At 35.7% G+C, this 144,179-nt stretch overlaps 1 long non-coding RNA gene across 1 annotated transcript; it reads right to left on the bottom strand.

Annotated features, from left to right (window-relative positions):
• Positions 1–64,887: 64,887 nt before the first annotated feature.
• Positions 64,888–114,258, bottom strand: LOC309616038. Its single transcript, XR_014237225.1, has 2 exons — positions 104,672–114,258; positions 64,888–104,561 (listed from the first exon to the last, which is right to left on the bottom strand). It is a non-coding gene; the product is annotated as an uncharacterized lncRNA (long non-coding RNA).
• Between the last annotated feature and the right edge of the window lie 29,921 nt (positions 114,259–144,179).

Raw genomic sequence — 144,179 nt, 5'->3', positions numbered from 1 at the left:
TAATAATTTTACTTATCTTTTTTATATTAGAAAGAGAAATATCTTCTATAAGTGATTAAAATATATTGATGCCCTTTCTAAAATAAAAATAATTGCAAGCATAATGATTAAATTGATGAACTTTTTCCTACATAAAAATAAGAAATAATTAACACAAAAAGAGACAATATATTTGTAATGAGAAATAGACATAAAATTAACACTAAAAATTTTTGCTTTGAGGAAGATTCAGTAATTGAAGGGAAACCTAATTCCAATTGGCGAAGAGAAAAGAATCACTTATTATTCTCTTCCCAACTTTTTCATGTGCCAGCGCTTATGCAAATATTTTGTTAGCCTCTCCTGAATGTCAAAAAGAAAACTCTCTTGGAAATATGAAATAGTTGCCATGTTGTATTCTTCTGCAGGCTGACATCAGCAAGTGCTTTTTAAAGTATGGGAAAGCAGGATTAATAGTCCAACTCTATTCATATGTTGGTCCCTAGAATGTCTGTTGGGAGAGCCTAAAACCACCTGAAAAATCTGTAAAGGAGAAAAAACAAAAACAAAAAAAAACCCAGGGCTCTGTAAAAACCAGAATTCTGTAATGGCACATGAATTCGCCAACATTACAATGAAAGACCAATAAAAGAATTTTGGCTTACCTTGAGATTTCATGTTCCCCTCATTTTTATTTCTTAATTGTTTGGGGAGGTCTCATCATTCTATTCATGAAATTGACATCTAAACTCTATGTAGAGCAAAGTCCATTAATATCAGTAAAGGACAAATGTGGCTATGTGGTCTAGGTGAAGGATTTTTTTAAAAGGAGAGAAACATATATTTATACAGGGATTTCATCAAAACTATAATTACCTGTGCTATTCATTAGATTAAGATAACTTCTTTGTGGCTGCCATCTATAGTTACCTACCTTCTTCCTTTCTAAAAGAACCCTATTTTTGTTTAAATGACAATGTATCTGGTCAACATGACACACCTCCTCTCAGACTTGCTTAAGGCTAAGGATAATTATGACCCAGTTCTAGCCAATGGGATGTAACTGCAATTTAATAAATTGGGGTTACTGTAACATAATGCTTTTGAGTAAAACTGATTCAGTGAATATACGCCTTTAGTTTTTTGTCCATTCCCTTTTTTTACTGCTTGTGATGCTGACAGAAAACTGGAGCTGGGGGACCATGTGGCAAAGATGAAGACAAAATAGCCATAAGTAGCTGTAGAGGAAATGCAGAGGTGGAAATGAGGAGGACCCTGGGCCTACAGCTTTTTCTGTGTGAACATTCTTCATACTTCTTCGTACCCAGTGAGGTGGTGAGAACCCCCTATCTGGTTAAGCCATGAGACCTGAAGATTTTAGATTTTCTGAACCATAATAATTAGGCTTTTTAAATACTTTTTCTTTAGATATGAATACTTAGATAATCTGAGCCTTGGGAAGAATAATGTGTTTATAGGTGGTGAGAATTCTCAGGAAAGAATTGAGAAGAGGTGCTATAAAGTAATAGTGCTGCTTCAGAAATAATAAAATTTTACTTGGAGATGTATATGAAATGTGGAGAATTTTACAGTTACTGCCTAGAAGTGTTAAAAATGTGAAGATTATTGGAGAACAAACCAAATATCATGACAAACCCAAGGGATGAAAGAAATTTAACACAAGGAAAAGAAAGTGTAAAGTAATTGGAGAAAAATTGAACAAATGAACTTACCCAAATAAAGTTCTGTTGGGTATCACAACCTTTTTTTTTTTTTTTTTTTTTTCACCAATAAATTGAAGTATTTTGGGAAATTAATAAAATATATAGGACTCCAGATAATATTTCAAGTCATACAAGGACCATGTGTGTGTGTTACCAACAAACATAGGGTAAGCTTTATTTAAAATTTATTTATTTATGAATAAATTCGTTCACCTCATTCATAAAGTTTCCATTCACAAATACTAAATATTTATTAACCGTCATGGACTATTCTAGGCCATAGGGCTATAGAAAGAAACAATATAAGCAATATTCATGCCCCCATTTAACAAGTATTCCAACAAAAATAAATCAAAATAAATGTGGGACCTGGGATAGGCTAGGTTAGATAGATCGATCAGGAAATCTTTCTCTGAGGAGGTGACTTCTTATAGCATGTACTGATATGTTAGAATAGGTGTATCTAAATTAGACTGCACATGTTATAGATACAGAAAAACATATAATGCTGTGTATACACACTTTCCAATGTGTGTATGTTTCTCTCTCTCTCTCATATCTATATCCATATTTGTATGAATATATATATATATGAATAAGTGACTGTCATCAGAAACTTGTGCAAAACAACACATTCCCATTTCAGACCCTTATCATTGGACAATTAACTTGCCATCTCAACCACAAATGTTGCCTACTCACTCTATGGCAAACATTGTGAGACACCAATTATTTTAAAAAATGAACAAAAACTGAGTAGCTCACATCCCAGAGAGGAAGAAAGGCAAGTAGCAGTGGTAAAAAATATATATATATTTAAAACAGATGATATTAAAAAAAATGATAAAACCCCTTAGAAAGAAGACTATCTTTTATTAAGCTGAATCCCTTGGTTGGTCATTTTGATTGGCTTTAATTGAAAGGCTACGTGACAAAGAGACTTAATTTGTCATGCAGAATAAAATAAAAAGAAATGTGGAGTTTCATTGGGAATCCAGAGACATGGGATGAAGTAGGTGAGATCGGCAGAATAGGGGACAAGGACACAACAACGTGGATTGGTACCCGGCCTGGTAATTGAGGAGAAAGTCCTTCTGGGTAAGCACAGGGAAGGTGCACCTGTCAATTTAAAGGTTTAACTGATGTGTTATCAACAGCCACTCTCCCAATTTTCTCCAGCAAAAGCGGCCATAAGAATCAATTGTTTCAACATAGATTTGGGGGTCCCACCCCCAGAGTGTCTGACTCAGAACATCCAAGATAGAGTCTGAGAATCTGCGTTATTAACATGCTCCCTGGTGATGGGTACTGCTGATCTGGGGAGGGCACTGCTCTAGAATAAGGAAGATCTTACTAGGATTTGTAAAGCACTTTGTCTTTCTGTTAAATTTCTCCACCACAGATACATAGTCAGACCACGCCATTCTATATTCTATTACATAGCTGCTTAATACATTTCTTTGAGCTGTTTAATACATTTAATACAAATATATTAATACATTTATTACATTTCTTTGGAAGTTTCCTTTAACCATTTCATTTATACTTATATAGATATAGATATAGATCATTTTCAATATATATTCATTTTCTCTCTAGCACAGTGGTCATCCAACTTAAGTGGTTAACAGAATATGAATATATATTATAGGTATATAGAGAGGGAACACCTTCATTACTCTTTTGGCTTCTCCTATTTGTATTTAAGTTACAATAATAGAGGCATTGCAAGTTTAAAAATTGTTTAGCCTAAAAAAAAGTAAACAGATGACTACTATGATGAAATACACTGGAAATTGAAATTAGGTGCTCTGACTTGAGAAAACTTGTCTAAATCACCCTACACTTTACTGACCTTTATGTGAAATCATTTCCCCTGAAATTCTGCCTTAATTTCATTATTCCCATTTTAGTGTCAATTTTAATGCTATTTAGACCAGTTTTTGTTTGCTTGTTTGTTTTGGTTTTGTTTTGTTTTGTTTTTATAACCAAGACAAATGTAAAGCCATGATGAGGTGCTGGGGCCTTTCCAAGCACCAGAATTTTCCGAGAGCTGAGGGAATGTGTTTTCTCTCTCCCTACTTGGCTCTGCAGCACCATGTGACAACAGTCTGCCATGGAAAAGATCCTCATTTGTTCTCCTAGTTGTTAAGTCCTGTCACCTACTTAGTACTAACAATAATGATTATGGTAAATATTATTTAGCGAATGCTTGCTATTGTTATTGTCTAATTCAATCCAAACCACACAAAGATGTAAGAAACATTCTTACTTAGCAGATGAGGAAACTGCAGGAAAAAAAAAAATCACACTCAAGTTTATACAGCTCTTCCAAATACCATATAATTAGCACTGTGATTTCTTAGCATAACTGACAGCTAAAAATGTTTGCTGAATTAAAAATAAAATACATGAATGCACAAAATTATGACTCAAATGCAAAACCTACTGGAAACCATCACACTTGCTTCCAGTAACTAAAGGTGATATAGATGTTGGCTACAAGATGTAGTATGACCAAGAGACTTTACCATTTGGAAACATTTATTGAACAAGACCCTAAGGAAACTTGGTGTTTACATCTAAGGAGAGAGAAGCAATGCTATCCTCAGTCCCTCTGTCTTTTCAGTGCTGATAGAACATGCCTTTCTGAAGTGTTGTCTCATCAGTGTAACCTTAAAAGCATGTAGTATTACTATTAAACATCTTTCTATGCAATTTATTTCATAGATAATTATTTTTAAAATGCTAATATTGGCAAATTGCTGATTCAGTTGATGGCCTCCAGTATTCCAAGTGTTTAGAATTCTTTCTAGGTGTATATATATTTTGAATTTTGCATAAACCCGGCAGTAGAAGCCTAAAGATTGATACTATGCATATTTACTGTCATGAAAATGTTGTTTAATTTTGACATTATAAGGATATATTGTATCATTTTGAGACTGTCTAGATAATACTGTGCAAAAGAGGAGAAGCCCAATACTCCAGTCTAATGCTCAGGGGTAACCTGCATGATTTCTAAATGACCATAAGGCAGAGGATCTATTTTTTATACTACCTGTCTCTCACCTTTAAACATATTATGCAAGGTAAGATCTCCCAAATAACTATCCCTTCTATTTCACTTGTTTCATCTATATTCTAAAGAAACAGTAAATAAATAAATAAATGAAACAATACAGAGACACCACAAAGTTAAATTATGGCAGCAGAAGCAAGATCTCGAAAGAGTATTCAATTTGTGAAACTTTAAAATTTAAAAAAAAATGATAGTACTTATCACATGTTTTATAGGATGTCAGGATCGGAAGGGACTCCAAAGACCCTATTATAACTTCTAATTCTTCAGTTTAAATCTCCTACAAACTCTTCTTAAAGACTTCCAGATTTGAGGATTCATTGCCCAATTAAATTTCTAAAAAAGAAATTTAATTATCGTTACCACTGAAATGAATGGCCAAGTCAGATGTGTGCGTGAGTGAAATGAATGCCGTTTTCTCTTTTTGTACAGTAGCAGACATTGGTTGTCTGTGCCCCGAGTTCATTCCTCCCTTCTGTCACAGAAGCGTTCCTGATTTCAAGATATCTACACTTTGGCCGATACAGCGCTTTTAAGAGTGAATGATTCAAGGTGTATCTCTTAATTCAGACCAATGAGGGCAAGGAGAATTCTTCTGTGGACTTCTGGAAAAGTATGAGCTTGCTCTGCCTTGCTCCTACTAAGTGGTACGGTTTATAAATATGTGACCTGATAGTGCCTTAGACGTCAGGCTACCAGATGGAAAAATCAGGCATTGGAAAGAAAGTGGAGCCTGGAAAACCGGGGCAATTCCTGCTGGTCACTGCAGCAGTAAACTGCAGATCATGGAAATATAAATTCCAGTTTCTTTAAGCCAGTTTCATTTGGGTGAGGCAAATACAACCTCGTATGTTCCTGAAAAAACTGTTAAAGTATGCAAGATAGAAAATATATGACATGCTATAAGGCTGATTCTAGCTACGTAAAGTCAAAAGTCAAATTCCAAATGACTCGTGAACTGACAGCTTTTCTGACATTTTTTCATGTTCTGAAAATGTGTCCCTTTTATTCACAATTAAGCACAAGATTTATTCGTTTAAGTTCATTGAGCATCCAATTGAGATTAAAGATCTCTGGCAGTAGTTTCCTTAATAATTTCCAACTCTGACTCATTTATATTACATGTAAGAGACTCCCAACTGAATCAGCATTTCAGCCTTTATTTCTTTGTAGAGAAAGGAGTAAATACATTGGAAGTATTCTGAAAATGAGGAAACAAGTTAAGCAGCTAAAAAGAGAATACTGCAAAAATTGGACTTTGGGCTCTTTTATTCAGTAGGTATACAGAGTTAAATGAGCATCTGGACATCAGTAGATAAATTTACTATACTATAAACTCACTGAGGGCAAAGAGGGTACATTTGTTTACATCCTGTTAATGTATCCTACATGCCTCTGCTTTTCCCTAAAATTTATAAGTCACTTAAGATGTATTTGTTTAATGAATAAATGGTTTTCCAAAGCCCTGATTAAAAAATTTAATGTCCCTCATCAAGACTAAGATATCCTTCATTTTAATAGAGAGCAACAGAAAAGTGTGAAAGTTCAGTAGGGCTGCTCCATTTGGGTTTTTATGATTTTGCCATGACAAATATCAGACATTCCTAAAACAGAAGTTCCATCAATTCGGTTTAATACCCAAATATTTATTTAAGCCTTTCAAGTATTTGGACTATAAACATTTTCTTAAATGAGTTGGACTGAGCCTAATGTAAATTAAACCTTCTGCTTTTCCTCACCTCCTCCTACCCTTACATCTCATTTAGGGCATCTTTCATTAGCCCCCGCTCAGCGACATCTCTGATAGGATGGGTAAGTCTTACAGTCACTCTCACCAAGTTAAAACTCCTCGCCTCCTTCTCAAGCACGAAAGCATCCACATCACATACTTCGGTCTTGACTAACGGAAAATCATTTATTTTTAAAACTTATGACTTATTCTGCACAAGATGCTTAAGTAGGGCAGCCCCCAGAGGAAAAGCAGCACGTGGGTGTCTTCTTCCTTTTTCCTTACTTGCCTCCGCCCCACTCCATACCTCCTATTCCTGACCCCTCCGTGTGAGAGACCAGAGCAGAGAAGCTCAGAGGCCAAGGATGTAATTGGTCAGGACTGCGTAGCAGTGCTTCCGCACCAGTGCCTTCGGGAGTGGCCGGTGCGTAATGCTGACTCCTAATTTCATGGGGTGTTTTGGTGAGTCACTCGCGTGCAACCCACTGGAAATTTTGAGGTTGGCACCAGTATCTTAGCTTAGGCTGTGTGATTCCTCCAGATCCCCCATTTCAAGGAAAAGCACCCAATAACCTAAATGACAACCCTCATCATCAATTCACCCTCAAATTCCTTCTTTTGCCTCATCCCATATCTACTTGGATTACAAAGTCCTGTGGTCTCCAGCTCTTATAACTTGTATTCCACCATTACGTAATATCCCAAATCTTCCTTGGATTACTTTTTTCCCAAAGTGTACTTTAGTCTAAAGTTAATATTGCTGTGCCAGATTTATTTCATTCTCCTAGAATAATATTTTCACCCTTTTGATTTGAACATTTTCGTATCTTTATATGTATCTGATTCCCTAGTAAACCATCTAGAGTTTATTTTAATTCAGTATGACTATTTCGGTCTTGTAAAGTATGTCTCATCTATTATGATGATGGATGTATTTGAGTTTGGGTACAATATATTATCATGCATTTTCTACTTACCATTCTTACTTCATTTGGCTACTTTTGTCTTTGTCTATTTTCTATTGAATTGACCCATTTTTATTATTTCCTTTTATTGCCAACACTATCTGAAAAGTTTACATTCTATAATTTTAATGGTTACTGTAAAAGTGTCTATGTGCATCTTGATTTGGTAAAACCCTTATTCAAGTAACATTTGTATTTAAAGAAGCAGTCCAAATTCCAGACACTCTCTAGCCTTTTAAGATATATAATTTCCCTTCCTAACACCATCTGATCCTATGTTAAATGTTTTTGTTCATCATTTATTTCATCCTATTAGAGTGCAAGTTCCAGAATTCTTGTCTGACATCGTCATTGCATATTCCCAGTGCCTAGGCATTGCTTGACATATTCTAGGCACCTAATCAGTAGATTTTTAATGAATACTTAGGAAATACTGCTTGGTGTCATTAAAGTAGCTTCGTCATATGGATTTAACAGTACCAACCGATAGACTTTCCTCTTCCTTCCATTTCTAGGTAAACAAAGTTGGAACATTGGTTCATGTGTTTTGGTGGCAGTTAGTTTGGTCTTTAAGGAGAAATCAAGAGGAGAAAAAATGGTACAATTATAACTTAACTATTCTTTTTCTTAGAGCGGCCAGGTATTCTCTATGTAACAATCTGTTGAAACACAACCTCTATCATGTTCTTTGGAACAAAATTAATCTCCAGGATTTTTAAATATTCTATTTAACCAATACTGACTTCGTGCTTGGCCTAGCCCATAGAGTCTATGGTCTTTTGGACTCAGAAATGAATAAGACACTGTTTTTGACTTTGAGGAATGCACATTCTAGTAGGAAAGATGGGCCTGTAAACCTGATTAGTTATTCCCCATCTTTGCCCTTTAATACTATGAGCTCTGCAGACCATTAATTGGGATCTCAGAAATGTTTTTGAAACTGCCTTACAAAACCGTTCTCTGTGTTTTTCACATGGCCTTAAAAACACTGTACACACTTCATGTTTGTGTCCTCCCAAAATTCATATGTTGAAACTTGACCCCCGATGTGATGATATTTAGAGGAGAGTCCTTGGGGACGTGATTAGGTCCTGATGGTGAAGTCCTCAGGAATGGGATAAGTGCCCTATAAAAGAGGCCTCATAGAGCTCCCTCACCTCTTCCAACATGTGAGGTTACAGCAAGAAGACAGCCATTCACAAATCAGGGAGAGGGTCCTCACCAGATACCTCATCTCCCAGTGACTTCCCAGCCCCAAAACTGTAGGAAATATATTTCTGTTGTTCATAAGCCACCCAGTCTATGGTAATTTCATTATAGCAGCTGGAACGCACTAAAACAACCTCATGTAATAAACTATGCATAATCTTATCATTGAGGTAGAACGTGCATTCTTATCACTTGAGTCTTACAACTTTCTATTCCTTGGTTGAAAAACTCTTCCATAAATGATTACAACCTTATTCACCCTGTTCTCATGAGCTTCTTCTCTGTCAGTCCTTGGTCACAGAGGCCTTCCATGATCACTCTCTATGACACTCACATCCCTGCCCCCGTTTCATTCTCTAATACCCATTTCACTACCTGAAATGATGCTTCTTAGCCATTTACTTGTTTATCAGTAAGGTGTCAGTTTCCCCGATGGAATAAGTCTCATGGAAGCAGAGTCTTCACTCTCTTGGTCAGCCTGTGATATTAGTGGTCAGGGTAGTGCCTGGTATATAGTAGACATTCACTGTATATGTAAAATGAATGAATAAGAAATCCAAATTTTTTTGTCCTTATGGTCTATTACAGGATACTGAAGATAGTTCCCTGTGCTATACAGTAGGACCCTGCAGTTTATCCACTCTTTATATAAGAGTTTGCATCTGCTAGTCTCAAACTCCCAATCCATCTCCCACCCCCTGGGCAACCACAAGTCTGTTCTCTATGTCTGTGAGTCTCTTTCTGTTTGGTAGATAAGTTCATTCATGTCATATTTTAGATTCCACATATAAGTGATATCATATGGTATTTGTCTTTCTCTTTCTGACTTACTTCGCTTTGTATGATAATCTCTAGGTCCATGCATGTAGCTGCAAATGGCATTAAGAAATACAAAATTTCTAACATTTTTATAATAATAACAAAGGCTTTATGGTATCTACGTAAACTGGATGTTTTGGGAAGCTGTTAGAAGAATAAGCTCACCAAAGCAAATATTTACTCTTTAACACATTTCATTAAACACTCCGGAGTTAAGCAAAACAGAACTTGGAAATGGTGCTGTAGGCCCAAGCACATAGGATATTTGGCCTGAGGGATTTTGGCCAGAGAGCATTCTTGTCTGTTCATTTCAAAACACTATCCCCAGACTTTGTTCTCTACTCTAGGGACTCTTTAAAAGTTCAGAAATGTTTAAAAGTTTCAATATGTTTTGAAGGTTGTTTTGAGGTTTCCTTTTTCATTATATTCTACACACTTTTATATTCTATCTGGAACCATAACTTCAATTATTTGAATACCACTAGTGTATTGAATAGAAAGAAGTTTGGCTAATTTTGACAGATTACCATTAAATTGTGCAGACATAAGGAAAATTAGACACCACACTTTTCATCCCTATATCAGCCGGCTCGTTAAAGCCCTCCCTCAATATGTCTTGTAGTACTGCCAAACATAAAATTAGTGAATTTTATAATAGATAAAATTCCCAGGAACTTTTAAGTTTAATTGTTGATTTTCATAAATATTTATTTTAAATATTAATTCAAAGATTTGCATTTGAACTTCCAAAAGGTTATAAAAATAAAACAAATCAATAAGAAAAATTATTAGACAATATCAGTATATTCAAGCATGAACATTTAATTAACAGGAGAAGAACTTCAACAAGTTAACAAACATAATGTTTAATCTTGGTGGCCAAGGGGGAATTCCCTGGTGGTCCAGTGGTTAGGACTCTGCACTTCCACTGCAGGGGGCACAGTTTCAAGCTCTGGTGGAGGAACTAAGATCCCACATGCTGTGTGGCATGGCCAAAGAAATATTTTAAAAATTAAAAAATCTTGGTGGCCAAGATCATGCAAATTATAATAATAGCTAACATTTATTGAAAAGGTATTGTGTGTCAGATGTGATTCTAAGAACTTGGCATGAATTAACTAATTCAATCATCACAATGAACCTATTGAAATAGCATCATTATCATTATAATCTCCATTTTACTAATGAGGTCCCCATGAGTAGTAAACAGTGAATCTTGTATATAAAACCAAGACATGCTGGTCTCAGAGAACACATACTTACCCAACACACAATTCTGCCCCATTCAGCACTGTCTACTTCTGTCTGTTTGCATAAATGCCCTTATAAAACTACCCATTTGTTTACCATACAATTGAGCAAATGAACTTTTGCATTTATCTCGGAGACATGCAAACTAATGTCTACCCAAAATCTCACGTTTATTGGCTTTGTTTATAATAGTCAAATACTGAGACCAACCAAAATTTCTCTCAATCGGTGAATGGCTAAATATACTGTGGCACATACATACCATGGTACATGGCAATAAAAAGGAATGAACTATTGATACACAACTTGGATGGCTCTTTCAAGGACATTCTGTTGTGTGAAAAGCTAATCTCAAAAGGCATATTTGTATCATACTGTATGACTGCATTTATATAACATTCTCAAACTGACAAAATTATACAAATGGCAAATAGATTAGTGGTTGCCAGTAGTTGGGGGATGGTAGTGGAAGGGTAGACCGAGGGAGCCTTATGGGGAGGGACAGTTTTATATTTTGATTCTGGTGGTGTCACAGGAGTCTACACATGTGAGAAAATTGCACAGAACTACACACCCACTGCCACAAGCTCATCCCCACCACACACATAAACAAGTACATATGAAACTGGCGGAATCTGAATAAGCTCTGCATGTTATACCAAAGTCAGTTTGCTGCTGTTGATATTGTAGGATGGCTAGGCAGGATATTATTATATTGGAGGAAGTTCTGGGGAGGGTATAAGGGACCACAGTTTGTGTAGTTTTGTAACTTCCTGTGAATCTATACATATGTAAAAGTAAGAAGTTAAGAAAAAGTCCTGGATCTCTTTGACTTTGCTCTCAAATTCCAACTTGTATTTAGTCACTTAACCTCTTTAGGCCTTTCTACCAATAAACTGGGGAAAATAACGTTTTTCTTCATAGGAACATTGCTAATTTGCCAAACTATATGTCATATTACACATGAAAGTACTTTATTTCTTTGAAAGTGGGGAGCTATCAATGACAAATGATATTGGCTTAATCATTACCATAGCCATTTTTCTGCTACACAAAGACAAGTGATATTCTTATGGAAACTATAATGCAGTATACTTTACAAGGCGATGAGTTCAGTGAATTTATATAAATCTAGATGATAAAGTCCATGAGCAGAAACCATCTAAAATCTGTTTTACTTTATCCCCAAAGATGATTCTCTTCGTGACTATGGCACCTTTAATTATCACCACCCAAATAGTGCTTTCATGAGCAAACAGTATATAATGTTTAAACTAGAATGCATTCACACTCCTTTAAAAAATTCCAGTTAATTGAATTTGCCTCTCAAAATCATGCAGTTGTAGTAATTTTCATAATGAAATTACTACTATATTTGATACATTGTCCATGACAACATATTTACAACAAGGGAAAGACTTTTAGATGATAATTTTCACCCAGGAAAGCTTCAAAGGGAGCTTTTTGAATAATGTGCTTGTCTTCATGGAATAAAAGTTTGTTGAATTCCAGTGGTTTCCGATCAAAAAGTACAAATACATTAAATTATTAGCTCAGGGTTTTTCTTCCTAAGGTCATTTACCAAGAGGCTGGACAGTAGTCAAGATTTATATTTATAATGAAAGTGTGTTAGTATAATATGAATTAAAGCATGCCTGATGCAAAATATATGTATGAGTATTCAAGCATGAACATTTAACCAGACATCAAGTGTAGTAAGTCATATCCACCATGATTTTCTTAGTTTTGAACCATAAAATGGTCTGGAAAATATTAGAACTAGACACAAAAAGATTTTCCTTCTTATGCTTTGGTGGGAATGAGTTGATTCTATTTACTCTGACTTCAAAATAAATATTGTTGGAAATATAAATGAGGTGAAATTTGCCTTGATGCTAATATAGAGCAAGTTTCTGAAAGCTCATGGTAAACTGGGCAATTTTTAAATGGAAAATATTACTATGGTAACTTCATAAAGCTTTATTTTTCTCCTGTCGTTATTTTCCATGCCCTTTCATTTTACAGAAACGCATCCACTTATTGAATCAAAAACTAATCTGAAAATACCCCGGGCAGATGATTTACTTGTGAATAAAATTGTCAGCTTAGTTAGCGATTAAGAAAAGAAAAGTCTTAATAGCTTTTAAAGAAAATTCTTTTGTTAACCTTTGACAGTTGCGATAATTGCTCCTGTAAGTAATTAAGAGGAGGAAAGACCTGTGTGTTGCAAGGCCAGTTGACAGAGACACAGTGATGCTGCACATATGTGACAAGCATAAACCCTGCTAATCTGGGTGGCACTCATAGGAAATGCTTTTTAGGGAAACACAATGGCCTCTCTCTTTACTTCACCACTTCCTTTTCTAGTAGCACTTCCCCATATACTGGACATCAGAATTACCTTGGAAGATGTTACAAGGTTCAGATGTCCAGGCCCCATCCATAGAGATGTGTTTTGTGTTGACTGAAATTCAAGTCTGGACAATAGAATTAATTTTAAAACAGACAAACAACAACTGTTAACAACAGCAAAACACACAGGTGATCTGAAAGTACTTCTCTGTAATTTCTCCTCACTTAGCTGCAAATATGAATACTTCCACTGAGTAGTATGTGCTTTGGCTTTTCACCTAGGGTGTATGATAGACTTTGAAGAGAATGATATGCTTCAATGAAAACAAGAGGAAATTGGCAAGGGAACCAATACTGGTCTGTCCTCAAATTGATGGGTCCAATCAATATGTGAATGGAGAGGTAAGGGAATTAGAAGAGCTAAAACCATTTAGAAAGAGAAGAAGAAAGGTAAAGAAATTATGCTAAACTATTTTGAGATTGGTTAAAAAGCTATTGCAATCAACACAGTGGGCTATTGGACTGAAGTCAGACAAATTAATATCAAAAGAATGGATTAGAGAATCCAGATATCCACACAAATGTAGCAAATTGATTTTTTTAAACATCTTTATTGGAGTATAATTGCTTTACAATGGTGTGTTAGTTTCTGCTGTATAACAAAGTGAATCAGCTATACGTATACATATATCCCCATATTCACTCCCTCTTGTGTCTCTTTCCCACCCTCCCTATCCCACCCCTCTAGGTGGACACAAAGCACTGAGCTGATCTCCCTGTGCTATGCGGCTGCTTCCCATTAGCTATCTATTTTACATTTGGTAGTATATATAAGTTCATGTCACTCTCTCACTTCGTCCCAGCTTTCCCTTCCCCTTCCCCGTGTCCTCAAGTCCATTCTCTACGTCTGCATCTTTATTCCTGTCCAGTCCCTAGGTTTGTCAGAACCATTTTTTTTTTTTAAGATTCCATATATATGTGTTAGCATACGGTATTTGTTTTTCTCTTTCTGACTTACTTCACTCTGTATGACAGACTCTAGGTCCAAACACCTCACTACAAATAACTCAATTTTGTTTCCTTTTATGGCTGAGTAATAGTCCATTGTGCTACATCTTCTTTATCCATTCATCTGTCGATGGACATTTAGGTTGTTTCCATGTCCTGGCTATGGTAAATAGAACTGTAGTGAACATTGTGGTACATGACTCTTTTTGAATTATGGTTTTCTCAGGGTATATGCCCAGTAGTGGGATTGCTGGGTCGTATGGTAGTTCTATTTTTAGTTTTTTAAGGAACTTCCATACTGTTCTCCATAGTGGCTGTATCAATTTACATTCCCACCAACAGTGCAAGAGGGTTCCCTTTTCTCCACACCCTCTCCAGCATTTATTGTTTGTAGTTTTCTGATGATGGCCATTCTGACTGGTGTGAGGTGATACCTCATTGTACTTTTGATTTGTATTTCTCTAATGATTAGTGATATTGAGCATCCTTTCATGTGTTTGTTGGCAGTCTGTATATCTTCTTTGGAGAAATGTCTATTTACGTCTTCTGCCCAATTTTGGATTGGGTTGTTTGTTTTTTTGATATTGAGCTGCATGAGCTGCTTGTAAATTTTGGAGATTAATCCTTTGTCAGTTGTTTCATTTGCAAATATTTTCTCCCATTCTGAGTGTTGTCTTTTCATCTTGTTTATGGTTTCCTTTGCTGTGTAAAAGCTTTTAAGTTTCATTAGGTCCCATTTGTTTATTTTTGTTTTTATTTCCATTTCTCTAGGAGGTGGGTCAAAAAGGATCTTGCTGTGATTTATGTCAAAGAGTGTTCTTCCTATGTTTTCCTCTAAGAGTTTTATAGTGTCTGGCCTTACACTTAGGACTTTAATCCATTTTGAATTTATTTTTTGTATGGAGTTAGGGAGTGTTCTAATATCATTCTTTTACATGTAGCTGTCCAGTTTTCCCAGCACCACTTATTGAAGATTCTGTCTTCTCCATTGTATATTCTTGCCTCCTTTATCAAAAATAAGGTGACCATATGTGTGTGGGTTTATCTCTGGGCTTTCTATCCTGTTCCATTGATCTATATTTCTGTTTTTGTGCCAGTACCATACTGTCTTGATTACTGTAGCTTTGTACTATAGTCTGAGGTCAGGGAGCCTGATTCCTCCAGCTCCTGCTTTCTTTCTCAAGATTGCTTTGGTTATTCGGGGTCTTTTGTTGTTTCCATACAAATTGTGGAATTTTTTGTTCTAGTTCTGTGAAAAATGCCAGTGGTAGTTTGATAGGGATCACATTGAATCTGTAGATTGCTTTGGGTTGTAGAGTCATTTTCACAATGTTGATTCTTCCAATCCAAGAACATGGTATATCTCTCCACCTATTTGTATCGCCTTTAATTTCTTTCATCAGTGTCTTATAGTTTTATGCATACAGGTCTTTTGTCTCCTTAGGTAGGTTTATTCCTAGATATTTTATTCTTTTTGTTGCAATGGTAAGTGGGAGTGTTTCCCTAACTTCTCCTTCAGATTTTTCATCATTAGTATATAGGAATACAAGAAATTTCTGTGCATTAATTTTGTATCCTGCTACTTTACCAAGTTCATTGATTAGCTCTAGTAGTTTTCTGGTAGCATCTTTAGGATTCTCTAAGTATAGTATCATGTCATCTGCAAACAGTGACAGTTTTACTTCTTCTTTTCTGATTTGGATTCCTTTTATTTCTTTTTCTTCTCTGATTGCTGTGGCTAAAACTTCTAAAACTATGTTTAATAATAGTGGTGAGAATGGGCAACCTTGTCTTGCTCTTGATCTTAGAGGAAATTGTTTCAGTTTTTCACCACTGAGAACAATGTTGGCTGTGGGTCTGTCATATATGGCCTTTATTATGTTCAGGTAGGTTCCCTCTATGCCCACTTCTGGAGAGTTTTTATCATAAATAGGTGTTGAATTTTGTCAAAAGCTTTTTCTGCATCTATTGAGATGATAATATGGTTTTTATTCCTTAATTTGTTAATGTGTTGTATCACACTGATTGATTTGCATATATTGAAGAATCCTTGCATTCCTGGGATAAACCCTATTTGATTATGGTGTATGATCCTTTTAATGTGCTGCTGGATTCTGTTTGCTAGTATTTTGTTGAGAATTTTTGCATCTATGTCCATCAGTGATATTGGCCTGTAGTTTTCTTTTTTGTGTGACATCTTTGTCTGATTTTGGTATCAGGGTGATGGTGGCCTCATAGAATGAGTTTGGGAGTGTTCCTCCCTCTGCTATATTTTGGAAGAGTTTGAGAAGGATAGGTGTTAGTTCTTCACTAAATGTTTGATAGAAGCCATCTGATCCTGGGCTTTTGTTTGTAGGAAGATTTTTAATCACAGTTTCAATTTCAGTGCTTGTGATTGGTCTGTTTATATTTTCTATCTCTTCCAGCTTCAGTTTCAGAAGGTTGTGCTTTTCTAAGAATTTGTCCCTTTCTTCCAGGTTGTCCATTTTATTGGCATATAGTTGCTTGTAGTAATCTCTCATGATCATATGTATTTCTGCAGTGTCTGTTGTTATTTCTCCTTTTTCATTTCTAATTCTGTTGATTTGAATCTTCTCCCTTTATTACTTGATGAGTCTGGCTAATGTTTTAGCAATTTTGTTTATCTTCTCAGAGACCCAGCTTTTAGTTTTATTGATCTTTGTTATCATTTCCTTCATTTCTTTTTCATTTATTTCTGATCTGACCTTTACGATTTCTTTCTTTCTGCTAAGTTTGGGGGGTTTTTTTGTTCTTCTTTCTCTAATTGCTTTAGTTGTAAGGTTAGGTTGTTTATTTGAGATTTTTCTTGTTTCCTGAGGTAGGATTGTATTGCTATAAACTTCCTTCTTAGAACTGCTTTTGCTGCATCCCATAGGTTTGGGGTCATTGTGTTTCCATTGTCATTTGTTTCTAGGTATTTTTTGATTTCTTCAGTGATCTCTTGGTTATTTAGTAGCATATTGTTTAGCCTCCATGTGTTTGTATTTTTTACAGTTCTTTTCCTGTAATTGATATCTAATCTCATAGACTGCCTATTTCCTCTTCATTTGTTTGGCCTGGTGGGTTTTTACCTTGCTCCTTCATCTGCTGCATATTACTCTGTTTTCTCATTTGGTTTAACTTACTGTGTTTGGGGTCTCCTTTTCGCAGCCTGCAGTTCGTAGTTCCTGTTATTTTTGGTGTCTGCCCCCAGTGGGTGAGGTTGGTTCAGTGGCTTGTGTAGGCTTCCTGGTGGAGGGGACTGGTGCCTCTGTTCTGGTGGGTGGGCTGTATCTTGTCCTTCTGGTTGGCAGTGCCATGTCCAGTGGTGTGTTTTGGAGTGTCTGTGAACTTAGTATGATTTTAGGCAGCCTCTCTGTTAATGGGTGGGGCTGTGTTCCTGTCTTGCTAGTTGTTTGTCATGGGGTGTCCAGCACTGGAGCTTGCAGGCCGTTTGGTGGAGGTGGGTCTTAGAGTTGAGGTGGAGATCTCTGGGAGAGCTCTTGCCGATTGATATTATGTGGGTTGGGAGGTCTCTGGTTGTCCAATGTCCTGAACTCTGCTCTCCCACCTCAGAAGCTCAAGCCTAACACCAGGCCAGAGCACCAAGACCCTGTCACCCACACGGCTCAGAAGAAGAGGGAGAAAAAAAGAAAGAAAAAGATAATAAATTTTAAAATAAAAATTTTAAAAATATATAAAAGAAAAAAATAAAAAAGTAATAATTTAAAAAAAGAAGAGAGCAACCAAACCAATAAACAAATCCACCAATGATAACAAGCGCTAAAAACTACACTAAGATAAACATAAAAATCAGAAACAAATCAGTCGCAGCCAGCAAACCCCAACTCTACAGTTGCTACCAAAATCCACCACCTCAATTTTGGGATGATTCATTGTCTATTCAGGTATTCCACAGATGCAGGGTACATCAAGTTGATTGTGGGGATTTAATCCACTGCTCCTGAGGCTGAATGGAGAAATTTCCCTTTCTCTTCTTTGTTCACACAGCTCCTGGGGTTCAGCTTTGGTTTTGACCCCATGTCTGTGTGTAGGTCACCTTCAGGCATTTGTTCCTGCCCAGATAGGACGGGGTTAAAGCAGCAGTTGATTAGGGGACTCTGGCTCACTCAGGTTAGTGGGGGAGAGAGGGGTACGGTAGTTATAATTGGAATGCGGGGCGAGCCTGTGGGGGCAGAGGCTGGTGTGACGTTGCAACAGCCTGAGGTGTGCCGTGTGTTCTCCCGGGGAAGTTGTCCCCGGATCACGGGACCCTGGCAGTGGTGGGCTGCACAGGCTCCCAGCAGGGGAGGTGTGGATAGTGACCTGCACTGGCACACAGGCTTCTTGGTGGCTGCAGCAGCAGCATTAGCGTTTCATGCCCGTCTCTGGTGTTGGAGCTGATAGCCGCAGATCGCACCCATCTGTGGAACTGGTTTAGGCAGTGCTCTGCCTTCTGTGGGCTCATAGGGAAGGAATCCCCTCTCCTCACGCACACTGAAACAATGGTCTCTTGCCTCTTAGGCTGTTCCAGACTTTTTCCCGGACTCCCTCCCGGCTAGCTGTGGCGCACTAGCCCCTTCAGGCTGTGTTCATGCAGCCAACCCCAGTCCTCTCCCTGGGATCCAACCTCCGAAGCCCGAGCCTCAGCTCCCAGCCCCTGCCCACCCCGGTGGGTGAGCAGACAAGCCTCTCGGGCCGGTGAGTGCTGGTCAGCACCGATCCTCTGTGCGGGAATCTCTCCGCTTTGCCCTCTGCACCCCTGTTGCTGCACTCTCCTCCATGGCTCTGAAGCTTCCCCCGTGCCACCCGCAGTCTCCGCCCTCGAAGGGGCTTCCTACTGTGTGGAAACTTTTCCTCCTTCACAGCTCCCTCCCAGAGGTGCAGGTCCCATCCTTATGCTTTTGTCTCCATTTTTTCTTTTTTCTTTTGCCCTACCCAGGTACGTGGGGATTTTCTTGCCTTTTGGGAGGTCTGAGGTCTTCTGCCAGCATTCAGTAGGTGTTCTGTAGGAGTTGTTCCACATGTAGATGTATTTTTGATGTATTTGTGGGGAGGAAGGTGATCTCCACATCTTGCTCCTCTGCCATCTTGAAGGTCCTCCCCACAAACTGATTTTTGACATAGGTTCAAAAGTCATTCTATGGAGAAAGAATAGCCCTTTCAACAGATGGTGTTGGAACAATAACTGGATATCCACACATTTAAAAAAATTATTCTGAATCTGTGTTTGAAACTCACATCATACACAAAAGTTGACTTTTAATGGATTATAACTCTACATGTAAAATACAAAACTATAAAACTTGTAGAAGAAAACATAGAAGAAAATATTTGTCAACTGTGACTAGGAAAAAATTCTTGGGTATGATACAATAAGCATAATGCATAAAAGAAAAAAACGATAAATTTGATAGAATAAAAAAAGATCTTTTGTTGTGAGAAAGGTACTATTGAGAGAATAAAAAGATTAGATGTGGACAGAGAGAGAGAATATTTGCAAACTACATACCTGACAAGGGATTTTCATCCAGAATTTATAAGAACTCTCAGTATTCAGCATTAATGACGTGAATAACCCAATGAAAAATAAGCAAAAGACTTGAACAGACACTTCACCAAGAAGAATATACAGATGGCAAATAAGCTCATGAAAATATGTTTAACATCATTATTCACTAAGGAAATGTAAACTATAATAATGAGATATCATACCCCCCTCTTAAAATTTTCCACGTTTTAAAAATGCACCTTTTATTAAAATAAATGCAGTTTTGACTGGAAATCTGGTAGACATCTTCCCTTGAAGTATGTGTTGTTTTTATTGTGTTTATGTGTGTTATGAAATTGCATAAATGTAGCATAGTGTTAAAATTTTATTGAAAATGTTTTTGTTTTACCTGATTGTAATGCATTAAATTTTTTGTATTTGATATATTCTGGTTTATCTATATTTTCTTACTGAATCTGCAGAAAATATATCCAAATGGCTCAGGAAAACAATGGAATAGCTTGCCATGAGAAAAATAGCTGGGTGAGAATAAGTTACAATTTCAGAAATACGAAATCCCTTTTGACAACTGTTAGGAAAAAAATGAGAGCGTTTTACTGATTAATAAAATAACATTAATCTACCACTCATCATGACTCTCCTTAGAAATATAAGTGATGGAACTTCAGAGACATGAGACATTGTCGAGAGCCTTGCAAGGGGGCTTCTGAATCTAGACACCGACAACAAAGAGAAATAAACGGCACAGTGAAAGAATCATTTAAAGATTTAAAATAAAAATAAACATTGACACATTAAATGGAAATCAAACAGCTACATAACAGCTATTAAAATATATTCTTAATTCACAGGATTAGTTAAATTTTATAGTAAATGTCCTAGTTCATGTGAACATGCATTTTTTGTAGCAGAAGCATTCTTTTTATTAGAAAATGTCAAAATTTTTTCCTATTATTTAGCAATTTGCATCATGAGTCTTTTAAGCATTGTTTTACACTGACATGGAGGAGAGGAGCCATTAAATACATTAAATATGAGGAAATATTAGTTTTTATGCAGCATCTAACACACACTGTTGATTGCCCTTTGTGTATAAAGGTAAAATTAAATCTTTGATTCAGAAGGACAATGGTTTATACACAAAAAAAGAAATTTTCCTTTATAGTAAAGGTATGTGAAATTTTCTGTGTAAAAGGGCAAATATTCATCAAACTTATTTCACTGTACTTAAAATAACATGTCTATATTGAATTAAAAATAATAATAACGTGCCTTGAAATTAGCTCAACTATTTTACACACATTGGGACTTATTTGCCCAGATAATTTGCAAGAACTGTATTTTCTACATCTAATGAAAGTCGATTCTTTTAAGAGGCAACAGCATCTAGAAAGCAGAACCATGTTTGGTTTCCTTGGTTAATGTTCCCCTTTGCAGTGTCCCTCACTGTTGTAGCCCTTAGTCATTGAAAACAACTTGGCTCGACTAGTTAACATCTGGAAGACAACCTCAAAATCATTGGAAGGAAGCAAAGACAAGAGCAGTTTTACTTTGGGGGGGAAATGCAAAGATGGCAAATCTTTTTTAAAAAAATCAAATTTAATTTTGCCATAAAATTAGAGTAGCTTTGAGAACAAAGAATGTCATTGCGCTAAAGTCATTTTGTAATGATAAAGGTGATAATCAAGAGGACATTCTAAACCTTTATGCTTCAAAATGCTTGAGTATAGAGCTCAAAATGCATAAAGTTTAAATGGGTGGAAATGCAAGGAGGAAGAGACAAATCCACCATTACAAGTGAATATTTTAATATCTTTTTAAAATATTTCACAGGACAACTAAAAATCAGTAAGGATATAGAAGTTTTGAATGAAATTATCAACCAATTTGACCAAAGTAACATTTTAGAACTATCCATCAAACAGCAGTAGAAAATATACATATTTTTTAAACCACATATGAAATATTTACCAAGATGGACCAAACATTAAAATAATTCAAGTGATACAAATCATGCTTCTAACCACAGTGGAACTAAATTATATATCAACAGAACGATTTCTAGGAAATTCTCAAATACTTGGTAAGTAAATAGCATACTTCTAAATAACTCATGAGACAATACAGACAAGACAAAGGAGAAATTTTTAAGGATTTGGAGCTGAATGAAAATGATAACTCCATATTAGAAAATCTGTGGGACGTCATTATAGAAGGCTACAAATCTCATCTGATAAATGACTCATACCCAGATTACATACAGAATTTTCAAAATTCAATTATGTGCAACAAAATACATCAGCGAAAGTTTGAATAGACATTTCATGAAAACTATGAAGACAGCAAATAAGCACATGGAAAGATGCTTAACATCTCGGATAATAGGGAAATGCAAATTACAACCACAGCAAGATACAAGTAGATGTCTACTATAATGACTAAATTTTAAAAATTGACTATCCTTGTTTTAGTGATATTTGCAGGATCAGGAACACTCATACATAGCAGATGTGGACATAAAATGGTGCAATCACTTTGGAATGCAATTTGGCATTACATCACTTCACTCCTATATAATTCAGGAAGCGAAAATTAACATATGTCCATACAAAGCTGTATACCTGAATTTCATAAAAGATTTTCTTGTAATACCCCAAAACTCTAAATCACCCAAATACCCATCAGTAGGGTGAATAGATAAACAAATTGTTATAGATCTATACAATAGAATGATACCCAGAAATTTTAAAAAAATAATAGACTATTGGTGCATGCTACAACATGGATGGATCTCAAGACAATTATGCCAGTGAAAGATGTCAGACAAGAAAGAGTCACTGATGTTTCTCATGACAAATTTTGGGGGGACTGGTATGCTCACAGTTTTTATCATAGTGATGTTTTTACAAATGATTATTTATGCTATAACATCAAATTTTATACTTTCAATATTTTCAGTTTCCTGGCTATCAGTAATACCTAAATAAAGCTGTTTAAAAGGAAAAGAGAAGTTTGAGATTTATGCTGAAAATCAGTGGTCTAATTGAGAGTCTACTATTTCCTTGATAAGTTTGTGACTCTAGTCAAGTGACTTGCTATTTATGTACTTCAGGTTTCTCACCCATAGAATAAGCCAAACAATATTTATCTTGTATTTGGGGATTACATAACAGTAGCACTTAATATAGAGTAAGTTCAAATGTGTCAGGTTTCACCATCTTAGTCATTTCAAATTATTATCCTGTCCATCTCAAATTCCTGGTTAGAAGAAGTGTATTGCTTCATTAAGTATGATATATTTTTAGAGTTAGTTTCTATGTTAATGGTGCTTTCAAACATAATACACATGGGTCTATGGTCACATCTGCCATTTTTTTAATCCTTATACACCAGTGGAAAAAAGTAAATTTTATACAAAAATCTTCTCGATCAAGCCCGAGAGCCAACAGTAGTCATATGCATGCTGATTTTGTGTCAATATTTATAAACACACAGTGTGTATTTTACACATTAGGAACTCATTAATATATATCTGGCTGCATGTATGGAGGAATGACAGCACCGTTTTTTGTGCTTTCTACTGTGATTTGATCACTGAGTCTCAAAACATCTTTAGCAAACAGCATTCAGCAGAATGTGGTTAATCTAAACATCTTTGAAACCTTTACTGAACGTGCATGTTGTGAATGTGAAATTTCTGGAACCTGAATCTCTAGCCTGTTGGAGCAATGGCGGGACAGATGGCCAGTTGTTACATAAGACAGTAGTTGAAGAATTTCCCTCTCAGCAACCCTCTTAAAGCTAAGAGGAAGCATCTGGTGGGTATGCACGAGGTATTAAGCGGACTACAGAGTCTGGGAGGAAAGCCACTTGGCTGTTCTGAGTTATCCAGGCTTTCTTAAAGACAGCACCATATGGATCTATATTGGGAGAAGAGTAGCTCCAATGGAAACTGAAGAGAGAAACAAGCTAAAGTAAATGAGAAACAGAAGTTCAGTAGATTTGTCAGGAGCTAAAACCAGAGGGCTAAACTTGAGTTCATAGTTTTTTCCATTTATTACACAACTTACTTCATGACATTTCTCTGCCAAGGCAGTGCCAGTTAAGGACGACATAGTGTGATTCATATATTCCTACACGCAGAGCTATTTTATGATCGTTTCGTATATCAGGGTCCATTTGTATATTTAGTTCTCTACGTACATGTGTCATTCTGAGATCAACCATTTTGTTTTTTTTTGTTTTTTTGTTTTTTTTAGGCATTTTGTTTATAGTCTTTTCTTGACAGACAACGAGTTACCATTTTTGTTAAGAACAATGCTTGGCAATCAAAATAACATGCTTCAGATTGGCAAGTCAGTAACAAATATATATGTCACTTGGTCTGATTCAAATGCCTGTTGAGAGTTTACTGGGAAGAGCATTTCCATATTCCTTTATATTTCTTCTTCTCAGTAAACTTTTACTGAGCACTTACTACATATGGGGTTCTGTGGTAGGAGATGAAAATATAATACTGAACAAGAATGTTTTAACTCTAGGATCTGGGAGTCACTTACGATAGAAAAATATGTAAAGAGATGTATCTGACATGCTGGTGGCCAATTCAATAATGACAACATGTATATGATCCTGGAGAAGCAAATGGGATACCTATCCAAGCCTGGGGTGACTGATAGTGGAGCTCAGAGAGGGCTTCCTGGAAAAGTGGGCATCCCAGGTCACAGTAGTTAGCTAAGTCAAACGTGATGAGGAAGGAAGAAATGCATGGAAGTAAAACATTGCATCATTTGCAGAGACACAGAAGCTTGAAAGAGCTAAGCATTTGGGGAAATTTGGTGGGTTACAAAGTTATTAGAGAAGGAACAGGGATTGAGCTTGGTGAGGTAGGTGGAATCTAGCTCATGACAAAAACATTCATGCTCTGCTCTGCTAATCTTGACTATGATAGAAGGACATTAATTGTTTTTAATCAGGGAGAAAATAGAAACAGAATGACAGTTTTGGTAGCATGGTAGAGAGAGGATCTCAAAAGATTAGGTGTGAATATGAAGTATTAGTTTAGCTGGCCTCCCTGTCTTGGTGTCCTCTCTAGAGAAACGAACACTCCCCTTGCACTTTCTTCTTGGGGGCAGGTAACATCCAGTAACGCAGAAAAAGAAGTGGCTGCGAGGATGCCAGTGGCCTCAGGCCCCCTGGGTGTAATGTTTCCAGTCCCAGGCTGGGCTGTCAAACACATCTTTCTCCACAAAAGCTGATACATAGCTCAGCAGGCAAAAAGTGACTGACCACAATATTCAATCTGAGCTCCAGACTCTCTGTCATTAGTCTGTGTGAGTACATAAATCTCTTTTCCAAACTAAATCTCTCTCTCTCTCTCTCTCTCTCTCTCTCTATATATATATATACACATACATATATATATATATATATATACACATATACATATATAAACTCTGAGGCAAATATGTGAATCAGAGAACACTGCCCCCCACTATGCATTATGTATATTTAAGTTAAATAATTGTAAGCTCACTTTTAGATTTAGGCGTGGGCTACCTATCACACTGGCCCATTTCTCCCCACCCTCACTCTGGAGGAGCTGCACTGGTCACAGACATGGACAGTCAGAGCAATCTAGCTCTCACAGGTGTCAGTGTGGATTGCCCGGTGTCCTGGATACTCAACCTGCAGGGGTTCCTCCACCCTTTGGTAGGATGTCCAGCCAACCGAGGCCAGCCTTTCTGTTGTAAACCTCATTCCTCAAAAGATAATCTTCTAAATCTCCTTCTCAAGGGATGCCCCACGCTTTTCCTTGTTCTGGCTGCCTCACCTGATACTAGCTAGTTTTCTTTATAAACCCTTCTTTAGACATAAGTACCATAAGTATGGTGAGGGCCATTGAGAGGAAAAGACTGACCTCTGTTCCCCTCAGAGCATTTCCATTGCCCCCCAGAGCACCGCCATGCAGCAGAAATACGATGCAAGCCACACAGGAGATTTTAAATTGTCTAGAAGCCACATTAAACAAGGAAAAAGAAACAAGCAAAATTAATTCTAATGATATGTTTCATTTAACCCAATATATCTAAAATGGTATCATTTCAATATGTCATCAATAGAAAATTACCAGTGAGAGATTTTACTTTCAATTTTTTGCACGGTATTTGAAGTCTGCTGTGCATCTCACAACTGCTGCCCTTCTCAATTTGGAATCACATCCAAGTGTCCAATAGCCATGCTCTAGAGGAAAAATAAGCTAGGAGGACATATTTTTAACGGTTCACCTAGCTTTGCCTCCCATGCTCTTTGCCCTTCCCAGTGCCCCCTCAAGGCTTCTCTGAGCCTCTGCCCGCAGGTGACACTGGACATGGCACATCTACATGGAAGCACACATGCTAAAATGTCTGTTGCTGTCCCTGCCCTGGTGATTTGCATTTTTAGGGCTTTAAGCTTGTAAAGTTCTTGGGCATTGCATTGACCCTCTGTTGGTGAGTCATTTATTTTGAAGATTTTTCTGAAATCATACCATTTTTTAACACATTTACTGTAAGTTCAGGTCAGTCTTGTTTTGAGAGGGACAACGTGGGAAATCTGAGCAAACAGACAGCTGTCTTGGAGTTTGCAGAGTGATTACAGCCTCACCATGTGAAAATGAAATATTGAAGATATCTGAGTATCTTCAATGTCCGTATTTTCTTAACTCACTTTCCTTTCACCTCGGAGGGGAGCTCTGCTTTTTGTTCTTTAATCCTCGTGATTGGTATTCAGAACAGGGCTGCCACGTGGGGCTCACCAACGGGAATTAAACCTGAACATCCACTTGCTACCTGCTTGCTTGAGGCACTTTAAAATTTTCTCTCAGCTCAGCACGGGGCAAATGAGAGCAGCATTGTCAGCTGAGAAGAGTTTATTAAACAGAGTTCAAACTTCCAGTAAACAGCACCCAGGAGCTCCCCTCAATCATGACATCCAGAGGCAGATTTCTGAACTAATGCACATGGGCTTCTGCACTGAAACGGAAGCATCAGATCCTACTTCCCACAGTTTGCCCTGCATAACTTAGTTTACCTACTCGGCTAAGAGATGTGCCAGACTAGAAAGGACCCCGCAGCCTGAGCCTGTGAGCCTTTTAGTTGGGAGAGGTTTGGACCTGGTATACTTCACGTCAATGAACGGCATTAGTAAGAGCACGTTATCACTTCCCTTCAATATTCGAAGGATCTTTGCAGCCCAACATGTCTTTTTGATTATAGGTACTTTAAAGTTAATTTTCAAAAAGCACAGCCCCTGAGAAGGAAAGAGTATACTGTTTACTGAACAAGAGCTTTCTAGAATATCCATATTTGATTTAGAGAAATGTGGTTTACTTATACTATATAGAACAACTGAAACAATCTAGAAAGAGACATCGGGCAAACATCTCTGGTATTGATAACAGATTATATTCCAAATAAGACATACACTGCTACTAAAAATTTTACTGTGGAAAAAAAGAAATATTATAAAGGAAATGTGGACAATCTAATGGTTTATAAATATACAGAACTTCCCTCTGTCACTTCCATAGTTTATAACATATTTTAAATGTATAATTTTAATCGAAAAGCACAAAGATATCTTTATCATTTACATATGTATGTACAAACATATGTTTTGATATATTTAACTGAAGGCTTGTTTGATGTGGGTTATGAATAGAACAAGTAGTTTATAAAATGTCTACTTTTCTAAACTGGAGATTAGAAGCAAGTTGTCTTAAATCTTTTGCATGAGAACTTCTATAGGTTTACATACATTGTTCATGGTGGCAAAGGGTAGTATTTTCTTTACTTTCTTTACTCTAAGACAAATGTAATTACCATGTCTCATTCTTAACACCAATCACCCCTCCTTGTAAAATGATTTCAGAGTAGGAAGATCCAGAGGTCTTGGATGTGAAGGAATTCAATCCAAGGCTGCATTGCCCCACTCTCCACCCTGACTGAAATTCTAATCCCATATAACACTGAGGCACTGTCATCAGAGGAGATCAAGCACCAAGGGGTGTGTTGCAGGAATTCAGAAAGACAGAACAAAGTATGGGCATGGGTGAGGTCAACATTTCAAACTATTGCACACACCGAGAGAATTCATGAAGTGATCTTCCTGAAAGAAAGCACATGGAGACCTATAATGACTCTCATTACAGTGTCCTGGCTTCCCCATTCACCAGCCTCAGCCTTGGGTAAGTCACTTAACCATTAAGAACTTCAAACTTTCCTCACATGTAAAGTGGTCAAAATAATAGCTTCCATATATTGAATATATTCTAGGGTTCTATTATCATGTTTGATACCTTACATACTGTACCTTTTGTTCTTTCACCAACCAGTTGGGACTATTATCCCCATTTTACAGGAGAAATAAATCAAATTCATAAAGGTTAAATGACTGATCCAAGTCCAAATTGCTCTTAAGTGGCAGAGCCAGAATTCAACTATACGTACTTGCAAATTTTCTATAGTATATATAGCTTATTACATCCAAAAGAGTATGATTTCAGCATGCTACCCAAGCTTCATATCAAGTACAGATGGCTAGTTACCAAGGTACTGAATGTATCATTTTCTTACCATTCTCCATAAAAGACTTCATCTCCATAATCTCCATGACTTTGGTTATTCACACTCCATCTGCTTGGGCATCTAGCATCACCAAATCCAGATTTTTATAAAATCTTACATATTTTGGAGGACTTCAGCCTCAATCAAAATTCCACAGATTACCCAGATTCTCTGGTATGAATTCTCTTTCTACTACTTCCTCATTGTATTTTGTGGTTCTTTTCCACACTCAACGTATACTTTTTTAGAATTATTATTGTTTTTACATTCATCAGGGTCACCAACTAGACTGTGAGTTATTGGCAGCTACAAGCTGGGCCTCATTGATCTATATTTACTTATACAATCCTCAGTATGATGCCTTATATGTAGTGGGTAATCAGTAACTGTCAAAGGAATCAAATTGCCAGATAAGGAGAAAACAGTAACACATGTTTGAAAAATGATCAAATTTTAGTGTATGTTATTTGTTTGATGAATCTAATGCCTAGATTTAGATGTTATTTTAAGACTGATATCCATGGTGAGGCCAAACGTTTTCTGATATATTTACCTTTTAGGACACACACACACACACACAAAGAGGCCACAAATAAACTGTTTGAGGATTCTACTGCTAGCATCCAAATTTGCATCTGAAAATCCATTATTTATGTTCTTCATAAGTGCATGTATATTTATTTTGGTAGCCTACTCATAACTTTATCATCTGAAATGACATTTTGTGATGGCTGCATTATGCTAGGTAATAGAAATGACATCTATGGAAAGTAATTGCAAATGGATCAAGCAATCCACACATTAAGAAATGAATACAAAAATAATAAGCAACAAACCAGTAAATAGCTTATACTTTCACCTCACACAAAAGAATGCCATAATTTTTATGGCCATTGACTGTAAAAAGTATAACTATTCACATATATTCCTTGTTATGGAACCAAATGGAAAAATGAAAAAAGATTTTTCAATCAACAAGAAACAGTGAATCAAGCAAATACAATGGTATTTTGATGTCAACTGTATTTTAAATTATCTTTTTAGGTAGAACTCACAGCAGTCTTTCCTACAGGCATGCACTGAAGATGTACTTTTGCGTTTGCTTTTTCATTAAATCAAGATGCTCCTTTTACACTAGAATTTAGGCTTTTTTAAGTTAAGAAACAGAAATATAAGCTGCTTTAGAGCTGACCTTTAATTGTATAGTTGACATCAACACCATGGAAAAACAGATATGAACACATTATAGTAATAGAAATCACTTTAATTTTCCCATGGTTTATAGTATCACACATAAAAATACAACAGAGATGATAAAATGTAGAATATGATTAATGGAACAAGAAGTACCTATTACTTTTCCAGTTACAGATGGCCATTGTTAAAACTATGGACGTATTTCCAGTTTCTTGTGTTTGTGTGGTATGTGTATGGTTTCTCTGTAGCACTGAAAGAAAAGGGTCCTATGGTGATCAGAGTATTATTTGGTATAGCCCTCCAATTTTTCAATTTTTTTTCATATTTCCAAATTATGTTTATAGTATTTTTATAGTAGATGTGAAAGAGGTATTTTTTAATACAAGGTCTACATATGTCTCTAACCATATTTCTAAATATCTAGACAGTTTTATTTCAATTTTTGGTGTTGTTGAGATTATTTTTATCCTCATGTCCCTCAATTGGTCTTTGCTATCACACGTAAAAAAACAGTATTTTTGTATACACCTATGCACTCAATTATTTTACTAAATTTTCCTTAAATATGCTATGACCTTCCCCTATTTTCTCTTTAATTATTTGTTGTTATATTTTAAGTAGATACATAGGCATAGAACATTAAAAATTCAAATTATTTTAGATGATTATGGAAAGAAGAGTCAGTCCTCTCTCCTCCCAGTTTGTACCAGCTCACAGAATTAATTTCTTTAGAAAATTTTTTAATCTGTGTCAAGCATTTAACTCCATACCTCAATATCATTTGTGTACCACTAGTTCTTGATTTTTCAGGTTTTGACGTGACAATGATTTCAAATTATGGAAAGTGAGAATTTGGCTCTGTCACATCAACGACATGAATAACGCACTTTCTCTTCTCCATCATCCAAACCGGTTTTCTTAATTTTGACCAGACAATATGTGGTGTTTACATATTGACTAATTATGCATCATCTCAGGTAAGACAGGTGGTATTCTCTATGACATAAATCACAGCAAATTCCTTTTTGACCCACCTCCTAGAGAAATGGAAATAAAAACAAAAATACGCAAATGGGACCTAATGAAACTTGAAAGCTTTTGCACAGCAAAGGAAATCATAAACAAGACGAAAAGACAACCCTCAGCATGGGAGAAAATATTTGCAAATGAAGTAACTGACAAAGGATTAATCTCCAAAATTTACAAGCAGCTCATGCAGCTCAATATCAAAAAAACAAACAACCCAATCCAAAATTGGGCAGAAGACCTAAATAGACATTTCTCTAAAGAAGATATACAGACTGCTAACAAACACATGAAAGGATGCTCAACATCACTAATCATTAGAGAAATGCAATCAAAACTACAATGAGGTATCACCTAATACCGGTCAGAATGGCCATCATCAAAAAACTACAAACAATAAATGCTGGAGAGGGTGTGGAGAAAAGGGAACCCTCTTGCACAGTTGGTGGGAATGTAAATTGATACAGCCTCTATGGAGAACAGTATGGAGGTTCCTTAAAAAACTAAAAATAGAACTACCATACGACCCAGCAATCCCACTACTGGGCATATACCCTGAGAAAGCCATAATTCAAAAAGAGTCATGTACCACAATGTTCATTGCAGCTCTATTTACAATAGCCAGGACATGGAAGCAACCTAAGTGTCCATCAACAGATGAATGGATAAAGAAGATGTGGCACATATATACAATGGAATGTTACTCAGCCATAAAGAGAAACGAAATTGAGTTATTTGTAGTGAAGTGGTTGGACTTAGAGCCTGTCATACAGAGTGAAGTAAGTCAGAAAGAGAAAAACAAATACCGTATGCTAACACATATATATGGAATCTAAAAAGAAACAATGGTTCTGAAGAACCTTGGGGCAGGACAGGAATAAAGATGCAGATGTAAAAAAAAAAAAAAAAAAAAGATGCAGATGTAGAGAATGGACTTAAGGACACGGAGAGGGGAAAGGGTAAGCTGAGACGAAGTGAGAGAGTGGCATGGACATATATACACTACCAAATGTAAAATAGATAGCCAGAGGGAAGCGGCCGCATAGCATAGGGAGATCAGCTTGGTGCTTTGGGATAGGGAGGGTGGGAGGGAGATGCAAGAGGGAGGGGATATGGGGATAGACGTATACATATAGCTGATTCACTTTGTTATACAGCAGAAATTAACACACCACTGTAAAGCAATTATACTCCAATAAAGATGTTAAAAAATTTTAAAAGACAGGTGATATTCTAAGATCACATGCCTCTTGCATCCCTTTGTGTTTCCTGGAGTTAATAATGGTCTAATAACTTTATTTGTTTAACTTTTATGCATTTTCCATTAAATCATCTCCTTGCACTCATCACTTTTGAATAATTTCAGACACACGGGCATTTTCTTCTTTCTTGTATGTAAAATTCTCCATTAAATGGATCTCGTATCTTCCTGATCCTTGGTTTGCTCCTTTTTTTGGATGGAGGACATCTTGAGAATAAAGGTGAAAATTTGAGGAAGTGCATATATGAAATCATATTTATTGTAGACTCATGCTTAATTGACTGACTATAGAATCAGTGTTGGGAAATCCTTTTCTTCAGTAAGACATGTTCTTTTGAAGGTATTATTTCCCTTATATCTAGTTTCAAATTTTGCTTTTGAAATATTGATATTTAGTTATGTTAATATTTTCTCTGGAAGGCTTTAGGGATTATCTTTGATCCCATTGAACTGAAGTTGGGAACGATGGCCTTATTAAAAATCTATTTTCATTAATTGACTGAGAACTAGGTGACCTTAGCAGTCAGACAATTCATGTCCTTCAATTTACAGAAATTTCCTAGACTTTCTGATTTGATAATTTCTTCACCTCTATTTTCTCTATTCTTTTGGTGAAGCTGCAATTTGAGTTTTGGGAACTAGTGGACTGATACTTTAAAAATATAGTATATTCCTTCTCATTTGATCTCTTTGGTCTTTTTATTATACTTTCTGTATTGTTTCCTCAATCTTATCTTCCAGTCATTTTCCTTGTTTAAAAAAATTAACTGTTATTATTTTCCAATGGTTATTCTTTATTTTCAAAAATGCCCTCTTTCATCCTTATTAAAAACATGGATGACTTACTTATCTAAGGATATTTTTCCCTTTTATTTTACTGTTCCTTCTAAGTTATGTGAATGAGTGTGTGTTTTTGTGTGTGTATGTAAGTATTTAGGAAAGTGTGAGGTTGGTTTTTGAAATTGTACTTAGTAAACAGCAGCCACAGTAAAAGAACTGCAATGTTTTTGCAATAATTTTACTTTGCTAAGCAGGAAATTGAGGATACGTATGGATAAATAATCCCCTAAGCTTATTTTATTATATAATAGTATAATATGTGGGTAGGTTAATTTTTTTTCAATCCAGCTTTATAAGCATTATAGTTAGCAAAAATTAATCTAGAAATCTGAAAGTGATTTTGTTAAATTTACCATTTGAGGAGTGCTGGTGATTTACGCTGTAGTTTTTAATGTCATATAGATTTATTTTATTTTATTATTTTATCATTTTACTTTATTTCCTAAACAGGGAAAGTAGAAATATGGCATGCACCATTCTGGTTCACACAATTCCTACTCTGAAAATGTTTGCTGAAGATTAAACACAGTTATTTCTTTGAATGTTTCAACCATATTGTCATAATAGTATTTAACCTTTGCTTACAAATGTTTAGGTATTTTTAACATAGACTGTGTTGGTAGCTTACATTTCGTGGGTGTATTTTTTTAATTACATTCATTTTTCCATGATTCTGAGAAATAAAAATTTCCATTTCTGTAATAGTGAAGAGATAAGAACCCCTTGTAAGGAAACAACGAGCTAGAAAAGATATCTAATTACTGGCAAGCAATGTTGCTTTAAAGCGTGTGAAGATTGTTTCAAGTGGAGATGCTTTTATTTGGAGAGATTCTCTATGTGTATTTATAGACTTAATAAAATTATTTTAATATTTTTCATTTGATCTTGATTGAAGTTTGCTAATAGATATTTCTATTTGTAAACAGATAAAGGGTCAAAATTTCTTGTAAGAGAACAACCACTGAAAAGATTGCAAAGATGTTTTTCAAGATGTCCCACCTACTTGAAAATGGAAATGGAAAGATTACAATACTACTCATGCTCAACAACGACTCTAGAGAAGGAAGTCCCAACCACTTCTTCTTATCCTTGGGTAAAATTTTCTTGAGGGCTCAGAATATAGTCAGTTCTGTCAAATGATCCAGGTGATCTTGAAAACTGCACATCTCTGAGTAGAACTAAATAATCTGTTCATGTCTAGCATGTTAATAGTATCATTCTAACATCCCATAATCTTACAAATCTGATTAGTTTATCGATTACTGAGGTAGGTGTGATAAAACCCCTCACTATCAATATGGATTTGCCTACTTCTCCTTGCAGTTATTCTATTTTGTGCTTTATCTATATTGGGTATGTATTATTATGTACATACTAATTATACTGGTTGAGTTGACCCTTCAGCCTTATGGCATATCTTATTTCTCTCTAATAACACATTTTTGCCTTAAATTATCTTTTATCTAAAGTTATTAGAGATATGCCACTTTATTTTTATGTTTGTATGCTACATTTTTTCGGTCCTTATGATTCCAAAATTCTGCATTCTTATATTGAATATCTGTCTCTTGTAAGCAAAATGGTTGTCTTTGTTTTGTCTTGTTTTGCCTTGTTTTTCTCTAGTCTGATAATGTTTGCTGTTCATTGCAGTATTTAGCCTATTTACATGTAAACTAAATACTAACATATTTGGGGTTAAATCTACCATCTAATTATTTACTGTCATCTTATTATTTTACTGGAATTGCTTGTTCTGTGTCTTTTCTCTTTTGCCTTTTTCTCTTTGAGTGACTACAGAATATCTTATCACATCTCATACGTACCATTTCAAATCTTTGTGACCTCACCTCTCACTACATCACTGCTGAAGCAAACAACTCTGCTTCATGTAGGTACAACTTGACAGCACCTTGAGTCAAATGTGTGCTTCATTCTTCTTCCTGCCTGGGGCACTCAGAGATCATGCATAAACAACCTGGAAACAGGATTGGTTAAACCCCACAGGGCTACATTTGACCACTGACAGACAATATTTCCCCAAATTTTCTCTTATGGATGGAGGTCTTGGTTGTTACATTAAGAAAGCAACACAGACTAGTCAAAGTTCTTGCTATGGGTGAAAAAAAATCTACATGGTGGAATGGTGGAAGATGAAGAAGATTGATACAAATTCTTGCAAAAGAAGTTACAGCAGCCAAGACATGGAAGCAACCTAAATGTCCGTCGGCAGATGAATGGATAAAGAAGATGTGGTGTGTATTTACAATGGAATATTACTCAGCCATAAAAAAGAATGAAATAATGACATTTGCAGGATCATGGATGGACCTAGAGATTATCATACTAAGTGAAGTAAGTCAGACAGAGAAAGACATATCATATGATAATGCTTATATGTGTAATGATACAAATGAACTTATTTACAAAACAGAAATAGACTCACAGACATAGAAAACAAACTTATGGCTACCAAAGGGGAAAGAGGGGGGCATAAATTGGGAATTTGGGATTAATAGATGCACACTACTATATATAAAATAGATAAACAACAAGGACCTACTGTATAGCACAGGGAACTATACTCAATATTTTTTAATAACCTATATATATAGATATATATATATAGATATATATATATATATATCTACATCTATATCTATATATATATATAACTGAATCACTTTGCTATATACCTGAAACTAACACAACATTGTAAATCAACTATACTTCAATTAAAAAATTCTTCTAAAAGACACTAGTAAATTATAGGCAGTATTGGTAGCAGTGTTATGTCCAAAATAGAGAAGTAAAGATTTTACTATATTTTCAATTAGTCAGTAAACCTCTTGACTTTTTCATTATAACTTGTGTCTCACATTTTAAGGATTTGAATGAGTGTATGTAGATCTAGGCACCTAATACTACATGATTTTTTTGTTGTCATTGGAAAAATAATTGAAGAAACACAGGGCATCTAACTCAATGAAACAAAACCATAAGAAGTCTCGGTTAAAAGCAATACAATTCAAATATTTTATTAATTTCTTAAACAGAGTTATAAAGTGAAAGAGAATGAGTTAGTATATCACACAGAGAAAAAGCAAAGTATTTAAGAGGGAGCACAAATGAATCTTTCCTAAACCATTTAATCAAAGTGAATTTGCTTTGACCATTTTATACTCACTCGATTACTGCATTATAAAAAGAAATATTAATATTGTTCAAGTATATGATTCTTCAATTAAATGTTGAGATCATCATGGGTAGTTTTGTTCCACATGCTTACTTCTATTGCCAGATTCTAGTATTGTACTTGGAGTTTAGTGGAAACTAATTTCATACTGAATGTGGAAATGAATGAACCAATATTATTAATCCATCAAAAATTGTGCATCAGATTGATTTTGAACTGAGCCTCAAAATTTAACCTTACCCTATTACTGAGAAGATAAGGTTGTATAATATTATGACTATTATGTATTGAATAAAATAGAAAGCAAAAAAATTTTTTAAAAGTAAAGCAAGTAAAAGTGAGGAAAATCTAAACAAAAAAATGGTTCTAAAGAGAACAGTTGGAAAGGAAGAAATACATGGAAAAATTTTGTTCTTATTTTTTAAAAGTTATTTTGGCATTTTCCCCATATATTAGTGATTTTATGAATTGGATACCTAGATAAATGTTGATAATTAAAAGACTAAAATGTGTTCTTAAAGGGACTAATTTTCATGTGCATCTAATTGACAAGTTCCTCTGCACACATTAAACCCATTGGAATCTCTATTTAGATGTCAAAATTAATGAATATTTAATGGTACCAATAAGTCATTAAGTGAAATTGATTGCATGAGACTCAAGCAAAAAAAGAAAAAAGAAAAAAAAAACCAAAAAGAAAACAATGAAGGAACATAGGAACACGTTTAAATGAAGCATAAAATAGCCAAGAAGTATTGCAAAAATAACACAGGGATTATCAAAGATAAAACACGTCTCTACAAAAACTCTATGTAATCTTTCTTTATCATCAAGACTCTCTCACTAAAGGCTGGCATCTCAAGCTGGCTTGATAAAACCTAACTAAATCAAAACTCCATGTAGAAAAGCTTCTGGCATCTTTCTTTGAGCACTGAGAACTTTTTCTTTGCACAGCATCTGTTTCTGCCATTTTGGGAGGAAACAATATAAGAAATAGCACAATATTCTTCAAGATGATTTGGTAGAGAAAACAAACTCTCAACTGCATTTTTAAAAATTTGATAAAAAGTACTAAGAAATTAAAGTGCTTGATATTTACATTTACTATCTTCACTAAATAAGTGTTCACATTCAGGGACTAAAAACTATAAAAATATTGTTTTTCCTTAGTTTGAACAAACTAACATATTTTAAGTAAGCCTTTTAAAATTAGAATAAAAAGACAACTCTTTAAATCTCAAAATAAATGAAATCTGTTGTCCCCAATTCTACATTGTTCAGACTCAGAAAAAATCTGATTATTTTTGAAGTACAGGGAAAGTCAACACAAAGTGAAAGAAGTGTGAGCAAACACCTGTCCATCACAAAAGAATAGTCTTCCATCCAAACCATACTTAATTTTGATTGAAGAAGAATTAGCATCATCATTAACTGCTTTTATGTTAGTCATTTTCCTCTCTGTCCATCAAATGAAGAAAAACTCCTGTGTCTACCACTGAACCTCACAAATAGGTAAGGCCTCTGACCTTGCCAAGCACTGACATCTTTGTCTCCCATTGTCATTTGATCTGAGGTTGTCAGCAAACAGATGTCTCCTTTAGCCTAAGGCATCCTCAGAGTTACTAGGACAGCTGTTGCTATGACATTTGATGAAGGTATGGAAAGTGATGATAATGTGATTTGTAGGTCCATCCGCAGCAAGTGCCTGAGAGTGTAAGATGGGAATGATGCATTCCCTGCTAATTTGTTAATGCTTATTTTAAAAAGTGCTTTTAGTTAAATGTAATTTCCTGGGCCAAACATATTTTTTCCCTTAAAGTGCCTCTTCAAATAATTTATAAGGAGGCAACCTATGCCTGGGAAATGCCTCTATTTAATGTCTGAACTTGAAATGTTATTTGCGCGAGAGAATATCCAATAGTCTTGCTACTTTAAAGGCAGATGTGTGCTAATTATCACTGTGCCTTCTCATAATGAATGTATATACAAACGGGAGAGTTTGTTATACCAATATAAGCAGAGGGATTCTAATGTGCTTAGCGAACTTAGAAAACTCAATAGAAATCCGGGGGTTGAGGGGGGAGATCACCTCCACATAGTGTGTGAATTTCCATTTGCCATGCATAGGTATCACATTTACCTAATGAGCATTTCCAATGTGTACATAACTGTGCTTCAAGCAAAGTACTAAGTGTCCTGTTTCTTCAGTCTTAGGATTTTTTTACAAAACATATTTTACATTTTTATTATTTATTTCTTTATTGGCCACACCACACGGTTTGTGGCATCTTAGTTCCCCGACCAGGGATTGAACCCAGGCCCACGGCAGTGAAAGCGTGGAGTCTTAACCACTGGACCGCCAGGGAATTCCCATATTTTACATTTTTTAAATTGTTTACATCTACATTGGAAAATGCAGATTAATTATGTATGTAAAAGCAATATTTCAGGATCATGGTAAAATTTATTTTTGCTTCTATGAACAGTAATTTATTATTTAATACATTCACATGAGTGATTGAAATGGAGGCTAGTTACGCTCAGAAAACATGGCTATGATAACTAGTTAAAAATTGGAGTACTATGATTGTATTTAACATAGTTATCGCAAATCTATGGGAAAGGAGAAAATGTGGAGTTTGAAACTAAGCCAATGTGATCTGCAGAACGTTGGTAAAGGCAAGTCCCATGATCTCTTTAAGTCTTAGTTTCTTGAAATATAAAGTGAGACTAATGATAACTATTTTGAAAGATTATTGCCATCACTGAAATTAATCTTTATGAATCATCCAATACCATTGCTTCCTCTATAGTATATGAAACAGTGTTACACATATAATAAATGAGTACTACATTATTATTTTCATACTAAGTCTATACAGTCCCAAAGAGAAAAGTGTGTGCTTTTGTGTGTACATAAGTGCATGTGTGTATTTTTGTGCATGTGTGTGTAATGATGAATAAATAGAAACCCTTATTGTATTTTATGAGCCTACTTGAGTTCTCAGGAAAACAGTTTATAAACCTACTTGACTTTTCCTAGGTTAAAGTAGGCAAACTTTAGGCTCTTTCCTTATAGTAAATTAGTGACACTTCTTAAATCCATTGCAAATATTCTCCTCTTAATTCTACTGGGTCAAAGTAAGGGGAGGATTGTTCTTAAGTCTTTGTAAGAGAGAGATAGAACCATGCAAGTATTGCCCTGCTGTGTAGCAGGCCTCATGGTGCTTTGCAAAAATGGTCACAGAAGTGTTATTGCATTTTGCAGTAAATAGTAGGCCCTTGCTATTTCCAGGAGAAATCTAAAGTAAAATTTTCTAGGACATCTTTTTTAAAAGGGCTAATTGAATGGTAGCTCAACTGAGAACCACTAGCATGGTGGTTCAGACTGCACTCTTTTGTAGAGCAAGTTCATTATTTTATTTTATTTTATATTTTTAAGTTCACTATTTTACATGAATAAGGCTTGCTTTACCTCAGTGGGTTTTGTTTGTTTTTTGTTTTAAATTTCCATGACATAATCATCAAATATGTGTATTGATCTTTTCTGTAAACTAATTTTCCTCTAAATATGTGTTCATTTTAAACAGCTGCACGTAACAGCTATTGGTTTAAAATAATTTATTCTTTTAAATAATTACTTAAATACATGCTTTAAATAATTTATTTAAATATCCAATTGTATATGACCCTTCTGACTGATACATTTTGTTAAAGTTCACTCCAATGTATGTAAAACAGTTGCAAATTATCTAAACTGATCTAGTGAGAATACAAATATGAATACTATGTAGGTGTCAAAGACTTCCTTTTGTGAGTGAGGATAGGATGAGTAACCACGTAAACTGTTATTTGACACCAAAAACTATTAAGGAAAATTACTCTCAATTAAAAATCCTTGTGGGCAAAAACAAATAAAATTGGAAGGCACATTTTTAAGTGGAAGAATTTCACACTCTTTAAAATTTATTGATTTAAGTTCATTAGAACATGTTCGTGTTTTGGCCGAAATAAAGGGGAAACTTGATTTATAGAATTGTCAGTGACTATAAAATTTAATAATTAAAAATTAGAATAAGAGATTCCATACGATTGTCATGAATGACATTTTAAAGTTTTAATTAGACTTTATAGTGAGCACAGAAATGCTCAATTACATCCACAGATTCTATTGAATCTCCAGCCAAGGACATTAAGAATGCAATCTCGGCCTTCCCTGGTGGCGCAGTGGTTAAGAATGTGCCTGCCAATGCAGGGGACACGGGTTCGAGCCCTGGTCTGGGAAGATCCCACATGCCGCGGAGCGGCTGGGCCCGTGAGCCACAATTACTGAGCCTGCGCATCTGGAGCCTGTGCTCCGCAACAAGAGAGGCCGCGATAGTGAGAGGCCCGCGCACCGCGATGAAGAGTGGCCCCCGCTTGCCGCAACTAGAGAAAGCCCTCGCACAGAAACGAAGACCCAACACAGCCATAAATAGAAATTAAAAAAAAAAAAAAAAGAATGCAATCTCATAAAGTTGAATACACATTGGATTAGCAATGTATTTAGAACCTTACAAAGCAGTAATGATAGAGCAGAAAGCAGAAGGTTAATTCAGAACAAATTTGGCTAGAAACAGTATCGTTATCTTGGAGGTAAGAATGCTTGAAAAACTGTGCTAGTTTCTACTGAGAAGCACAACCCAGGGACTGTGTGCTTGGCACTGATTTCATGTCTGTTATGATAGTACACATCAGATTCACAACAACATTTGCAGTATTTAGTAAGTGGGCGTTACATGACCCTTGATGTAATGAGCATAGAGAAAATGATGATCAACCACATGGTGAGAAGTTTAATGGAGAAGCATCAGGAAAATGATTATGGCATCAATGAAAAAAAAAATGCTCTAGATAATCTCTTATTGTTGATATGATATAAAACTCACCAAAAATGGCACAACAGAAATCTTAACAGATGGTAAGTCATCTTAATCTAGCAAATTAAGGGATCATACATTAAAAAAATAAAATAGTAGGTTATTTGACATGCACTGTAATTACATTGGATATATTGCTTTCAATAAACGTTAAAGGACAAATTAGCATTAGTCGTGCCAACTACATTGCCAAATCTGCTTTTCAAGCTTATAATTACAATCCTAAATTATTACTGCCGCAAATTAACAGTTTTAACGTAATGCAGACGTTGTAATCATCAGCTCTTTGTTTTTTAAACGGATTGTCTCATGCAAATTTAAACAATATTCACCTCAGTAAACAGTAAATACTAATAGCCTTTTCAGTGTTGCAAGAGAAAACTATGAAACAGACTTCTCTGCTGGAGACCTTTCTCAACCAAGAAAAAAAGCTTGACTCACAAGAGGAATGGTGCAATCCTTAATAAAACAATCGTGTCTGCCTCACCCAAAGCAGTGACAGGCTTGGAATACAGTTGTTTAGAATCTTCCGCCTTACGAAAAGCAACGGAGACTACACTATCTCGTCTGGCTCACGAGTGCTATGATGTCACTGCATGGGAGTCCTTTAGCCAGAGGATGAGGCTGGAGGAGGCCAGATCTTCACATTCCAAAAGGATTCTGATACTCGCATTGAACAAGGTGCTCTGTTAGTTCTCACAACTTTCTAAGTGATTTTCTTTATTATAGCAGCTTATAGGGAAGTAAATTTTAAGACAGTTATTACACATTTGGAGTCTTGTCAAATTCCACTCGAAGCCCTCGCTGTTTAACTGTATCGATGCAAACTGATGTCTTGTGACATCTGACCTCATTCATCTGCCTCATATTGTATGTTTCCTGAGTCAATGGTTTGGGACTGAACAATTAAAGAAATGCTGCAGTTGAAAAGTGTAATCACAAACAGCAAGGTGTCATTCAATCAGGCTGATCATATGAAGCTTGGGATGGTAAAATTTCCTCTTTAACTATTATGTAATTGATGAGGACTTGAGTGTGAAATAGGCAAATGAAAGATTATGTATAAAGGTAGTGTTTTCTCTTTAAAGTAGGAGAAATGAATAAGAAATATTTGTAAATTTTAGATTTAAATGAGTATGGGTGATAGCCAAAGGAGTCAAAGTTATGAAGGAACTACACACACACACACACACACACACACACACACACATGCACAGTTATCTGTATTATTATCAATTGTTCTTTGCATAGATTATTTTACTCAAAGAAGACTACAAATCCAGTGTACTTTTAATCTTCGATACTATTTTAATTGAAATAATCTCAGTATAAATCAACATTAGGTTACTTCCAGGACATTTTTTTTTCATTCTATGGTTGGAACCACAGGAAAAATCTTTACTAACTTAAAGAGCCACTTAGAATTCTAAAGTGAAAATTTGTAATTGTGCTGTCAATTATATTTGCCAAATTAGAACTAAAAATAATATAGTGCTTTATGAAAAGAAAAACTCATCAGCCTCTTTCTAAGCCCTCTTATTTACCTACTCTCTGCATTAGTAGTCCCACCATTCTTAAACTCAAAGACATCCTTAATTTGTTAGTAATTACCCATCCTTTTGAAAATGAAGGGGGAATGATGATGATGATGAAGATGATGATAATGATGCTTATCTCACTTATTATGAGGGATTTTGGTGAGCATAAAATGAGAAAAATGAAAGTGTCTTTTAAACTACACAATACACTACAAATCTAATGTATTAGTTATTAGAAGTTGAAGTTGTTCTCTTAATTTCTTCTTATTAGAGGGTCACTGGGATGAAAATAACTCGTTTTTAATCTCAGCTGTAGCACGAACTTATGTCTTTGTTAAAAGTATTTTATAATTTCTGTAACCCTAGTGCCTATATAAAAGGCTGCTGATTAATTTCTTTTTCCTTAGAAATAAACTCATAAACCTGGAAACATAACTGTGTTGTACACTCTTTCCTGCAATCACTCAAACCTTTATCTTGGAAAACTTTTAATTCAAATAGCTGTGCAGCAGACTTGAACCCCAGACACAAATATTGCCCTTATTCTTTTCCTCCCATGGTTTGAGACTCCCAAGGCTATTCAGACCACATTCTAGAATTGTACATCAGCCATTCTACATCCAATAAATTGACAAGTGGCGCGCCATTTTTTTTGCCGACTCCTTAAGGTACCACATTTCATCTAGTGGACCAATCCTCTGAAGTAAGCTTTCCCTGCTGAGCATCACCTTGATGGGTTCTATACACCATGTGTTGAACTTCTGGCACAATTCCTAGATCTTCAAAATTTTCTGATTTGCCCTTCTTTCCACATTTTGGAGGCCTCTCTAAGACACCCTGAATCGTACACAAAAGGAAATGTGAATCACCCACTCCAACCTTCAAGAAAATTCTGTGCTCTTGTGGCTCACATACTCACTTCCACATGATCTTTCACTGTTTTTTTATTTTAATGAGAACTTTAACAACTATTTAACAACTTTGGTTATTACTTAGTGACTATTAAGTAATAGTGATTATTAATGGCTATTACTAACTCAAATAACCAAATTTTAGTTTAATTTGGTTCTCTCCACTTCATCACCCCTCCTCCCACACACATACAAAGAATACTCATTCCTCTTCACCAGAGCAACCTTTATTCTTACCTCTGTCCATTGGCCAACAACCTAGACTATCTAATTCAGTTCAAAACTTATATATGTAAACAATTCCCCCCTTAGTCTTACATTTATGGAGAGAAATTGTAGTCCAGTCATATGCCTAAGTAGGCATCCTAGATCCTCAGGCAGGGATTGATGGATCAGATGGCTATCCCTCAGTCCCATCAATGAAGAACACATATACATACATGAACACTACACACACAAATCATACCAAGTACTATGAAATATAGATTAAATGTGCAAACTCATTTACAGCTACAGGAATTAAGAACGCATATTCTACAGTTAAAAGGTATGTGCTCAGATTCTGAGTCTGTCATTGATGGTGTGACAGTGTCTTTTGCCTCTCTTAATTCCACACATGACCTGTATTTCCACCTATGGCCACCCACCGTTTGGCTCCTCACGTGACACCCCCCCACCTCACAGCCCTTGCCATAGTATCCTGGACTTGGCAAAGGGCTTGTCCTTCTTCTACTTAGAGATTTGGAATGACTTTCTAGTGTCTTTTGTTTACAGGCCAAACCTTTCCAAATAAGTCGGAGGCTTCTTTTTTTTTTAATGCTAATTTTCCAAAAGCCTTAAGTAACTGTCAAAAGTGTCAGTCACGAAGGTGACAGCTGAAATGAAGCCAGGCACAATGCTGACATGGCTGACAATTTGTTGGAAGTGGCAACAGCAATGAACCGAGAATGACAGAAAGATAACAATGAAATTTTGTTGACTAATAGACTATAATGGCAAAGAAAAGTAGACATAGAGACCAAGATGAAAATGAGAAACTCCATCCAAATATACTATTATTTATATGGGGTTGATTATAATATTTTAAATATTTACTCACAGCGTGAAAGACCTGCCTCACCATACCATTAGAAACAGAATGTAATTTTTAAGAGGTCTTCATAATGAACTCTGGTCCTGTCATCAACTTCATTATGGAGATTTATATAAGAATGAATGAGTGTAAGAGGCTACACAAAGTATTTAGAAAGAGTGGTACACACTGATAACCATAGCTCAAATAAACAAACAACAGTAAGAAAAGCAAAGAGCAAATTTTAAAATGGGTTTAAATATCTTATTTACATAAAGCATTGTTACTCCCTTATCTTTTGTACTGGAAAATTAATATTGCCTAAAAATATAAGTGTGAAAATGTCAGATATTTATTATAAAGTACATAAATGCAGGGTGTGATGGTTAATTTTATATGTCAACTTGACTGAGTTAAAGGATGCCCAGATAGCTGGTAAACATTATTTCTGGGTGTGCCTGCGACAGTGTTTTTGGAAGAGATTAGTATGTGAATTGGTAAACTGAGTAAAGATCACTGCCACCAGTGCAGATGGGCCTCATCCAATCCACTGAGAGCCTGAATAGAACAAAAAGGCAGAGGAAGGGAGAATTTGATCTCTTTTTGAGCTGGGACACCCATCTTCTCCTGCCATCGCACATCAGAGTTCCTGGTTCTTAGGCCTTCAGACTTGAACTAAATAATTACACCATTTGCTTTTCTGGTTTTCCAGTTTGCAGATGGCAGATCATGGGACTTCTTGGCCTCCATAATCAAATGAGCCAATTTCTATAACAAATCTGCCTCTCTTTCTCTCTTTGTCTCTGTCTCTGTCCCTCGCTTCTCTTCAGTATAGATGTATCTATAATGAATACATATATTCAGTTTACATCCCCTATTGGTTCTGTTTCTTAGAAGAACACTGACTAATACACAAGGGTGTCCTGATGATAAATAAAAGCTCTGTAAACTTGAATTTATTTATTTTTGGATTAAAAATACAGACTCTAGGAAGTATTGGATGCATGGAGCTCAAAAATGAGCTATATTATGTTAAAAGTTTCATGTGCCTCATTTTTTTGTCATTAGAAGTCTTTATGTAAATCTATAACTGGAAATACAATTCCATGACTTCTTTAAATCATGTATTCATTTTTCATTTACGTTAAACTGACAAAGATCATATTCTATTTGACACGTATGCTAGACTTCCAAGAGAAAATTTCCTTAAAACATGAAGTGATGAAGCATAAAATCATACTATTATGTTTCCTAAATGCACAGTCACATTAGATATATATTATTCCTAAGTTCAGCATTGATGCTGATACTACATTTTCTTCACCAAACGTGAATAGCAGTTTCAGAAATTTGATATATTCAATGGGCACTTGAACTCTCCAATGCTTCATTTATTGAAATATCATTGCAAGTGTTTCTATCATGATCATCTAAGTGAAATATTATACCCATTTTTCCTCTGAGAAAATTTCATTTTTTCTATTTGTTATACAAGATATATGAGTTCTTAGCTTGAGATCTTACCATTATAAAATGTTCGAATCTGCCTTATCAACTTTTGTTGCATATATTTGATAATATAATGTAGGAGAAAGGCAACATACTTTTCTTGGATGGGGGCAACCACAAAACCAGTCAGCATGCTATGAAAACTTTGATAATTTTATCTTTAGGTCAAATACCTTAACTTTTAAAAGAAGCATTCATTATCTCAAAGGTTTTATTTTGATATAATATTACCCGAGATTTTATTTTTTGTTCCATTTGGTCTTGTGACAAAAGTATGTAACAAAAAATAGTAGAATAGATAAAAAGCAAACTTCCTACAAGAATCGAATGATACACAGACAATTGTGATACAATTATAATGTATGTCTGTATGTGACAATAACAATTGAAACAAAAGTTTTGTGATTTTCTCATGACCTTAAAACTATTCATTTTGCCTGAATACTGTTCCCTAAAAATAAATCACCTTATGATTTTATATTTGTACTTGTTTTGAATATAGCTTTTAAAATAATGGAATAATTATTTAAATTTTTGCCAAAATATAAATAAAACAAAAATATATAAACAAAAATACTCAACTTAAATATTTCTCCTCCTTTTAAGCCAAACATTCAGCTAACAGTTTTACAACGCTGTGTATCTATTATATTTGAGGGACACAATACATCACAATACTCAAGCCATGTCTATATTAAGTAGTATTCTTTCAGATGAGGGAAGTAGGAATCCTAGGTGTTAATGACTTAAGTAAAAAGGGATTTATTACCTTACATAATGTGCAGTTATCAATTTATTGGCTCTCATCTCCAAATTCACCCTTTCAGAACCACTTAAAAATAACTGACGGATTTATTCCAAGGACACAAGGATGGTTCGACATTTACAAATCAATGAATGTGACACACCATATTAACAAAAGGAAGGGTAAAAATCACATGATCATCTCAATAGACACAGAAAAAGCATCTGACAAAATTCAATATCCATTCATGATAAACATTCTCATCAAAGTAGATATAGAGGGAACATATCTCAACATAATAAAGGCCATTTATGATAAACCCACAGCTAATGTCATACTCTATGGTCAAAAGCTAAAAGCCTTTCCTCTAAATTCAAGAACAAGACAAGGATGCCCTCTCTTGCCACTTCTGTTGAACATAGTACTGGAAGTCCTAGACACAGCAATCAGACAAGAGAAAGAAATAAAAGGCATTCAAATTGGAAAGGAAGAATTTGAATTGTCACTATTTGCAGAAGACATGGTACTTTATATAGAAAACACCAATGTCTCTACCCCAAAACTCTTAGAACTAATAAATGAATTCAGCAAAGTTGTGGGATACGAGATTAGTATACATAAATCTATTGCCTTTCCATACACAAATAATAAACAATCAGAGAGAGAAATTTTTTAAAAAATCAGTTAAAATCACATCAAAGAGCATAAACTGCCTTGCAGTAAACTCAACTAAGGAGGTTAAAGACCTATACTCTGAAAACTATAAAATATTGATGAAGGAAATTGAAGATGATAAAAACAATGCAAATTTATCTCATGCTCTTGGATTGGAAGAATTAATATTGTTTAAACCATACTACACAAGCAATCTACAGATTTAATGCAGTCCCTATCAAAATACCTAGGACATTTTTCACAGAACTAGAACAAATAATCCTAAAACTTATATGGAACCACAAAAGCCAGAATTGCCAAAGTAATGTTGAGACAAAAGGACAAAGCTGGAGGTATCACCCTCCCAGACTTCAGACTGTATTATGAAGCTACAGTAATCAAAACAGCGTGGTATTTGCACGAAAACAGACACATAGGTCAGCGGATCAGAACAGATAGCCCAGAAATAAACCCACGCACCTATGATCAATTAATCTATAACAAAGGAGGCAAGAATATACAAAGGAGAAAAGACAATCTCTTCAATAAGTGGTGCAGGGAAATTGGACAGCTACATGTAAAACAATGAGTTTAGAACATTTTCTCACACCATATACAAAAAGACTTAAAGGTAAGACCTGAAACCATAAAACTAGAAGAGAGCATTAGGCAGACCACTCTTTGAAATAAATTATAGCAATATATTTTTGGATCTACCTCCTAAGGCAAAATAAATAAAAGCAAAAATAAACAAATAAGACCTAATTAAATTTAAAAGCTTTTGCACAGCAAAGGAAACAGTCAACAAAATGAAAATACAACCTACAGAATGGAAAAAAATATTTGCAAATGATATGACTGACAAGGGGTTAATATACAAAATATAGCAACAGCTCATACAACTCAATATCCAAAAAAAAGCCTAATCAAAAATTTAGCAGAAAACCTGAATAGAAATTTTTTCCGAAGAAGACATACAGATGGCTAACAGGCACAGGAAAAGATGTTCAACATTGCTAAGTATTAGAGAAATGTAAATCAAAACAACAATGAGATGTCACCTCACATCTGTCAGAACGGCTACCATCAAAAAGTCTGCCAATAACAAATAATGGAGAGAATGTGGAGAAAGGGAACCCTTAAACACTGTTGGTGGGAATGTAAATTGGTGTAGCCACTATGGAAAACAGTATAGAGGCTCCTAAAAACTTAAAATAGAACTACCATATGATCCAGCAATTCTATTCCTGAGTATATATCTGGGAAAAATGAAAACACTAATTCAAGACTATACATGCATTCCAATGCTCACAGCAGCACTATCTACAATAGCCCAGATATGAAAGCAACCCAAGTGTCCATCAACAGATGAATGGATATAGAAGATGTGGTATATATATATACCATGGAATATTACTTAGCCATAAAAAGGAATGAAATTCTGCCATTTGCAGCAATGTGGGTGGACCTACAGGATATTATACTTATGAAATAAGTCAAACAGAGAAAAACAAATACTCTACAATATCACTTATATGTGGAATCTAAAACATAATACAAACACATGTATATAGCAAAACAGAAATAGACTCACAGATATAGAAAACAAAATTAGCAGTTACCAGTGAGGAGAGGGATGGGGAAAGGAGCAAGTTAGGGTTATGGGATTAAGAGATACAAACTACTGTGTATAAAATAGATAAGCAACAAGAATATATTGTATAGCACAGGGAATTTTAGGAGAGAGAAATAGATAAATATAGGGAGAGAAATAGAGGAATAAATGTAACATGTGATATATATGTATGTGTATATATATATATATTTTTATGCAGGAGAGATGCTTAGAAGTTGGATTGCTGGATCATAGCTATGTGCAGTTAAAACATTAATAGATGTTATCAATTTATATTGCAAAAATTTAGCAGTGTACATTTCCACTGACATTATAAGAGAATATCGTATTGCCCATAATTATAAAAGAATTCTATTTTGTCAACTCTTTCAGTAGGAGAGAAATAGTGTCTTATTGTTTTAATTTGCATTCCCCTGATTAGTCATGAAGTGGAGTATATTTTCACAAGTTTATTGGCAATCTATGTTTTTTCTTCTATGGTTTGCCTATTTACGTCCTCTGTCAAAATATGTTCCTTTTTATTTGTTTCTTCTAGGAGCTCCTTGCAAATAATGACTATTGATTGTTTTAAGTGCTAAAACTAATTCATCTCAAATTGTTTTGACATCTCTTAAAAAGACATTGAAAGATACCGATATTTTCAGTTGATTTGTTTATCATTAAATCTCTCTGACTCTCCAAGTATTTGTTTCCACGACCTCTGTGGGTTTCCTCAACCACTCTCCTTATCAAAATGATTACCTTACTTCAAGCTTCAAATAAATCCTACCATCTTTCTGCAGTCTTATTTGTAGCTTTCCTTGATTTTTCCATTTCTCTGAATAACTCATTTAAAAATTACTTTCTTTAGCATTTATTTTGTAGTCATTATGTTCCATTTTGACATCTGGCACCACATAAAATGTATTTCCAACATTATTAAGCCATTTGGCTTACTAGGCATCATTTGGTTGCTAAGAACAGAGAAAAAATTCAACCTTCCTTAAGTAAAATCAGGACCTATTATATGAAACAATGAATATGCACAAGTACCCAATAAAGTGAAATAAAAGAGCCTTCTATCCCTTGCCCCAGTGGAAGGGCACATCTTACTACAGAGCTCCCTGTGGGATCAGGTCCACTCTCAACTGCACGAGAGATCACAATCTTGCTAGGATTTTTCCAGCACTCTATTCTTCCCTCTTGTGCTTTCTCCTAGGAGCATGTCCTCAGTCACTCATACACACAAGAATTCCTGTCTCAGGCTCTCACAGTAGAAAAGAAATCCTAAGAGAAAAGGCAATAAGCATGAAAACTAGAAAGAGATTTTCTGTTTCTTATTACGATTTTACTTGGCGAATGAAAGAAAACAATTCTCCTTGCCTGCGTTTTGAAACATGAAGTCAAGACTTTATTTTGAGTTAACTGGATAATTCTCTAACTACACACAGGTAAACATAACCTGTATACTTGATATTGTCCCAGAATTAAACTTTTCTTTCCATCCCCAAGACAGCACATACTAGCAAAATCTCAAACCTAAAAGGAAAGGACATGTAATGTTACAAATATAGTTAGATGGATAAGGTTGTATCAAAGTTTATTTAAAATACAAAATCATATGGGTGTATATATGCATATGCATGTGATGAAAACGCTAATGTTTGTATAAAATCTATTTTCTTGACACTATGCTAAATATTTTACATAATATATCTATTGTGACTGTATTATTTAACCAACTTAATTCTCTGAATAATTTCACCCGCATATATATTTCTAAATTAAACAGAGATCTGACTGATTTGCTAATAAAAAAATGAGTGTTTAAGGCTCAATTCTGAGAATTCATAGGATATTGTTATTTTCTCACCATTAGACTATTTTTCTCTTCGATAAACACAAGATATTTATAAAACCTTCAAAATTTATTTGAACAAGTGATGATATTATCAAAAATTAATAAAGAAAAGGCTGACTCAATTACTTAATATTTTATTTTCCATGAATGTATTTTTTAACTGAATAGACTACACTGAACAGCTAATTTTGGCAACAAAATACTGTGGACACAAAAGGACACAAATACTGTGTTGAATACAATGCAGAATATTGCAAAGGGTTTGGAAGAGAACCAAGAATAATCTTACTAAGGTCCACGAGGACCAAAGGGCAAGTGTCTCAGTATTCATTGTAAAGCACATTTTGATGCCGAGTAGCTTGTGTTCCTTAATGGCCCTGCCAGTGAGAAATTCCCCATATTATAACAGTATATGGGCTTTCTTTTTCAAGCAAAATGTAAGTAGGTAAAGAAAACACAATGTGTGTTCATTAAAAGAAGTATGTTGCCATATATCTGATTGAGCCTCTCTCTATCTTTCTCTTATCTATGTATTTTACTAATCTATCCTTAACTGCTTTCCTTAATGCATTTTCGTCTGCATTTGTATTCAACTCCCAGAAAAGTTGATTATGTGAACCTCTTATCTGAAAAGCTCCACTCTCTGAATTAGGCCATGTTTCTCTACATACATCATTTACATTAAGAACTTCCCATTCTTATCTGAAAACTTCATTATCCAAATTAAGTCTCTGACCTTTTTCCATCTTGCTAATTGAGGTTTAATAATATCAGAATTCATATTTTCTGATTTAAGAGAATAAGGGGGAAAAGTTTCCTGTGTCACTGGACCAAAATATAATAATTACTCATCTGCATGAAATGGTTTGTTTTGTGGCCGTGTTGCAAGTTTCCAGTTGAGATCTATTTTTTTAATCAAAGAGAATCGGTTTTAGGAGGTAACAAGTTTTCTTTTTCTTTCTTTTGTTTTTAATTGAAGTATAGTTGATTTCCAATGTTGTGTTAATTTCTGCTGTACAGCAAAGTGATTCGGTTATAATATGTACATTCTTTTCCATTATGGTTTGTCACAGGATATTGAATATAGTTCTCCATGTTATACAGTAGGACCTCGTTGTTTATCCATTCTATTGGGTTGGTCAAAAAGTTCGTTCGGGTTTTTCCATAACATCACTGCTTAGTGATGAGATCTACAGCAGGTTAGTCAGATAGAGTTGTCTTATATGTACTTAATACTGTTTTACTTTTTAAAAATTTTATTGAAGTATAGTTGATTTACAAGGTTGTGTTAATTTCTGCTGTACAGCAAAGTGACTCAGTTATAGATATGTATATTCCTTTTCATATTCTTTTCCATTATGGTTTATCCCAAGATATTGAATACAGTTCCCTGTGCTATATGGTAGGACCTTGCTGTTTATCCAACCTATATATAATAGTTTGCACCTGTTAATCCCAAACTCCCAATCCATCCCTCCCCTCCCCCTTCCCCCTTGGCAACCAGAAGTCTGTTCTCTATGCCTGTGAGTCTACAACAAGTTTCAATGTAAAATGTGAGTAATCGGTGGATTTTTCTCCAGACACAGGAGAAATCAGTAACAGAAGGTGGTACTAAGTCCACTGGAGAAAGGTGAGGGAAAGAGAAGACACTGGAGGAAAGCTTAATAGTTTAGATCTTTTCAGGTCTCCACGTTGGCTCAGGGCTTCCAAGGGAAAGGAAGCCAGGAGCCTCAGGAAAGACCATGAAAGGGAAATTCCAGTAACGGGGCAATAGTGAGGCCTTCAAACTTCAATCTGTGCAGTCGTGAGATGACAGAGACACTGGGCTCTGCTTCGTGTTGTCACCATTCCCACTTCTCATTGCTTACACTGATTTTAAACTTTTACATAATTATCAGTAAAGGGATTAAAGAAAGTTATAAATGCCCACTATTTATAATACTTAAGGTCTGCAAGATATAACGGACCTAAGATGGATAGACATAAATCTATCTCTCTATATATTTATATAAATATCTAGCTACATCTGTATATACAATGTGTATATATATCTAAGCAAAAATCTCTATATCTGTACAAATATCTCTATATATATCTGTATGTTACATAGCTATCTATATAGAGTTAGATAATAGATATATAGTTGAATTATAAATAAATTCAAACTTTTAAAAATTAATTTTTATTGAAGTATACTTGATTTACAATGTTGTGTCAAACTTTCATGTTAATATTTATTTTCTATTTTTATTTATATTATTTTATATTGTATTTATTTCCCTGAGGGCCTGGAAAAATGCTAACATAAATAAAAGAAAAAAAAACATCAGGATGCCTGTCAGATGTTTTTATATATTGTAATGTATTCTCTTGATCACAAATATTGTTTTGATTTGTATTAAACAATATGACATCCATTATTTCTAATTATGCTGATAGGATTATATAGGAGAACCAAAGGCTGGGTTTACTAATGATGAGAAATTTATCTACAGAAAAAAGGGCTGATTATATAGTTAGAATAAGGCACTGTCCAAGTATTAGGATTTCAGAGATTATATAGCCTGAGGATGAGTTTTTTTCTCATTGGTTTCCTGAAATAACAATTTATTTTAAGTGGGGAACCATCATTGTATTCCTCAGTTAGCTAGACTAAAATGAAAATACCATTATTAGCATTTACATCAAGGTCCTTTATGGAGAGATTTTTTAATGGCAGAGTGAGGCAGTAAAATGTCATGAAAGGCCTGATCCAGATTTGCTCGGAAAATTGAGTTCAGGTTGTTTTTATTATCTCTTCAAAGAGCAAAACTTCTGTAATAGAGACTTGACTTAAACATTATGTATCATGCACAACAAAAGTAGGGAAATATTTAGATAATTTAAAGTAAATAATGGCTAAGTACCCTCATTTACCCTAAGTGTCTGTATAATCGAGGTTTCAACATTTCCCACCTCCCATTTCTGCCCCAAAGTTCCACTTTCATTTTCAACAGTCATGCAATTATTGATCTGAAAACTCAAGCAGATATTGTAATAACTCTTTCTTGTACTTATAACAGTTCAAGTAATTTATTGGACATCGTTTCATGCTGAGAGATGGGGAAGTTGTAATTTTTGTAGGACGATATAGTTAGTGATGTAGCCGGCACCTAGTTCCCTGACAGCATTCCCATTGGTGTTTTCACCACATCATGGACCATTTTCCTTCTGTTTGAAATCTGGCAGGGAGAGGATCACATAAATGAGATTGAGGTCAGTGGTTCTCAATCCTTATTTCATTTTAAAATGTGAACTATTAAAAAAAATACTAGCCAAGCCTCATCGGTGGAGACCTGAGGCCGTTGGCTAAGGGGTGGGCTGAGTTGGAGCTACACAAAAGCTCTTTTTCAAAGTTGTTTTCAAAAATTACCCCAGGTGATTTTTTTATGAGTAGTAAGAGTTAGGTAGAAATAATGTGAACTATTTTTTCCCATTTATCTATTGTTTTCTGAGACTATCACTTCTAGACATCTTTACTAAAAATAAAAACATAAGCCCAAATTTCTTGTGGTTCTGTTTCCCTTTCTTTCAGAAGTTACTTCAACTCTATTCATAAAAGAATATGTTAAGGTGAATTAATAATGACGATGAGGGTGCTGAGGATATTAGTTATGATTCGCTGGGCATTTATTTTGTACTAGGGACTCTGTTGAATATCTTTCCTACATCCTATCATTTAATCTTCTTAAGAAGACACAAAGTAGGAATGATTATAATCCCTGATTGCATATAAAGAAATCGAAATAGGGATGGGAATTAAACTACTTCCCTAAAATCACACATTCCATCCAAGGGTTGGAATAAGACCTAAACATTCCTGGTTCCACTGCGCATGTTCTTAACCACAATCTAGCCTCTAGGTTTTAATTCAAGCCGTGGGAGAGGGAGAATATTGCTTATGAAAGTAGGGAGATGAAAGATATTTGATGACCGATGTCTTCTAAGTTTTTCCTTCCTTAGTCCTTAATCATATTCACCCCACTTTACAGAATATTCCTCACCTTTGAACACTGGCAAAAGGGGAGTAATAACAACATTGGCCACTTGTCATTCACCATGTGCATTTAGTGCACCAAGCTCTTTGCATGCAGTGTGCCATCGAATCCTTACGAAAAGTTGCAATTATCACTTGCATTTGAAATGCGGAGTCCGGGAGTTAGAGCAGACAGCTCACCTGCCCAAGGCCACCAGAGGGCGGGACACCGCCAAGGTCTCTGTCCTCACCACTGAAGGATGCTGCCCTGAATCTAAGTAGGAAAATCTGGGGGTTCTGAGAAATACAAGATTTGTGATTGAATCTGAAAAGAAAATATCTCACTGATCCATACTTACCATAGAGGCCCTGGCTGAGGAGGAAAACAGAGTCATCTGGAAAACGGGCAAATTTGTTGGGAAAAAACTTTTTTAACAAAGGGAAAATGCCGTGAAGGCTAGGAGATCCGTATTAATCAAGACTCCTCCGACAGCATGTGACAGAAACTACACATGAGCTGTCCTAGATGAAAGGCTGACTTTACTGAGTCTAGCAAGAGATAAACACATCATGTAAAAGGCTGCAAGGGACACTGGCCTCAGGGACAAATGACTGTACGATTCTTAGATCCCTTCAAATGTCTCTCTGCTCGGTCTCTGGTTCTCAGCGAGCCTGGGGAGTCGGCAGTAGCATCCTGGAACTTCCCTGAGAGACCCCCACCTTGTCCCCGGAAGCATCAGTGACGCGGGTGCAATTTCTGTGTCCGCGATGCCCAGATTCTGTTAATGACAGTGGCGGAGTGGAGAGCCGGTGGTGGCTTTCCCTGACCTTTACTCCTTCCAGAAGTCTTGCCAACACATAAGCCCCCTGCTTAAGTGCAGTTCCACTTAAGATAATTAGAGTAGTTTCTACTTTCCTGATAGAACACCAATGATACAGCCCCTTAATAACATAAACTATATTTCTGAGTAAATGACTATTGGTACCGTTTTACAAATCACATTTTATTCTCAGTATCAGCCTGTCAAATGCCATGGAGGGTGATTTTAACTCCCTGATGCATTTCAGAATTAGGTTCTTGTTTCCCCCTAGATTCAATAGGACTCTCTCTCTTTACTTCCACTGAAGCATTTACCCAACTTAACCTTACATTACAGTTATGTAATTGAGATAGCAACTGTTAGTAAATTATGTTCTTAGAAGGCAGGTCTTGTGTTTTATTTCTTTTTTTATCTTACCAGTAATTATTCCTATAGTAAGAACCTTTGGAGATATTGTTTGGAACTTCACTAAATTGGATTAAAATGTTATTACACAATAACATAATAGCAAAATAAAATATAATTTTATTTATTCATTCACAAATTATTAAAAGTCCTACATATTTTTTTCTAATAAAATTTATGAAATAAGCTGTTCTAGTCCTTTCTTTAAAAAAAAAAAAAAGGCCATTTGGGTCAGGAAAACCACTTTTTATTCAACTATTTATAGCTTCTTATATCAGAAAATAGACCTGAAATCTGAATATCTATTTATTTTATGTACTGTATGTTCATAACCTTGTGCTTTTCTCTGATCATTTAATTTTCTTTTTGATTTGTAAGAGCTCTTCAAAAAATGGAGATAAAAGCCTTTCTCTGTCATATGGGTTACAAAGAGTTTTCAGTGTTTATCTTTTTTTTTTTTTACTTTTGCTTTGATATTTTTGCCACCCTTTGTTTTGATGTGGTTCAATTTATCAAGTAGTTAGATTTATTAATATTTCACTTTATGTTGTCTTACGTTTGTGTCATGTTTAGAAAAGACATTCTTGCTTAAAGGCTTTTTAAATCATCCACTATCTCTTCAAGTTCCTCCCAACCTGAGCACCCTGATATAACCAGAATTATGGACATAATATATGTGCTTCCAAACTGTGACAATGCATTTTATTTCTTTCAATGTATGTCAGGTACATCGTCATTCAACCTCAAATGGTAAACAATGGAGACATATATAATTACGTCTCTTCTTTGTACAGTATAGTATTCCAGTGTTCAGAGCGTGGTTTTATGGCTGTACTACAGTTTAATGTTCTCTTCCATCCATTCCCTCCCCCTCCACTGATGGGCATTTGTTTGCAGTTATTTTCTCTTTATTTTCTTTTCCCCCCTCCTCCTCCTCCAATTCCTTCTCCTTCTCCTCTTCTTCTTTTAATTTTAATTAATATATTGATGTAATCATCCTTTTATTTAAGTAGGATAAAATTCTAGACAGATGGTATTGTTGGGTAGTAGATTATTAGATTATGGACACTTCAAATTTAAATCAATACCTAAATAACTTTCCAAAAAATCCCCAATGTTTCATTTTGAATAATTATTGCCCTAAAAACTAAACCATTAGCCAGTTGCATAATCTTCTGTGAATTGCATGTTTATATATATATTTTTTTTTAATTAAATTTAATTTTTTTTGGTTGTGTTGGGTCTTCGTTTCTGTGTGAGGGCCTTCTCTAGTTGCGGCAAGTGGGGGCCACTCTTCATCGCGGTGCGCGGGCCTCTCACTATCACGGCCTCTCTTGTTGCGGAGCACAGGCTCCAGACGCGCAGGCTCAGTAATTGTGGCTCACGGGCCTAGTTGCTCCGCGGCATGTGGGATCTTCCCAGACCAGGGCTCGAACCCGTGTCCCCTGCATTGGCAGGCAGACTCTCAACCACTGCGCCACCAGGGAAGCCCTCATGTTTATATTTTTGACAGGTTTTGAGTTGGTTTAACATGGTCCTTAGGTATCCATGGTGGATTGGTTCCAAGGTCCCCCAAAGACACCAAAATCTGAGGATGCTCAAGTCCCTTAGAGAAAATGCCATAGTTACTGTATTTATCTTTTTCCAAAAAATTTCTGGAATTCTTTATTTAGTATGTTATCTGATTTCACCATTTTACATGTGTCATAAAATATTGGGTGAAAATTTCTTTTGTCTTTTTACCTTTTCTGCCATTAAAAAGTTTTAATTTGTTATGAATGACATTTGACAACATTTTTAAAAATAGTTGCTGCATTTCTTTAATTGTTTAGAAAACTTTTCCAATCCATATGTTATATAAGTTCCTTTATTTATTTCTGATATTTTAATACAATTTTTAAATGTTATCTGATCTATTTTTAATTTTTTCTTAAATAAATTCATATAGGCTATTTGCCTCAAAATATTTATTGAATAATCTACTTTCTAACGTGATAATTAACATGCTCATTTGAATGAATTATAAACGCTATAATCTTTTGTGTAGATTTTTTTTTCAATATTATCTTATCCAGTTACACATGTTGTGAGTCACAGTAGCTTTATAACATAATTTAATTATAATCATTAGTTCTATCTTCAGAATATACTATCTTCCTTCTTCTACTTTCTGTGCGGAGGAATTGAGGAGATGGGGGAGGAATTAAATCCTGGTAGATTCCTTTATGCCTCTGGTAAGTTACTAGGTGGGCTTTTATTCTCCTCCTCATCCTTCTAGACAATTTCCCACAAACTTCAAAAATTTTAAAGGATTTTGTCCATTCACCAAACACATTAAATTTATTATTCGTCAAATTACATTTTTAGATTTGGGGTCCAAGTTATGGAGATGCAGATTGGAGATAAGAGCTGAGGTTACCCTGGTGGCCAGGAGACCGCCTAGGAGGGAGCTGCTGTAATGAAGGCTAAAGACAATGGGGCCTGGAGTCGGACAGAGTGTGGGCGGCAGGGACTGGCTGTGCGCATAGCTGCCCGAGTCCTTCCTCTGTGATATGACCACCAGATCAATGCCTTAGATGACAGCAGTGGTTGGATACAGAATGCGTTGCCCATGCTCTCTTGGATACAATAATTATCATTGGCGGCCCCTTTTCTGGCAACTAGACCTGACTTTATGTTTATTTAAGTTCTATGAAAGCCAATTTATTCTCCTTTCTCCTTGGATCCATGGTTCTTTCCATCATGGCAGCACTCAGCTGGTATACGGAGCTTCCTAAAAATTCTGGGTTATAGTGATAGTAAGACTACTTACGTTACATCTCCCCCTGCATTAGAAGTATTTGTCCACTGCTGTGGGTGTTGATTTTGTTAATATATGTTTAATTTTGTGTATAATGTCTTCTGTAGATACAAGATAAAACACTAGAATGGATGTTGATAATTAAGTGAACTCTAATCATCAAAAGGGATGGAAAAGGAGCAACCTGAGCCATTATGCTAATTGGGTTTGTTAAAACACAAGGAAGTTACAGTAAATAAATGCTTGCAAATGTTCTTTTACGTAACATAAGTAAGCTAACAGCCAACACTTCTACAATGACTTACTAAAGCAGTAGTTAGGGAGCTACGTGCATGACTGAAAATCTAATTTCTTAAATTCAAACTGCTAAAATGTATTTAGAGAATATGAAAAGAGGCTTAAGTTTATGCTATTGCTACAAAAAGGAAATCAGGTACAGTTGCCTCAAAATCAGGATCTCAATGCTGTAACAGCTTTAAGTAAGATCTAGTCACTGGTAAGAAAATACTTTGGAATATTTGAGTACCATTGTATTTCAGTATTCATATTGCCAGAAATAATTGTTTATGATACATAAATTCTCTAAGCTGAGCATGTGAAAAATCTTACTAGACATAAAGATTTCAAACTTTAGTTTAAAAGAATGGCAGACATATAATTCCTAAAGATAAATCATTTCTTACTTTGTAGTAAATCAATTTGTTGAGGTTTTGTGTGTGTGTGTTTTTATTTTTTGGTTGTTGTTGTTTTTTACTAAGTATATGTTTAGTTTTTCTTTTTGCATTTATTAAGGTGGTGCTTTCTCTGTTTAAGCCTCTGCTAAAAATGCAAAATTGCTTTGCAGCAATCCTTTGCACTCTTCCATAAGGCAGGATTTTTTCAGTCCTCTTTAAAAATCAAAAACTACTGTCAGGACCAGAGGGAAGAATACAGGATCACACACAGAATTTTGCAAGATCACACCAACACACTAAAATCTTAGCCTCATGTGATCCTGGTACTTTGTATATTTGTGAATACGTAACTGGCCTAATTGAAAATTGCTTTCATGACATTTATTTGGTGTAGACTAATAAAGGTAGAAAAAATGTTTAAGCCTGAAAATATGAATAAAAAGACTTTTTAATATCTAAATAACAATCTGCACATTTGCACATTTTTATTAATATTCCTGTGTTTTGTTTCCTTTTATTTATCATTTGGCTACTCAAACTATCAGTGTACATTAGGGTTAGAATATCTTGGCATTTTCACTAATAACAACATAAAATCATAACCAAGTCATTAAGACTAAAACAGATTTGAATAGTCTCTTGAAATTTTCAGAAACAAAAATCCTCATTCAGAAGATTAATCCCAACATTTCTAGATTTTTTGTTATTTTCGTTGGTTTGTTTTTTAGTCTTTGAGACTTTATATTTTCTTAAAACTCAGAAAGTATTTTCTCCCTTCATTTTCTTGAAAGGTATATCTACTTAGGTCTCAATAAATGTTAAATGAATTTAATCATGCTTTCATGTACTTTTAATTACATAAACATCTCAAAAATTTTGTTGTAAACATATATAGCACAACAGAGTAAGAAATGCATTATTATTGCTATACTTAGAACTGATATTCTCAATGCTTCTATATAAAATACTTGGAAATATACTTGTGAAAATTTACATCACCTAAACAGTGAAAAAAGGACTAATTTTCCGAAATGGGTGTTCAAAGATATTTGATTTCTTTGTTGTTCAAGTTCTTCGTAAATTATAAATGACTTCAACGTTATCTGTTTCAAACTGAAACAGAGATAATATTCTAAATAGAGGATCATATATCATAATGAACATGAGCTTTTTAGTTAGACCAGTCGGTGTTCCAGATCCAACTCTGTCATTTATTATTAGCTCTTTGAATTGGGAAAATTAAAACATTTTAAGTATCAGTTTCCTCAGTTTAAAAATTCATTGTAGAACTATCCACGTCTCACGGTCTTTGAATAAATTATGTGAAATAAACTATATAAAATATATGACATTCTGAAGTGCTCAGTACATAAAATCTATTACTAAGAGTCATTATTGTTTATCTTTAATATGAAAAGATGGACATTGATGGTTCCTTATTTTTTTTTATTTTCACATGTGAAATTGGATGTCAATACATTTCTGGGTAGATATAAATTTAATTGTTATAAAACTTTGGATCGAACTACCAGCATCAGAGCAAGATGTGATTACCTCTGATAAGCTGTATGTTTGATTCTCTTTCCTACACCCAGGTTCTTCAGGCAAAAATAATTCCATCACTGAGACTTAAGGTATAAAACGTCTGAGAAAATGATTGAAGAGGTAGTGCTGTGCCCACGTTTGATTGACACCCAAAAGTTTTACCATTAAATTTGTTGAGGTCAAGTTCTCCACTATCCTTTTATGATAAAGTGCTGTAAGGTCAGAGGCAGCAGTGGGAGAAAATTTGTTATAATCATAGCTATTAAAAATAACCACTGCTACTGCAAATATATAGTGATTTAAAATATACCAGAATCACAAGGAATGGTTTTCTGATTATATGAAAATCTCTTTAAATGCAAGTGACAAGAGCATACCTTGAAATCATTTAGAATCTGCAATCAGGTCATCTGGGTTTTGCAAATTAAAGGAATATATATTTTTGTCTCATATAAAAGTGAAGCATTTGATCCCACTCTAAAATTCTTAGAATAGCGTTCCTCCCATGATCAGGTGCACTTTAAATATATAACATTTTTGTACCAAGAAAAAAGGCAATCACCACTTACTGAGACAGAAAGGGTTTGGATCCCAAAATTAATAAAACTTGCACTGTACTATTAGCTGTGCTTTTTTGACAGACTAGCAAATATTTTAACAAGTGGAGATAAAGCTCAGGCCCAATCCTACAACATGTTAGCAGCCCCTCATGGAAATGTGGAGAAAGGGGGTTATGTAGAGTTCAAACACAGGCCAGCCCTCTCCCCCCACCAGATTAAAAGCAAAGGTAAAAGAGAAGGTCTTTCATATTTTGAAAAAAAAAATAAATGCAGTGCACATGAAATAGGAACTAAAAATATTATGTGTGTAACAATTATTTGAAAGATTGAGTATAACATTTCAGGGACTATGAAGGCTGTAATAAATTCAGTCAAATTGGTTCAAATATAATTATGTCAATTATACTTCACAGAAGCCTGTGCTCCAGTCCCATGGTCAGTGGCTTTATTGTTTGTAATATGCCAGTCTGTGCTTTATCTCTATTACACAAGTGGAAATTCTCTTCAGAATCTCATAAAGCAAATTCACACTAAAGATGCATTCTTTAAACTATAACCCAATGGGCCTACATCACCTTAAAACTAGGCTGATTCATAAGTAATATGTTTTGATTTTGCATTATATTTGAGGATCTTAGAAAATAATAATTATGATTCAACATGATATTATGTTTTTGTCTCATTTCCATGAGTTGAGTCACCAGGCATAGATGCCATTAAGCCGCTAAAAAGCAGGAAACTGAAGAACACGCTCAAACAAAATTAGTTTTACTTTGAAACTATTTCCTTTAGCATTAATTTTAACTTTTTTCATCTTAAAGCAAAGTAAATTAATAACTATGGCAAGTGGAAAGGTTTTTTGCTACTACTAATATTTCATACTACTGCAATGCCCTTATTTTTCGAGATCCTTAAGCATCTTATCTACCTATATCAATATTCTAGGAAAAAATTGCTAAAGGAGTAATGTGCTCAAGTTACAAAGTGAGAAGATAAAGATATGTCTTGAAATCACCAGAAGCATCATTTGCTGAACTAGAAATGTTTTGTTTCTCTTGCTGCCATCTTATATTAAGCAGATTTTATAGGGAAAGCTGGAAGAAAGTATGAAAAACAATTAGCCATAATACTATTTCAGGAATTAGATTTTAAACCTGACATAGCCTACTAGGTTTAATTTATACACATATATCCCATATCCAGTGTTGTTACTGAGTAAGTAGAGAAAAAATATATATTCTCATGTCCATGAATTTCAGCTGTGTAACCTTGAACAATAAACATTAATATTTATCTTGGTCTTAAATGCAATAGTACACATACAGGTACTAATCAAAACGGTCATACATAGCAGATATTCTACAAAGCTTAGTTTCTTTTTACTTTCCATAGGAAAAAAAAAATGATACTTTTATCTATGGTTTTCTAAACAGCCAGGAAATGAAAACTACTGACAAATCAAAATCTCAGTACTTCACATGGCTTCCACTTTTATTCATTAGAAATGGCCCACCTCATGTTGAGCAAGTGAAGATTAGTTTTAACCCAAGAATTGCTTGAATAAGCTTCAGTGTGCTTCTTTTCTCTGCTATCATTTATTTTTGGCCATCTTAAAGTTAAAAAACAAAACAAAACAAAAAACTGAGCATGATCTTAAGCTTGCCCCCCTGCCGCATTCCCATCCCAATCCCACCACAGTCTAGGTCTTTACAATCTTACTCTTTACTTGGCTTTGGGGATTGGAAACAAGAGAAAGAAAGTGCATTTAGTTCATTTTAAAAGCATACACCATAGTATCAATCTACGCTGCTTTTATACTTTTAGAAACAACATAGATTTATTAGGGAAAATGGCAGCAAAGAAACTGATTTCACCATTAGCACGCAGCCTTCCTTGCAATTGCCTGATTGCGTTTCTCAGTATCAATTAATTTCGGCGCTCTCCTAAGTCAGCTGTCTCCAAAACTTGGGGTAAAAGTAAATGTGTATCCAGCGAAGCTTCCAAACTAGATAGTGATTGAAAACTCTACACGCAGACCCATAACATCCCCTCATTTACAAACCCCAGACGTGGGGGACGGAAAGCTCAGGGCCACATGCTGAAAGCTCAGCGAGAACCTCACCTTGTGCACCTCGACCTCCTGAACCAAAGCTGACGGCCAGTCACTCGTAAGCCTTCAGCTGTGCTCCAGTCTAAGAGCCGACACGTGAGCCTGAGTGGCAGTGGCAGGCCGCTCTGACGCGGCTGTCATCTGGCCCATTTTCTACACAAACCATCAACATGATTCGCTCTAAAGGGCTCTCCGAGAGGACCTAATGCTTTTTTTCTTTCTTCCCTTGTACAGTGCAGAATTTAGGACAGCTTATTTTAATTCGATGACCTGCACTATGATCTAATAAGGGACAGCTGTGGCAGCTAACTCCCCAAGCTATTTACTGTCAATTAGAATGGATCCTAAATAAACTCCCTTCATTCTAAACTTGACCCATTCTTGAATGGTAGATGAAAATGACACTTAGAAGAGGAAATGTGGAGGAGTGGATGAGTGAGCCAGTGGAATGTAAAAAACTGTGAGAAAAAGCACTCTTCAAACAAAATTAGAAGGCTGAGCGGTGATGATGACATTTTGATGTCAAATCATTGCAACTGAAATGCTGGTATTGGGGAGGGTATCCATGGGGGGAACACAAAGGAATAATATCAAGGTGTCAAAGAAAAGGTACCATGTTATTAGAGTTAAGCTAAAAATAGATGCATTCTTTTTGAAGAAAAAAGTCTTTACTCAAATACAGAAGTTAAAATGGCCTAGAGCAGTGAATTATAATCTCTTTCTGTCTGGTATTCATAATAGATAGACATTTTCCAGCAAGACCCGGGACGCCAGGACACAAATCTATCTGTATACGTATGTTAAAAGAAAGTCTCCTGAAGTCACATTTACTTTGCCGCATGTGATGCACTCCTGGTCTGTATTCTGTTCTATTCTTTCTCATATTCAAAGAAATGCTAATCACAACTCAACAAGTTCACTTCACCATCCCCTCAATGGTCAGGACCTACCCTTTGAAAAACTGTATTCCAGAACCAAGAAACAACACACAAAAAGGAAATATCTAAAGAAAACTGGAAGCATTTTGAAAAACTGATAATCAGAGAGAATCTAACAGCTCAATGAAGAGGCAAGTACACTGTGGGCCTAAGCAAATTAATTTATTATATCATTGTTTACTGCTTTCTTGAGTGTGGAGGGCATGGTGGAAAACATAAGGAAGTGAACATCAGAGTGTGACACTGTTATCCTTAATTGTAGCTGTCCATTAACTTCTACGCTCTTCTCGCTTAAGTATATAAAACATGAAATGATTTCTTAGTGTCCTTGGAAAACCTCATACGGATAAATGCTAGAAGTGATAATGATGCCACATCAAACCAAGACACAAGAGAACTTAGGCCTTGAGTAGAGAAAGCCGGATGATTTCCCCCTGTTTGGGGGGAAATAAAAGACTTTTAAAGGGACTCAGATTGTTAGAATTGTATTGAGATTGCATGACAGTTTTGAAAGTGTAAGGGCAAACTTGAGTAGTAGAATTGTTTAAAGGGATCGGCTCTCCCTCCTGGAGGACCATATCTCTCGAAGAGTGTTGTCAGTTTGTATCACTTGCTCTGTACCTTCCTCTGACTGTCAGGCAGACCTAGGAATAAGCTGGAATCGGGCTGGCTGTCGCGAGGGGCCTTCTGCCTATGGGTAAAAGACACCATGGATGCTCACCTCTCTGGACTTCCTGCAGAGAAACCCATTCTCCCCAGCCTACTGGGGCTGAGGACCTAGATTTTATTTGTAGTTTCCTCGGCCCAAAGGGTCTCCAGTGCCCTTATTAATGAGCTAGGTCTTAAACCCTGAACTCCCTAAATTTCTTCACATGCATGTAAGTTACTATATCAGTTTTTTTTCTCTCTTTCACATTAAAAAAAGTTAAAACTGTCAAGAAATAAGAAAATGTGTCATATCTAAGCAGTAAAGTCTAAATATGGTTTTTAAAAATCCTAATCCTAATCTTAATTAGTTTTCTCCAAATTATAGACCCCACCAGAAAGATGTCTTTAGTGTCTCAGTCATATGCCAAAATGGAAATGTCTGGAGAAGGCAATGTATTTTATGATATTCCTCCCTAGGTTGCAAATGGAACTCATATTTCATAAGCAAAGCTAGAGGCAAGCTATCACCACTTGCATGTGCAAATGTGACTTTTCCATGCCACCCAAAGGCAACAGAAAAAAAGAAGAGGAGATGAAATAAACCTGATTCTCAGCTAACATACTGACTGCAGTGATGCCTGCAACAATGAAAGGATTATACAAACTGCAGTCAGAAATGGTGTATCGATAGCTGGAATCCACAGTCGTGTAATAGTGAGATTAGCTCGTGACCATGGCTACACGTGAGCAGTGTAGACGTCCACGGCCACCCTGAGACTTGGAGAAGTCAATGCTCTGACTTAACCTCATACAGAGAAGGGAAAGGATGTCAACAACTTAGTGAGACATTGCCTAACATTGCTACTCTCGCCAGCTGTTTACACCATTAACCTCACTGTTCGCTGATTATCTTGGGACCTCAGTCAAAGTGATGAGAACTTTAGTCCTTCACATTTCCTCAAATCTGAACCAGAGTAAATCCTGGGGATTAAGAAGCACCTCATGCAAATATTATCTATTTTGCTAACTTGGTATCAGGGATGGAAATAAAAACATAAATTTGATGCTTTAATTTATGAACGAGGGCAATGGGTCAAGCTAGATATTTCATTATTTGTGATAATTAATAATAAGTGGAAGAAACTCTAAACCTTGTTGCTCATTTAGGGCTGATCAAAAGTAGAGACTACACACACACACACACACACACACACACACACACACACGTTAAAATAAGAAGCCAGAAACAATTTTCAAGCTGTGAATTACCCTCTGTATTTGTTTTGTTTTGTTTTCTTCCTTTTTAAAAGAAATCTAAGGTAAAAATAACCGTAACTTTAGGTGTCAGGAAAAAAGGCTTTAATATAAGAACCTAGACTCACCCTATAAAACAACAGGAGAGTGGTTAAGAATTAGTGTATCTTCCTAACGAAATCTTACTTAGCCATGATATACAATAAACCATCGTATTTAGAGTGATTTAATACTTAAGATAGGAAGATACTATGATATAAAGTTAAGTGGACATTAAAACTAAAAATAATATGGTCTCACATTGTAAAACAATGCATTAAAGGATCCAAATACATCAACCTGCTTAATTGAACCCTCCGTGTGGTAACATAATGGGTGATTTGACTTGTTTAACAATACTAAAAGTATTTTACTTCCAAGTGTATTGTCATATATACATATTGTTATTCATATATAAGATATTTTATAATCAAAGTAATACACATTTAAATTTTGATGATATTCATACCTTTGTATGCAAGCATGTATACAGTTATATTTTTCAACAAAATATAAGGCTAATGAACATAGATCTAAAATATGATGTAACCTCATAAATAATCAGACAAATGTTACTTTAAAAAGTGCTATGATAACCATCTGATGGGTAGAATATTAAGGCTGATGATTTCAAGTTTAGACAGAGATACGGGGATACAGAAATTCATACAATTGCTAGTTCAAGTATAATTTGGTAAAATCATTTTGGAGAGAAAGTTGATAATACTTGGGAAAGTTGAAAATATAACAATTCCACTTTTAGGAATATATTCTAGGAAAGTGATCCCACACATGCAGAATGAAAACTTGGAAATTCCAAATTGTACCTCATTAAGAGAGTAAGTGAATAATGTATAATAAATTCATACAAAGGAAAGCACTTAAAATGAAAGAATTGGATCTTCGTAGAAAAATGAATAAATTTTGAAAACAATATTGATTGTAAAAACAGGTTTCAAGAAGATATTTACATCATGATAGCATTTATATTAAACTTTAAAAAAAATACTACACATTTTTATAGATACCAACAAAAAATATGGGCAAAGACAAAAATCAACATAAGAATGGAGTCTACATCTAGGAAAGGAGGGAACGGAGTGGAAAAAAATAAATCTACAAAGAACTGACTGCATTAAAAAGCCGAGATAATCGCCCTAAGAATTCAGTCTTTATTTTGTCTGAGCTAAAACTGTGTGGGCATCTGGTATACTACTCTCTCTGCTTTTCTGTAGGTTTGAGATAGTTTGTAATAAAATATATATTCATACAATGAAACTTTAAAAGTTTACAGTTAAAACTAATCCAGTATTCATTTTTAATATCAGTTTACCTTTCTTCAATGTTTACGGGGATAGTTTAGTGCCATATATCACAAGAGCATTATACTGGTTAGGTCACATATGCGAAGAATCTGTTTACAGTAAGTGCTATAAAATGACACGCCGTTCCTATTCATATATAAATTCATCCAAAATGTTTCGTCGTGTTTCCCTTTGTTTTCTGAATGAGAAACGTAACAGGTGCAGGTGCATGCAGTTACAGGCCTTGCAGTCTTGTGAAGCTAACATCTAACAGCGCGCTGTGAAGCTTACCGTCGGCGCTCGGAAATGTGCCTTTTATAAAGGACTTCCTTTACCAGGACTCTCCTCGCCTGGTCTGTGACCTTTCAACAACTGGACTGAAGCTAAATCTGTCTGCTTCACAGAGAGCAAGTCAACCGAGTGTGATGATGATAAAAGAAAAGAAAATCATTTGATAGTGATATCATAGTTTCCTGAATTACTTCGGATTTTAAAACAAGATAATACCCCAGACAGTCCAGTAAATGCATTATTGTGAGTACTGGCATCATTATATCTCCCTTTTGACTTAAGAATGTTATTTTAAAGGCAGAAGTACATTATAAAAACTGCTTTTGACGGAGGCCTTTCCCAAAATAGTCAGTTATAAAGATCTGAAAGGTAATCATTTTCCAACTCCTGTACATAATCAATTTCTCAAAGAAAATGCTCTCACTTCATTTCTTGTTATGTAAACATTATCAGTACATTTGCTTATGCTTATATCAACTGGGAATCTTGCTTGTTTCAGGCTGGCACTATCCCCAAAGTTACTTGCAAAATACAAAAGTTTTATAGAAAAGAGACTTGAAACTTGGAGAAATTTAGCTCTTTGCACAAGGATTCTATAGCTGTAAGTGGCCCGCAGGGAATCAGCATCCAACATGGTTGAGCAGGATGGCCATTGTCTTAACTTATATTCTGTTAAGAAGAGCTGGTTCCAGGAGACCAAGGTCCGGCACAGCCTGTGTTCATCTGCCTTGTCTGTACTTCTGGTCCTAGAGAGTCCAAAATCAACTGATGTACTCTTGGTAGAGTACAGTTGGGTGGACCATCTCTCTCTAATCTCTATGTGGGCCTATAAATAGATAAAAGAAAAAAAGACCACTGACCAGTGACCTGACCATCTCTCCAGTCATGATGAATCTGTGAGACTGCATTTCTTCTAGTTTTGTTATCATAACACAATTTACAACACATATTCTGTCATTGCTATGGAACCACTATTTGATAGAGAGTGCAATAATAGATTGATAGAAAGATAGATGTAGATATTAAGTTTTATCTAATTATATATGCATGCATTTACATTATCTATCTATCTACCTATGATATCAACCACATTTATGTGTTAACCAGGCCCAATAGATATTATAAATGCATATCTCTTCTAAAATCTAAAATCTAAGGCTGTTTTATTAGTTTTGCTAAAGCTGCATTTTCTAAGCAATTGTATTTAAGAAAATAAATTGTTATTCTTCCTTTATATCATATCTGTACCAATCTACGCTACACTACTTGCTTTACAAGTCCACGATCACCATTATTTTCCTAATGCATGTGAACAGACCATATAAATAGCCATTGCTATTGTGAAAGATCACATACAAAAGGAGAATTGTGAGAAAACTATTATCTTTAAAAAATATACTTTGAAACCAAGGATTTTAGCTCACACTGGTTTCTTTGTGCCATGGCATATTCTAAAGACCTTATATTTTGAAATGATGAATGTATCATATACTGAGATAGTTTGCTAAAAGTTGTTACTTTAGCCTTGCTTTAAAAAATCATATTCAAATAGTAACAGATATTATAAGGTCTCTTCCACAGTATCTGTTCTCAAGCGCCTTCTTCTATAACTTTCACTACTTAAAAGCTAGAATCTAAATACCATTTCTAGTCACCCTCTAGGGCAGGGCTGGCCACTTGATTAAACTCTGCTCCAGAATTTGTAAATGGAAGTTTGCTGGGAGGAAAATCCTTTTGCAGATAGAAAGTCCAGTAGAGGGAGAGACTTCAGGCCCTCCCACACCTACTCCATCAGTATCCCTGGAGGTTTGGCAGGAAACATGAGGACTAGAGCAGGAAGACAGGAGAAGTCTGGCTCTGAAATGATATTCTTAACTAGCTGCACCTTCTTTGGTCTGCCTCCTTAAGGCTTCCCGTTAGAAGAGAGAGAATAAGCTCATGTATTTGTGAAGGACCAGCCATCTCCTGCAACAAAGGAACCATAGCTCTCTGCCACATGGTGTTTTATCCTCTTTCATCTGGTTGGGAGTTGAGCCTAACACAGTCTCAGTAGCAATGGGCTCAGGTGGAAGAGGTAGGGCAAACATTTCAAGGCTTCGCTTCTTTCCTTCTCTTCCTTTTACTCTATCTTCTTCCTTCACTTCTCAGGGAAATGGACTCTTCATTTTTTCCCTTTTTTTAACAACATTGACACATCTTAATCTTCTCAATCTTCCCATTAAAACCTAGGTGGAAGTTACCAAAAATGTCACTCTCAATTCTTTCTAACTTGGAAAAATTAAAGGTGTGGAGGGAAAGAAATAGCGAGAGAGGAAGGGCAAACTCTGTTTCTTATACCACAAATATGAAGACACACATTTTATGATGCACTTCAATAAAGAAATGAAACTTTCAAAACATCTGCAAAATAAATGCAAATAATTATCATTGCTTTCGAACACATTCATGTTTAACTAAAAAGCATATTATCATTCACTTTATAATTGGTTTTTTCTTTTTTAAAAAAAATAATGAGAAAAATGTCAGGCATCTAAAAATCTCAAACTTTCCACTGAAATAGAAGTATTATGTTTTTATTTAACAACTTTTGCTTTATATCTCTTTCTATTTTTAAATCAATAAAGTATGCTGCATAGGGATAGATGGGCTGAGATATACACACAGACAGCACCAGAGCAACCCTGTGAATTAGATATCAACTCTCTTCTCAAAGTCTTTGAGTAAGTATATTCCTAGCTCTCAGAGTAAAAGCTAAAAACCTACAAGGCCCATCATAATCTTCTCTCTCCCCCCTCCCAGGGCCCCCCCTTAACTCAGCAATTTCATCTGCTCCTACTGTACTCCCCCAGGTCAGGACACTGATCATGACCTTTTACTTAAGCACATCCAGGTCAGTCCTACTCCGTGCATTGGTCCTGAGCTGTACTCATCCTGTCACTCTTCATCCACACTTCCTCACCTCCTTCAAGTCCTACTTCAAGTGCTCCATTCTGAATGAAGCACCTCCAACCACCCTACTTTAAATTTCAATATCCTTCCACACTCTTTAGGATGCCTAACCTCCTAGGAGCTTTCATTGTTTCCCTATAGAACTTATATGTGTTTGTGGATCAGTCCTGCTGTTTTCCATCAAAGCAAGATGACTCAGACTCACAAATGTCTCCACTGGAGAAAAAATTATATGGCCGTCCTCCTTATAACCAATACAATTGACTTATTGTTGAAATATAAAGTGTTTTTCTTCAAATAAAGTCAAAAATGAAAACTCCTAAATGACATAAGTATTGAGTGATAATCATGTGTGCATATCACTAAATTTTAATTGAATAAAATCACCCAAAAACAGGGAATCCTAGGCAACAATCATGTCTTTCTCTGTCACTTAGCCTTTTACCTGCAGTTCATTTAGGGATAATTACAGGACAATTATCCACCTGCATCAAATTTGAGGCTCCTGCCTAATGTTTACCAGAAGATTTTACAAAGGATATTCAACTCATGATGGATGGCATAGTAATTATCAAACATTTCAATCTTGTTCAAAATAAATAAAAGCCCAAATAAACAAACATCCAAAAAATGGAGTCAGTTCCTGCTAACTACAGGTAAATGGAAAAGTCTTGGCACAAACAATGCACTTCAATTAACAAAAGATAATTTTTAAAAAGGTCTTCAAATATACTTAAAACCAATCATAATTTCTATTTTTATTCTGCAACTCCAGTGTCTATGAAATTATTAAGCTGGAAAAAAAATCAATTAAGAATTTAGCTAACAGAATATTACAGAATTCTCTAAACAAATCTGTGTAGTATTATATATAAAACTCTCCTAAAATGCAAATTTAATATATACCTAATAACCCAAGGATGTCATTACTCACAGTCCAAAAATAGACTGGGATGGAAAAACTTTAATAACACTTGTTATGACTCCAGGAGGGCTCACGCCAAGGAGTACTTACTTCCCAGAACTTCTGCTGCCAGTGTTCTTGTCCCCGCAGTGAGCCACAGCCACCCCCTGCCTCTGGAGGAGACCCTCCAAGACTAGCAGAAAGGGATTGAAAAGATGACCGTCACAAATCACCATCAGTCCTAGGATATTGTGACACATGTCAAAAAATGTGTGAGTCTTCTTCCATTGTTGAAAACATTCCAGAAATTGCACATCAAATCCTTCATGGTGAATTTGAGGATATTTGTTTTTGAAGCTTTCACTATTATTATCCTCCCTGGAAGAGGAAATTGTAAAGTTGCTGCACCCTTTATTCAAATGAGAGTGGCAATATCATTTAAAACTATATGCTGAATCCTGCAGCCCGTGGAACGAAAACCACATTCACAGAAAGATAGACAAAATGAAAAGGCAGAGGGCTATGCACCAGATGAAGGAACAAGATAAAACCCCAGAAAAACAATTAAATGAAGTGGAGATAAGCAACCTTCCAGAAAAAGAATTCAGAATAATGATAGTGAAGATGATCCAGGACCTCAGAAAAAGAATGGAGGCAAAGATCGAGAAGATGCAAGAAATGTTTAACAAAGACCAAGAAGAATTAAAGAGCAAACACTTAGAAGAATTAAAGAACAAACAGAGTTGAACAATACAATAACTAAAATGAAAAACAGACTAGAAGGAATCAATAGCAGAATAACTGAGGCAGAAAAACAGATAAGTGACGTGGAAGACAGAAGGGTAGAATTCACTGCTGCTGAACAGAATAAAGAGAAAAGAATGAAAAGAAATGAAGACTGCCTAAGAGACCTCTGGGACAACATTAAACACACCAGCATTCACACTATAGTGGTCCCAGAAGGAGAAGAGAGAGAGAAAGGACCTGAGAAAATATTTGAAGAGATTATAGTCGAAAACTTCCCTAACATGGGAAAGGAAATAGCCAACCAATTCCAGGAAGCACAGAGAGTCCCAGACAAGATAAACACAAGGAGAAACAAACCAAGATACACAGTAAACAAATTGACAAAAATGAAAGACAAAGAAAAATTATTAAAGCAACAAGGGAAAAATGAGAAATAACACACAAGGGAAACCCATAAGGTTAACAGCTGATTTCTCAGCAGAAACACTACAAGCTAGAAGGGAGTGGCATGATATACTTAAAGTGATGAAAGGGAAGAACATACAACCAAGATTACTCTACCCAGCAAGGAAATCATTCAGATTCGATGGAGAAATCAAAAGCTTAATGGACAAGCAAAAGCTAAGAGAATTCAGCACCACCAAACCAGCTCTACAACAAATGCTAAAGGAACTTCTCTAAGTGAGAAACACAAGAGAAGAAAAGGACCTACAAAAACAAACCCAAAACAATTAAGAAAATAGAAATAGGAACATACATATCGATAATTACCTTAAATGTGAATGGATTAAATGCTCCAACCAAAAGACACAGGATCGCTGAATGGATACAAAAACAAGACTCATATATATGCTGTCTACAGGAGACCCACTTCAGACCTAGGGACACATACAGACTGAAAGTGGGGGGATGGAAAAAGATATTCCATGCAAATGGAAATCAAAAGAAAGCTGGAGTAGCAATACTCATATCAGATAAAATAGACTTTAAAATAAAGAATGTTACAAGAGACAAGGAAGGACACTACATAATGATCACGGGATCAATCCAAGAAGAAGATATAACAATTATAAATACATATGCACCCAACATAGGAGCAACTCAATACATAAGGCAAATGCTAACAGCTATAAAAGAGGAAATCGACAGTAACACAATAATAGTGGCATACTTTAACACCTCACTTAACACCAGTGGCTAGATCATCCAGACAGAAAATTAATAAGGAAACAGAAGCTTTAAATGATACAATAGACCAGATAGATTTCATTCATATTTATAGAACATTCCATCTGAAAACAGCAGATTACATTTTCTTCTCAAGTGCGAACGGAACATTCTCCAGGATAGATCACATCTTGGGTCACAAATCAAGCCTCAGTAAATTTAAGAAAATTGAAATCATATCAAGTATCTTTTCCAACCACAACACTATGAGGTTAGAAATCAATTACAGGGAAAGAAACGTAAAAAACACAAACACATGGAGGCTAAACAATGTGTTACTAAACAACCAAGAGATCACTGAAGAAATGAAAGAGGAAATCAAAAAATACCTAGAGACAAATGACGATGAAAACACGATGATCCAAAACCTATGGGATGCAGCAAAAGCAGTTCTAAGAGGGAAGTTTATAGCAATACAATCCTACCTCAAGAAACAAGAAACATCTCAAATAAACAATCTAAACTTACACCTAAAGCAACTAGAGAAAGAAGAACAAACAAAACCCAAAGTTAGTAGAAGGAAAGAAATCATAAAGATCAGAGCAAAAATAAATGAAATAGACACAAAGAAAATAATAGCAAAGATCAATAAAACTAAAAGCTGGTTCTTTAAGAAGATAAACAAAACTGATAAACCTATAGCCAGACTCATCAAGGAAAAGAGGGAGATGACGCAAATCAATAAAATTAGAAATGAAAAAGAAGTTACAATGGACACCACAGAAATACAAAGTATCATAAGAGACTACTACAAGCAACTCTATGCCAATATAATGGACAACCTGGAGGAAATGGACAAATTCTTAGAAAGGTATAACCTTCCAAGACTGAACCAGGAAGAAATAGAATATATGAACACACCTATCACAAGTAAGGAAATTGAAACTGTGATTAAAAATCTTCCAACAAACAAAAGTCCAGGACAAGATGGCTTCACAGGCGAATTTTATCAAACATTTAGAGAAGAGCTAACACCCATCCTTCTCAAACTCTTCCAAAAAGTTGCAGAGGAAGAAAAACTCCCAAATTCATTCTACAAGGGCACCATCACCCTGATACCAAAACCAGACAAAGATACTACAAAAAAAGAAAATTACAGACCAATATCACTGATGATAGATGCAAAAATCCTAAACAAAACACTAGAAAACAGAATCAAAAACACATTAAAAGGATCATACACCATGACCAAGTGGGATTCATCCCAGGGATACAAGGATTCTTCAACATATGCAAATCAATCAATGTGATATACCATATTAACAAATGGAAGAATAAAAACCATATGATCATCTCAATAGATGCAGAAAAAGCTTTTGACAAAATTCAACACCCATTTATGATAAAAACTCTCCAGAAAGTGGGCATAGAGGGAACCTATCCCAACATAATAAAGGCCATATATGACAAACCCACAGGAAACATCTTCTCAATGGTGAAAAACTGACAGCATTTCCTCTAAGATCAGGAACAAGACAAGGGTGTCCACTCTTGCCACTGTTATTCAACATACTTTTGGAAGTCTTAGCCACTGCAATCAGAGAAGAAATAAAAGGAATACAAATTGGAAAAGAAGTAAAACTGTCACTTTTTGCAGATGACATGATACTATACATAGAGAATCCTAAAGATGCCACCAGAAAACTACTAGAGCTAATCAATGAATTTGGTAAAGTTGCAGGATACAAAATTAATGCACAGAAATCACTTGCATTCCTATACACTAACGATGAAAAATCTGAAAGAGAAATTAAGGAAACACTCCCATTTACTATTGCAACAAAAAGAATAAAATACATAGGAATAAATCTACTTAAGGAGGCAAAGACCTGTACTCAGAAAACCATAAGACACTGATGAAAGAAATCAAAGATGACACCAACAGATGGAGAGATATACCGTGTTCTCAGATTGGAAGAATCAATACTGTGAAAATGACTATAGTACCCAAGGCAATCTACAGATTCAATGCAATCCCTATCAAATTCCAATGGCATTTTTTACAGAACTAGAACAAAAAAATCTTAAAATTTGTATGGAGACACAAAAGACCCCAAATAGCCAAAGCAATCTTGAGGGAAAAAAACGGAGCTGGAGGAATCAGACTCCCTGACTTCAGACTATACTAGAAAGCTCTAGTAATCAGGACTATATGGTACTGACACAAAAAAAGAAATATAGATCAATGGAACAGGATAGAAAGCCCAGAGATAAACCCATGCACCTATGGTCAACTAATCTATGACAAAGGAGGCAAGCATATACAATGGAGAAAAGACAGTCTCTTCAATAAGTGGTGCTGGGAAAACTGGACAGCTACATGTAAAAGAATGAAGTTAGAACACTCTCTAACACCACACACAAAAATAAACTTAAAATGGATTAAAGACCTAAATGTAAGACTGGACACTATAAAACTCTTAGAGGAAAATTTAGGAAAAACACTCTTTGACATAAATCACAGAAAGATCTTTTTTGACCCACCTCCTAGGGTAATGGAAATAAAAAGAAAAATAAACAAATGGGACCTAATGAAACTTAAAAACTTTTGCACAGCAAAGGAAACTATAAACAAGACAAAAGACAACCCTCAGAATGGGAGAAAATATTTGCAAACGAATCAATGGACAAAGGATTAATCTCCAAAATATATAAACAGCTCATGCAGCTCAAAATTAAAAAAACAAACAACCCAATCCAAAAATGGGCAGAAGACCTAAATAGACATTTCTCCAAAGAAGATATACAGATGGCCAAAAGGCACATGAAAAGCTGCTCAACGTTACTAATTATTAGAGAAATGCAAATCAAAACTACAATGAGGTATCACCTCACACCAGTTAGAATGGGCATCATCAGAAAAATCTACAAACAACAAATGCTGGAGAGGGTGTGGAGAAAAGGGAACCCTCTTGCACCCTTGGTGGGAATGTAAATGGATACAGCCACTACGGAGAACAGTTCCTTAAAAAACTAAAAATAGAATTACCATATGACCCAGCAACACCACTACTGGGTATATACCCAGAGAAAACCATAATTCAAAAAGACACATGCACCCCAATGTTCATTGCAGCACTATTTACAATAGCCAGGTCATGGAAGCAACGTAAATGCCCATCGACAGACGAATGGATAAAGAAGATGTGGTACATATATACAATGGAATATTACTCAGCCATAAAAAGGAACGAAATCGGGGAATTTGTGGAGACGTGGATGGACCTAGAGACTGTCATAGAGACTGAAGTAAGTCAGAAAAACAAATCTCGCATATTAACGCATATATGTTGAATCTAGAAAAATGGTACAGATGAACCGGTTGACAAGGCAGAAATAGAGACACAGATGTACAGAACAAACGTATGGACAGCAAGGGGGGAAAGCGGTTTGGTGGGTGGGGGTGGGATGAATTGGGAGATTGGGATTGACATGTATGAACTGATGTGTATAAAACAGATAACTAATAAGAACCTGCTGTATAAAAAATAAATAAAATAAAATTCAAGAAAAATGAACACTTTAATTATCTGCCTTAATTATTTTCCACACTTATTCTCTAATAAGGTATTTCACATATTTGCCTTATGTCTACCCAGTTATTCTTACATATATGCATTTCTTGTGCCTATAAAATTAACATTGACTTACATTTAAACTTGAAGGATAAAACAGCATCAAATCCATGATATGTGTATAATTACCAAAATTTTAATTTTATATCGATGTGTATTATTTACAAGAGAATATTAAATAATACTATTTAGCTTGGTGCATGTGTCTGAATTTTTAACAAAGAGAACACATACAAATGATGCTGTTTTGAAAACTCAAATGAAGATTTCATATCCTTGGTTACTGCTGAGCCAACCTCTTTTCTCTTATCAGTGTCTCATAAATCTCACTGAAGAAGGTTTAGTTACATCAATATATTGTTGATTTTTATATGGTCTTTTGGGCTTAGGATAAAGAATAACAAAGTGATATCGATTTAATTCAAGCTAGGTAAATCTTCTATGACCTTGTTGCTCAACTAAGTGTAATGTTCATGACTTCTAGATTAATCTATTGCAGAACAAATCCACATTTGTTCTTAAAATTTGAAGTACAAATGGATAATAAAATGAACTTTATATTCTGGAGGATTAGACTATATATCCTGTTTTATCTCCTATTTACGAATTCTTGTTTATTCATATACATTAGTACCCCATACACAAATTTATTCAATATGAATGTCAATTAATTTCAAGTTTTTCAAGGAATAAGTTGATATAGACCTGAAACAAGGTCATCAGTAGTGGATGCAGAACGGAATTGGAGCAGTAAATGGTAAATGTAGAGATAAGGAAGAAAATGCAAAATATATTGAAGAATTGACTTGGTGAAACATGGTGCACAAAAAAATTGGAACAGGGAGTAGATAAGAAAAACAGAGACTTATAGTTTGAATGAGGATGTTGGTGATGATTAAACTCACTGAGATAGAGAACACAGGCAGTGGAATAAATATGAAGAAAAATAAGTTCGGTTTTAGCTTGAAAGTAAGGTGCACAGCTTGGGGTAGAATTGTGCACATTTGAAACTACAGTGTGGTTGGTGACTTCTGTCTCTTTTGTGTCAAATCCTTAGTTCATTCCCTACATTTAGTATAATTTTCTGTCAACAAGGAATACTCATTTGTTCATAGCAAAGAGCAATACTAACAGAAGTATACAGATGTATAAAAAGGAAAATAATTAAATATGACAATATTAGCATCTATTCAATGAATGCTTTGATGTCTATCATCTCAGTAAAAGCTGAATGATTTATATAAAATAACTCCAATACATCTGAATACTTTTAGAGCTAAAATAAAGTTTTTTTAACGTTGGTCAAATTTAGCCTAATAAATATATTACATAAATACTTCTGATGTTATAGAAGAGACTCTCGTATGCTATAGGAATAACAACTTGTAAATGTGTGCCACAACAGGTATACTATATGAATAAGAAAACATGTCTTTCAGTAACTGCCCATCTCCTGAAGCCAGTGCTTTTAGCTCTAAATAGATATCTCCTCCTTCCAAAAGCACAAATGAGCATTTCCCCTGGACTCAAGTTTCTGATTCCTCACTGGGATAGCAGTTTTGTCTGTCCTTCATTCACTAAAGGGACTGCACTTTGAACTACTGATAAAGGGGGACTTGCTCATTCCTATTCTGACCTAGGATTTCTCTGGCCCCTTCTCTACCCAACCCCTCAAGGTAAGGTACTTAGTGCTTCTTATAGCTCGTGCAATTAGTAGTCTCCACTATTACTGTTAGATTTTTTGGGTGTTTATTAAGGGTCTGGAAGATAATAAATATTCAAACAACTTACAACTACCAAATACTATACGACCTTGGGGAATCTACTCTCTTACACCCTGGCCTGTATCCAGGAAACTGACTGCTACGGACCAATTCAGTGGAATTACTTACCCTCTGGCTTCTGGTTGGTTTGGCCAATGGGGAACCCCAAAAGAGATCAAAGTTGTCTCCACAGGCTGCCTGAATCCCTTAAGCAATGGTTACCTCTTCAGCCATGGTCACTTCCAGGAATCTCTTTCAGCTTTTATTAATGGCTCCCTCTTCACCCCTTTGATCATACTGTGGCATTAAGCTTCACTGTTACCAAGTCCAAGGTACTGAAAATCCTTTCTGTTTCCCAATACCCTACTCATACTTAAATATTACTTTATCAAACTATCTCCAGTTTCTCAGTTTGTATTTGCCATCTTTTTTTTTAACTGGACCATGATGGATACAAACAGCTTTCTTTCCTAGTTTTTTCTTTTCCTCTCTTTTCCCTTCTCTTTTTTGTATCCTCTTTCTTTTCTTTATTTCTTTCTTCATTCCTTCCACTTGATTTCTATTTTGTTCCATGGAAGAGAATTGATAGCCAATGGCCAAGAATTACAGAAACTTAAAGTTTATTATTTCAGGAGAAAAGAAAAAATATAATTTTATAAGAATTAGAGATGCCAATTAATGAAACTTGATGCCTTGTAATAGATGGGCTGCCATTTACCAGAGGCATTCATGGTGAAGCTCTATAGCTATGGTCAAGGATAGTGTTACAGGCAATGCGATGACTTAGAGATGGTACTATATCATTGCTTTTAGTTCTAAAATTTTGTGTTTCCCAAACAAGATTGTGTATGAGATTTCTCAAGTGTTTTGAAAATCAAATGCCAAATTGCCCAGCAATAAACCCATACATCTACGATTGGTTGATTTTTGACTATTCAAAAGGGAAGAAATAATCTCTTCAATATTAGGTGTTGGGACAGCTGGATTACCACATGCAAAGAATGGAGTTGCACCCCTTCTGGACACCAAATACAGAAATTAATTAAAAATGGATCAAAGACCTAAGTGTAAGTGCTAAAATGTATATAAAATCTTAAAAGAAACTAAAGGAATAAATCTTCATGACTTCAGATTTGGTAATGAATTTTTAGAAATAACATCAGATGCACAAGAAACAAAATTTAAAACTAGGTAGATTGAAATTCACCAAAATCAAAAACTATTGTGCAACAAGGGTCACTATCAGAAAGGAAAAGACAACCTACAGAATGGGAGAAAATATTTTCAAATCATATACTGTTGAGTCAATTATCCAGTATATATAAAGAATTTTTACAATTCAAAAACAAAATATAAACCACTCAAGTAAAAAATAAGTAAAGAAATTGAATGAACATTTCGCTAAAGAAGATATTTAAGTGGCCAACAAATATATGAAAATATGCTTAACATAATCAATAATTAGAGAAATGTAATCCAAAGTCATAATGAAATATCAATTAAATGAACTTTGATGGCTATCATTTTTCAAAATATTTACAACAGGTATTGGTGAGGATGCAAAGAGATAGGAACCCTCCTGTGTTGTTGGTGGAAATGTAAAATAGAATTGCCAAATGACCGAGCAATTCCACTCCTACTTATATTCCTAAAAGATTTGAAAACAGGTATTTGAACAAAGACTATACATAAATGTACATAGTCACACTATCCCCAATAGCCAAATGGTGAAAACAACCTGAATGTCCATTAAAAGATGAATGGATAAACAAAATGTGATATAATGGCACAATGGAATATCATTCAGCCAAAAAAGGAATGAGTTCTGATACATGCAACCTAGCAAACATTCTGCTAAGTGAAAAAGGCCAGGTACAAAAGGCCACATATTTTATGATTCCATTTATATGAAATATTCAGAATAGTTAAGTCCATAGAGATGGAAATCTGACTAGTTGTCACCAGGAGCTAGGGGAGGCGGAACGTGGACACAGTGATGACTTAATGAGTAGGGAGTTTCCTTCTAGGGTGTTGAAGATGCCTTGGAACTGGATAGAGGTGACGGTTACACACTTTCTGAATGTATTAAATACCACTGAATTCATATTTTAAAATGTTTAATTTTTTGTTATGTGAAGTTTACCTCAATTAAAAAATGGTAATAAATGCCCAATCTATGTAAAGTACAATCAGTTTCTGTTAGTTTTCTATCCTGCTTCTAAACCTTTGTAGACTATGTACTCACAGAGCACATAAATAAAAGGTAATCTTTCTCAAAGGAAATAGACAAGGAAAGGGTCTTTTTGAACATAATAATGATGTCTTCATTCAGATATATAAAGCATAAATTACGTGAATAACTTGAATAACTTACTTGAATAACTTACTAGGATTGGTTGAATAACTTACTAGGATTGGTTCAATAATTATTTTATATTGTACCCCTCGTCTCAGCATACTAAAAGTGTGCATTGAAACATTTGAAGCCTGCAGAAAAGGAAGCCCTGACAGTTTTCTCCTGCAGCCTTTCCTTCAGTTAGGTCTTAATTGTCCCCAACTATGGGCTCAGGTCTAATTAAGCGCTGACCTTGGTCTGGTTCACAAATCAAAGTCATTCTAGAGACTGACTCCAGGATCTACTTGAATTCTTTCAACCTGTCATTTAGACATTCCCTAAGAATCCGTTAGATGCTTTTCTTTTCTTTTTTCTTTTTTTTTCCCCACTGGATGACTTAAGACAATGATGAACAAGACATGGTAAGTGTTCTCAAAGATTCATGGTTTGATGGACGTGAAAGACAAGTAAAATAACGCTGATAAAATGAAATACCTTTTTAAAATACCTGAGGGAGAAGAGAAAACAGAGTGCCCCACTCATTGGTAGGGTATATGGCAAATGCAGAGTTAAGGAAAAGTTCACAGAGGAAACCCATCCTGAAATGATTCTCAGGAGATGTACAAGGGCAGCAGGAACAGTGTGTCACACTTCGACCTGGCTTACTCACTTAGAGCTCTGAGAGGCACCTCTCCTTTCGTTCAGGGCTGATCTTTTTAACTCTTGCCTCTGTACCTGGGCATCTGGTCCTAATATAGACTCCTGAAACCTCACTGGCTTCCTGTTGGGGACTTTACACTTAACCAGACTGTCAGGATCTAGCAGCCCCGTGTAGCCCATCAAGACTCCAGGTGAGACTTGTCTCGGCTTCTCGTCCTGTAGGCAAGTGGGGATTCACCTAGGAAAGGGAGTCATTTCATCCCTTTCAAAGAGAAAAGTCTAGATATTCAACAATTCGTGGCTTCATTTCTTACTATAGACTCCATATCTTTACCAAACAAATAGGAAAGTCCTAAATTACAAGACAAGTGTTTCCATATCTTCAACTACAATGTTCTCAAAACTAAGTCTTTTAATGTGGTTTTGTATTCTTCCTTTGTCTACGTTTTCTACTCCTTTTCTCTCTTTGCAGAAATTACCTGTCATCAAAGCTGAATTCAAATGTTACGTCCTCTATGAGACTTCTATCAAGTATCTTCACCCTACTCAGGACTGTTCCTGTAGTCCCTTATAGACGTTGATCTTTGATCATTGGTCTTATCGTCATTCAATTTATTGCATAAGTATTTGCCCTTCTTACATAGGATAGGAAAAGCATGAGAGCAGGGGTTATTCTCTATTCTTTTGTGCATCCCCCTAATACCTATAACTGTTCCTTGAGCCCATTCATTCTTTTGTTCATTGAACAAATATGAATTATTTTATGTATATGTATGTATCTTCCTGGTAGTGAATTGAACTGAATTAAATTGTAACCTTTAGTGCAGAAAGATATAGATTTTGTTTGTTTACTAAGTTAGTGGGAGACAATATAAATATATAGGGATTTTTCCTCCTTTAAATCCAAAAATAGTATACAACTAAAATTTTGGGCTCAAAGGGGAGAAGCAAGGGCTTTAAAATAAACCTTGTCATTCAACATAATCATACAAAATCACAAAACCCTGTGCTTTTTTATATTGCAATGTTCTTGTTCAAACGTCATTTTAATTCTCAAATCAATTCCATGTGTTAATACGTAGGAATGAAAAGGTCCCATAGGTCGGTCCTTGAGGAGTTACGGTCACATCCTTATTGCTTGAAATTCCAGACTGAGAACTGAAGTGTCCCACAATGCTTTAAATAAAAAAAAAAATCTGATGCAGCTGTGTTTTTGATGCTTAAAAAAAGATCTTGTCATTAGTCGTTTATGTTTAAGACATTTTAGAAAGCTTGCACATCCTCAGGCTTCATGTCCCTGAAGAAAACAAAGGCCAAACGTCAAAACAGCAGCTGCCTAGAGATGGGAGTGCTTACGGCTCTTGTCTTCCTCGGTTGGGCTGAAAATATCTAACATCGAATGCTTTTTCCATGACTAACTACACAGGAGAAGAGGTTAGTAGGCATACACTTCTTATAAAGGTTTTGGCTTTCCAGAGTAAAGTAGGGGAGAAAACATCTCCAAGGCAATCCCCACTAGGAAAAGTAAATTGTGGAATAATTTAAAATTTCCTAATATCAGAGGTAAGGGCAGAAAGTTACAGAACAACAAAAGCAAAAATGAAAATCAGTTGAGTCATTAAGGAAATGGTTCTCTCCAGCGAACACAGGAAAAACATGATGTCCTTTAAATGCAGAATGCTACTCCTTTTTCTATCCACCCTTGGGAAGATACAATATTTGAATGGCTTTCCCACGATGCTAAGGAACTAGGGTTGATTAATTACGACTTTCTCATCTGGTGTTCAGGACTTCTAACACATATTTTTGAGGAACCTGACTATGAACTTTGGATTTCAAAATGGAGTTTGCATTCGGAGACCTTCTTATAGGCAGAGTACAGATCAATGGCTATAATAAGAGTTTTCTATCTGTGATGGGAAAGTTCCTTAAAGTTCGTCTCACTATAAAGAAGGCTTAATGCTTAGAATTTCCATTGTTCTCCGTGGTAAACTTTCAACCTATTTCTTCCTCTTGAATACTCAAGAATTTATGAGCACATAACTTCTTACCCCTCCCATCTAAGGCTACAAGAAATAACAGACAATAGTATCTGAGGAACATGAATAACAACAGTAGAAAAGCACTCAAACTTCTTCTTTCGAATCTCTGATTAGGTGACAATTATATTGAGACTACTCATTTCTTCATAAAACACCGGGGCTGAGTCACAGATGTGCTCTGACATCTGTTTTCTGCCTTCATCTTCAGATCTGATTCCCACCACCCAGTGGGTTTAATCTGCCCTTACCTCTACCATTAAACGAGACAGACATCAGCAGTGATTTCAGAAATTTCTGATACTTCCTGTATTGATGTCGCCTGTCTCAGCTCTGCTTGCCCCATCGTTTTTCTCAACATACAACCATCGTGGTGGTTAGAGAAGAGTCTCCTCCAGTACATGGCATAGCTTTGTTCAACAAATAAAAGGATGCATGGGATCTCCCTGCTTTTTTTTGTTAGTTTGTTTTGTTTTCAGTGGCATCTCCAATACTGTGTCCCCTTTTATGACGCCCACCCTGCCCTTGCTCTCTAGGTAGATTCTGATGCTCTGGGCACCTACAATGCACACAATAGTGTGTGCACTGTTTGTAGACCCAAGCATCAGCAAACCCATGTCATGATGTATTTTAGAGATTGCCAGCTGTCTCCCCCCAGACAGCCTTCCTCCTAAACACCTGAGTGCCCAGGAAGTTATGTTTTCCTGCCTCCTCTGTTTCTAATGTGCTGATGTTACTATGTTCACAACAGTGGAATTTGAGTGATAAGGACTGGATTAATCTCAGAAGCTACACCTTAAGAGGGCAGAGCTGCCTGCTAGCCCTGTTTCCCAGAATATTTCCAAGAGTATTTCTCACCCTAGGTTGTTCACCAATAAAGAAATTACCTTTGAGTTTGAACGGCTGCATTTTGAGGCTTGTTTGTTACAGCAGCTCAGCCTCATTCTAATTAACACACTGTAATTTGTACTATGTAAACCACTACCCTCTATAAAACTGAATTGACTAGAGATGAGCACAGGACATGTTTGAAATCAGCATCCTAGGAAAATTCTTGGGTAGGTGGTATTGTTTTCCTCATCAGACATTGTTGGAAGTGTGGAATACAGATTATTTTATTATTTATAAATACTTATGCGTATGTATTATTGAACTGAGATACTTAATATTTAAGAATGAAAACCGGGACATAGGATACATTATCTGTAAACTATACTGGCTGTTGATATCATTTTAACTCATATTTGACAGAGAGAGAGAGAGAGAGAGAAAATTATATGTGAGACTCGATAACATTTTTAGACAGTGGACTATAAAAAGAAAATGAAAGTAGAAGAGCTAATCAAATACTAACATTCAGCATTTTAAAACGGTAAAGTATTCTATTTCATTGAATATGGTTGTTTAAAAATTAATAATAGTAATATATTTAATTTTAAGATGTATAATACTTACTGTAGAAGTTAATTTTTAAATATATTAAATAGAATAATAAAATAGAGAAGACTTATCTAACACAAGCCCTCCCATCAGAAAAGGCAAAGCAGCAACCTAGCAATGCAAGAAGCAGTTAACAGGCTGCAAGAAAGTTTCTTTGCATTAAAAGAAATGATCTCTCTCTCTGGAAGAGAACTTTAAAAACTGACTGTGCTTCTAATAAGGTACAGCTCCCTGCTTCACCTCATCCCCTTCTTTGGGAATAACCATATGTGATGGAATATTACTCAGCCATTAAAAAGAATGAAATAATGCCATTTGCAGCAATGTGGATGGATCAAGAGATTATCATACTAAGTGAAGTAAGTCAGACAGAGAAAGACAAATATCACATGATATTGCTTACATGAAGAATCTAAAAAGAAATGATACAAATGAACTTATTTACAAAACAGAAACAGACTCACAGACTTAGAGAAAAAACTTATGGTTACCAGAGGGGAAGGGTGGAGGGAAGGGATAGTCAGATAGTTTGGGACTGACATGTACACACTGCTGTATTTAAAATGGATAACCAACAAGGACCTACTGTACAGCACAGGGAACTCTGCTCAGTATCATATAACAACTTAAATGGGAAAAGAATTTGAAAAGAATACATGTAGATGTATAACTGAATCACTTTGCTGTACACCTGAAACTAACACAATATTGTTAATCAACTATACTCCAATATAAAGTAAAAAGTTAAAAAAAAAGAGAATAACCATATGTGATTTCAGGTTCCTGTTTCATCTATGATAATCTTGATCTGCTATCCTTAATTTATACCAAGTTTAACTATGAAATTAAATTGAAGACATTACACATAAACTGTCCTTTGCAACACCCTATTAATAAAACAAACAGACAAAAACTGTTATTTGTAACCTGAATGTTCCTGGACTGTAGCCCTTAGGAAACTCTACAAGGGACTATTGCTCATGTAGATCAGGAAAGGCTCTAAGCATCACTCAGTATCTGACCTGTAGCCAAGAAGGCAGAATAAAAAATCTGCATGCTCTCGGAGGACGATTATCTCTGTATCACACCTAAGTTACTGGAGGGTTTGAGTAAATAATCTGAACATTCCTAAAACCTAGAGAGGTCATGACTCTCTCTCAAGGACCCATGGAATCTGTACAGCTGTCTCTACTTCCATTTTTAGTAATGATATTAGGACCAAGTCACATGGAGGTTTTATTGTGCAATAAGTAATAACAGCATATACCCAACTTTGACTTGTAAAGAGGTAAATACCAAGCAATATAAGGTAAATGTTTGTCAAGGTCCTCAATCTCAACATTAAGGTGACTACAACTACTACAGATGATGATAACAATAAAAATGGTACTAAGAAGTTACACCAATAAAGCACTCAGGATGTGCCATACAATGTTCAGTGCATTTCACTGTTAGATCATTTAATCCTCATCCAAAACAGCGCTATGATGTGCGTATTACCATTTTCCCATTTAACATAAGACGAAAATGAGACAAAAAGAGGATAAGTGAGTTTGGCAACGTAACATCTGCCCCACTCATTACAAAGTCCTGGAAGAATCTGGATTGGGGATGGATAGCCACACTCCAAATCCATTGGGAGGAAGTGCTGAAGTAGAGAACATCAGCTTGTGGACTGAGAATGGGGGAGGGAGGAGAGACCAGCAGATGTAGTTCCTAGCAGCACTGAAGTCACACATTTGGAAGAGGACCAAGAACACATCTGCCATTTTCCATAGCAGGACATAGTAGCTTACAAATAGAGAAGAAGGGGTGATTTGGGTTGAATTAATCCTAGAAGCTACTCAGTAAACAGTCACAAACTCGGATCTCTACATATTAAATGTTAAGTTTTGCTATCAGAACATGGAGTAGTGTCAGAATTCTCCATGGCTGTTCACAAAGGATGCTTTATTTAGAAATCTGATTCATAATTAAAATGTTTTACTGGGTGGAACTGAAAAAAAAAACCACATTTTTCCCCAATTTTGCCTGTGTATAGTCTCAGAATGCAAGTTAGACAAGTCACATGCAGACTTCAGAATGATATGCTTGGCAAGTATATACCTCAAGACGTCTTAAAGCCCAATTTGTGCCAACATCATCTTTTAGAGAAATTACATTTGACAATGATATGCTATCCATATAATTAGAGCATATGTTTTTTCTCTAATAATGTAGAAGATTGAATCAGTTTTCCACTTCCTTTTGCTCATGTAGACATTGTGCTAGTGGCCAAGTCATTAGATAGACACCAATTAAAGCATTTTCTGTTGTGGTATATCTGTTCTTTGCCTGAATAATACTTATGAGCAATGTAGTTCACTAACTGAATTCAAAATATGAAAAGGAATTATGCAAATTAGAACAACTAGCTAACTGTTATTAAAATACTTTACTTATCTTTTCCCACAGATCAATTACTATGGCAAAGGTTGTTTTTATTTAATTTATAATGATCACTACTAATTTATTTATTCAACAGCCATCAGCCAAGTCTAATAAGCTGTATAAGAGCATGGAATTATGTCTAATATATGATACTGTAGGCAAAAGACCACATTTTACCCAAGCACTGTGCCAAGAGCTTGTTTAGGAGAAAGATCATGAGCTTTGCTTTGGCCTTTGGAAATGCCTACAGATATCAAATAAATATTTACATATGTATACCTCAAGATATTTAGAGATTTTTGTGTTAGACATACAGTTTGAGGGCCACAGGTAATTGAACTATGAAGATGGGTACAATCACTCTAGGAAAAAATATTAATCAAGAAGTAAAAGAAGGCCTGTTGTAGAGTACTGAAAACTCAATATTCAATTGTCAGAATCTGGCAGAATAGTCAAGAAAAAAATACTGAGAAGGAGTGGCCAGAGAGGAAGGTAGAAAACTGGCAAAACTGGTAAATATGGGATGAATTCAGTTCACATTACGGGGTTAGTTGTCTAGAAGGGGGTGGGGAGAGGCTTGGCCCCAGTGCAATTTTCCTCTAAAGAGTTCTCTCTTGGGAGCCTAAAATACATGTAAACACACGCACAGATGCCCACACACAGACTTCCATGTATACACATATACACATGTGCCTTCACCAGAGCCCAAATCTCTACTAGAAGACCCTGAAAAATGATTTGTGGAAAGGGAGTGAAAGTAGCCAATTAAACCCTGTTGGCAGGCCTCACAAGATAATGACCAAATAGAAACAATATATTTTACTTAGGTCATATACAACTATGATTGTTAAAATAAAATGGAAAATAAGATTTGTTTGGTTTGAGGCAAGATAATCCATGTATAATGCCAAAAATAAATGGCAAAATAATTATAGCTAACATTTACTGTGTACTTGTATATGAATGGAACTATATTAATAGGCAGTTTTACAGTAAATTTTCAAGTTAAATCTTTTAACAACCCCATGAGGTAGAGACTACTATAATGCCTTATTTAAAAAAAGAAATGGATGTTTATGGAACTTAAGTAATTTTCTCAAGATAACTAAGAAGTGGAAGCAGATCCAGATGTATTGGGCCTCAAATATCACACTTTTAAACACATGTTCACCATTGCTTGAGACTCAACAGAAGTAAAAGGAGACTGTGAAGATGCCTCTCCTTTGTAGAAATGGAGCCATAAAATAACCTTGGCAATGGGTGCCCTTGACTCCAGGCAAGTGAGACGAGGTTTCACTTCAACCATCCGAACACTGGGTGTGTAAGGCAAATAAAGGCTTCACCTAAAGCCATGATTCTCCCCTTGGAATCACCATGTTCTCAGTAATACCCAGTGATTTTCAATGGAAAGAATAAAAACAATTAGAACACAGTATCATTTACTGTTGGTGATTTTAGTTTCTATTAACATTGGTCTATATTATCCAGGCTTATATTATTTGAAAATATGCATACTGCTCTATGTATACAGTATAACATCAGCTTGAATTTCCTCTATAGGATCTCTGTTGTTGTAAATGTGTTTCCTTTTGGTGGCATCAGTCTCCAAATAGACCACTAACCATGTAAAAAATGTTCCTAGTTAGGGTAATAATAATAATAAGGCAGAACATTCTAAAATGTAATATCTTAATTTATTCAATTCACTATGAAGAGAAAGGACTCACATTAAATGCTATTAGGGAAAGAAGGAGAAGAATAAAGAGAGCACTTAGGATACTCTGGAGGAAACATTTTGTTCCATTTTAATATATCAAGATTAGAAAATAATCAACAGCTGAAATGTTATTTCCACAAATGAAAAATCCTCTCTGCCGGAAGAAAGGGTTGAAGTTATATAACTTAATAACAAACTGGCATTAATGGGAATTTTTAATGTAAAAAAAGGTCATTCACTTGTGATTTGTGTCTACACCCTTGGTGATATTTAGACATATTTAGTTTCCTAATCCAGGTAGAAAGAATTTATTTCCCTTCCATGATTATATTAACAATAAGATTGGTCACAGAATCGCACCTAGCATTAGTTTCAGAGTCTTATATTAAGTAAATATTTTAAATAGTCTCTTGTATTCCATGCAACACCAAACTTAAAAAAAATTCATTTTCTTAGAAATCAAGTCTGATGGGAAGAAATAGCATTAAGTTAGTCTTTTTAAAAAATTTCCAAATGAGTTCTCCAAAGTAAAATTAAATTGTATTAGCTAAAATATCCATGTTTCTTTTGTGATTGGGACCTCAAAAAAGGATTTATTTCTGTATCACAAATAAGAGCAATATTTGATCCTCAGTAGATTCTTAAAAACATTTTTAATCTTAATTTATATTATTTTTAAATTAGATAAAAGGAGGAAGAAGTAGTGGAGGGAAGGATTAGGGAAGGAAGATGAACAGCAAAGAATAATGTTATTTTCGGTAGCTGAGCTTAGTTCTTGCATGGCTGGATGCACATTTCATGAAGGGATATTATTTTTATGTTACCTTCTATAGCAGTTTTCAAATTTTTCCTTCATAATTTCTAGATCTTGATTAATGTCCATATATTCATGGTGTGAAATATTTTAATCAAAATCATATTAATTTTGCAAGATGATGAATACACTATGTAATGTTGCACAGGACAGGATTCAGGAAAAAGAAAGAACAAAGAAGAAAAATCTGTGCGCCAGCACAATGCAATTCTATTTCTAATGCACAATAAGCTTTATTGAAACAAACAAACACAAAAGGTCAGTAGGTTGGAGAAATTTGACTCTATAAAATGGCACAAAATACTTATGACCCTCTTTGTTCCAGTTGTGGATTCCCCAAGTGCCTTTATCTGAAATAGTCTTGTCCGCTTAGAATGGCTGCACTATGTAAATGAACAGTACTGATACATTAAAAGTTGAGATCTCTGTTTGTTAATAAGTACTTTAGTAATGATTTTGTCAGTTAGTATATTTAAATTGGGTGCAGTGTAAGTCAAAATAATCCCTCCTTGAATTAGCTGGCTAAATAGCATTCCTAAAACTTCAAAGCTTAGGCTCTGACGCTGAACCCATGGTAAGTGTCCCAGATGTGTTGTTCTAAGTGTGTGGTCACCCAGCTGGTCGTTCTACCCATCATGAATGAAGCAGGCATCAACTTAGAAAACCTGGTCTTCATGTACTCTATTCTAACGCAATTTTCAAAAGAAGATAAGTTATTGTAAAAATATGAGAAATACTTATAGAACATAGAATTATGATTTAGACAGAACAAGAATGTATTTACTATATGAAATTCATTCTAACATCTTTTCTGTCCACATTGCTATCATTTCTTGTGCTTAAAGAATAGTATTATAGTAGAAGGACTCAGAGTCAGAGAGACTTTTTATCAGAAATCCAGTACTCTTCTTTCTTTAGTTTTATCATTATAGTTCCTAGAACTTTTTTTCATTATAGAATGAGTATGAGTGGAATATATGAAATGGAAGATCAACTAAAATAAAAATAGTTTAATTTTTCTCTCAGATTATACACTTAGGGTAGAAAACTCTCCTCTAACTGAATTAGTAGTTGCCAAAACTTTTGTAGTTTAATATTTATTGAAGCTCTACAATGTAGTATTTAATTTTATTATGTAAACCAATATATTTAAAATGTACTATGTCATAGTTATAATTCTATGATATTCATTGGGTATTCTGCAGGTCTTCTTAGATAACTAACAATTGGAAAACTATTAACTAAGAGGATAACTTACTATGTCATTATCATAAGTAACAGTTCTATATGCCTCCTAATATTCAAATATAAGTAAAGACAAATGTTATTTACATTGTCTTATTGAAATATTTTAAAATATGTTATCACACAGGACAGGAATTGAAAAAACTCATAATGAACAGCATTGAGATCCTCTAATGCATACACTATTATGCAATATTAATGATAAAGTTCAGTAATTATGATGAAAGAAAATTAATATTTTATTATGTACTTATCCTAACATTTTTTCAATTCATTCCATAAGCATGCCTGCTAAAATATCTGCTCTTTCGTGAGAACTCTGAGGTTTAAAAAACCCAGAAGTATCTGATTTTCCCTCAAGGATCACACAATCCACCTAGAAATACAAGACACACATTTAAACAACCAGAGAACAGTGTTGTATCTAAGAGAATGTGATGGTTAATCAATCCCGCTTCACAGTGAAGTTTTCAGTTCTATCCCAGGTTACATGATGCCTCTAATAGGTGAACCCATTTAACCTTCACCTTCATGATTAGCTGTGCCTTCCTCATACTGTGAAGCCAATTGCTTGGGTCCTCGGAGTAGGTGAAAGATGTCCTAAAACTGCTCCTCTGAAAGTTAACATTTAGTGCACAGGTCAGGAAATGTTTTCTGTGAAGAGCCAGCTAGTAAGTATTTCAGGCTTACTAGGGTGCCTGAGAGTACTTTGTAGGGTGCAAAGTCTCTACAGCTCACTTCAGCCACTGTAGACAAAAGCTGCCCCAGACAACACACAAACAGATGACCATGGCTGTTTCAGCAAAACTGAACTTGCAAACAACAGGATCGGTTCACCAGCTGTAGGGAGTGAACCCCTGGCCTAGTGGATCGCCCTGGTCCTGATCTGATTTCATATCCCAATTGGTTAGTTGGTGAAGAAGTCTCTTCTCTAACTGGAGTCATTCCCTAACTAGACAATTGTTTCGTATCTATACTTCTAAGAAATTGGGTTCTCTGATTTTTACACAATTTTCTGGAGGTTTTCTCCCCTCTTTTATATTTTTCCTCTAAGCCTGGGCAACTGGTTTATTGCAGTTAATACATTGGCTTGGGGCACTGGCTTATTTCATCACTGAATCTTGCTTCCAGATTTACCAACATTTGACCACTTATCTGTCAAAATCTTTGTCGAGCACATGGCCCTGTGAATTTCCTGAATATTAGGCTCTTTAGGCTTGTTTATTTAATTATATCACTCCTCCATTTTTCCACAATATTTTGTTTTTCCCACCAGATTGTAACCATGCTTGCAGTTTCCTTCTACAATTCACTTCTGCTCAAACACCAATGATAACAACCCCAAAACAATGAACCTGAAGGAATGAAGGCATTTATTTCCCAGAATCTGTGCTAAATGCTGTACATATAAGGGAGTTAACACACAGTTGGCAAGGTTGCATATTGAAGGATCAAGTTGTGTGAATTATCTATTTGTTCTCCCTGTAGGCTCATGCAGTTATCCCAGATGCTGTTTCATTCTTTTCCAGACCTCAAGGAAACTAACACTAAGATTCAAGAAAGCCACAAGATTAAGAGTAACACACAAATGTAATGGATTTGGTGAGTTCCCTACCAACAGAGACTTGAGAAGAAGATGGGTGTGAGCAGAGAGTGAAGTCTTCGGAGAAAGCCTCTCAGGGGCTGGGATTCCTCTGAGCAGGAAGCAAGGATGAAGGATGGGTTAGAAAAGACTCAGCAATGGGCTCTTTTGGAGTGTGATCCTGCTCCCAACAAAAACATACCAAACAGCTGACATCCCCCAGATAAGAAAACCTAGCACTCAGAGGTTAAACTCTAGGTCCAAGTCACACAGACTTGGAGAGAAGCAGAATAAGTCACAAAGACCGTTTCACTCCTTTTTATGAATGGACAGATGCTGAATGTTTTAAAAATATCTTCTCTATTTTTTTGATGATCATATAATTTTTCTCCTTTATTTATGTATGTGGCAAACTACATTGATACATTTTTAATGTTAAGTCAACCTTGCTTGGTTTAACCTTTCTTGGCCATACTCGATTACTCTTTTTAATATATTGCTAAATTCAGTTGATAATATTCTCTTGTTATTTTTAGTTTGAATTCATGAAGGGTAATTGTTCTACTATTTTCTTTTTTGCACCATCCTTGTCTGATGTTCAGATCAAGGTCATCTGGCCTCATAAACAAGTTGGGGCATCTTTCCCTAACTTCTATTTTCTAAAGATGTTTGTATGAGTTTTGTATTATTTCTTTCTATTAATGTGTGATAGAATTCACCTGTTGCAGATTATCCCATGAAGCTATGAAAAAACCATATATATTTATTTAGGAAAACTAAGTTTTTAGATATAGCTTTTTAAAATACAAGTATACATATATATTTCTGGGTATAGGAAACTATGAAAAATGTTTAATCTATTTAAATAATTTGTCAAAATGCAGATTATTAAAACTATAGTACCATCTAAGATGGAAGGCATGTTCTGGCATTGATAGGAACACTTTGATACACACATGTAGTACTTTCTTCATGAACTTTTAAGCTATAATATATTTTATGTAAATAAGATTGATAATCTTATGAACACACTACTATACAAGAATCCCCACTTTTCAAAAGTCCTCTTTACACCTCTTCACTTTGATGAAACACCTACATTTGCACCTGTTTTTGCTAACTGAAAGAAATCCAGAGAAGATTTTCACTTTTATGAAAAAAGATGAAGAGTGTAAAGAGTGTTTAGCATTTGCTTTGCAGGGAGTTTCTATAGAGTCAGCACAGACCCGAGCAGAAAGGGGCCCTGCAAGCCCCTTCCCCAGGAACTAAATACACGCAGCATCGCAGCATCAAGCCCCTGTAGCTTTGAACTGTGTCCACGAGCATCTGTGCTTTATCTTGATATATTTTGTGCATCCGTTAGCAAGATGTGCCGTAAGGTAATTGCTTCTTCCTTTTAAGCCATTTCAGCTTATGGAAGGTTTCATAGAAATGCTCTACTTTCAGATAGAGGAGGAAACCTGTACGCAATATCTGCTTCCAAAATGGGCCCATCAGTGTATTGTCTTGACTCAAAATGAAAGACGGCAATGCCATCTATAAAATTAGTACAGCAACAATTTTAGTTTCTTTCCTTTTCTTTCACTCTTTATTCCTCTTTCCTCTTTTTTTGCTTGTTAAGATACTGAACATTTATTTTATCTATGTTCATGCTATGCTTTCTTAACTTACATGAATTGTAAACATGCATAGAAATAATTTGTTATGTTGAAAATAGCATCAGTTACACCTGGCATTATGCCATAATAAAAAGCCAAGGCATATTCTCACATTTCATCTCTGCCAAATTGATTCCCATGCTGGTAAATGGAAGAATGATTGATCTGCCGCTGCCTAAAAATCTACAGCCATTTTTTTGTCCTTAGGGTGACAAGATGTCTCCATCGCAATTTTCATGGGTAGTAAAATAATGCAGGAACTAGAAGCGAAAGAACTCTGATGAGAATGACTTCACTAGACAAGAAATCAAACAAACTGCTATGGAAGGGAGAATCAAAATAACAGATGACTCTTAAAATGCAAATGCATCATCCATGCAAAATATGTCTAGGGAAGGCCAAGTGGCAGCTGGACCTACACGGTGCTAGTAAAGGCACTTAAATCGGGAGAGTGTGATAAAAGAATATTTTTCTTGTACTTATCAAATAATGACAGAATTGAATTCTCGGACGTGCACCCTAAGTGTAGAGATGATATCTGAAAAGGCACAAGACTTGTGAACACGGAGTCATGGTGCAAAGCAAAAGACAGATTTGAAGAGGTCTTCACCTCACAAAAGGTGGATAAATGGTGATGCCGTGATGTTGATAATATCTTCTTCGGAAGCACCTCATCCTGACATCTGACAACTGGCTGCCTTGCAAGGAACCAATTCATACAGGCATTTTTTTCCTTAAGATAAATGTAGAATTTTTGAAGTAAACCTTTGCCTAGAAATATATAAACTAGAAAGAAGAATTTTTTAAAAGTAACTGAGGAAAATACCACCAGAAGAAGAGGAGTCTTTATTTACTGTTCCCACCCACCCCCCGCATATATTTTTATCTATTTTAGCAAAATTAGAAAATAGGGGAATTGGCATCATCACATCAAATGTAGGCAATATTTACTAGATTTATCTTTACCAAGCAAGGATTAGGGTTGCTGTAAGAAGTTGGATACCGGCGACCATACACAGGGAATACTAGGCAATGCAGCAATACGATTCTATTTATGGGCTACGTTTGTATCTCTCCCCACATCTAGTGTTCCAACAGAATATGTTTAAATTTAATGTTGTTTTTCTAAGAAACCTGACTTTTGAGTATCCTAGTTAATCTCCTTTTTGTGATCGCACCAATATACAAAATAAATACATAAATAAGCATATGCCTCCTAATATTTGTACATTTGTTACAGACCTAAAATAAGTTTAATATTAGAAATGATTTAAACATTGATGTGCTCTAAATGGCTTACAGAAACCACCTACACACCATTAAAGGCATTCATTTATATAAGGATCTTTCCCCAGGGCCAGTGTAAGTAGTTTATTAAACTCAATGTAGAGCAAGTGGTGGGTATTTTAAAGACCAAAGATAAGTGTGTATGGAAACATCAGCACTTTAATAGGGCCAGTCTCTGAAAATAAAATACTGGTTTAATAGAAACAAATTAAAATGTTTTGTTGCCTTCAAATGCAAAAAGCCTAGCAGATAAATCTAGAAGATATATCAGACTTTCATAAAGGAATAAAACATTTTTTAAGGTAGAATTTCAGAATTTGTCTTGCAGAATGGGAGTAGGAAAACAAAGGTGCATTATAAAGTAACTTTGGATAGAGCTTTATAATTCTTTGCTTTTTTTCCCCTGATACTTCTGTGAACTGTGCCTATTTAGACCTTTTGATGTTTGTTTGTTTGTGCACATATCCTCCTACTTGAGTCTTAAAATTCGAGCCTCTTCCTTTAGCTTCACTGGACTGTTTCTGAATATTTTATGTCACGATCTTAGGCATATCTTCTTTTGAGTTCTATTAGGCAGATGCAGTTATATGAGGAAAAGGTCAAGAGAATAATCAATGATGACTCTTTAAAAGGGTTCTTTCAAATCGATTACTCATTTCAATTGTGACTTAACTGCTTTAAAAGAAAAAAGATATCCATTTATCCTCCATTAAAGCTGTACCACATTTGCTGTCTTAAAAGAAATATAAGGAAATTGAATGTGTTTTTCCTCCCACATTCCACTTGTAAATACTAACATTTCTATATTTCATTTATAAAGATAGGGATTTTTTGTCAATTCTTCTCTTTATAAGTTGCTATGTGCAATACTGCCAGTTAAACATATGTTTATTTGTTTTACTGAAGAAAATTGAACGTCACAAGGCACTATAATTGCTGATAATCATTTAAATAATTTTATTCTGCCTGAAAGCCTTCCCTCTTACCTGTCAGTTATTCCAATGACTGTTGGCTCACCTCCTTCAGGGCTTCTTTTCAAATGTCATATTATCATTGATGTCTTTCCTGAACTCTCAGCTTAAAATAGCAAACTTGCTTATATGATGAAGTGTTCTCACAAGATGTCCCTTTTCCATAGTTGTCTTAATCAGAAGTTATGATACCCAAGTACACTCTACAATCCACTGCGCCAAGAGTCTTGCATCAAACAAATGCTTTCTCTTTAAAGTCCTTTTCCAGAATGGCTTGAATTGTGTTTATCACCTCTGTGAACCTTGCCCCACATCAGGGATAAGCCCTGAGTGGGTGAGAGATGTCAGCTGCTACTCATCAGGAAAACCCTCATGTTTTGTTTTCCATGGATGTGAAGCCACATTTACATGCAGTTTATATGTTTATCAGAATTGATCACAGTGAAGTTCAAGTTTCTCTTCCACATGATACAAATAAACCTCCAGCCAATACGATGCTATGTGGACACATTCTCCTACCCATGCATACCATTCCAGTGCTTATAGTGAGAATGGAAGAAGTCAGTCAAGTTTGCGTATATTTTTGTATATGCATGAATGGATATACACACCTATTTTACCAGGAAAGAGCCCCAATAGAAAGTCTCAAAACAAGAAATCATTTCATGGTGGTTGTTTCTTTTTTCTTATCAGCACTGATTCACTTGCTGCTTTTATTTCTTATTTTTATGAAGATTTCATGTAAATTTGGAAAGAAAATACATTTCTCAACAGCAGCATTTGAAGAGGAAAAAATGCTTCTCGCAGCCAAAACTGTCAGGGAAGCACCCTGCATGAGATGACTTTTGAACATCATTTTGAAAGAAGTATGTATTAGAAGGCGAACTTTAATGCTAATCTTCAAATACTTCCATATTTCATCCTGAGCTTGCCAAGTAGACAGTTACATGCATTGACCAATGTGTCTGGAATGTTATCCAGACAGGCATAAACTTGCCTTTGGATTCCAGTGATCAAGACTCTATCAAATCTCATATGTCAGCTGTTTTGTTTTTTGATTGGTCTCATGGTATTTCTGAAGATTTTATCTTCCATAAACAAACCAGAATATCTTCAAAAAGAAACAGCTTGGTATCAGCCTTAGTGCTTTACATATAAAAGGAACTCAATAAGTTATATTAAGCTATTTCATCTACAGTATATTTAAGCCTCTATGAAGTTCACATTTCCAGATACTTACGTCTCTACACTTGTGTATATCTACATCTCTGTCAAATGTTATTTGCTTGTATCTTACAATATTGAGTTATTATTTTCTTCCTTGTTTTATTTCTGTATGAAGTTATAAAATTATAGCAACTCTGAGATTCTTGAATGTGTACATCTTCAAATATTCTAATAATTTCTCTTTATAAAAATTCACCTTGGGCTTCCCTGGTGGTGCAGTGGTTGAGAGTCTGCCTGCCAATGCAGGGGACACGGGTTCGAGCCCTGGTCTGGGAAGATCCCACATGCCGCAGAGCAACTAGGCCCGTGAGCCACAATTGCTGAGCCTGCGCGTCTGGAGCCTGTGCTCCGCAACAAGAGAGGCCGCGATAGTGAGAGGCCCGCGCACCGCGATGAAGAGTGGCCCCGGCTTGCCGCAACTAGAGGAAGCCCTCGCACAGAAACGAAGACCCAACACAGCCATAAATAAATAAATAAATAAATTTTAAAAAGCTGCAGTTCTTGAGTAGAATTAAAAAAAAAAAAATTTCACCTTGTAAAAGAATATAAAAGATAAAAATAATTGTAAATATCTGCTCTTTAGTTTACAAACTTAATATATTCAATATGTATAGTGGTACTCAAAAAACAGAAGCAGGGATGGACTTGGAGGGTATTATGCTAAGTGAAATAACTCAGAGAAAGACAAATACTGTATATCACCTATACGTGTAATCTAAAAAGTACAGCAAACCAGTGAATATACTAAAAAAAAAAGTAGACTCACGGATATAGAGAACAAACTCGTGGTCACCACTGGGGAAAGGAAGGGGGGAGGGGAAAAATAAGGGTGGGGAATTAGGAGGTACAAATCACTATGTATAATATAAATAAGCTACAAGGATTTACTGTACAACACAGGGAATATAGCCAATATTTTACAGTAACTATAAATGAAATATAACCTTTAAAAATTGTAAATCACTACGTTGTACATCTGAAACTTACATAATATTTTACATCAACTATATACCTCAATGAAAAATAAATAAATAAATAAAAATTATAAAAATACACAAATTTAAAAATTAAAAAAAATACAGAAGCAGGAAAAGAGAGATGGGGCATGTGACAATAGTACTGAGGGAATATGAAAAAATGATCTGATAAGAAAATAAGTTTAGGGACTTCCCTGGTGGTCCAGTGGTTAAGACTCCATGCTCCCAGTGCAGGGGGCCTGGGTTCTATCCCTGGTCAGGGAACTAGATCCCTCATGCCGCAACTAAAGATCCTGCATGCTACAGCTAAGACCTGGTGAAGTTAAATAAATAAATGAATAAAATAAATAAATATTTTTTAAAAAAGAAAATAAGTTTAAACATAAAGGCTAATTATGGAAAGTTTAATGCATTTCACAATGTATTTTAGCTTTAGTCCTCTGTGAGATTTTTCCTTTCCTCTAAAGAATAACATCCAGTTCTGACTACGGTAATGTACAATTTTCAATGGGAAAACAAACTAACAATTCCTAACATGGCAACACTGTTAAGATTAAAGACTTGATTAATGTATGTAGATATTTCTAATGTATTTTATATCTTATATTTTGTATAATAAAGAAGATTATATTTGTATTAATTTTGTTAACATTTGTTGTCATGGAATTGTTTTCTTTTTTTAATTGGAACTTTAAATCGATGCATAAAACAAGGGAAAAGACAGACATCTGGAATCATACAGGCAGAATTGAGGCATTAGGAGCTAGACAGATACTGATTCCAATCCTCCCTCAAATGTCAGCTGGTCCCAAATTATTTAACAAGTTTCTCAATTTCTCTGTGGTAGGACAAGGCCAAGACTGCTGTAGACTCAATGAGGTAGCAAAAAATTGAAAAGAGAAGAACGAAACTCTAACCCGACAAGGATGTTCTTATATGATAATAGGGTAGATCCTTGAGCGTGGATGAGGCCTCTCCAGCACCCTAGAGGTTCAGGATCCTGGAAGGGCCTGGAAGATCATCGTTCCGTATAGACTGCCTTGTCCACTTAACTTGCGACAGGCCTCTGGGAGGGTAGTGAGACATCATGGAGTCCCGTCTACCTACCAGTATATTTTTAACATTGGATTTATATTTGGCACTACCATTTGCTTGTTTAATAGTAAATTAGCTAAAAACAGGTCCAGTTGGCCATTTCCTTCAGTTTGCAAAACTGAATGAGCCTATCTCACTCTCTAAGTCCTGTACCAAAATGGTGGCATTGGTTCTTTCCTCACAGTGTGAAAATAAACGTTAAATGAGATGCTCTACGTCAAAGCTTTGTGCAGTTCTTACATATCACCAATGAATCCTATTCTTGTTGTTACTGTTACTGGAACCAGTTCAACAAACTATGTCCGTGAAACAAACTATTCCATATGTCAAAAATGACTAAGTACAGGAATATGAATAAGCTTGCATATATTTGTTAATGATACATTTGTAGTCACTTTTCCAATCTTTGAAATAATACTTTTAAGAGAAGCAAATAATTATGCATTTGTTTTCAAAAACTCTTAGTTTTCTCTTAGAACTTAAGTAGTGGATACGGAAGTGGTTATGCTCCATAGTTCTGAAACATAAAATTGAACTGAATTAATTTAATCTGAATGAATAGGAAATTTGATTCAATTTTAATTATTGGGACCTATTTTTTGCTAAACATTCTTATTGGCACTGTGGCAAACTCAAAAATGGAAAAGATTTGGTTCCAGCCTTGAAGGGGTGCTCATTTTAGAAATGAAAATGCCCTGTAAAAAGCAAAGTGAACATGTTCTGTTATTTCGAGGTGAGGCTAAGAGCTACAGCTTAACTTCTATTGAGCTTTTGCCTTTCAGTAGTTTTTGAGAACATTTACCAAAATCATGGGGCTGAAAATCAATATAAAAGAGTATCATTTCAATGTCAAGTAGGGTGATATTCTCTCACCTCCCATCCTATTTGGAGAGGTAACATCCTACTCGTGCTCACTCTCTCTCTTTCCTAATCTCTGCAAGGATTTAGATTTGAAATTACACTCCATGGTTGTGCTTCAGTAGATTTAAAATTGTTACTTTCATATGTTATGATTTCACATGGTCAGTCTCGATGGGAAATTAGTTTATCCTCCATTACCTTCAAAGTGAACTTTGACTAAAGTATTACTAAGATAAAATCTAATGTAAAGCCGTAGCTTTTCCCATTATTTTAAAGAATTGTACCCTCTTACCTTTCTCTTTTGGCTACTGTTAGCTTAAAACTCAAAACTATGGTCATAAAGACCATAGTTTTTTGCCATCAAATGAAAAATAATTTTACTTTATATTTTCTGTACAAAAATTGGAATCATTTGAACCACTTTGCAATGGGTTAATTGTAGTTCCTATCAATTTTCACTTGAGTTTTGAGGTTACTGTACAAAGTAAATTCACCTGATTCAAATTGTTTAAAACTTTTTGAATCGTAGCTATCATAACCTCAAAAGTTAATAAACCCTAAAATGTCCTCAATTTTTTTTCTACTTTAATGTCACAACTGTAAAACATGATCTTTCAGAAATGAATTTGGAATCTGTCTTTGTGATATCTATATGAAAGCAAAATTTCCTCAAAGTTGAAAAAAGAAATTTGTAAGTTATTTAGAAATAATCACATAAAATGGCATTTCTCATATGTTATTAAATTACAAATAACTACAAATAAGATAAGTATAATGGTAAACTTTTATAAGATTAATTTTTCTCTCTTTCACATATATCAAGTTATTTATTACCAGGAGCAAAAATTAGGTAAGATATTTCAAATAGTGTCTTTTTCATTTTATCAGTTAGCAAACTGGAGTACAGAAAGTTTAAATAGCTCACACAAGGTCATGGTTTTGTACAGAGGTGAAACCCAAGATTGAGTTTTCACCTTGCTGCATATTGCCACCTGTAATTAGGTGCTGAACCAAAATGTGCTTTTTTGTTGAAGAGTCCCAGGTAGTGCCCTTTCCACTGGACCATGGCACCTGGCAACAATGGTAATCACTCTATCATCTGAAAAATCCTTCACTATATGATGGATTATATCAGGAACCTAACCCCTACCGTATCTTCTAAATTCTTTTCCTAACTAGTGTCTTTAATAGAAACTCAGTGAAACATTTAGGAAACAATTAGGAATAACTGGATACTTGTTATAACTTGCAAGATTCAGTTAGAGCATCGTAACCTAAAATTCACCATTACAACAAAAGGCAGGATATGTAGGCTAAGATCCAGAGAACAGTTTGCTCTTGGGCCATATAGATAATTTTTATACGAATGCTATTTATTTTATTTCATTGCAACCATTTTCAAAATATCTCACCCTAAGAAAAGAACTACAAAACTGTAATGGCAAGATTCTTTAGAGTCTATGATGACTAATCTGGCAGCTGTGAATTTGCAAGTTCACATTGAAATCAAGGTGTAAAGCTGCTGATGACTGTCAGCGTTAATGGTGGTAATGTTTTTTGTTGAAACTTGAGAGACGCAAGACCAATTTTTGCAGAAATGTTCACATATTACCCCAGTTTTCCATCCCATTCTTTCCTCCCATGTACAATAGCATCAGCTATTAGTGCCATTAGCACCATTGCCTATCCAGTTTTACTTCTTCTCATGATTGGTATTTAAGGTTGTACAGAAAGATGCATAGTAGTAGGTATTTGGTAATACTTAGTACAGTCAGTCTTCCTGGTTCCAGGACCCCCATGGATATCAAAATCCTCAGATGCTCAAGTCCCTTATAGAAAATAACTTAGTACCCTCTGCACCTGCGGGTTCCACATCCCTGTATTCAACCAATCGGGATGGAACCAGTTGGTTGAAACTGTGGATGCAGAACCCGCCTTCACGGAGGGTCGACTTGTACAAACTTCCCTCCTCAAATTATTGCATGTCCCTCAGAAAATTAGTTTAACCAGCTGGGATGAGGAGCCAATGGAAGCAAAGGTGATTCATAAGAGCAGGATGCCAGGCCTTCTTTTAATCTCTGTGTGTTGGTTGAATTAGGCTCGGAAGTGCTATAGATCCTGGAGAGTAAGCTGCCCACTGGTGCCTTTGGGATCACTGGACATAAAATAGCTTTTAGGGTAATTTTAAAGAAACAATAGATTTGGAAGAAAAAGGAAAACCCAGGTTATGAGGATCAAGACTAGCAGGAAAAACATTCTTAAATGATTGGAGAAAACTGATGGGGAGAGAAGGAGGTGTTGGAACCCGGGATGAGACCATCACGCCAGAAGGAGTAAGGACTAAATAAACCAGTTTCTGTGGGGCGGGCCAAGGAGCGTTTGGCTAAGTTAGAAACTTTAGTGTTTATTGAAAAACAAAAAACACATAGTTTTAAACAGGAGTTTGAGAAATCAGTAGTTCTCCAACTTCTGTTTGTTTGGGAAACTTGGGACAGCACAGAAGAATCAGATAAATTATTTAAAAAATAAAAATTTATCTAAAAGTATAAAATAAAAGAATAAAGTGACCGAAGAGTGAGGACGGAAAGCTGGAAGAAAACACCACTTGACACTGTTAATTTGTGAATGTGTAACTGAGTCGTGAGAAATTTCCAGCTGTCATTCATCTAAATTACACACTTTTTCACTTAGACACTGTTTATTAAAACATTCTGTTTAATAAAAACAATCACATTCACAATAATAGTCCCTTAGTGTTGCTATGCAATGGGCAAGGCAGGGGAAGAGACGGGGTACCATGAAAGGGTTCTTAGAAAATAGAATCACACCTGAAAAATGAAAATTCCTGCAGTATATAATGAAGAAAATATTCTTTAAATAGAAATTCATTTTTTTAATGAAAAGTGGTAATACACAATGTTTTCAATGCAATTTCATTTTTCTTAGTGTTATAGGGCTTTTTTCCCACTTCAATAATTATATATCTACATTATAATTTTGATAGCCCCAACGTGTGTCATTGTATCCCATATTGAATTTAGTCATATCTTTTATTATTGAATATTTGGGCTAGTTTCCTATTTTTCTTTTTTTCTTTTTTTTTTTTATTTTAATATTTTTATTAGTCATATATGCACATATAGAGTCAACTATTCTACAACATTAAGACAAATAGCAGTCCCCGGGCCTATTTTTCATTCTTATAAACCCCACTGTGATAAACATCCAGTAGGTATATCCTGATCCTACTATACTATTATGTCATAAGAACATGAATTTTAGATGACAGAAAAAAGCCCATGAATCGCACATGATTGTTGTAGTTTTGCTGCTCACTGAGAAAATAGCCAGAAAATATTAGAGAGGCTGGCACATAAAAGAAACTCAATAAGCATTTGCTAAATGAATAAATTAACCCTTAAAATATTTTGACATTAAAATAGCATCTACATATATTTGCAAAACATGACCTTTATTTTCCCTGTGTTCTCTTTTTTTAAGTTAATTTATTTAAACAACTTTATTGGTATACAGAGAACTTCACATATTCAATGTGTACAATTTGATGAGTTTGGACATATACAAATACCCATGCCACCATCACCTGTGTTCTTTTTTGTCTTCACCCTCATGTGAAGAGTCTTTTGTTGTTGTTGCTACTGTTTTTGTTTTCAATAATAATTCACTGATGTTTTGCCATGAAAACCTATCATTACTGGCAAGAGAAGGATGCGTTTGTATTACAGAAGGTCCATTCAGAATTCTGAGAACCGAGTTTCTTCTTGTAAACACAAAAGCCTCAAGGAACCACGGTGTGTGAGGACCTGCCTGCAGCATCACATAACAGAGTCAAGAATAATGGTCACCTTTGTGGTGAGGAGAAAAGGGTAGATTAGCAAAGAGGAAGAAAGACTTAGGAAGTGGTCAACAGCCATATGCCCATCTAACTCACCACCTCCGTGATGTGACTTGATGGGAAAATAAACTCTGATCTGCTTCTGGCAATAATAAATGTGTGTGTGTGTGTGTGTGTGTGTGTGTGTGTGTGTGTGTGAGAGTGTGAACTGTCTTCATGCCTTTCCAGATGTATCAGGGACCCACAACATGCTTATGCCCATCCTGTAACACCACACCTAGAACAATGGCTAGAACATAGTAGGAACTCAATAAACATCTGTTGAATGATGGAATATATAGTACTGTTTATTTTATCTGAATGCAGTGTTATGTGGATATCTGGATTTTGCACATTGCAATGATTCTAGAGTCCTACAGTGAGCTGAGGGTCATGGGTGTCAAGCACTGGCTTACCATCTTTAGGGGCAGTGTTTCTAGACTCTTATTTATGTCATCTCTCAGACCCTGCCCTGCTCCAGGTTCCTAGACAGTAAACTCAGCCTGCTGCCTTTGTGTTACAACCCTCTTGACCAAGATCAATGATCTGAGACAAAGTAATCCGCCGCAAGTCTTCCAACCCAGCTGGCGCCAAATAAAAAATAAATTAAAAAATAATAATATAATATCATAGTCCAATCACTGTCATGCTATTATATAGTCTTAATTATTATTAATTGCCAATGGTATGCAATAGTGATATTTCATTGTAAGATCCAATTTGGTCCTGATGTTTCTTGTTTATTTTATTGCTATTTATTAATATTCGGGTTCCATAATTAATATTATGGTTAAATAAATCCAAGCATAATTGCTGAACTATTAACACCTGATAATAATTAAATTAGTCAGGTTGAATAAGGGATCATGGTAAAAGCACCCTTCAGCTAAAATGAATGTTTCTAAACCATAAACCCTAATCGTCTATGGTCAATTCTTTTCAGTTTTAGCCCATTTATCTTCCTCTAAAATTAATCTCCATCAATATTCTCCTGTGGGAATTTTCACTGACCTTGGCATGTTCTTTTCACTCACCAAAGATTGACCCGTCATGACCTCAGATGAAAAATATTGTTGATTTTACAAGTTATGAAAATTGCAGGCTTTCATTTCCTGGGCAGGATCTCCTCTTAGTCAAACATGCAGAAACTAATGGTTGCCAACAATTTCCTGGCTATATTGTCATAAGAATTGTGCACACACTAAAAAAGACTTAGTAAATTAACAGGTATTTCTTTTTTTCCAGTATGGTTAACTCTAAATTATTATTTGAAAAAAGTATTTTAAGTTCTTTACCATTTTAGCCCAAGATAAATTAATTTATTTTGATTTTAAAATTTCTAAAGTCACATTACCAAGAAAAATTATTTATTTTACACACCTCAGTGTATTTGATAATTTTGATTTTCCTTAATATCACGCAAGGAAATAAAATTCAATGTTTACTTGGTTGGTTTGTCAAATTTTTGCATACTTAATAAAAATCCTCCATCAAATGCTAAAATTTTATTTAATGAAAGTATTTGGCAAAAATTGCATTCAATATCATCTATTTCTGGCCATTAGAGCATTGGTATATGCTTGGCATATCTTTTTTTAAATTTCAATACAATTAAATGCCATTTATGCCTGTTATGCCTAGTAATTACTAATTAATAAGAATAATTATGAGAATAAAATTTAGTTTAATTAAAAGTAATGATTAGTTTAAAAGCATTTGCAAAATTCTATAGGCAAAGTAAAACTTTATATGACTACTTAAAGAAGCAAAAATGGTGTTAATTCCTTCCTTCTCCCACAGAATGTCATAGTGAAGGAAATATCACTGAATTTTTGCAGGAGAAAAGTTTCTGGTCTGGTAATACACTGATTGTAGCGCTGTAGTTTTCCAAGATTCACACATGTTACTACAAACCTACAACCCTGGGTTGTAGGCCTAGGGGGGAATGATTCTATTGCTGAGTACTCATGTTTTGCCTTTATTTTATTTCCCCTTCTATTTGCTGAGCTACTCCTCCACAATCATAGTTAGTGTTCCTTCTTTCTCATTTTTTCATTTTCTCATGTATTTTCATGTTCATATATATGATTTTCTCTTCATCTACTTCTAGGGAACGTTGCAATATCGCAATATTCAGTAATAAAATAGTATCAGCCACATGAAATGAATTATTACAAAACATATAATTGATTTGTTTTACTTACTTAAAAGCTAAAGTCAAACAAGAAAGAAAGAAAGAAAGAAAAAGAAAGAGGGAGGGAGGGAGGAAGGAAGGGAGAAAAAAGAAAGAGAAAGGGAAAGAAAGGAAGAGAGAGAGAGAGACAGGAAAGGAGGAAAGAAAGAAAGGAGGGAGGGAAAGAAGAAGAATTGGAAACAAAAAAGAGAGAAAGAAAAGACCAGCCCCCTAGTCCTCGGAGGGGAGCTCCGAGCTGGGCTCGCCTTCAAGGGCAATCAGGCAGCTGAGGACTCCGCCTCAGGCCTCACTTCCTCTTGCCCTGAGCCTGGAGATGAGCCAGAGGTGAGCATAGGGTCTTCTCGGGTTGTCTCTGAGCCTGGATTCTGCACTCGCTATGCAGGTGGCTTCCTCAGTTGCCCGGATACAGGTGTTTTTTGGTTTTGTCCCCCTCCGCCTCCTCCACCGCACCGCATGCGGGATCTTATTTCCCCAGTCAGGGATCAAACCTGTGTCCCCTGCATTGGAAGCACGGAGTCTTAACAACTGGACTACCAGGGAAGTCCCCAGTTACAGGTGTTTTGAAGGCCTTCCTTTCCCAAAGATGCTCTCTGCCAGCTTTTCCTCCCAGACTTGGTGCTTTATTGCTTCCTTCACCTGAAATCTTCACCTTAGGCAGCAATGGGTTGTTCCTTTACCTTACAACAGTTTTGGGGAATGTCTGCTGCATTTCTGCTCTGGTTGATTTCCAAATTCTGCAAAAAAAATGGCAAGCTCCTTGTGTCAGGGCCTAGGTAGCACCCAGACAGGTTAGAACATGAGGGAAACATATTCTTTGAGAGGAAGGTCTGGGCTGTTCCCCGAGACCCAGGAATCCAGGTTCCACAGAGGAAACGTGGGCTGCTGTCTTCCAGACAACTGCTGAGCCCAGTTAGAGGGGGAACAAGCCCAGGTAAAAATATCACAGAGCTTTTCTACCATCTTTGAGTTGTCTTTTTCTTGATGCACTGTTTTCCTGGGTTCCTGTATAGCTTTGACTGTTTTCCAAACAAGTTGATTCTGATAAGTTTTTGCTTGATTTTTCAAAATTCTTGTAGAAGGATGGACCTTTGGAACTACAGCTACACCATTTTCACTGATGTCACGCTTGCTATTCATTATCAGTTGCAAGATTACTGAGAAATTAATAATGTTGAGTAGATATACCATCACCTATGTAAATATGTACGTATGTGTGTGTGTATATTTATAAAGGTGATGGCATATCTACTCAACATTATATATTTGACATTGTTTTAGGGTATGTAGTTCATGATAATGAAACAGTCTGAGATATTGGAGGAATATTTGAAATTATGGAACTACCGTTACCAGGGAATTTATGGTAGAAAAACTTCCTTTTTAAAGTCACATTTTAGTCCATTTGTTCTTTAAAATGTCAGTAATTTATTTTGCCTTTAAATTCTTAGCTTCAAAATGTAAAGCATGCTGATGTCACGGTATTTAATGTGTGATTGAATTTCAATTTCTCATTGCAGTTTCATAGCAGCCATTTTCAGTATTACTTCCTCTTCCTTCTTAGTGGCAAATAGCAGCAGACTTTTATTGGGGCATAATTTGAAAAATCCATTAATCCTATTATCAAACATCGAAAACAGTTTCTTCCATAGTTCGGCAAAATAATGTAAAGAAGTACTGTGGTTGCCTTTGAATTGTGTGACTTGTGAAAATCTGAGAATTAAGTAATGCATTCTGAACAAGCTCATTTTAGTAGTAATAACTATTCATTTATAAAAAGTGGTGGAAAAAGCCTGTGTAACTCATTTACACCATAAGTAAACTTTCAATAAAGATCTAGTTTATACAAAATGTTTTAAGATAAACTCAAAAGTAGTTTTCTGTATAAATCATCTCAGTGGTTTACTTATCCATCTTATCATTTTAAACTTTTACTGATACATCTCTGCTTTCCATAAGTAAAGCAGTACCTGGTTTTAAGAAGCGACATTAAAAATGTATTTGGTCTTTCATGTCTTTCATACATACTTTGAAAGCCTTCTTTCAATCATACCTCATTCAGAATTATGTTCCAAAAGACAACACTCTAAGAATAAACATCAAATTGAGTCTTTTTAATAATATAAGAAATTATGATAGTCTATTTAAATTCCATTATTGGAGCTTTTCCAAAAATATGCCATAAAAAATATGACAGTTAAAAGTAATGGTAATTTAAATGCTGGTCCATCAAAAAAAGCATATAGTATTTATATTGGTGGTATGATATCAAAATATTTCATTATGCATAGAGTATATGTGTAAACACTGGCCCATAGTAAATGTCAACAAATGCTTCTAAAAGAATGAACCAATAAATGAAAAATGAATGAATAAGTAACTCAATAAGTAAAGGAAATGTATATTATAATCCTCATCAAATTACCTTATTTTTATAAAGAAAATCTATTCTTTTTTTGTGCCCTTCCTCTTTTCCAAACATTAGTTTTGATGACATTTTGTAGATTAGAAATTCTTTGACATTGATTAGATACTATATATATCATATATACATTTTACTTCTCAAATTATCAATTATATATATATAATTGATAATTTGAGAAGTAAAATAATCTCCCCCAAATAAAATATGAAATATATAAGAAAACAAGTTTCTTCTCTATGACCACTCTGTATCCAGATAAAAGAAAGAAACTATTTATGGAACAGCTATTTTGTGCTAATATTTCAGCTGCCTTTAATGTCTCCTTTTAATGTAAAACTTGCAACAATTTAAAATAGGAATTACTGCCCTCATTTTATCATTTTATGAGCCTGTATATGTTAAAGGAATGTCCCAGTGTCATTGAGTTAGTGATTAACTGAGATCTAAATGTTTCCCATTTCATTAAGATGGACAACACAGTCTTAAAGATAAAGCCCATATTCTTTCCACTTCAACAAGATAGATGTCACACATGAGCAGGTAACACAAGTTAAAGGAATTCCTGGTTTAGGGATAAAAGAAATAAATGAGGATATAACAGGTCGAAGTTCAATTTAACTTACGAAGACGGACTTGATAAATGGCTAGTTTACACTGGGTCTTCTATTCTGGATTTAATATACATCACAAAATATGATGCCATTGAAACTTATTAGGACTAAAATTAAGGAAAACAAATACTGAGATACTATTTAAATGTGTAAATTAACTTGTTAGCCAGTATACAGTGAAGTATGTAAAATAGGAGAAGAGAGAGAAAAAAAGTTCGCCCAGGTGTTTGTCAATCAAAAGGAAGAATTCACCACTGTGTGAACAGAACCAAAGTTTACATTCAGTTGTCTAGAATTTTTCTTCTAAAACTCCTTTTTGCATTGCTTTCAGCTTTTGACTATATTATGCTGCTGTGTTTAACAAGGAGTTCTTTCATTCGCTCGTAGCATAATATGTATGTTTAGTATTTGCTTTGCAAAGAACTATAGGCACCACCCAGCGCTGGATGGGTGCTCTTGCCCTGGAGAGAGGTCTCTCCTGCAGCATCTCTGACCGGCAGTACCAACTCTGCTTGCACATCATGAGTTGGCTCTATCACTAAACACCTAATATTGATTTAGATGAACTCATTTTTCTATCATTTCTACCCTTTGCCTATTGATTTTACATATTAAAGAAATGCAGCAATCCCTAAAACAATTCTTTGGATTATTTAAAGATAGCTATGCAAACCTTCTCTTTTCCTTCGCATTCTCTATATGCATCTCACCATCTCCACTTGCTTCAAATATTTCTTCATGATTCTGGGTCTCCTCCCCCAGCTTTATTCTAGAAAATTGTCACGTGAACACAAGTCTCTGCTAAAATTTCATGAAGAAAACTAAGAAAAAGGCGGAAGAGTCTTTGAACTCAAGGTTTTGAGAATCTTCAACATTTGCCCCTCGGATGTACTTTTCCTCACCACATTATTAAATTAGTAATCCCCATGCACAGCGTACTACCTTCAGTTCTTCAAATCACCTCATTTACTCTCTTCTTAACACTCTTATTATCTCAAATAATCTTGTGTTTTTCTTCATTAATTCTCGGTTTTCTCCCTGGCCCCCTTTGGAACGCAATCTCTGAGAGGAAGTGATTTGATTTCTTTCACTTCTGTGTATTTGGCACCAATAAGCCTTCCTGAAACATATTTGGCACTAAATACGTATTTACTAATTTAATCAGCCTACTCAAAGTATAAGATATCACACACTAACATAATACAAAAGTTTATGGATTAGGTGTTGCAAAGCAAACAGAAAGTTGCAGTTACTTACAGTTTCAGAGCAAGGAAGGACAGGTCTGAGTTGCACTACCATTCATGAACGCAGGGCCAGTTTCTATGCAGATGGCCTTAATCTGCAGCAGTGGAGAGGACAATCTGCTGAAGCAAAGGAAATAGGATTGAGTTTGCTGCTTAAAATAGGGTGAAATATTTAAGTGTAGCTTTTGTGAAGAAAGTAATAGTAAGATAATCAAGGTAGGTCTAACAGAGAGCTGAACAAGCCTGAGAGCTTAGCTGAACTTGAATAGCAAGATTTGTTAGTGATCACGCTTTCATTCATTTAGTCCACATTCATCAAACATCTCCTTTATTAGCTGTCCTGACCAATTTCTTGTTTCTTTTTCAGAGGTTTAAATCTATATGCAAACGGTTCATCTTATTTGCCAGGCAGCCACTCAAAGACTAAGGGTATTAGAAGACTTTGTGCATAAATATGTAGCAGATGCTACCTCATTTCTTTGGAAAAGGTTTTGAAAAGATGAATGATTACTAAATAATTTTATACACTGTATTTTTATAAGTATATAAAATTTTAGTGAGTTTATTCTCTAAAATACTTTAGAGACTCAAAAATAGAAACCCTTGTTATGATAATTTAGCTTTATGGTTCTTTCTTTGAACATATATGTATCTGTTTGAAGGCTCCCATAAAACAAATTTTATCAGTATTCTGCCATGTAATGTATATTCACTACTTTGTAACACTTAAGTAAAGGGAAGTTTGCTCATTCCTTCCCCCCCTCAACCCGCCAGAGTTACACGCTTTAGGAAATGGAGAAAAAAAGAAAAAAAAAGTGTATATATTGCTTAATATGTCTGATAACAGTAGGAATTTGGAAAAGCATTTTGGTAGGAGAAATTGACAAAATGGCGATTATAATTTGGAGAGAAGAGATGACAGGCAGGAAGGCTGAAAAGTATTTCAGAGCAGACTGAAAGAAAAAAAAAATAAAAAAGAAAGAAAAGAAAGCAAAGTCACCATGGCGGGCGGAGATAACAGTGATACCGACCAGGGTTCTTGGCCTTCCCCAATGAGTAGAAATTGACTAGAGGCCAGACAAGAAATTCAGGCAAGACTTTGTCGGGACCCCTGCTGCAGCAGGGCGGAGCGAGAACAGACAACAGGTTCCCTTGCTCGCTCCCTGAGGAGAGGCGAGCTGGTTCCTTATACGGGGTGAGGGTAGCAGTGTGTCCAGGGGTCGGGTTGGAGGGGTGGCTTAGGTGTTTTGCCCACCCCTTAGGTGGTGTGTGCAGGGGGCATGTGCAATACCCTGCTTTTGCTCCAGGCTCTTCAAAAGTGGCAGTTGGGTTTTTTGGTCCCTTTATATCTTTTGCCCAGAATTTGCCCCAACTGCACATGCATGCAGTTGTTTTCAGTCCAGTACACTTTCTTCATACTTTGTTGCTTGAGGAGAGGTTTGTCCAGGTGCAAGCATTGCAGCAAAGGGTCCAAGTCCCAGGCCTGTCTCAACACCAGTGTGTGGATTAAGTAAAGAGGTCCATTTTATCTCTGAACCCAGATATTCTGATGCTATGTCTTTCCGTGGCACGATTTACTAGCAATTTAACGTTGTGTAACGTTTTCTGCTGCTAATTACTCTGAGCTTGTTTCTGGAGACCTTGGGCTCCTCTGAAAGGGATGCAAGGAGCTGTTTTACCCAATTCGGCCCTATTACCTCTGAGCACTTCTCTCCTCCTCCCCTTGCCCACACGCCTTCCCAGTGCACTGGCCTCCATGATCCTGGTTCATGAGAACATGCCTCCATGGTACTTGCTCTTCCCTCTGCCTGGAATGCTCCCCTGGCTGACTGACTGCCTTCCCCACAGAGAGAGACTGAGAGGAGGAACAGGAGAGAGAGAGGGAAGGGTTACGCACTTACATCGGAAAGGAGGAAAAGTCCAAACAAGGGACCAGCATCAGGGTCACAGCTGTGGGCAGTGACCCACTCTGCCAGGCCCCACCCACCAAGCAGCATTCAGAAGTCCTCCCAGAATGGTCTGGGAACGTCAGCATCTGGAAGCCCCCGTCTCCTATTGGCTGAGCGCCCCTACTGTGATGGAGAAGCCGGACAGAAGCAGAGGACTCACAACTAGTGCTGGAGGTGAGACGCTATCAGCCAAGGTGAGTCTGTCCTTGTGGAAAAGTGTCCCCTGCAGTTACAGCAAAATTCAGAAATACATCAAGGGCCCCCAGAGGCCTCTCTTCTCTTCCTGCACCCATGAGTTATTTGCTCATAGAAGACCACCCTAGTTAAAATCCCCATGCCCGCAACTTCTTGCTCTGTGCTCGTTTCCCCAGGCTGTTTTCCTCTGGAGCATTTGCCACTATTTCATATTTACCAGCCACATATCAGATTTGAGAATTTGGGGGAGAGGTGGTCCTGCATTACATATATGCATTAAAGGATTGCAACTGTCAAGACTTAAAGTCATAAAAAAAAACACAAAAGCCTTCCGCTTTTCATTTTCATGAAGCACCAGCTATTTCAAACAATGTTATTGAGAAACACACTTTTTCTCTAGAGCATTGACCACCTCTGCTTGGCCTCCCTTGATACTTTAATTTATTCATTTAAATTCTGCATCCCTCACTAAAATGTGATTTCTATGAAGACAGATTTTTTTTGTATTTTTTTTTTTTTTTCACTGAGGTAACCTTAGTGCTTAAATGTGCCTGACACATATTATTTCCGACGAAGAAACTTTCCTCTACACCTCTAGGTTCTTCTGACTGGTCTAAGGATAAAATTGACATGGGATAGATTAACAGGGGAAAATCAGATACAAGTTTAAAAACATATATACATGGGAGAGACCCAGGAGTACTAACTCTCCAAAATGGCCAAAATCCTCACCTTAAATATCATCTTCAACTAAAGACAAAAGAGGATATTGGGGGTAGTGGTTTGAGACTTCAAGGGGAAAAAGGCAATTCACATGGAGATGGAAAACCAAACAGTTGATAAACAAATGTTTGCTGGGCCAGGCAGAGAAAATGGGACACAGAGTGGAGTCTGATTCTAGGCCCTGCCAAATGTCCTCCACCACATCTAGCCCATATTTTTTGCAGTTATCTCTGATGATAGCTCTATTCCACGAATAGGCCCTTTATCTAAATTATTTTAGGCAGTTAAGGAGGAGGTAAGAAAAAAAAATATTCCTGAGCCTTCCATTCTTAAAAAATAATCAGTCTAAATTAATCCTTGTGACAACAAGACACATTTTGGGGTGGCATATTCTGCTCCCCTACAATATATACTTATTTGTTGATGCAATGTGTGATTGTCTTGTCTTTCCTCCCCACCTGGATGAGAAGGTGGTGCAAAGGGAGAGTGGCCTGATGCAAATGGGCTGATGAATGAAAAAAACTGAGCCAGAAGGAGAAATTTAGAATCCTGGAAGACAGAAAAAAAAAATTGAAGAACACCTTTTTGCTTTCATTCCCTCCCACCTTCCCAACCCCCCTCCCAACCCCACTCAAAGTAAGAAAAATTAAAAATCAATAAAAATTGTTACACAAAGGGAAAGGAGAGTGGCAGGATAGAAGTTTTACTTCTTTGAATATGACATATTCAAATCTCAAGCTCTTTCATTATTGATATTCTATCTTGCAATTATGAGATGATATATAGAAAGATAAATAGATAATAGATGATAGAGCAAATAATTATGTAGTTAAGACTTTCAGTGGGGCAAAAACAGGACACAAATACAAACTCAAGTTAAGTAAAAACTCTACAATTTTAACTTTGAATTAGAAATATCAATATGAAAATATTACGCATGTTTCTTTAAAATGTTTCCTAGTTCTGTGTAGGAAAAAGCCTAGAAACAATGACCAGCACTAAACCAATAGCAATCCTAGTTGGTTATCAGCAGAAAATATTGATAAATATGTGTGATCAACCTGCTATGTTTAACTTCAACCAACAGAGATAATTTAGAATCTCAAAGTTATGTTTTCATTTTAAAATCAATAATGATGAGTTAACTTTGTGGTCATTTGGTTTGGTTGAAAATTTAACATATTCTGCATATCCCACTGTGATTTTGAACCATCTTCAAAATCTTCCATGTTTGTACATTTACTAATAGACTTCGATGGAATCAATATAATAGACTTCGATGGAGTCAGTATATAAAAGTGCAAAAGACATATGTTGTTGCCTTGGATCTCACACTTTAACTCACATCTGCCTCTATTTTATCAATGAAATACAGCTGGAGTGTCTAAGTAATAGCAATTGCCTCCAAAATAAATATTTCTACATTCCTAGGACTTACATTTGGCTTTAAAAATAAATAAATAAATAAATAAATAAATACATACATACATACATACATACACACATACATACATACATACATACAAGCTAATGATGAAAAGAGCACTTAGTCTGTGCTCTAAATAATGAATCTAATATTGGGACAAGCCTAATCCCAATTTGCTTTTAAAATAAGTGTTGTCACACTAGGAAGCTATACACACTAATTCCATCTTGTTGTTATTGAATAGAACATTCTTGCAGTCCCAGTTATGGAGTTGATTTTGAAGCTAGTTTATGAGTCATGGAAATCAGCATCATTGCACTGAACATAGTGTTGTTAACCAGAGGTCTCCTGTTCTGATTTGAAATAGGAAAAGGAAAAAAGAAAAACTTCCATAAAGCATAAAGGGACAAAGACCTGATTATTATATCTGCTAATAGGTTTACCTATTTCTCAAATGGATTCATATCATATAAGACACATATTTCTAGCTATTCATGTTTATTTAAGTGAAATTGCAAAGGAATATTAAAAAATTCTTTATGAGTAGCAAGTTGAAGCACTTTATATAAACATGCTACAGTTTCAGAAAGGCTACAAACTAAAACTATGCAAGTGTCAATATCATGTAGTGACAAGGAGTGGCCACTGATCTTGAGACACGCTGCCTGGGTTTGTATCCAACCTCCAACTCTTACCAACTGTGAGACCTTGGGCAAGTAAGTTAACCCCTCTGTGCCTTAGTTTCTTCACTTCTAAGGTGCTGCCTACTCTGAAAGGTATTTCCAAAATTAAATGAATTAATAACAGTATATAGAGCACACTTAGAGGACTGCCTGCCACATGGCAAATACTAGCTAGCTTAGAATCTCCTATGTTTCATTTGCTTTGTTAAGTTATTACTCTGTCTTCCGTTGCTTGACTCTCTTTGATCTTATTTTCAGAATATGCTGGAGTTACCGATTTTTCTAATTCGAATGCTTTGTAATGAGAGGTGAAAAATCACATGATTAAAAGCTTGTGTCTGACTTTTAAGTTTTATTCCAGAAGAATGTTCATATTTAGCAGTTCAATTTCTAACTGATTCACTTGGACTTCTGCACACTAGAAATACTTTCCTAGAATTGCTTGGTCTTCTAATTTGCTGCCTTACACGTCTATACAGTGAGCGATGCTGCAAACGTTGATGGCACCTCCAGTGATCCCGCGCCTGGCTGGGTACGGCAGCTGGGTGGGGCTCCATACGGGTCATCAGAGAGGGAAGGCGGGGAGCCAGGTGGGAGGCGCCTTCTCCAAGGTACGCGCAGCACCTGCCACCCCAGTTCTTGCTGACCTATTTCTGAATATATCCTTGACCTTTGAAAATATTGCAGATAACTGCTTTTCCTTTTACAGGTACAAGAGCATCTAAAAATTACGCCCTTGAGTTCAACTTTAAAGTCTTCTTTCCACTTTTACGGGCAACTGATATTTTAATAGATCGCTTTTGTTTTATTACTTTATTTTAAATGTGCTCATCCATCTCCACCCTGTTCTTGTTTCCACTTGAGTTTTTCTTCATATGTTTTCCAGTTTTTATTATGGACTGAAGATCCTTTCCTGTAACAAGTTATGGTTAAATAACTCTAGAATTGAGAATTAATGTTCATATAGTATCAGCTTTCTATATTTGATTCCATAAATTTTATAAGTATTATATTGTACTTAATGGACATACACTAATGATTTCATATACTTGATTCTACAAATTGGAAATGCATCATTCTGCACTTAATGCATGACTACTAATACACACCTAACAAGCTTTTAAACTGAATCAATACAGGATTGATCTATACGTCTTCGAATTTCAAGTTATTACATGCCCTTTGAACGCAGCCTTATATTTGAGTTTTATTTTGATAAGCATTTTCACTCAAATCTTGTAAAATAACAAGATTTTCTTATTTTCTTTAGAATACCCTGAGCAACAAATCAGTAGTAAAAGGAAATTACAATTAGAGTAAAAGGATTGACAGTTAGGTGGTTCTCTACAAATGTGTTCCCATTCTGCCAGGAAATAATTAGTGATATTCGGGGAAAAAAAGAATTCAAATAGCATGAGGCGCCTTGGCACATTTATGGTGTTAAGAGTGGACATCATGCCTCTCCTCTGCATACAGAAAGGTACCTCTATTGCACCAGGCACTGAAAGCCAAGCCATTTCTTTACCTGACATTTTCTTCTCTAGGTCTAAGGTAGTTTGTTCAGCTTTAAAAAATCAGATGTTTGCTAGATACGTTGTACTCATCTCCTTCTTTGTAGCCATAGAATCAGTGAGCTCCTGGTCCAAAGCCTCAAGCCAACACTGCATTCCTAAAGTTTTCTGTCTATTCTCCAGATTTTGAGGAAGTTCCACATGTAATTCATCATTCCAGTTTTTTCAGATTTCCCTGATGTATTGATTGCCTAAGCTGGGTGGGTTCAAGCCACAAACATTTATTGTCTCATAACTCTGGAGGCCAGAAGTCGAAAATCAAAGTATTGGCAGGGCCATAGTCCCTTCAGACCCTCTGCAGAGGATCCTTCCTTGCCTTTTGCAAGGTGCTTTTTGGTTGGTGGGGCATGACTCCAGTCTCTGCCTCCGTCTTCATATTGTTATCTACCTTCTGTGTCTGTTTCTCTTCTCTTCCTATAAGAATACCAGACATATTACATTAGGGCCCACCTTAATGACCTCATCTTAACTAATTACATCTGCAAAGATCCTACTTCCATATAAGGTCAAACTCATGGGTGCAGGTTAGGAGTTCAACATATCTTTTAAGGGGGCATATTTCATCCCATAATAACCAGGGTAACAACTGATTATTTTATCTCTAGCAGAATTTGAGCCTTTTACAATTTAAGAACAGGCTGGTTGTACTTGATGATCAGTAACTTGATTTAGACAGTAATTTGCTTTGTATTCCTTTGTTATATTTATAAAGATGGGCGCATTATTCAGTCGAAACATCTTTACTGATCTCCTAGGCAAGCTGCTCAACTGAGTGAAGGAAATGCATGCAAGTTAGGCACAAATCTTTTTTAAAAGAGCTTACATTTTAGAAACTGAAAGAAAGCAAGCATAAAATACTACAAATTCAAAATAGAAAATATAAGTGCCTTAAGAGATGGGGATTTAAATGCCGGGAGGAGAGTGTCTACGTAAGGAGATTTCCCAGCTAATAGTCGTGGTTCAACAAAGCACTGTGTTTCTTCACCCCCATGGAATTCTCAGCTTGTAAAGATCTTCTTCTGCCTCTTCAAATACATCAGCATTTACAGTCTAGATATGCCCTGACTTAAAGCACTTTTCCTCAAGGTGTAGCCCGGACCAGTGCTGCTCTGTTAGGTCTGTGGTGAGATTAACACAAAGTATGAGTAAACAATTTGAAAGTTCTAAAATGACTTGGTAATTTTATGTATAATGAATGCAATAATTTTTTTTAAAATGTAGGTTTGTGTTTTGTATGCTCTTTTCCCCTTTACTTATTCCAGTAAGTTTTTATTGGATTTTATGAAAATGTATAGTGGTGATATATTAAGATTCAAAAAAATTAAATGAATTCTTCACCTCAGACATTTGAAATGCTCTGAAGTAAGGACTTTTTCCTGGAGAAGAACCACATTCAAATGCACAGCACAGTGAGGCCTCAGGCTCAATCTCTTTCGCACCCACCCATCCCACAGAGACTTAGCTGAGGAGAGTTCAGGGGACTAGTAAGAGATCTCATTCTTTTTGTTCCTATCCAGACTGATCCAGATTGTCTAGGAAGGCATCCCAGGTATAAAGATAATTATCTTTTTAAAGAGAGGAAGATTGTGTCCTCATTACACCCAGGTCTGCAGTCACAACCCTATATCTGAAGCAGTTGAAGGAGCACAGTCAAGAGGGCTGATTTCTACTTTCAGCTCTCCTGCTTCACAGAGTACTGAACCTGAGCGCTTCGGCACCTCACTCTTTACAAATCAATCCCCATCTACCACAGGGTTTTTGACCCAGCAAGATGAGATACGGCATGTGAAAATTTTCTGCCATATTCAAAGTTCCGTATACATGGCAGGAATTAGGGTTTTATGGCAAGTATGGTGTTCATTCTTCAGGGATATGCCAACAAGGAAAATGTTCCCTAAGTTAAGTCTTAGGCAAAAACAAAGACATGGAATTTTCTCGAGACTTTCTTTATGGATTTTTTTGGCTAAGGCATAATGGAGGATCTTCACAAGGTAACTATTTTCACTTTTTCCATAGCTTGACCTATGGACAGACCTGGATATATTGTTCCATCAGCCATCAAGGATGGACCCTAAAAACATCCAAATACTTTGGTATTTCTAGATCTTTTTACTTTATTAAAATAAAGAGAAACTGTGTGTGGTTAATTTTTTTTCCAAGAAAGGTTTTCAAAATAAACATGTTACCACTGTTGGTGGTCAAAAACTACTGAGAAAGCCAAACCCCAATGAAACACCAGGGTCCTTTCATGGTTATTCTCAAACCAGGAGTAAATACTGACTATGGTAGTTTTTGCATCTATGAATATGTGTTTGGGTTTGGATGTGTATACTAGTTGACAGCTGAGAAAAACTTTCTTCTTTTTTTTTTAAATTTCTCTCTAAACACATATAGGATGCTATCTTACGTCAGCTGAAGAACAAGAACATAAACCAGCATAATTCCTGTACATTGTTAAACAATAATTGCATACTTTCCTATGCTTTCCTATAACTAGATCAAGCAAAAATAGCTTATCTTTTTGCTTCAGGAATTAACTGCTCCTGGAAGATAAGACTAGGAATTAACTAAACTGCTTACTTATCAAGACTAAATTTGCTCATCAACCTCACTTGAAGATTCTCACTTCTCTGATGTGCCTGCAAAACCAAAGCTATTATATTGTAAACTTTGCCCAATCCCAACCAGTTCTACACCTTGAAATACCCACCTTAAAGTCACCTATCTCGTTTCTCAAACATCAATAAATACACTTCTATAATTTCTTTATGTAGAGTCTCTCCAGAAACTATCAATATGGTTTTCTTCTTACTTCCATAAGTCTAATATACTTAGTTTGCTTAATCAACAGAGTTTTCTTCTGGTCTTTTGGGAAAAGGACAATGAACAAGGTGTACCAGAATAATTTAATTAATGTAGAATTCTAGGTCAACATATATGATAGTGTTTTTCTACAAACTATTCTCATTTTCCCCTATTCCTCCCTTAAAATCAGTATTAGAGACCTTGTTTAACCTGTTTCCTTTGACTTGTTAGTTTTCTCTTACATCGCATGTCAATTGAAGGCCTCTTCCTTAGGTAGCTCCGATATAAATTTATTCAATCCAGGCATTACAGTTTGTGTCACCATCTAATTGTTTTGTACCTACCTCTTCTTAGGAAAAATGAAAAATAAAAGGGACATCTGTTATGTGAATACGTGGGCACTTAGACATAAGGAAGCTGAACACAGGCAGGAGTATCCCATAAGAAAAGATGTTTGAGCACAGTTGCTGGGGACCCAGGTTAGGAGCAGCTGCAGATTGAAATAACAAAGTAGGAAGACCCCAACCCTAGAAGCCTATACCCATGATATAAGAAGCATATGTTCTGTAAGCAACAAGACTGATTGACAAATTAAGGGAGCCACTGAATGGCCTGTGGAGGTGATGGCTGGGTACATTCATGGCCTTAGGGTATAAATGAGGATTCAGAGGTCAGAAGCCACTAGTCCCAAAGAGCCATCGTTTTACAAATGTTTCAAATTCAAGTAATGTTTTTCTAAGGAGAATTTGCCTATGAATCAAGTCTCCAAGGACAGTTGTATTATTCACGGAAGAAAATTTAAGACCAAATTAATTTCCCAACACAACAACAAAAGTTTATAGAGAAGGAGGTAGCCCTGTGTTAAATCTAAGAAAAATCTCCCAATGAAGACTAGGTTGCACGGATTTACACAATTTAAGGGATTCATATTAATCATCTTTGCATTGTTTCTCACTGTTTCAGTGAGAAAATGAATTGAAAAATGTAGATTGTTTGTACATAGACATTACCTTTCAAGCTTTTCATTCTTAACATCACTGACCCTAAGCTTCGTAATAGAAAGAATTAGGTGAATGAGGCAATGTTGAGCAGGAGACAGACTATCTAATCCCTCTAATTCTACAATTATCCTACTGAGATCCAAGATTTTGCTACCCAGACACTCAAAAAGAAGTATCCTCTTTAATTGCATGCCATTTCACCTCGTGGAGCCTATGTCTGGGAAAAAAGGAGAAACAAAAAGACTCACACAAAATTAATTATGGAAGTTATTAAAACACATAGCAGCATATATTATCTAAACTCACTAAAACTATGTCTAATTTTATAAATATAAATATATATATATACACACACATACATATGTGTGTGTGTGTGTGTGTGTGTGTGGCTTTCATTTCTCTCAGAGAAATTTTACAGATAAGTCTGGATACTTTATCACTTGAGTTGTAGTTGAATAACTTATTATTTTAGCAATCCAAGGACCAGCTTTAATAGGGTAGGCAACCAAATTGTTTATTCTTAAAAAAAAAAAAAAAACTTTTTATTTAACTAAAAATATGGTCTAATATATCTCCAAATAGAAGAATTCATTTGAATTTTCTGTTAAAAGGAGACTCAAATTCCTGCCAAAATATTTATTATCCTAATTCAACATGTATAGTTTTATCAATGTTAATTAATTGATTAATTTATTCAGGAATCTTTGAAGTTTATTAAAGATCAAAGACAGTGCTTACTACTAAAATTACATAAGCTCAAAGACTTGGTCTGTCTTTATGGAGTTCTAGATGTTCAAGATGCAAAATGTGGTAAGTTCACCAAAGGAGGTTATGATGGCTAATTTTATGGCTAATTTCAAATTGACTGGGCCATGGGGTGCCCAGATATTTGGTCACACATTATTCTGGGTGTTCCTGTGAGGGTGTTTTGGATGAGATTAACATTTAAGTCTGTAGATTTAAGTGACGCCAATCGCTCTCCCTCATATGGGTGAGCCTCATCCAATCTGTCAAAGGCCTGACTCAAACTAAGGCTGACGCTCCCCCAAATAAGAGGGAACTCCTCCTTCCTGACTGCCTTCAAACTGGGACATCAGCTTTTTCCTGCCTTTGGACTGAAATGGAAACATTGGCTCTTCCTGTGTCTTGAGCCTTCCAGCCTTCAGACTGGAACTACCCCGTCTGTTCTCCGTGGTCTCCAGCTTGTCGATTCCAAGTCTAAGGACTTGTCAGCTTCCATAATTGCATGAGTCAATTCCTTATAATAACTATATATTATATCCTATTGACTCTGTTTCTCTGGAGAACCGGGACCAATAAAGAGGGTTTATAGAGGATATTATGAGATTGTGGAGGAAATATCATATAATGAACCATAGAATAATTACAGATGGCTTCTTGATTAAAGCTGAATCTGAGTTTTAATTTAAATATTTTAAAAATGTATGCAAATTGCAGTCTTCATCAAAGGAAAAATATAGTCTACTTTAGAATCTTGAAAGTTTTTTTAGCACCAGAAATTTCTTTCAAATAACATCTTAGAAAAACTCCATTGACTAAAACAGATGCATCTATAGCTGCTCTAATTGATGCAGAAGTGCCAACTGGGCACCCAGTTATATCTGCAAACTCCACAGAATCTTCTCCATAGACCCCTGAGTCTTATACAGTGGTTCACAGGTTAAATATTATGTTTTGACTGCATTAGGTAAAGGGAGAGGGTTCACACAATTATATATGATTAAACATCATGAAATTTTTATTTATTTAATTTATTTATTTTTGGCTGCATTGGGTCTTCGTTGCTGCCCGCAGGCTTTCTGTAGTTGCGGCGAGCGGGGCCTACCCTTCATTGTGGTGCATGTGCTTCTCATTGCGGTGCATGTGCTTCTCATTGCGGTGGCTTCTCTTGTTGTGGAGCACGGGCTCTAGGTGCACGGGCTTCAGTAGTTGTGGCACATAGGCTTAGCTGCTCCACGGCATGTGAGATCTCCCCAGACCAGGGCTTGAACCCATGTCCCCTGCATTGGCAGGCGGATTCTTAACCACTGTGCCACCAGGGAAGTCCCAACATCATGCAATTTAAACCATCTTACTTTACAACAAATTTTAATACCAATAATTTACAAGATACCATTTTTTATGAGGAACATGTGTTTTTAAGTACAATTATTCCACTTGTGTTTATTGCTGTATCTACTCCATCTGTGACAGAAGAATTAGATAAAGCAGTTAATCAAATCTGTTTTTCTCTAGGTTGATGAGAAAAGAATGAAAGGTATTTTGTCCAAAACAGGGGAGTAAGCAAGGATTTATGTCTAGAGGCTTGAGGTTTTCCTTGTCTTGAAGGAGAGTCAAAAAGTCTAAGATCATGGAAGCAAAAGGTAGAGCTGTCCGAAAGCTAGAGGGTTTGAGTGTTGACAGTGAGGCAAATATTCAGAATATAATAAAGGTGACATTTCAAATCAATGGGAAAAATGCATTTTTCAACAAATGAGAAAATTGGGTAGTCAGCTGAAGGAAAAATAATAATTTGGAAATTTACTTCACATCTTTCATTAACATAAATCCAGATGTATCAATAACTGAAATAACTGGCAAAAAAAAAGAAAAAAGAAAAAAAAGAAAAAGTACAAAAGAAAGCATGAGATGTAGATTGGTTTAAAAATCTGTAGTGTAGAAAAGAGACTGAAACTCAGGTCATTAGGCAGGGGTACTCTCACCATGGGAAAGTGTGTGGACAAGTAAAATGCAACATGGGGACTCCCCTCTTTCTGCCAAGTGAGCCCAGGCTCTCACTGAGAAATCAGGAGAGCTAAAGAAAGTAAAAGTCCACTTCCGTGTTCCCATCTACCAACTTAACACCACTTTAGTGTTCACTTATGTACCAAAACACGTATGTGCCATGTGGCTCCTTACTTCAGCTCACACTCATGTGAGGAATAGCAGTCAAGTGAATGAATGAAATTTCAGACATTTCTTTAATATCTGAGGCCTGGGACATCTTCCCATTCAGATCATTTCAGCACCTCCGAAAATAACTCTCGCTAACCACATCTTTCTACAGTTTTAGGAAACACTCCGAACACCCAAGAATACCACAGCTTCACCCTCACACCCACACAATGTGGAAACAACCAAAATATCAATTAAATATGACAAACAGCAGTTTATAATCTAAATTCCAATTACTCTATTACAAAATTTTGCTGCAAAACCTGTCAGAATCAAATATACATTTTAAAGTCTAGACTTGAATTTTCATGACCAGCTGCAGAGAATTATTGTTATTTAGGGGGAAGAAAGATATATAAGGAGAGTAAAATAAAAAGATTTCCAGATTTCAGAGTCTTTAGAGCATTATTTCCTCTGTGCCAATGAGTTTTTTATTGCTAACCTGAATGGTTAAAACCAGTTATTAAGCTGTTGCTATAAGGTTAAGTTAAAAATATAATGGTTAGAGTGTCTATTCTAGAGCATGGACATTCATTTTCAAATCTCAGCTTTGCCAAACTTTTGAAGTATGTGCTCAGATTACCTAACCTCACTCTTTTGCAAATCACGCACCTTTAAAATAGTTATAATAATATTGCCTAACTCATGTCTCCGTGTAGAACTTGCCCATAGAAATGCAGCTGCTCAAATCCCATCCATGAGTGTATATTCACTCTTGTCTGCTTAAATATGTCATAAATCCATCATTTCTTCAAGACATAACTAGAATTTATTTGCCTTTTCCTTTTATATTTCTTTTTCTAACTGGAGATGTAATGAAATGGGCAATTCTAAAACTCTCAGTAAAGATTTAAGTATGCCTCACAAACACAAGGAAAGGGGAAAATTGTGCTTAACAATTATTTACATAAAAATTTTCTTCATGTAATTTCTCTTTATATGTAAGACTATAGCTAACATAGCATTTCTTGTGTGCCATGCACTATTCTAAGTGCTCTGTACACTTTATCTCGTTTGGTTTTCATAGCAACCCCATGAGGTTAGTCTGGGCTCTTAATCTCTCTGCTGTGCTGCTTCCAATTGTAAACAAAGGATACTGCCCATTTACTTAAAATACTTGGTGAAAAGTAAGATGATAGCCTACCATGGCTGAAATCTCCTCTGACTCAAGTAAGTTTTATGAAATGACACTGCGTCTGTCACAATACAAACTAACATATTAGAGAGTCTGAGATGTCCTAATTTTAAAGCTTAACATTTCCCAAATTGCCACAGTTTGACTTTTAGTGTGTATATTTATTAAATTTTCATTGTGACTAGTGTTCTAAGGAACTGAGTCAGGGAAATGCTGATTTAGATTCTTTTCGGGACCAGTAGTCTCTTTTTTCGTAGAAATATTCTGAGAAGAGAAGATTGAACTTTATTAGCATCAATGAATGTGTTTCTGGAGAAATAGGAGGGATGATCTTTTTAGGGTTTTTTTCACTTGTAAAGGAAATTTAGGAATCCCTGAGCAGTGGATATTATCAAATCAGTGCCCTATGTATTAACCTAACTAATTTGGTTAACTGGATACTAGCAGGTTTCTGACAACTTTCATGTTATCGAGGATTTGGGAAGTATGGTATCTTATGGGACAACCAAGAAGACTGTCTTTAAATACCCTGTGTGGTCCATTTTTCTCTTACATATTATAATTATTCAGCCCAAAGGGTTTAGGGAATCTTGCAATAACGTTCTCTCTCTCATACATACATATAAACACTTAATAAATAATTAACCTGTGTCTCTGACCCTCCTTCCTGCATTATAAGGCGACCTTATAAGGCAAACACCTTTAAATATTATGAGGGTATATCTCACATACTTTATAGTGATTATATGATAAACATTTACTGAGTGCATACAAAGTATGAGCACACAGTGTAAGCTCTTACACCACGTTCATTCATGGAGGTCGTGGAGTGCCTCTTGTATAGCGGGTATATTATTTTATTTGGTCATGACACCAATTCCATGGGCTAATAATTATTACCCTTATGTTATATATGAGAAGAAAGAGGCCCAGAAAGGACTCGCAAAAGAACTCAAATCATAAGTAACAGCTGGATTCAATGCTTGGTCTTCTATGCCCAGTGTGCCTTCAACTAGATCCTTCCTGTAGCATTTGTTTTTCTTACCTGCAGGATTCTGTGGCTTTCAAACAGACAGAGTTGAGCTTCTGTGTTCTGGACATTTTTGTAATGGAAATTCCATATGTCCCTTAAAGTTTATTAAAACACTGTTGACTCTACCATACAACTATACTTATATCTTCCGTTGAAATGTTGGGTTTAGTGGAACACTATCAACTCCAGCTGGACAGACTCTTGGGGCAAATTGCTGTGTCCGTTCAAGCTGATGAGAGAACAAGGAGCAGAGAGCTGACATATCTTATTGTTAGTAACACGTTCTAACCACCAGGGCAAAAATTCACAATTAGAAGTCTGTGAGTGAGCTTCTTAGATTTATTGGCTTTCTGAAATAAAAGGCAAAGTCACTTTGGGGAAGCAGGAAGGCATTTCCCTGGGGATCAAAGACAAATCTATATTCAATGTTTAACGGATTCCATGACCGCAAAATTCCCATCCGCTTACGGAAGAGAAGCACATTAGTCACTCCCTACCTCACCCACACACCTATTCTTGTCCTGAGCATTAGAGTAACACGTGCATGTCAAATCCAAGGGCACAGCGTTATGCCCTTAGGTTCATCTGTCTCTCTCTCACTCCCTCTCTGAACATAGATATTAATTGCTAAAATTAGGATGAAAAACTTAGAAAAAGGGGTCGAATTAGAGGAAAATAAAGTCTTTCTTTCCTGTACTTGTTTCAGCCCCATGTGCTAAGGTCAGAAGTCCAATGGAGAAGTTTGCAAACAAGTCCTCTAGTGTTTAAAGAGAGTGTGAATTTAGTTGGAAGCATCCCTTTCTACATACCTCCCTTTAAAACTGTGGCAGTTTGAACATGTGGAAAACAATTCAAGATCTCAGGATTCAAGTTACCTCCACCATCTTTCCACTACTGACACGGGAATATCAATGAAAGCTATTAAACTGCTTATGTGAGGAGAGGGTTAAGTGGCTGGTGATGCTATATAACAAGGGTTAAGCTTATACCGACCATCTGGGGAGAAGATTTGGTCTGTATTAAAGACAGGGAGGGTCACCCAGGAAGTCAGGAACTCAGTATGAGAAAAGGACTGATCTAAGACACAGCCACTTTCTGGCAACCATTTAGACTTAAGAAAAGCCTCAGAAGCCTCTGGGACAAACCAATGGAGAATTAATTTTATGTCCTTTGGAAACAATTGATTTTTAGGAGGCTGCAGCATTAATACCCAACTGTTAGAACTGCATGGTTGGATGGAGTTCTCTTTCCACTGGTGACATTAGCTGTTGGACCCTGGGAGCAGCAAAGCAGCAAAGTGATGCTGGGATCAGTCGTATTCACGGAAGAAGAGTCAAGGCCAGAGGCCACAGTGTCAGTGGAGAAGAAAAGCAAAACCAGCAATGAGTTTAATTAAAACAGTAAAATCTGCTATCCACTTCAAAAGACACAGCGGCAGCTAGGATGGATACGGGACCCTCATTGTGGGCCCTCTGGGAGCAATGAGTTGAAACACATGATGAGATGAGGGCCATTCTCACTCACCTATCATCACAAGAGGGAAGCCAGCCCAAGTTTGGGCATAGAGGATATTGGGCTGGGGAGGGGAAGAGGATTGGTTGAGCTAAAGATAGAAGCAAAGAAGAAAACTAAGAATGGCTTCAGAGAATGACTTTGTGATTAAAGACAGAGCCACTGATTCTCACAGTGGCTTGAATCACTTTGGAAAATATGGTTTATACACACAGACACAAAATGAGCATGTGTTTACATATAGGTTGGAAACAGAAGGTCAGGCAGGTGGATTCCATGCTTAAAATGATCTATTTGATATTTATATTACACAAATAGCATTTGTGGACTATTTTTTCTCTTCAATTGAAATACTTTGAGATAAGGAATAGAAGAGGTTTAATGTGATATGCTTAATGTAAGTCACTATTTGGAGTACAGTTGTGAAACTTAATTTTTTTATATGCAATTAGAAGTTAGGAGGATTATCTTGAGCCTGTTGTTTTGAGTTCGAGAACAAAGGGCATAGGATCTTAAGCACTCAAAAGCACAGGGGATGAAGAGAGATCATCAATTGACTGAGGAGAAGTAGCAGCCATAAAACAAAGCAGAAGTGGCAGAAGTTTTTGTTGTGATAGAATCTCTGGTGAAAAGCTCTGTCCATCTGACCCCCTCTGTCTCCTTCATGATCTTTGAGGAATTCTTGTGGGACCCCCTTGAGTTCTGCATAGCTGAGACACAAAATTCCCTATCTATAGATTCCACTGAAGACCAATGCCTTCATTCAGTTCTCTGAGCTTTGCAAAGGTTAGACTCATGCTTTTCTGTCTTGATCCCAATTCAATTTCACGTCTACCATGTGCCTCATTCTATTATACCAGTCTTTTAAAATAATACCTGTTGAAAATGCACGCCAATCGCTATGTGGGAAAAAACTAAGCAAACACACCAAATAACTAGCAATGCATTGTGAACTACACTTGTGAAGGACAAGTTGACCAGAAATTTGAAAATGATGGATACTAGTGACCTGTTTTGATATTTTCAGAAGATTCAGACTTTTTGCTTTTGAAAGAGAGTGTGAAAAGTGGCTCATTTGAAACTTGGTGATTTTTTTTTCTGGCTTATTATACATTGAAGAATACCTTCAGGAGTAAGTTTCATGCCTGAGTATTTTTTTGACCACATCAAAACACCTGGCCCATTATCACATAGCATTGCAAAGATGTCATCCTTGAAGGCTGCAGGAACATTCATATCATCATGTTACTTTGTGATCACATATGGAATAAACATATGAGCATATTAAAATGATACTTGCCTAAATTCATTCATCTGGACAGATTGCTTATACAAAATACTCCATGCAATTGATTTTAAGGTCTATTGCTAGATCTTGTTCTAAAACACAGGAACATAAATGTTATTTGGTAAATTTAATTAAGGAATTAGAAGGAATTTTTCTCAGTTTGAACATGAATGTAAAAATTCAGTTTTCTCTTATCTCATTTTAGAGGTCATTGAAAAAATAGCAAACAAAAAAGAAAAGTCAATCTTCAGTGAAACAAGGAGGCAGCTGGGAAGCCAGACAACAAAACAGATGGAGTGGCTACCAGCAAAGATGGAGATGAAGTGGGCACCCAGAAAAATGTGGAGCTATTACTCCAGTAGTACAGAAGATTCGGTTCTGAGGGATCCCAAGCAAAGCACAGGCACAACTCTCAGAAGTTGAGAGGCACACACTGATTTGCACAACACTAGGTTACCATTGAGGTGACTGGTGCTGAGAAATGAAAGAGGCAGAAGTAAATGAGGATTTGTAAAAAAAAAAAAAAGTCATTTTCACAGAACCTATACTGTCTCCATGACAATAGATGAGAAGAGAGTTTTCGAAATGTGGTTTTTCACAATGAGCTGTTTATCTTATTTAATTAGGAAGAAGAAAAGCATTATCAAATTCAGACAAAAAAGAATATACAAGAAAACAAACAAACAATAAAACTCAAAACTCCAATTAGCTCGGAACATGTCCAGACAACTTCCAAAACAAATCACTTGAAAGTAACCGCCAGAGTGGTTGAGCAGGTGGGGAAATCACCCCTTTCAGTGATGTGTAATGAAAAAGGAATCAACACAGACTCTATGCAAATACGATACATGAAAAAAAAAAAAGGAAAGGGGACAAAAAAATGACATCAAGTGTTTGCAGCACTCAGTCTTACCACGGAAAACATGAGAATGATAACCAAAAATATTTTCAGGAATATATGTATTTTTTATTGGAGAAAGAGCAAAAAGCAAAAATACAAGACAGCCAGAGGAACTGAAAGTTAAGCTAAGAGAATTTTAAAAAGTGGATGGAGGGACAGAAGGTTGTGTAGAATCACGTTTCCTTGTATATGCATGAAATACTTGGAAAAGATACACAAGGAACTACAGATGCTAATTATTTACTGGAGGTGAACCCAGCATCTCTATAGGGTTTAAAAGGATACTTATCCTAGCATGATATATACAATACTTAATACTTTTTGAATTGTGAACTAAATGAACGTAATACCTAATCAAAACTTAAATATTTTTTTAAAATATCATGAGCTATTAATAGGTAGGTGGCCTATAAGAAATTCCCGGATGTCTTCTGGCCAAAGCATCTAAAACCCCTTTAGCTTGCTTACAAATTTAACAGCTACTTTTCCTCAAGTTAATGTGTGAAATCTTGGCATGTGTGGGCTTCAGTGTTCCTTGAAGAATTCTCTGAAAGGCAGGGCCTTAGGACTGGGCAGGGCTAATTACCCTTTTCTTGCATTTTCTCTCTACTCATACTGACAGCTCCACTCTGATTCCAATTCTACATCTCTCTGTTCCAAGCATCCCCAGGCCACACAGAATCCTCACTTAATAGATTTTCTTACATTTTCCTATATTTCTCTCCCTGTCTTTGTCAGTCACTTTACAAGGACTATGTCATAACAACAGTCACCTGTTTTTTGTTTTTTTCTCTCACGTGAGAAAGATGGGCCTAAGAAAATGAAACATATTGTCCCAATATCACAAAATGGGTTAAAAAAAAAAAAGTGCAAGCTACATGACTTAAATTTCACCTTCAATGTCCTGTATATCACCTCTTGTATTCTCTTGTTTTGAATAAGAGCTAGTTTTCACACAAGAGGAATCATTGTCATAAGGATAAAACTTAAATTCTATTAACATAGAGACCATTAAAATCAGCTTCAATAACATGATCAAAAGATGCTTCTGCATCTTATCATTTAGGAGATACGTTTTTTCTGAGTTGTATTTAATATTAAAATTTCGAACATTATGTATTCCTTTTGAGAGATCCAGAAAACACATCCTCACTCACACTTCACTCTAATGCTTTTTTCCACCTCAGCAAGCAATTTTGATAAAAACCATATGACTGTATGTTGATTTTGTATCCTGAAACTTTGCTGAATTCATTTATTAGTTCTAACAGTTTTTTGGTGGACTCTTAGGTTTTTCAATGTACAAGATCATGAAATCTGCAAACAGAGGCAATTACTTCTTCCTTTCTAAATTTCTTTTTTCTTATCAAATTGTTCTGACTAGAACTTCTAGTACCATGTTGAATAGAGGTGGTGAGAGTTGGCATCTGTTTTGTTCCTGATTTCAGAGGAAAAGCTTTCAACTCTTCACCGTTAAGTATGATGTTAGCTATGGGCTTGTCATATGTGGCCTTTTTACATTGAAATACATTTTTCTATACCTAACTTGTTGAGCATTTTTATCACGAAAGAGTGTGGAATTTTGTCAAATGCTTTTTCTGCAATTTACGTAATCATAAGATATTTTTCATCATTCTGTTAATGTGTTATATCACATTTACTGATTTTCATATGTTGAAACATCCTTGCATCCCAAGGAGAAACCCCACTTGATCATGATGTATAATCCTTTTAATGTGCTGCTGAATTTGTTTTTCTAGAATTCTGCTGAGTATTTTTACACCTATGTTTATCAGAGATATTGGCCTGTAGTTTTCTTTTGCAAGCCATTTACCTGATAAGGGTAAAATATATATAAGAATCTCCTGCAACTCAATAGTTAAAAGAGCAAGTAACTGGATTTTAAAGTGGATAAATGACTTGAATAGACTTGAAGAAAACATACAAACAACCAACAAGTATATTACAAGATGCTCAACATTACTAATCATCAGGGAAATGCAGATCAAAACCACAATGAGATATCATGTGACACCTGTTAGGATGTATTTATAAAAAAAAAAAATAAGTAAATAAAAGATTATGAGTGTTGACTAGGACATGAAGAAATTGCAACCCTTATACTTTGTTGGTGAGAATGTAGCATGGTGCAGCCACTACGGAAAACAATATGATGGTTCCTCAAAAAATTATCTATTGTGATCCAGCAGTCCCACTTCTTTATACATATATATAAGATACATATGTAACAGAAAGAAATGAAAACAAGATCTCTAAGAGATATCAGCACCCTTACATTCATTGCAACGTTCTTCATAATAGCCAATATTTGGAAACAACCTACACGTCCACTGACAGATGAATGGATAAAGATATTTTTATATATGACACAACACAATGGAATATTATCTTCCTTAAGAACAAAGGGAATATTGCCACTTGCTACAATATGATTAAACCTAGAGGATGTTATGCTAGGCTAAGTAAAATAAACCAGTCACAGAACAAATACTGCATGATTCCACTTATATGAAGTATCTAAAATAGTCAACCTCATAAAAGCAGAGAATAAAATGGTGGTTGCCAGGGTTTGGGGGAAGGAAGAAATGAGGGATTATTTTTCAATAGGTATAGAGTTTCTATTATGCCAGATTAATAATTGTAGAGATCTGCTGTACAGATAAGGTATTGTATAATTTAAGATATGCTAAGAGGATATATCTCATGTGAGGTGTAATTAAAAAAAACAACATAAAAGACAAAACAACACAAGGATATTTTTGGAAGTGATGGATATGCTTAGTGCTTTGCTTGTCTGGTTGTGGTGATTGTATATGTATATGTCCAACCTCATCAAGATGTATACATGAAAAGCGTGCAATTTTTGGTATTAATTATACCTCAATACAGCTAAAAAACAACACTTGCTTACTTTGGTTTTAGTGACTTATATTTAAAAAATCTAGGGCTTCCCTGGTGGCGCAGTGGTTGAGAATCCGCCTGCCAATTCAGGGGACACGGGTTCGGGCCCTGGTCTGGGAAGATCCCACATGCCGCGGAGCAACTGGGCCCGTGAGCCACAGCTACTGAGCCTGCGCGTCTGGAGCCTGTGCTCCGCAACAAGAGAGGCCGCAACAGTGAGAGGCCCGCGCACCGCGATGAAGAGTGGCCCCCGCTCGTCACAACTAGAGAAAGCCCTCGCACAGAAACGAAGACCCAACACAGCCATAAATAAATAAATTAATTAATTAATTAAAAAAAAAATCTAGTTATTCCTCAAGGACATCACAATCTGCTCCACTTCCAAAACGTACAGCATAAGCTTTTATCCCCACAATTTGAATTAATAAATATATAACTTTTAGGGCCGCCTTGGATATGTTTATTATTCATCAAGTACCACATGTTGCCTCTCTGTGTAATTATGGTCTCCTCCTTGAATTTTGTTTCTAAAGTAAGTTATTTTTCCTTTTTCTTATCCACAATTAATTTCTCCTCTCTATATATTTCTAATCAGTCTGTATTTCACTCTCCCTTTCTAGTGACTAATTCATCAGGAAATCACCTCTATCTGTTGCTCCCACTTTTCTTGTGTTAGCACCTCCTTGTCCTTTGGCTTTCAATCAGAAATGCACCTAAAGACCCATGCAATTAGAAATGATTACATCTCCCTTTCCCATTTCTTTTCTTTCTTTTTAAGCTTAATATTGACTAACATCATGCTCTAGAACAAGAATCCTTTGGAATAGAATTTTTATTCTTCAGTCAATCCTGTTCTTCCCCCTTCGTTCTCAATTCTACATCTTCCAAAAACTTAAGTTTATTCTCTTATTTTTCTATTTTCTGTGAACAAATGGTCCACAGAAAATAGAAAAATAACACTGTCTATATATATTGTGTGTATAATTTTTAACACTGTATATATTGTGTGTGTGTTTTATTATTTTTTACTTATAGGAGCGATGATACTCATTTCTGACAATTCCCATTTTTCTATACATCAGTAAAAAAAACATTTCTAGGCCATTAGCAAGACACATGCTACATATTGTGGGTGATTGAAAACATTAATATGGCACATCTTCAGTCTCAGGACCTCAAAATCAAATTGCAGAAATATTCAGATACAAAAATAGCTCTAAGACAAAGTAAGTGTTGTTCAGAGATATACCTGAATTGCGAATAAAGCCCATAGGATGAAGTAATTCAGATCATTCAGGGAAATCTAAGGGTTGGACAAAGTGGAACTCCAAATGTCTGAGAACTTTATCGGCATTTTAGCAGAAGGCAAAAGAAGGTCGGAGAACACAAAGTCTACAGCACAACCATTCCAACCTACAGTAGTGACCTGAGGTAAGAGGAAGAGTAAGTAGGTGTTTACAGAGGGTGTTAGTCTACAAGCAGAAACATCAGAACTTCGGAACTTGACAAGAAATGTAAGAGATTTTAGTTCAATCACCTCACGCACTGGATGAAGAAATTAAGATTCACAAAATTTACGTTACTAGCATAGAGTCAAAAATACAAGTAGAATCAAAGTCAAAATTAGAATTCCTGTCATCCACTTCCCAGACAAGGGATTTTTCACACCATCACCCACAGACCAACAGCAAATGATAGTTAATGACGGGGCTGGGGAGAGTATTACTTCTGCTTTGCAATATTCCTTTTAGTAGGTGGAGAATATTCTTAAGCAGCTGTTAAAACCATCTGAAATTCCATCTGTAGAGTTGACAATTTTCCACTTTTTATGTGAAGCATCTTGGTAAAATCGAGAAAAGAGATTTAATGTTAAGTGTGCCAGAGGTTGAGAAAAGGTCATTCTGAAATTTGGGATGTGGCCAAAGAATTCAGGCTTAGAAGACATCACTTGGAAGGATCCAAGTAGCAGAAGAGCAGCAGGTGGGAGCATACCAGAGCTCAGGAGAAGAAAACACAGTGAAAGGTTATAATTCTCCATGAAAACATTGTCCACGTTGAATTTTTGCTTCAAGCTAGTACTAGAAATTCTCTGTCAATGATTATCTTCTAGAGTCAGATATATGTTATGATTATCATTGTTGTTGTTCTCTAATTTATGTATAACTACTAGTGGTATTGATGGAGGGACCTCAATTCTATTAACTTACTGAGTCCCTTCATCTTTACCCCCAAACTGTATGCTCTTAAACCAGATTCAGATTTATGTTTCCACATGTTTATTTTGAGATATGATGAAAAACAAGGATTCTATATTGAGTTTTAGTGAAGTAAATAATTATAGAACTTGTAAAATAACTTTACATAAGAAAGAATGTCTTTAGTTATTTCTCTTTAAAGGCAACAGAATGCTGTGTTTAAGACCAAGGATTCTAGAATCTTGCTGCCTGAGTTCAAATCCCAGCTCTGACAGTACTTGGCACCATTGTTAAGTTTCTTGAACTCTTTGTACCTCTGTTTTCTTACCTATACAATGGAAAGAATGATACTAACCTACAGTATAAGTCTGTTGTAAGAATTAATTAAATTAATGTATATGAAGCACTTGGACTAATGCCTAGTATGTACTAAATTTTCTTTGAGTGTTATCTATGGTTGTTATTACTAGTGTTAAGATAATCTGTAGTCTTTTTCATAACAGTTGAGTAAATTAGACCTTTATCATAGAAGTCATTGTCACTCTTTGCCATGTGTAAAAATCAAACTGTAAATACATAAGGATGATAATTTCATAAACTTTTCAATCACAAATTTTGAATTGAAATTCTGCAAGTCACATACTTTAGTTTTGCTAAGATACATACATTCATACATTCATTCGTTACATGATTTGTTTTTTGTCAAGTAAATTTGCAAAGAAAAATTTTTTTCTTGGTACTATCTTAAGGATATTTACTTAAACATGTGGAAAATTTGAAGCTAAATTAATCAAGATTACAATAGATTATATTGTTTTTTCCCACAAAGTAATCCTTCCATACTAAAGAATGAGTATGAATACATTTAATTAGCAAACTCTAGAGGAATATGTAGCAAGCAATTACAGAATTAACTTCATGGACCAATATATTTTATAATAGAAGCTACTTATTTGGTTATTCATAGAGTCCAGCTACCATTTACACTACAGATTTCTGCACACAAAGAACTGTGAAGGTAGATATTTACATGTCTTTTTAGCTTGAAATATCCCAAGTCAAGTCAGGTGCTAGCTATCCTCTGTTTTTTGACACATAGAAAAAATGTATTTCTGAATTCTCTCTTGAGTTCTATCACTCCATCTTGACTTATTTCTAAAGCAGTCCCCATGATTCAATCAGGGAGCTGGCTGTACACACATGGGTTATGCATCTCTCCACACATGACAGTGGAAACTTGAAAGGAGAGAACTATTTTAGCCAGAGTTTTCAAGCTCACCATAATTTCAAAGTTTTTCTTTTTTATTGTGTGTCTCACTCCCAATAAACTCTCTAAAGAAATACCAATATTTCAGCTTTTAGTCGATGTTCAGTAGACTTCCTCTTACTACCTAAAAATACCACAGAAACTATTACTTATCTAAAGACTTGATCACTGCATTCATAACTAAATGAGGGTTTTCCCTAAGTCTCCTATATGGGTGCTGTTATGGGGGTCTCTGTCCTCTCCTCCTAATGACAAGACCATAGATTACTTTTTAAAAATTGCATTCATTTAATAGTATATCATTTTAAAGCAATTTATCCTATGTTAAAAATCAAAAGCTTTGTCATTTCTGCTTTTTTCATTACTGTTAGGGGAAATACAATTGAAGACACCAGAAAAGAACTGGCACTGTCTATTCATTTTATTGATCTTACTGCAATTATTGTAATAAATCGTATTTTTCTGCTTCAGATCAGGTGACTGTGAATTTTGTATGAATTTGCCTTCATAAAAAGCATGGAATTAAAAAATTGTCTTGTATATTATTTAATTCAATATATTTTCACCCATTTTAGAAGACTCATGTCCAACTCAGTCAATAAGTAAGACCCTAGAAAGGAAGGGGTATGTATCAATAAATAGCAAGAAAAGAGACTGAGAGCAGAGGGTATGAAATACTAAGAGATTGAGTCCGGGACACGTGGGTCTATAGTAGAAGCAAACAGAGGTTGCGAGCATCAGTCTTTATACCAAAACTAGGTAGATGCAGTGGCTGAGGATACGTAAGGACACTGAGGAATCTATGTGCAACTAGAAAGAGCTTCCAATTTGCCATTCCAAATACTTGGTTCATATGTTTATCTTATCACTTGCTAAGTCCATGAGTTTAGACAATTTACTTCATTTGTTTTTATATAAAATTGAATTAACACTGACTCTATTATTGGCAGATTGTGAATGTATAATGACAGCGGTCCCCAACCTTTTTGGCACCAGGGATAGGTTTTGCGGAAGACAGTTTTTCCACGGATGGGCTGCGGGGGAATGGTTCAGGCGGTAAGGCGAGCGATGGGGAGGGATGGGGAGCGGCAGATGAAGCTTCGCTCGCTCACCTCCTGCTGTGCAGCCGGGTTCCTAACAGGCCGGGTACCAGTATGGGTCTGCAGCCCGGCGGTTGGGGACCCCTGTAATAAGACTGTCTTTTTTTTTTTTTTTTTTTTTTGGCCACACCCTGTGGCATGTGGGATCTTAGTTCCCCCAACCAGAGATCAAAATTGTGCCCCCTGTGGGGAAGCACGGAGTCTTAACCACTGGACCACCAGGGAAGTCCCGAGATTGTTTTTAAAGGTGACTTTATTGAAGTATAATTCTTAAAATTCACCAATTTTAAGTACATAATTGATGAGTCTTAATGAGTATATTCCATCATACAATCAACACTACGATAACAATATAGAACAGTTCCATCATTCCACAATTTCCCTCTTGTCCCTGCGCAGTGGATCACCTCTCCCAACCCAGAGCCCCAGGAGACTACTGATCTGCTTTTCATCACCATAGTTGTGTTTGTCCTAGAATTTCATTGAAATCGAGTCATATAGTGCATATTTTATGGTATCTGGTTTCTGTCATTTCGTTTTTGACATTATGGTTGTATTTATCAGTGGTTTCTTTATCTAATCATGTTTGGTTTTTTGTTTGTTTGCTTGCTTGTTTATTGCTGAGTATTCTATTGTATGGATATACCACCATTTGTTTATCTATTAATTCTTGATAGCTGAAGGTTATTTCTAGTTTGAAGTCACTATGAAGAAGCTGCAATGGGCATTCGATTATAACTGTTCCTATGGACATGTTTTCATTTCTCTTGGTTAAATATCAGTAAATGGGAATGCTGGGTTTCATAAGTGTGTTTACATTTATAAGTAACTGCCGAGCTGTTTTCCAAAGCAGATCTCTCATTCTGAATATCCACTAACAATGTAGCAGGTTTGTAGTTGTTCAATCCTCAACAACATTCACTTAAAAAAAAAAAATTAGCTACTTTGGGCATGTAGTGATATCCAGTTGTGGCTTGAATTTTACATTTCACTAGAGATGCTGAGAATGTTTTCATCTACTTATTTAGTCTCCATTTGTGTAACTTCTTTGCGAAGTGTCGGTTTAAACAATTTAAACATTTACTTATTGGATAATTTGTCTTATTACTGAGAAGAAGAGTTCCTTATATAATATGTTTGGGATACAAATCTTTATGGGATGTACGTTTTTGCAAATATTTTCTTAATAGTTAAGAATCTAGCACATGCCTGGACATAGTAAATATTCAATAAATATCAGGAAGATCTGATTTTGAAATAGCCTGAATCAGAAAGAATCTGACTCCAAAGAAATCCCAATGTTTCCAAAGAAATATCCCAAATATTTCTTACAAGAAATATTTATAACATAGTTGCAATTACTTCAAAGTTATTTAATGTACCTAGTTATGAAATAATCCACAGTTGCTGAGTCAAATCTAGCATTAAGATACCTTTATTTTCACTCAAATTTAATGAGAAACTCTAAAGGAATGGTTTTAATATTATTCATTATCATGAAGGGCACAGCAATATCACACCCAATGTTTGCAAAACTTGTTTTGTGTCCCTTCTTTAAATCTTGAGACATTATTGTACCAAAAAAAAAAAAAAAAAAAAAGCAAATAATAGAGCCTTTAACAGCCCAGATCCTGGAGTCAGACAGATATATGTTTAGTCCTGGCACTACTGTTAGTAGATTTGTGACAATTTACTTAACCCCTTGAAGCTTCAGCTTCTTCATCTTCAAGATAAAGAAACACATACTTCTTACTTCAGAGGGTCCTTGTGAAGATAAAGAAGACAATGCATGTAAAACACTCACGATGGTAGTTGGCACACGCAAGTACAGAAAACAGTTTAGCTGATTATTTAGATAATTATTATCTGATTCCATGAAAACGTGAAACTTGTAAACCTGAGCAGGATTGAGATGCAAACCCAGGTCTTCATTTATGTGGCCATGTTAACGTGACAAATATGTCTGAAATTTTACTATTTCGTGACATGTAAATTAACTTCTTTTAAGCCTCTTCTTTTTCGTATCTCCAACGAGCTGTGGTACCACTTCTTAGGGTATTAGGTCGGTGGCCTTAATTAACTCACCTAAACTCATCTTCCTTCTTTTTGTATGGTACACACTTACACCTTTTCTTTCTACTCCAAAAAGAAGATAAAGAAAAGCAAAAAGGCTCGAGCTAATGTCATTTTTTAACGTTTCCCATATTTCTTTAGACTTTACTTAATTTAGGTGAAGTAAAGGGAATCATTCCTTGAGGATTATTATCAGCACATGCACAGAGCTTAGAGCCAAGGTCTTGGGTGGGCTCTGAATGCCACACAGAAACAAGAGAGCAGTGTCCACAGACAGGTGGAAACCCAGACTGCAGTTCAAGGGTAGTCACTGTGGGTAGCACTTCTAAGCAGCTAGGTTTCCCTGGGTTATGTACTTTTGGCCTATGGATTGTAATTACAGATAAGATTCAGGAGACAGCCCATAGAAAATATATGGACAATTTATTTAATCTGAAGATTTTATTTTAAAGGGAATAAAATAATTCATGAAAAAATTAAAACCCTTAAGAATACATTTATATATATATGTAAGAATATAAAATGTGTAAAATACTAAGATATGTATGTATATATCTTAGTATTATGTGTGTATACATATCATATATATATATATATGTGTACACACATATATATGATTTTAACAATGCACACTGCACATATATTGCTATTTTATGTGTCTGGTATTAAATGCCAATCCCACCCCACTAGAATATTGGTAACATCTTTAGCCACGTGTGATGAAGGATTTGGGCCCAGATCAGTCCTCTTCCATTTTCATCTGTTGGTCCTGGGCCACTCCGATCTGCTTCTGTATCCCTCATTGATTTAATCTCTTCCCTTAATGCCCAGACTTTTTCTCGGCTCAGAGCTAATATATTACTGCAAGAGTCCTCAGTCTCAATAGCTAAAATACTCCTAAGTGAAATTCTGAACGCACATAGACTTCCTCAACAGCATTTGCAACGTGTAGCAACGTTTACTTCTCTTTCCTTTTGCTCGAGTATCTTTAAATGTGGCCACTGCTGGGGATGTTTTGTAAATGCCCTCAGGAAAAAATGTCTGGCTCGAAATTTCCACGAATTCCTGTCTGCAGCTGAAATGGCAGAATTTTTAGAGGTCCATGGCTTTAGGCAAGCAAAGAAAAACTTCCAAGCTAGTTTCCTCTTTGAATGCTCTATCTGAATAAGCATAGGCACTTTTTTCATAACTGCGTCCTCCTAATCCTTCCCCTTCTATCCACTCAAAATACTGCAGTTACTTAAAGGCATTATGCCCAGCTGCTTATGGCCCATCCAAACAATGGTACTGTTCCTCTCATTCAGAATTGTCAGGGAGGACTTGATTCTTTTCTTTTCCCACTTTTTTTTTTTTTTTAAATTGTGGCAAGAACACTTAATATGAGCTCCACCTTCTGAACAAATTTTAACAGCATTGTTAATTACAGCCATGGCATTGTACAGCACATCTCTAGAATTTATTCATCTTGCATAACTGATACTCTCTACTCGTTGAACAACAATCCCCATGACCCCCTTTCCTCAGCCTCTGGTTACCACTGTTCTTTTCTCTGCTCCTAAGAGGCTATTTGAGATACTTCGTATGAGTGGAGTCATGCAGTATTTGCCCTTCTATGACTGGCTTATTTCACTTAGCATAATGTCCTCCAGCTTCATAGTGTTTGTCTGTGTTTGTTTTCCAAAGTGTGGAAGGAAAAGAAAGATCTGTCGCCATCGGCCCTAACGGTCTGCCAACATATGACTTTGCTGACGATTTGTACTTGCCCATACTCATGCAGGTCTCCTCCTGGGCGCCTCCTTGGGTTTAATGCTAACCTATTCCTCCCTAATTATTTGGAAAGGTCAAATTAATACTCTGGGAAAAGTGCTAAAATGGAAAATGTTCAAATCAAACAAATAAACCTGGATTTGGCCCAGTATAAATGACAGCCTGAAATAAATCACAAACCAAGGATGATTAGAATTTAAATATTTTCTCCTTCTCTCTAGCAGCTTATTTTTCTGATATAGAAGATGACAAACATTCAAATAAATGACATTCAGCAAAATGTCATTGAATTTTTTATCAGTAAAACAAAAGCATTTTACCCTTACATTTAAAAATCTATAGTCAATTTTGAGGGCTTCCCTGGTGGCGCAGTGGTTGAGAGTCTGCCTGCTAGTGCAGGGGACGCGGGTTCGAGCCCTGGTCTGGGAAGATCCCACATGCGGTCTGGGAAGATCCCACATGCCGCGGAGCAACTAGGCCCGTGAGCCACAACTACTGAGCCTGCGCGTCTGGAGCCTGTGCTCCACAACAGGAGAGGCCGTGACAGTGAGAGGCCCGCGCACCGCGATGAAGAGTGGCCCCCGCTTGCCGCAACTAGAGAAAGCCCTCGCACAGAAACGAAGACCCAACACAGCCAAAAATAAAAATAAATAAATTAAAAAAAAAAAAATCTATAGTCAATTTTGAAAATAAATAGTTGAAAATCCTAATCAAGCAAAACCTCAACCAAGACAACTTCTCATGATTGGTGTTTATCCTGTTGGTTCAGCCCTCACCGTAAAGTCCATCAAGGAAGGATAACAGGACCATTGATTTAATCCCTTTCTGGCAGGCCTTTAAACTGAAATTTAATTATGTTGCTTTTTGTCTGCAACCTTCCCCCAAGGCTTCTGTGATATTAGAATACCTCCTTTGTTAGGAAAAGCGCATTAGACGGTTTTTCCTCTGATTATTTCATAACATAACATAGCAGTGCCTTCTGCCAGCAAGCCCACACAACCGTTTTCAATAAATGAAACAGTTTTCTTTTTTTTTTTTTTTACCTTGTATAAAGTGTAGATTAAACAGTAATTAGTTGTAGCCGAGTTTCAACAGTTTCCTTTTACAGCGATCTTTTCACGGCTAGTGTGCAAACAACACAAATAAGTCCCTATAATGTGTGAACGATGGCACAGCCTTAGACTTCAGAAAGGGCAAGGATGCGTGGTGAAGTCAATCCAGGCTGAAACTGTTTTGCAATGATTTCATGCTGAGCAGTTATTTCTACGTTCCTTAAATGGCAGGAGTTTCAAAGGCATGGCTGAGTGTGTATTTTCATAACTAGTGAAATCTTATTAAATGGGTATGGCTTTCTGGATTTCTTTCCTTCCTCTTCTCCAAGCACACCAAATTGAAAAGGCCAACCCCAGTGTGTAGCAAGCACAGTAGCATCTACCTCTTATGGTCACCAGTGTCAATTCTTGTCATTTTTGTTTACTATTATGGGCTTGTCACAAGCTCCACGTCTCCAAAAATAATTGAAAATGAAAACAAATTTTTGTATGTGTCTTTTTTCTCCACAGCAATGTGTCAGCCTGAGAAAATGCTCTCTTTGAAAAGAAAGCAGAGCTGACATATAATTGTTGCCTTTACCCCAGCTGTTACTGACATTACATGCTGAAACTTCCTTGGAGACGGAAAACCAATTTTGATGTGACGCTCTGAAAAGTCACCACTGGTACTGTACAAATAGTTCAAGGTCACAAGAATCTTGCCTGAGACACTCTCAGGTAAACCTCTGGAGGACTTTTCTTTCTTGGGGAAAGCTGTGTTTTTATTGATTTTGCAA

The sequence above is a fragment of the Balaenoptera borealis genome (assembly GCF_965194805.1).
Source record: "Balaenoptera borealis genome assembly, chromosome: 18".
NCBI lineage: Eukaryota > Metazoa > Chordata > Mammalia > Artiodactyla > Balaenopteridae > Balaenoptera > Balaenoptera borealis.
Note: the sequence above shows the minus strand (reverse complement) of the source record. Positions and strands in the feature narration are given on the sequence as shown.